The sequence below is a fragment of the Heterodontus francisci genome, chromosome 25 (genome assembly GCF_036365525.1).
Source record: "Heterodontus francisci isolate sHetFra1 chromosome 25, sHetFra1.hap1, whole genome shotgun sequence".
Lineage (NCBI taxonomy): Eukaryota > Metazoa > Chordata > Chondrichthyes > Heterodontiformes > Heterodontidae > Heterodontus > Heterodontus francisci.
In genome coordinates, this window is record NC_090395.1 from 58990886 (window position 1) to 59114484 (window position 123599).

The following is a 123599-nucleotide window of genomic DNA, read 5'->3' on the forward strand; positions in this document are numbered from 1 at the left end:
CTTATGCTGAAACACGCATTGTTCTGATATACCTGTTAGGGCACATACTATTCTCTTTTCTAATTTAGATCACAATGACCTCCTTATTCGTGCAGCTACCTCACTCTGAGCTGTCTAACAATGTTCATAACAACATTGAGAGAACAAGGAATCTTGATTGTGTTACAAAAGTGCCAGTTGAATAATGAATGGATTATAGAAGTACATGGGATCCTTTGTCAGTTTGGGGGCATGGCTTTGCCAGAATACGCAACAATTCCTGGCGTCAAACCTTGATGTCAGCCATTGCTCAGTGACAGCATTCTCTCCTCTGCATCAGAAGGTTGTGCACAGAAGTTCCATTTCAGAAACCTGAGCACTGGGCTTATAGCTCAGTGCAGCATTGAGGGAGTGTTGCAGCGTAGGAGGTGCAGTCTTACAGATGATGTGCTAAACTGAGGCACTGTCTGCCTCCTAGGTGGATATAAAAGATTTCATGGCATTATCTGAAGAAAAATAGAGGAGTTGTCCCTGGCCACTATTTAACCCTCAACCAGCATCACTAAAGTAGATTATCAGGTCATTATGCTGTTTGTTGGACCTTGCTGTACACAATATTGGCTACTTTGTTTTTTACATTGCAATAGCGACAACACTTCAAAAGTACTTCATTGGCTGTAAAATGTTTTGGGACATACTGAAGTTTTTGAAAGGCACAATGTAAATTGAAGTTCTTTCTTTCTTCCATGCATAGACATACACCCAAATTAACTTCAGGTCTACAATTCCCTCCAAACTTTGTATACTTGTTTTTGAACATACGTTGAATGTGGAGGCTGGGGTGGGTAGAAGGTGAGGATCTGTGAGGGAGGGAAATGGGTGAGAAGTGCGGGAATTGGGACAGACATAGTGAAGGACCCCATCAACCATGGTGGAGGTAAATCCTTTGTTGAGGAAAAAGGAAGACCTATTGGAACTATTGTTGTGGCAGGTGTCATCGTCAGAACAGATGCAAAGGAGAAAGAGAAATTTGGAGAATGGAATAGAAGTCCTTACAGCATGTGGGGTTGGAGCAAGTGTAACCAATGTTGCTGTGGGTGTTGGTTGGCTTATGGTTGTTACTAGCTGACAGCCTATCCCAGTAATGGAGTAAGAGAACCGAGGAAGCAAAGGGAAGTGTCAGAAATGGACCACTGGAAGGCAAAGGAGGGGTGGATCTTCCCACTCCGTTTCCTGTAAGGACTCTGTGCTATTCTCCCACCAAACACATCTTCCCCTCCCCTTCCCTTTCAGCATTCTGAAGGGACAGTTCCCTCTGTGCCACCCTAGTACACCCTTCCATCACCCCAACAACCTCCCCCTTTTATTTTTTATTTAGAGATACAGCACAGAAACAGGCCCTTCAGCCCACCGAGTCTGTGCCGACCAACAATCACCCATTTATACTAATCCTACATTAACCCCATATTCCCTACCACATCCCACCATTCTCCTACCACCTACCTACACTATGGGGCAATTTACAATGGCCAATTTACCTATCAACCTGCAGGTCTTTGGCTGTGGGAGGAAACCGGAGCACCCGGCGGAAACCCACACGGTCACAGGGAGAATTTCCAAACTCTACACAGGTAGTAACCAGAACAGAACCCGGGTCGCTGGAGCTGTGAGGCTGCGGTGCTAACCACTGCGCCACCGTGCCGCCCATCCAGGGCATCTTTCCATGCAAGCGCAGCAGATGCAACACCTCCTTACACCTTTTCCTCCTTACACCTTTTGCTCTTACACCTCCTCCCTTCCTACTGTTCAGGGTCCCAAATACTCCTTCCAGCTGAAACAGCAATTTACTTGTAATTCTTTCCATTTGATATACTGTATTTGCTGCTTACGACATAGCCTCTGCTATACCGGGGAGGCAAAATGCAGATTGGGTGATTACTTTGCTAAACACCTCCATTCATTCTGCAAGCATGACCCTGAGCTTCCAGTTGTTTGCCATTTTAATTCTCTGTTGTACTCCCACTCTGACCTCTCTGTCCTCAACTCCTATACTGTTCTAATGAAGTTCAACTTCAGCACCTGATCTTTCCTTGAGGAACTTTACAACTTTCTGAACTCAACATTGATTTCAATAACTTCAGGTCATAACCACTGTTCACAGGTGCTGATAATGGTTCACTTATAGTTCCTTGAGATCTATCTTATATTTCTTGACTAGTCCCACTACCCACCCCCACTGCCCTACCCCCACCATCACCACCTTTCCCTGCCTCTGCTCTTGGTTAAAAACTGTTACATCTCTAACTGCTTCCAGATCTGTCATATGGTCATCGACCTGAAATGTTAGCTCTGTTTCTCTCCACAGATTCTGCCTGACCTGCTGAGTATTTCCAGTATTTTCTATTTTTATTTAAGATTGCCAACATTTGAAGTATTTTTTTTTTTGTTTCAGCATTGAGCACTATACAGAGGCTCTTAATGATAGAGAAAATAAGTTAAATTAATTATTAAAATTCATAAAATTGTTGCTTTATATTTGCTATATATGCTATATGCGCTTTATATAAAATAATAACTACCAGAGCTGAAGATTGCTGTCTAATCCTATGATTCATCACTTGGTCTAATTGACAGAGTAGCATTCATATGCTAATATTTGTACAATGTTAATTTCAAGGCTGCATGTTTGAACATTTTTTCTTCTTTCTCATTCAGTTCTACACCAAAAAAGCCAAGTCAGAGAGGGGCCCCACAAAAACTGCTTGAATGGGAGGCAGTTTGAAGGTACAAGGACTAATCAGGTGGGCTGGTGGCTGTCGAGTTTTTTTTTTCAGTATGTTGCATTCTCTTGCATAAGAAGATAAGAAATAGGAGCAGGAGTCAACCATACAGCCCATCGAGGCTGCTCCATCATTCAATATGATCATGGCTGATCTTGGGCTTCAACTCCACTTTCCTGTATGCTCCTCATATCCCTTGATTCCCTGAGAGACCAAAAATCTCTTTCTCTCAGCCTTAAATATATTCAACAATGGAGCATCCACTACCCTCTGGGGTAGAGAATTCCAAAAATTCATAACCCTTTGAGTGAAGCAATTTCTCCTCATCTCAGTCTTGAATGATTGACCCCTTATTCTGAGACTGTGTTTTAGATTCCTCAGCCAGCAGAAACAACTTGTCATTATCTATCCTGTCAAGCCCCTTTAGAGTTTAGTAAGTTTCAATGAGATCACCTTTCATTCTTCTAAACTCCAAAGAATATAGGCCCAGTTTACTCAGCCTCTCATCATTGGACAAACCTATCATCCCAGGTATCTATATAGTGAATATCGCTGTATTGCCTCCAATGCAAGTATATCCTTCCTTAGATATGGAGACCACAACAGCACACAGTACTCCAGGTGTGGTCTCACCAAAGCCCTGTACGATTGTAGCAAGACTTCTTTATTCTTATACTCCATAGAAAGGCTAACATGCCATTTGCCTTCCTAATTGCTTTCTGTACCTGCATGCTAACTTTCTGCATTCCTTGTATGAGCACAGTCAAGTCTCTCTGAACATCAACAATTACAAATTTCATGCCTTTTAAAAAATATTCTGCTCTTTATTCTTACGACCAAAGTGAATAACTTCACACTTTCCTACATTATATTCCATCTGCCACCTTGTTGCCCACTCCCTTAACCTGTCTATATTTCTTTGCAGCCTCTCTATGTCCTCCTCACAGCTTACATTCTCACCTACCTTTGTATCATCAGCAAACTTACTCTCTGTCTCTTCATCTGCCGGCACAGACACGATGGGCTGAATGGCCTCCTTCAGTGGTCCTTCCTTCTGTGCCGTAACTTTTCATTAATATCGATTGTAAATAGCTGAGGCCCGAGCACTGATCCTTGTGACACCCCACTAGTCACTGCCTGCCAACTTGAAAATGCCCATTTATGCCTACTCTTTGCTTCCTGTCCATTAACCAATCCTGTATACAAAGAACAAAGAACAAAGAACAGTACGGCACAGGAACAGGCCATTCAGCCCTCCAAGCCTGCACCGATCTTGATGCCTGCCTAAACTAAAACCTTCTGCACTTCCGGGGACTGTATCCCTCTATTCCCATCCTATTCATGTATTTGTCAAGATGCCTCTTAAACATCGCTATCGTACCTTCTTCCACCACCTCCCCCGGCAGCAAGTTCCAGGCACTCACCACCCTCTGTGTAAAGAACTTGCCTCGCACATCCCCTCTAAAATTTGCCCCTCGCACCTTAAACCTATGTCCCCTAGTAACTGACGTTTCCACCCTGGGAAAAAGCTTCTGACTATCTACTCTGTCCATACCGCTTATAACTTTGTAAACCACTATCATGTCGCCCCTCCACCTCCGTCGTTCCAGTGAAAACAATCCGAGTTTCGCCAACCTCTCCTCATAGCTAATGCCCTCCAGACCAGGCAACGCAGGTGGTAAACCTCTTCTGTACCCTCTCCAAAGCCTCCACGTCCGTCTGGTAGTGTGGTGACCAGAATTGCACACAATATTCTAAGTGTGGCCTAACTAAAGTTCTGTACAGCTGCAACATGACTTGCCAATTTTTATACTCTATGCCCCGACCGATGAAGGCAAGCATGCCGAATGCCTTCTTGATTACCTTATCCACCTGCGTTGCCTGTGGACCTGTATGCCCAGATCTCTCTGCCTGTCAATACTCCTAAGGGTTCTGCCATTTACTGTATACTTCCCACCTGCATTAGACCTTCCAAAATGCATTACCTCACATTTGTCCGGGTTAAACTCCATCTGCCATTTCTCCGCCCAAGTCTCCAACCGATCTATATCCTGCTGTACCCTCTGACAATCCTCATCACTATCCGCAACTCCACCAACCTTTGTGTCGTCCGCAAACTTACTAATCAGACCAGCTACATTTTCCTCCAAATCATTCATATATTCTACAAACAGCAAAGGTCCCAGCACTGATCCCTGCGGAACACCACTAGTCACATCCCTCCATTCAGAAAAGCACCCTTCCACTGCTACCCTCTGTCTTCTATGACAGAGCCAGTTCTGTATCCATCTTGCCAGCTCACCTCTGATCCCATGTGACTTCACCTTTTGTACCAGTCTGCCATGAGGGACCTTGTCAAAGGCTTTACTGAAGTCCATATAGATAACATCCACTGCCCTTCCTTCATCAATTATCTTTGTCACTTCCTCAAAAAACTCAATCAAATTAGTGAGACACGACCTCCCCTTCACAAAACCATGCTGCCTCTCGCTAATAAGTTCGTTTGTTTCCAAATGGGAGTAATTCCTGTCCCGAAGAATCCTCTCTAATAATTTCCCTACCACTGATGGAAGGTTCACCGGCCTATAATTTCCTGGATTATCCTTGCCACCCTTCTTAAACAAAGGAACAACATTGGCTATTCTCCAGTCCTCTGGGACCTCACCTGTAGCCAATGAGGATGCAAAGATTTCTGTCAAGGCCCCAGCAATTTCTTCCCTTGCCTCCCTCAGTATTCTGGGGTAGATCCCATCAGGCCCTGGGGACTTATGTACCTTAATGCTTTGCAAGACACCCAACACCTCCTCCTTTTTGATAATGAGATGACTGAGACTATCTACACTCCCTTCCCTACTAGGCTCATCATCCACCAAGTCCTTCTCTTTGGTGAATACTGATGCAAAGTACTCATTTAGTACCTCGCCCATTTCCTCTGGCTCCACACATAGATTCCCTTCTCTGTCCTTGAGCGGGCCAACCCTTTCCCTAGTTACCCTCTTGCTCTTTATATATGTATAAAAAGCCTTAGGATTATCCTTAATCCTGTTTGCCAATGACTTCTCATGACCCCTTTTAGCCCTCCTGACTCCTTGCTTAAGTTCCTTTCTACTGTCTTTATATTCCTCAAGGGATTCGTCTGTTCCTAGCCTTCCAGCCCTTACAAATGCTTCCTTTTTCATTTTGACTAGGCTCACAATATCCCGCATTATCCAAGGTTCCCGAAACTTGCCAAACTTATCCTTCTTCCTCACAGGAACATGCTGGTCCTGGATTCTAATCAACTGACATTTGAAAGACTCCCACATGTCAGATGTTGATTTAACCTCAAACTGCCGCCCCCAATCTAAATTCTTCAGTTCCTGCCTAATATTGTTATAATTAGCCTTCCCCCAATTTAGCAACTTCACCCGAGGACTACTCTTATCCTTATCCACAAGTACCTTAAAACTTATGGAATTATGGTCACTGTTCCCGAAATGCTCCCCTACTGAAACTTCAACCACCTGGCCAGGCTCATTCCCCAATATCAGGTCCAGTACAGCCCCATCCCTAGTTGGACTATCTGCATATTGTTTCAAGAAGCCCTCCTGGATGCTCCTTACAAATTCTGCCCCATCTAAGGCCCTAGCACTAAGTGAGTCCCAGTCAATATAGGGGAAGTTAAAATCACCCACCACTACAACCCTGTTACCTTTACATCTTCCCAAAATCTGTCTATATATCTGCTCCTCTACCTCCCGCTGGCTGTTGGGAGGCCTGTAGAAAACCCCCAGTATCCCGGCTAATATATTACCCCCAACTCCATCTTGCCTATTAACCTTTTGTGTGACACCTTATCAAATGCCTTTTGGAAATTCAGGTATACTACATCTACTGGTTTTCCCTTTATCTACCCTATTATTTACATCCTCAAAAAAAGTCTAATAAATTTGTCAAAAATGATTTTGCTTTCATAAAACTATGTTGACTTTGCCTGATCGTACTATAATTTTCTAAGCTAAGACTTCCTTAATTATAGATTCCAGCACTTTCCAACGACTGATGTCAGGCTATCTGGTCTGTTTGCTCCCTCCCTCTTGAATAGCGGTGTTACAATTGTTAACTTCCAGTCTGCTGGGATCATTCCAGAATCCAGGGAACTTTGGAAAATCATAGTCAGCATATCAATTATTTCTGCAGCTACCTCTTTTAGAACCCTAGGATGTAAGCCATCAGGTCCTCGGGATTTTGGACCCTTGATTTTCTCCAATACTTTTTCTCTACTGATACGAATTACCTTAATTTCCTCATTCTTTTTAGCCCCTAGGTTACCCTCTATTTCTAGTATGCAACTTGTGTCTTCTATTGTGAAGAGACAGAAAATATTTGTTAAACGTCTCTGCCATTTCCTCGTTCCCCATAATATTTTCTCCTGTCTCTACTTCTAAGAGACCAATGTTTACTTTACTCTCTTCCTTTTTATATACTTGCAAAAGCTCTTAAATCTATTTTAATATTCCTAGCTGATTTACTCTCGTATTCTATTTTTTCCCTTTTTATCAACTTTTTGGTGGCCCTTTGCTGGTTTCTAAAACACTCCCAATCTTCAGACTTGCTACTAGCTAGTTAGCTATACTTGCTAGTATAATGCTAGCCTTAACTTCCTGAGTAAGCTGCAGATGGATCTTTCTTGCTGAGTTTTTATTTTTCAGTGGAATGTATTTTTGTTGAACATTTTGAATTGTTTCTTTAAATGTCTCCCACTGTTTATTTACTGCCATACCTTTTAGTCTACTTACCCCAATCAACCTCAACCAGCTCTCTCCTCATACCTATGTAATTGGCTTTATTTAAGTTTAAGATTCTTGTTTGTGATTGGAGTATGTTGCTGAGCTAATGCACAGAAAGAAACAAATGAATATGATTTGACAGCTATCACAGAGACGTGGTTACAGGATGACCAGGACTGGAAACTCAATGTTCAAGGATATACGACGTTCCGGAAGAATAGGCAGAAAGGAAAAGGAGGTTGGGTAGCTTTGTTATTAAAGGAAGGGATCAGTTCAGTTGTGAGTAATGATATAGGTGTAATAGATCGTGATGTAGAATCAGTTTGGGTGGAAATAAGGAATAGCAAGGGAAAGAAATCACGGGTGGGAGTGGTCTACAGACCCCCGAGGAGTTGCCTCTCTGTAGGACAAAATATTGATCAGGAAATAATGGAGGCGTGTAAGAAGGTCACTGCAATTATCATGGGTGATTTTAATCTGCATATAGACTGGACAAATCAAATTGGCAAGGGTAGCATGGAAGATGAATTTATAGAGTGCATCAGGGATTGTTTCTTGGAACAATACGTTGCAGAACCTACCCGGGAACAGGCTATTTTAGATTTGGTAATGTGTAATGAGGTAGGATTAATAAGAGATCTCGTAGTTAAGGATCCTCTGGGGGGAAGTGATCATAACATGATAGAATTTCAAATTCAGTTTAAGGGTGAGCGACTCAGGTTACAAAGCATTGTCTTCAACTTAAACGAGGGCAATTACAGAGGTATGAAACAAGAGTTGTCTAAAGCAGGCTGGGAAAATAGACGACAGGGAAAGTTAATACAGGAGCAGTGGCAGACTTTTAAGCAGATATTTCACAACACTCAGCAAACATTTATTCCGGTCAGAAGGAAGGACTCGATGAGAACGATGAACCACCCGTGGATAACAAAGGACGTTAAGGAGAGTGTCAAATCAAAAACAAAGGTGTACAAGTTTGCAAAAGCTAGTGGTAGGCCAGAGAATTGGGGATTTTTTAGAAACCAGCAGCGGATGACTAAAAAACTAATAAAGAGGGAGAAAATCGATTATAAGAGTAAATTGACAAGAAATATAAAAACAAACAGTAAGAGCTTCTACGGGTATATAAAAAGGAAAGAGCATAGCTAAAGTAAGTGTGGGACCTTTAGAGGATGAGACTGGGCAATTAATAACAGGGAACAGGGAAATGGCAGGTAATTTAAACCAATATTTTGCATCGGTCTTCACGGTGGAGGACACTATAAACATCCCGACAATAATAGATCAGCAAGGTGTAAATGGGAGGGAGGACCTTGTAACAATCTCTATCATGAGGGAAAAGGTGCTGGACAAACTGATGGGACTAAAGGCAGACAAGTCGCCAGGACCTGATGGCCTGCATCCAAGGGTTTTAAAAGAAGTGGCTATAGAGATAGTGGAGGCATTGGTCATAATAATCCAAAACTCACTGGATTCCGGTAGGGTACCAGTGGATTGGAAAACCGCTAATGTGACGCCCCTATTCAAGAAAGGAGGGAGACAGAAAACAGGAAACTATAGACCAGTTAGCTTAACATCGGTCATTGGGAAAATGCTTGAGTCCATTATTAAGGAAGAAATAGCAGGACATTTAGAAAAACATAATGCAATCAAACAGAGTCAACATGGTTTTATGGAAGGGAAATCATGTTTGACAAATTTGTTAGAGTTCTTTGAGGATATAACAAGCAGAGTGGATAAAGGGGAACCGGAAGATATAATGTATTTGGATTTTCAGAAGGCGTTTGATGAGGTGCCACATAAAAGGTTATTGCACAAAATAAGAGCTCAGGATATTGGAGGTAATGTGTTGGCATGGATTGAAGATTGGCTAACACACACAAGGCAGAGAGTCAGGATCAATGAGTCTTTTTCAGGTTGGAAAGCTGTAACTAGGGGGTGCCACAAGGATCAGTCCTAGGGCCTCAACTATTTACTATCTATATCAATGACTTGGAGGAAGGGACAGAGTATAGTGTATCCAAATTTGCTGACGATACAAAAATGGGTGGGAAGGCATGTTGTGATGAGGACAACAAAGAATCTGCAATGGGATATAGATAGGCTAAGTGAGTGGGCAAAAACTTGGCAGATGGAGTTCAATGTGGGAAAGTGTGAGGTCATCCACTTTGGTGGGAGGAATAAAAAGGCAGATTATTATTTAGTTGGAGAAAGACTACAAAATACTGCAGTACAGAGGGATCTGGGTGTTCTTGTGCATGAAACACAAAACGTTAGCAAGCAGGTGCAGCAAGTAATTAGGAAGGCAAATGGAATTTTGGCCTTTATTGCTGGGGTTGGAGTTTAAAAATAGGGAAGTCTTGTTACAACTGTACAGGGTGTTGTTGAGGCCACACCTGGAGTACTGCGTACAATTTTGGTCCCCGTATTTAAGGGAGGATATACTGGCATTGGAGGCAGTTCAGAAAATGTTCACTAGGCTGATTCCTGGGAGGAGGGTGTTGTCTTATCAAGAACAACTAAACAGGTTAGGACTTTATTCACTGGAGTTTAGAAGAATGAGAGGTGATGTGATTGAAACATATAAGATTTTAAGGGGGCTTGACAGGATAGATGTTGAGAATATGTTTCCACTGGTGGGGGAATCTCGAACTAGGAGACATAGTTACAGAATAAGGGGCACACATTTAAAACTGAGATGCGAAGGAATTTCTTCTCTCAGAGGGTGGTGAATCTCTGGAATTCTCTACCTCAGAGATTTGTGGAGGCTAGATCACTAAATGTATTTAAAGAGGAGGGTAGATAGGTTTTTGAAATCTCGGGGAGTCGAGGGGTATGCGAAGCAGGCCCGAAAGAGGAGTTGAGGACTGGGACAGATCAGCCATGATCTTATTGAATGGCGGGGCAGGCTTGAAGGGCTGAATGGCCTACCCCTGCCCCTATTTCTTATGTTCTTATGTCCTTTCAAACTTAACATGGAATTCAATTGTGTTATGATCTCTGTTTCCCAGCGGATCTTTTACTATGAGATTACTAATTAATCCTGTCTCATTACACAATACTAGATCTAAAATAGTTTTATCTCTAGTTATTTCCACAACCTATTGTTCCAGGAAATTGTCACAAAAACATTCCACAAACTCATCTTCTAGATCACTGTTGCCAATTTGATTGCTCCAGTCTATATGAAGATTAAAGTTTTCTAAAATTATTACATTGCCTTTATTACAAGCTACAGTAATTTCTTATTTAATGCTCTGTCCAATGGTAAGTCTACTGTTAGAGGGTCTATAAACTACTCCCACCAGCTTTTTATGACTTTTGCTATTCATAATCTCCATCCATACTGATTCTGCTTCATGATCTTCTAAGCCAAGGTTCTTTCTCGCTAATGCCCTTATGTAATCCTTTACTATCAGGGCTACACCTCCTCCTTTGCCATTCTGTCTGTCTTTTCAAAATATTGTTTACCCTGGCATATTTATTTCCAAACCTTTGTCACCTTGTAACCATGTCACTGTAGTGGTGATTTGATCGAAACTATTTATTTCTATTTGTGCCACTAGGTCATGTGCCTTATTGCGGATGCTTTGAGCATTCAGATAAAGAACCCTTAATTTCACTTTTTACTGATGCACAATTACTGTTGAACTTTCTGTCCCTTCCTGTCTCACTCTGCTTGTCTTTATCCACATCAATAGACTGTTCTATTGCGTCCACTTTTCTCTTTGGATTTTTAAATCTCCCTTCACCGGAACCCTCTCCCCCAACTCTTAGTTTAAAGGCCTATCCACAGCCCTAATTATATAATTCACCAGGGCACTGGTTCCAGACCAGTTTAAGTGGAGCCCATCCCAATGGAATAGCTCTCTCTTTCCTGAGTGCTGATGCCGGTGCTCCATGCATCGAAACCCCTTCTTCCCACACCACTCTTTGAGCCATGTGTTTCATTCTCTAATCTGTTTGACCCAATGCCAATTGGCCTGAGGCTCAGGTGACAATCCAGAGATGATTACCTTTGATATTTTGTGTTTTAATTTGGACTCTAACTCCTCAAACTCTCAGCAGAGCATCATTCCTAGTTCTACCTGTGTCATTGATTCCTACGTGGACCATGACAACTGGATCCACCCCTCTCACTCCATGTCTGCCTCCAGCCGCAAAGAGATGTCCTTAACCCTGGCATCGGGCAGACAGCACAACCTTCGGAGTGCCCGGTTACAGTTGCAGAGAACAGTATCTGTCCCCTGACTATACTGTCCCCTACCAGTACCACATTCCTTTTTGCTCCCCCCACTTGAATGGAATCCTGCACTACAGTGCCATGATCAGTTTGTTCATCCACCCTGCAGTCCTTGTTCTCATCTGCACAGGTAGCAAGCACCTCGTACCTGTTGGTCAAAGTCAAGGGCTGAGGCTCCTCCATCACTACATGCTGGATCCCCATATCTGCCTCACTCGCAGTCACGCCCTTCTGTCCTTGACCACTGACCAACTGTAAAGTTCTACTTAACCAAAGGTGTCTGACTGCCTTCTGCAATAAAGTGTTCAGCTAACTCTCCCCCTCCCTGATGCTCCACAATGTCTGCAACTGAGACTACAACTCAGCAACACCGAACTGAAGTTGCTGCAGCTGCAGACACTTATCGCAGATATGGCTGTCAGGGAATGTAATGCATTCCCACATGTTGTGGTCACGGTAAATCACCATCCCTGCCATATCTGTCTAACCTTATTTATTTAATTAGTCAATTAGTTATGAATTTATTCAGATAAAGTAATAGCAAGTTAGAGTCCCTAGCTTGCAGACAAAAGAATGCTCACTGGCTACTGGAGGTTGAACAAAAAGGTATAACGAGGAGCACCTGTTTCCCCTCTGCACCGAATTCCCACCTGCTTTGAATTACCGATGTAGCATTCAGTTCTCAAAGCACTCTGTCATTGGCTCCCAGGCTCCCAGTGCTCCTTGTGACCACAGGAACATTTGTTCTCCAGGAAATCTTGTCTAATTATGGTTTTGCACAACCGCCATGTTGGTAAAACCATCCAACAGCAGAAACAAGGGCCAAGAAATTCTAAGGCACCTGAAAATGATTGCGCAGGGATGGGACATCTGATAAACATGATTGTTCACTAGCCGCAGCAACCACATTAAATTGGTGCTGACACCTCATAATAATGGATCACGTGTGCAAACGTTACCTGCGCTATCAGTGGCTGCTGCCTTTTTCAGGTGGTGCAAAATTAAGCTTCACTGGTGCCACTTAAAGGCAGCCAGCAGCTTTTAAAGTGGAGGTGTACTCTGACAGCAGGAAACACTTCTGAAGATAAAAATCGCTACAAGACTTGTAGATCAGTCCCCCAGTTCTCTGATTCCACTTTAGAAGCCCGGGTCCAAGCAATGGACAAGAATAGAGAGATCTTGGGCCCCACAGGGGGGCAGAAAGACCACACACTACATGACAAACTGCACCTGCTTTCAGCAGCCATTCATCACTCTCTGCTCCCTTATCTGAGCAAGCAGCAGCACAGACACTGGCACTATGTACTCTTTAGAAAGTAGGAGGGAATGTCACGTGGTAAATCACCAGCTACAAGTGTACAGGAGCTAGGACAGAGGAATAGGATGCCACAGGTGTCAGCTTGGAGAAGGGTGAGATCAGATACTTGCTCTGCTTCAGTGCACTCAGAATCAGACTTTGAGAGCCTTTGCTACCTAAAACAGCTTGATGAGCATAAGCCAGGAAATTCTAGCTGCACTGGACAGCCTGCCAGCAGGCTTGCATGCAGGAATCCAGCACCAACTATTTCGAGGCTTTGCATACAGCATGAAGGCATTCTATCTAACATGGAGCAAGTGCTCAGCTTCATGAAAACCACAGTGGCGCCCAGCATGATGGAGCCTCTTTTGACAGTGTAGGACTCACGCTGCTGCTAAGGTAGCTTAGGTGGCTACCATTTTTGCTCTGGCAGATATTTACAGGGGTTTCCAGTGTGTCACATCACTCCTGCACACTCTTCTCGCACAGAGCCAAAGGATTGCTGAGGCGCTGACTCATGAGGGGTCTTGGCTCCTTGGGAGAGACACCTGCTGTAATCTCTTAGGATGTCACCAAGTAAGCTCCCCCACCACACTCCACCAGTGTCCTTGTTGGTGCCACACTAGACTGGATTATACTGCTGCAGCTCATTCTGTAATCATCAATCAAAGCCTAGTGCAATTTGAGGTCGCCCATCATGTCAATCTGAAGTTTCCTCAAAGGAAGCTCAGCAGCGTTGGGGATACACTTTGCAGGAGCATTAAGATGGGTTAACAAGCGTAGAAGATGGGCACTACAGGGTTGCACAAGGGTGATTCTTAATTATTTCTGTTAAATATGATACACAGAATGAAATGAATTCTTGGATCAATTTTGGATTTGAATTTGGTGTTACTATTTGTAATGATGTGACGGCAAGACCCTTAAGAAGGAAGGCAATCGGATTGCAGGACAGTTAGTGGATTGAGGTTAGAAGGGATGGTCCATTTGAAGCTCTCATGGATGAACTGCTCTCTAAGAGTTTTGGCAGCTAGGGTCTGGTGGTTGATGCTGTTCTTGATCTTCCACCTCTTCATGCTACTGGTCCTCCTCTGCCTCCTCCTGCAATTCTTGCTGTCCAGGTGAAGGTAAGGACTGGGCTATCAATATCGCAGAGTTAGGAAGCATGCAGGACATGGAAACACAGTCAGGATTGTATAGCAAGCTCCTCCCGCATAGTCCAGGCAGTGGAAGTGTTGCTTGAGGACACTGACTGTCTGCTTGATGATATTTCTGGTGAGCTCATGACTCTCATTTTATGCTAACTCTGTAGCTATGCGCAGATTCCTGATAGCTGTTATGAGTTATGTCTGAAGAGGTTATCCCTTGTTATGCAGTGGCCAGCCTGACAGCCTGGTTAGAATAAAGGTGGCACGGATAACTGGTATAGGGTGAATCAATCATAATTGCTGCCAAGAAACTAGGCATATTGGATCCTTAGACAGCCATTATATGCTTGTAAAATAGACATTATGCAATTGAATTTCTATGCCAAGGTGCTTCACCACGAGGAAGGAGAAAGTTGTAATATTCAGAGCTGCTTTTCAGTGCAGTATGAACACAGCATGAAAGTCATCAAGCAGATAGCTGAGGGAGATTTATTGTTCTTCTCCATCCCTCCTACAACATGGGTTGTAAGAACGACATATCTAACTCTTAGTTATATGACAAAAAAAATTTATTTCAAAAATTAATTGCAATGTATTTATTTATTGTATTTATTGCATTTATACAGAAGGCATACAAATAACAAATGCCTATAATGATTCAAAGTCCAGCAAACTGTACAATTTTAACAGCACGACTATGATAAGTCCCAAAAATTAAAAAAATTCTGTAATTTGTAATAAGGAGTGTTCACTTTACATTACTTATGAGAACAGTTATAGAGACATGCTCAGTCTTGTACTGAAGTAGTTGTTTCCACTCTGAAACGTGGTCAAAGGCCAACTATCCAGTGGAATGTTATGATTAGTCGACGATTAGGTAGAAACTAGCAGTTGTCAAGTTTGGACTACGCAATAACATGGTTCCCATGGAAATAAAATGCTGAGAACACAAGTCAGAGTATTTAAGCAGAGCACAACAGACAGATATAAGTTATCAATAGTATTACAAGGCAGTTTAGGAATTAAACATTAAATTTTCTATTCTACATCCAGTAGATATGTAGGGACAAATATTTCCATTGCACAATTTCCCATGCAGGTTTGCATTTTTTCTTTTTTTTCATAAGTATAATTGTGCAATTACACTTCTTTCTCCACCCTTCTTTTACATCTTGGTGAACTTTTGTATTTATTAAGGTATGGACTGTCCTCAGGGAGGAATTGAAAGCACTTTTGGCATCAAGCTCCCCCAGATTAGGCATTTTTTACAAGTTAGGAGAAGAGTAAGAATAGTTTCTAAGTTCAAAGCATCACAATTCCAACCAAATATACTCCCACCATTGATTAATTTTGAATTTAATTCAATCCCCACATCAACCATCTTTGTAGTTTCAAATTCCAGTCCTGCTTGCCTTATGACAGAATATTGGCATCAAATGTTAATGTTTTGTTGATGTAGCTCCAATAGTTACAGCATTACTACATTTGGATTGAAATACTTCTAGTTCCTATTTTTGTATCCATTTTTCTGAACGATGCTGAAATTTCATAATATCTTGCAGCATGTGCATGTATATGGAACAGTCTTGAGATTTGGCAGAAATTGAAACGGATGCATGTCCAGTATTATGAGCTGCACACAGATTATATTTACCTAACAGAACCTTGGGAGAGTTAACCTGAGGAATCTGAGTATTTGCCATTGCTATATATGATGCCAATATCATCACCCTCTATAAAAACAAAGGTGACCGCGGTGACTGCAACAACTACCGTGGAATCTCCCTGCTCAGCATAGTGGGGAAAGTCTTTGCTCGAGTCACTCTAAACAGGCTCCAGAAGCTGGCCGAGCGCATCTACCCTGAGGCACAGTGTGGCTTTTGTGCAGAGAGAACGACTGTTGACATGCTGTTCTCCCTTCGTCAGATACAGGAGAAATGCCGCGAACAACAGATGCCCCTCTACATTGCTTTCATTGATCTCACCAAAGCCTTTGACCTCGTCAGCAGACGTGGTCTCTTCAGACTACTAGAAAATATTGGATGTCCTTCTTTCTTTTTTCTTTTGGGCCTCCTTATCTCGAGAGACAATGGATACGCGCCTGGAGGTGGTCAGTGGTTTGTGAAGCAGCGCCTGGAGTGGCTATAAAGGCCAATTCTGGAGTGACAGGCTCTTCCACAGGTGCTGCAGAGAAATTTGTTTGTTGGGGCTGTTGCACAGTTGGCTCTCCCCTTGCGCCTCTGTCTTTTTTCCTGCCAACTACTAAGTCTCTTCGACTCGCCACAATTTAGCCCTGTCTTTATGGCTGCCCGCCAGCTCTGGCGAATGCTGGCAACTGACTCCCACGACTTGTGATCAATGTCACACGATTTCATGTCACGTTTGCAGACGTCTTTATAACGGAGACATGGACGGCCGGTGGGTCTGATACCAGTGGCGAGCTCGCTGTACAATGTGTCTTTGGGGATCCTGCCATCTTCCATGCGGCTCACATGGCCAAGCCATCTCAAGCGCCGCTGACTCAGTAGTGTGTATAAGCTGGGGGTGTTGGCCGCTTCAAGGACTTCTGTGTTGGAGATATAGTCCTGCCACCTGATGCCAAGTATTCTCCGAAGGCAGCGAAGATGGAATGAATTGAGACGTCGCTCTTGGCTGGCATACGTTGTCCAGGCCTCGCTGCCGTAGAGCAAGGTACTGAGGACACAGGCCTGATACACTCGGACTTTTGTGTTCCGTGTCAGTGCGCCATTTTCCCACACTCTCTTGGCCAGTCTGGACATAGCAGTGGAAGCCTTACCCATGCGCTTGTTGATTTCTGCATCTAGAGACAGGTTACTGGTGATAGTTGAGCCTAGGTAGGTGAACTCTTGAACCACTTCCAGAGCGTGGTCGCCAATATTGATGGATGGAGCATTTCTGACATCCTGCCCCATGATGTTCGTTTTCTTGAGGCTGATGGTTAGGCCAAATTCATTGCAGGCAGACGCAAACCTGTCGATGAGACTCTGCAGGCATTCTTCAGTGTGAGATGTTAAAGCAGCATCGTCAGCAAAGAGGAGTTCTCTGATGAGGACTTTCCGTACTTTGGACTTCGCTCTTAGACGGGCAAGGTTGAACAACCTGCCCCCTGATCTTGTGTGGAGGAAAATTCCTTCTTCAGAGGATTTGAACGCATGTGAAAGCAGCAGGGAGAAGAAAATCCCAAAAAGTGTGGGTGCGAGAACACAGCCCTGTTTCACACCACTCAGGATAGGAAAGGGCTCTGATGAGGAGCCACCATGTTGAATTGTGCCTTTCATATTGTCATGGAATGAGGTGATGATACTTAGTAGCTTTGGTGGACATCCGATCTTTTCTAGTAGTCTGAAGAGACCACGTCTGCTGACGAGGTCAAAGGCTTTGGTGAGATCAATGAAAGCAATGTAGAGGGGCATCTGTTGTTCACGGCATTTCTCCTGTATCTGACGAAGGGAGAACAGCATGTCAATAGTCGATCTCTCTGCACGAAAGCCACACTGTGCCTCAGGGTAGACGCGCTCGGCCAGCTTCTGGAGCCTGTTCAGAGCGACTCGAGCAAAGACTTTCCCCACTATGCTGAGCAGGGAGATTCCACGGTAGTTGTTGCAGTCACCGCGGTCACCTTTGTTTTTATAGAGGGTGATGATGTTGGCATCGCGCATGTCCTGGGGTACTGCTCCCTCGTCCCAGCACAGGCATAGCAGTTCATGTAGTGCTGAGAGTATAGCAGGCTTGGCACTCTTGATTATTTCAGGGGTAATGCTGTCCTTCCCAGGGGCTTTTCCGCTGGCTAGGGAATCAATGGCATCACTGAGTTCCGATTTGGTTGGCTGTATGTCCAGCTCATCCATGACTGGTAGAGGCTGGGCTGCATTGAGGGCAGTCTCAGTGACAGCATTCTCCCTGGAGTACAGTTCTAGGTAGTGCTCAACCCAGCGGTCCATCTGTTTGCGTTGGCACCAATGACATGACATCCATTGGATGTCCACCAAAGCTACTAAGTATCATCACCTCATTCCATGACAATATGAAAGGCACAATTCAACATGGTGGCTCCTCATCAGACCCCTTTCCTATCCTGAGTGGTGTGAAACAGGGCTGTGTTCTTGCACCCACACTTTTTGGGATTTTCTTCTCCCTGCTGCTTTCACATATGTTCAAGTCCTCTGAAGAAGGAATTTTCCTCCACACAAGATCAGGGGGCAGGTTGTTCAACCTTGCCCGTCTAAGAGCGAAGTCCAAAGTACGGAAAGTCCTCATCAGGGAACTCCTCTTTGCTGACGATGCTGCTTTAACATCTCACACTGAAGAATGCCTGCAGAGTCTCATCGACAGGTTTGCGGCTGCCTGCAATGAATTTGGCCTAACCATCAGCCTCAAGAAAACAAACATCATGGGGCAGGACGTCAGAAATGCTCCATCCATCAATATTGGCGACCACGCTCTGGATGTGGTTCAAGGGTTCACCTACCTAGGCTCAACTATCACCAGTAACCTGTCTCTAGATGCAGAAATCAACAAGCGCATGGGAAAGGCTTCCACTGCTATGTCCAGACTGGCCAAGAGAGTGTGGGAAAATGGCGCACTGACACGGAACACAAAAGTCCGAGTGTATCAGGCCTGTGTCCTCAGTACCTTGCTCTATGGCAGCGAGGCCTGGACAACGTATGTCAGCCAAGAGCGACGTCTCAATTCATTCCATCTTCGCTGCCTCCGGAGAATACTTGGCCTCAGGTGGCAGGACCGTATCTCCAACACAGAAGTCCTCGAGGTGGCCAACATCCCCAGCTTGTACACACTACTGAGTCAGCGGCGCTTGAGATGGCTTGGCCATGTGAGCCGCATGGAAGATGGCAGGATCCCCAAAGACACATTGTACAGCGAGCTCGCCACTGGTATCAGACCCACCGGCCGTCCATGTCTCCGCTTTAAAGACATCTGCAAACGCGACATGAAGTCTTGTGACATTGATCACAAGTCGTGGGAGTCAGTTGCCAGCGTTCGCCAGAGCTGGCGGACAGCCATAAAGGCGGGGCTAAAGTGTGGCGAGTCGAAGAGAATTAGCAGTTGGCAGGAAAAATGACAGAGGCGCAAGGGGAGAGCCAACTGTGTAACAGCCCCGACAAACAAATTTTTCTGCAGCACCTGTGGAAGAGCCTGTCACTCTAGAATTGGCCTTTATAGCCACTCCAGGTGCTGCTCCACACACCACTGACCACCTCCAGGTACCCATTGTCTCTCGAGATAAGGAGGCCAAAGAAGAAGATATACCAGCATCGATGCGCATCAGGCCAAGGACTGATAGACACATTGTCAGCTTCTTTAATTTGACTGGAGCTCGCATAATATTAAGCCACCACAAGATATCATATTATGGAGATTTCCCAAATTGCCGGGATGATGAAAAGTGGAATACATTTATAACCAAAGTGATGCATATGCTGTACCACAATGCAGTGAGACAAGGGGCTGGATGTTATAAGTTCGCTGCCAATCTCGGTGGCGAGCTTCAAAAATGGCGGTCTGTCCATGCGGAGCTGCTGCGATATTCAGCATGATGGCTCATTTAAATGTCCAGGGTGGGCCCCCCACCCCCCATCAATGACATGGAGTGGGCAGATTGTCCATCCCTGGCAATGACATCAGGCGCCGACGTCATTTTTAAAGAGCTTCGAGCCCTACATTGCAATTTAAATTTTTTAAGATACAGCGCTTTTAAGAAATGAAATAAATTTATCCTGACCCTCTCCCATACGCCCCCCCCCAATAACCTTGGAAATAATAACCTGCCCTCTCCCCCACCCCCCGAAACATTTACCTTGTGCTCCCGACCATCCCACTCCCAGAGTTCATCAGCTGTAAACTTTACCTTGTCCCACCACCCCCAGATCAATGAAATTAGTTTTACCCCGCTCCCCCCCTCCTGCACTGAGAAACTTACCTGCTGCCCCCTCCCCACCAGTGTTCCGCCGTAGATCACCAGATGGAGATCCGAAGGCACGGGAGTGCCAACAACTGGTACCAATATGACACCAGAATGGACAGCGGGACCGGGTTAGTAATTAATTAATTTATTTTAATCAAATTAACATATTTAAATTTTGGTCCAATTGCTGTGCGGTAGGGGGGGGCCACCATGAGGCCTTGCCGCCACCAGAAATATCGTGCTGGACCTTCCCAGCGTCGAGGCCCGTGGCAGACCTCTGCCAGAGGCATTTTCCAGCCCCCGCCATGAATCCCAATGTCGGGGGTGGGGGGGGGCTGTAAAATCCAGCCTATGTACAAAAACAGAAAGTGCTCAGCAAGTCAGACAGCCTCTGCAAAGAAAGGGAAATGTTATTTCTCTCATCATACCTACTTTTGTTTTGTGCTATAATTTTGGTCAGTTGAACCATTCCTGTTCTCCATCTAATCATTTTACAACTCATTCTTTTTCATTTCCTGTGCATTTTTGTTCTTTCCCACACTCTGTCCTTATAAGCTGTTCATCTGATATCTTTTATTTGTGATGATTATTTATGCCTGAAACGCTAACTTTTTTGTTTCTTCACCGATTGGGGCTGGATTTTATGCAGGAGGCGGGGCTCCCAGTGCCGGCCCGAAAAGACGGGGCGACCCCTGCCTCTGCATTTTTTCTGATGCCTGGAGCGATCCTCCCACCTTTTGGGGTCGAAGTTTAAGGAAGCAGGATCCCCGTCCGTTTAAACACTTAATAGGGAGGGGGATCCTTCCCCCAAGAGATGCCAGTCAATCACAGTGCTGGCATCTCAGCAGTATTGGCAGTGCCAGTGGGAGCGATGGAACGCCGGACCCGAGGTAGGTGAGGTGGGGTCTCCGGGCCAGTCCAGAAGGCCCTGGCGAGGTGGGGTGGGGGTGTAGGTGTTTAGTCCAGAGGGAGAGGTGTCCCTGGATGGCGGGGGTACAGTGGCTCCGGGGCGGGGTCCTCAAAGGGCCATGAATTGCCCACAAAGGAAGGACATTCCCCCAAGCCCACAAGGAAAGTGCCTCATATTCCAAGATGTCCTCCCCGCACAGCGTAGCACTCCCCCTCCCCCCCCACCTGCTGCTGGTAAAATCACAGCAGCGGCGGGAAGAGGCCCTTAATTGGCCATCGCCATCAAAAGGCCATTTAAGGGCCTCATTTGGCCTCTGGATGGGAAGTCCAAAGTCGGCCTATCCCGCCCCCAGGATGATCAGGCTTGGCCGCTCCGATTCTCCGGCCACCCCCCTCCCCGCCACAGAACCCGACATCGGGCTGGAAACAAAATCCTGGTGTGTGTTTCCAGCACTTTCTGATTTTTATTTCATGTTTTCAGCAGCTGCAGGATTTTCTTTTTGTTTTCAGTGTAACAGAAATTAGATTGCCAAGTTATCACCAATTTGTGCGAAACTGTGCCTTTTTCTCCTCTAACCTTTTGGACTAATGTTCACTCTCTCCATTCAGATAATACACTGCTTTTCTATTCTTCCTGCCAAAGTGAACAAGTTCACATTTTCTGACATTATACTCCATCTGCAAATTTTTGCCCACTCACTTAACCTATCTAAATCCCTTTGTAGACTCTTTCTGTCCTCTTGACAGCTTACTTTCCTACCTATCTTTGTGTCGTCAGTAAATTTGGCTACCATACATTCAGTCCCTTCATCCAAGTCATTGATATAGATTGTAAACAGTTGAGGCCCTAGCACTGATCCCTGCGGCTCTCCACTGGTAAAGGCTTGTCAACCCAAAAATGACCCATTTATCCTTACTCTCAGCTTCCTGTTAGCTAACCAAACCTCTATCCATGCTAATATGTTACCCCCTACACCATGAACTGTTATTTTATGTAGTAACCTTCATGTGGCACCTTATCGAATGCCTTTTGGAAATCCAAGTACATGGTGGCGGAGTGGTAATATCACTGATCTATTAATCCAGAGGCCCAGGCTGATATCCTGGGGACATGGGTTCAAATGCCCCCAGGGCAGCTGGTGGAATTTAAATTCAATTAATTAATACCAAAAAAAATTGGAATTGAAAGCTAGTCTCAGTAATGGAGCTGTGAAACTACCACTGATGTAAAAACTCATCTGGTTCACTAATGTCCTTTAGTGAAGGAAATCTGCTGCCCTTACTTGGTCTGGCCTACATGTGACTCCAGACCCACAGCAATGTGGTTGACTCTTAACTGCCCTCTGAAATGGCCTAGCAAGCCACTCAGTTCAAGCGCAATTAAGTTCAAGCAACCAATTATTAGTCTAATGGTTATGGTGCTGGACTAGCAACTCAGAAGTAGTGACTTAAAATCCCAATATGCAAACTGTGAATTGAATTTAAGCATTAACTGGCAACGTGTGGGCCCAGTCTGTCTTACAAGTGCCTCCAATGCCACATGTTGAGGTTGACTGTTAATATCACACTTGCAAACAATTGGTACAAATGCAATGATGTCATTTATTCAAAGAAGAATGGAATATAAAAGTGGGGATGTTTTGTTACAGTTGTACAGGGCATTGGTGAGACCACACCTAGAGTACTGTGTAGAGCTTTGGTCTCCTTACTTGAGGAGGGATATAACTGCATTGGAAGCAATTCAGAGAAGGTTCACTTGACTGATTCCTGGGATGAGAGGGTTATCTTACGAGGAAAGGTTGAGTCTGTATTCATTGGAATTTAGAAGGATGAAAGGTGATCTTATTGAAACATATAAGATCCTGAGGGGACTTGACAGGATGGATGTGGAAAGGATGTTTCCCCTTGTGAGAGAGACTAAAACAAGGCGGCACAGTTTAAAAATAAGGGGTATCCCATTTAAGACAGAAATGAGAAGAATTTTTTTCTCTCAGAATGTCTTGAGTCTGTGGGACTCTCTTCCCCAGAGACTGGTGGAGGCAGGGTCATTGAATGTTTTTAAGGCAGAGGTAGACAGTTTCTTGACAAACAGGGGAGTCAAAGGGTATCGGGGGCAGGCAGGAAAGTGAAGTTGAGTCCACAAACCGATCAGTCACAATCTTGTGGAATGGTGGATCAGGCTAGAGGGGCCAAATGGCCTACTCCTGCTCCTAGTTCATACGTTCATATGTAAAGTGGACAGACCAGGTAAGTGAGTAAAGTTCTTAGAACATTACCATTCTCAACCGGAGGCTGAAATATTTGCAAGTGTTTTGAGCTAAAGGTCATGATCTCATTCTACCCCCTCCCAAGGTCCCCACCATGATACATATCAACATCGAGCCAATTTGGCTTATTTCATATAACATTAGGTGTACTAGATATAGCAAAGGCTTTAGTTAAGACTTTAACGACACCCTGGCTACAGTACTCAAGGCCTTTGCACCAGAGCTCACTGCTCCCACAGCCAAGCTGTTCCAGTACAGCTATGACATCCACCTGACAATGTAGAAGATTACTCAGCTATGTCCTACACACAAGAAACAAGATAAATCTTGCTTCCGCTCAAACGTCAGTAAAGTGATCAAAGGAGTCATCATGATTAAAATCAAGTGACACCTACTCACTAATGTTCAATTGGGATTTTGCCATAACCATTCTGCTCTAGGCATCATGTCATGTTCCAGATATGAACACAAGGGTCGAATGCCAGAAGAGGTAAATGTAGCTACCCTCGACATCCATGGATCATTTGAACCAAGTATGGTAGTAAAGGTAAAAGCCAAATACTGTGGATGCTGGAAATCTGAGATAAAAACAGACAGTGTTGGAAATACTCATCAGGTCTGGCAGCATCTGTGGAGAGAAAAACAGAGTTAACATTTCAGGTCTGTGACCTTTCATCAGAAAAGTACAAAAGATCCCTGGCAAAAACTGAGGTTCATATGGGGGTGCCACGGACAGGTGGGAAATGATAGGGATGGTTTCCCTTTTTCACCTCTTAGTTGACCGAAGACAGTGTTTTTATTAGAAATGTGTTTTAATGCCTGAACATTTTAATGGTCAACAAACAAATGACAGGCTTTCTCATGGGTTTAAAGAAAGATAAATGTTTATTGTACAATACCCAAAAATATTCGCAACTTCACCCACACACATGCATACAGGGACGCACACACACAAACAAGAAAAGATAAGAGAGTAGAAGATAACATGCATTTAGGTCCGATGGTTTTTAAAAGAGTTCACCATAAACCTTGCGTTCTTCCCCTGGGGTGAAGATTTAAAAAATGGTGTAGGCTAGTTTTCCTTTTTCCTGGTTCACTGAAGACAAAACTTGGAAAGTTTCAGGAGGGCAAATGCATTGTTGCTGACTTTGTTTTGTTGTATCTCAGTCACAGTTCAATGTCGAAAACCGGGGTACAATTTCTCACGTATGGAGTTCAAGTCACTGCTTAATTATAGTTTAAAGATGGGTGCACTTAGGCAGGGTCCTTCTTCTTCCACTGGAGCAGATGAAATCTTTTTCACTCTAGCCCTCTTTTTGTCTGTCCAGTATATACTGCTATTAAGCTCCTAATCAGACCCCTGGTTTCTGTCATGTGACCATTACTCTTTACCATTGTCCTCATAAATGGTGTCTGACGGTGGGATAATTGTTAGACAATGGGGTCTGGGTGTCACCCACCTTCATTCCATTTTGATAAAGTGAGGTTTTTCACACCCATTCATTTGAGTTTGAATTTGGAGACACTGGGCTGGATTTTAAGAGCCCGAAAAATGGCAGGCCACACATCAAAAAGGCGACACAACTCAAGCGCAGCTGCTCATTTAAATAGCCGGGGCGGCCCGCCAACCCCCCCAATCTCGAGGAGGGGGTGGGCTGTCCACCCCCAGCAATGGCATCAGCTGCCTGTGCGTAGGCACCGGAGCCATTTTTAAAGAGCAGCCAGCCCTGCCGCCCAATTTAAATTTTTAATATCCTACCCCAAAAAATAAATAACTAGCCCCCCAATAACAATTACAGTAACTATTTGCCCTTCCACCCCCCCAAAAACACTTACCTTTTTACATCTAACCTTCCCCCCAAACTGCACAAAGGTTAAGGTTCAACCTTTCCCACCAACCCATTACATATACTTGACCCCGTCCTGCCTCCCCGCGAACTGACAAATCTACCTCCTCGCCCCTCCCCACCAGTGTGGCGCTGTGTTTCCCCGGATGGTGATCTGAAGTTGCAGGAGTGCCGGCTGCCATGCCGAAGATCGCGGTGGGCTCTCCAGATCACATGTAAACCTATTTAAATTGAATAAATTAATTCATTTGAATATTTAAATTGTGGTCCCATTGCCCAGTGGGGTGGGGAGGGCCGCCACGGAGCCTTGCTGCCACCGGGAGGATCGGGCCGGGCCCTCACGGTGTTGAGGTCCATGGCGGGCCTCATCCGGAACCATCTTCCAGCCTCCCCCCACCACGGAACCCGACGCCTTGGGGAGAACAGAATCCAGCCCACTATGTCTGCCATGCCATTGGTAACCCAATTTGTTGAAGGGAGCTCGCCGTTAACACAGAATGGGCCATTTACATTTTAATACCTTCTCCAAGACTGATCCAGACATGAAGACTAACTCAGGGTTCTTGTAGCTTCCATGTGTATTGGCAGTACGGAATAAGGTCACCTGACCTCTTGACTCCATCTTGGTTTTCAGGAAAAGTGTCTGTTTTTGGGTTTGTTTCATACGTTCATTATATAGTTCATAATGTCTCCATGCGTGAGCATGACAGGGGTCAAAAGGAAAATTCTCCAGTGGATGGAGTTGTACCTGACACAAAGAAAAATGGTTGTGGTTGTTGGAGGTCAGACAACACAGCCTCACGATGTCACTCAGGCAAGCGCCCCTGGCCCAACTGTTATTGGTTGCTTCATCAAGGACCTTCTCCCTTCCTGATGTCAGGTGTGGGAGTATTTTCTGATGATTTCAGTGTTCAGCCCCATTTACGACTTCTCCATGCCAACCTACAACAGGGTCTGGGCTTGGGCTGAGAAGTGGCAGGTTACATTTGTGCCACATAACTGCCAGGTAATGATGACCTGAACAAGAATAAAACCCAGCCATTTCCCCGGACCTTTGATTGTGCAGTCCCCTACCATAAACAAACATCCTGTGGATCACTATTGACCACCAACTTAATTGGATCAGCCATATCACCGCTGGCTACAAAGGTAAGGCAGAGGCTGGATATTCAGTAATGAATGGCTCACCTCCTGACCTCTCAAAGTCTATTCAACATCTACAAGTCTCAAGTCAAAAGTGTGATGGAATACTCACCACTCGCATGGTTGATGCTGACATAACAAAGCCAAGATGCTCAACAGCAGGACAGAGTTTGCTTGATCGGCACCATTATTACCAGACTCAATATCTATTCCCTCCATCTTTGGCTGCAGTATATATAATTTACAGGATGAACTGTAGCAACCCACCGAGGTTACTGTAATAGCACCTCCCTCCCCTTCAACCTCTACCATCTACAATAATAGAAATGTCATGGGAACACCTACAAGCCATATTCCATCAGGACTTGGACCGGCATCTTCAATGCTGGGTCAATATCCTGGAATTTCCTACCTAACACCATGTGGGAGCACCATCTCTACAAGCACTGCTGTGGTTTAACAAGAGCCATCACCACCACCATCTTAGGGCAACAATGGATGAACAATAATTGCTACCTTGCCTGCAGCACCCACATCTGAAGAACAAATATTTAAGAAGCAGAAATTGCATGATATATTGATGTGTTCAATGGAAATGGAGTCAATATTTTCTTGTGATATTTCTATATCTTTTTCTAACCACTCATGCTCCAGAACAATTACATAAAAGTAGCTCCTAGTGGCTTTGGTTAGTCACTTAATAGGAAGACAATTTCACCTCTGAAGTTGTAATTATATAATTGAGGTATTAACACACTATAGTGTATTTCCCTGGATAGCTAAAGTTCATAGAACCATAGAAAAATTACGGCACAGCAGGAGGCCATTCAGCCCATCGTGTCTGTGCTGGCTGAAAAAACTAGCCGTCTAATCTAATTCAATCTTCTAGCACCTGGTCCATAGCCTTGCAGGTTACAGCACTTCAGGTGCATGTCCAGGTACCTTTTAAAAGAATTGAGGGTTTCTGCCTCCACCACCATTCCAGGCAGTGAATTCCAGACACCCACCACCCTCTGGGTGAAAAAGTTTTTCCTCATGTCCCCTCTAATCCTTCTGCCAACCACCTTAAATCTGTGCCCTCGCTAATTGACCTCTCCCCAAGGGGAAACAGGTCCTTCCTGTCTACTCTATCTAGGCCCCTCATAATTTTGTACACCTCAATTAAGTCACCCCTCAGCCCCCTCTATTCTAAGGAAAACAACCCTAGACAATCCAATCTTTCCTCATAGCTGCAACTTCAAGTCCTGGCAGCATTCTTGTAAATCTCCTCTGTACTCTCTCCATAGCAATTATGTCCTTCCTGTAATGTGGTGACCAGTGGCGCAGTGGTTAGCACCGCAGCCTCACAGCTCCAGCGACCCGGGTTCAATTCTGGGTACTGCCTGTGTGGAGTTTGCAAGTTCTCCCTGTGTCTGCGTGGGTTTTCTCCGGGTGCTCCGGTTTCCTCCCACAAGCCAAAAGACTTGCCGGTTGATAGGTAAATTGGCCATTATAAATTGTCACTACTATAGGTAGGTGGTAGGGAAATATGGGGACAGGTGGGGATGTTTGGTAGGAATATGGGATTAGTGTAGGATTAGTATAAATGGGTGGTTGATGTTCGGCACAGACTCGGTGGGCCGAAGGGCCTGTTTCAGTGCTGTATCTCTAATCTAATCATAAAGAACTGTAAGCAATACTCCAGCTGTGGCCTAACCAATGTTTTATAGAGTTCCAGCATTACATCCCTGCTTTTGTATTCTATACCTTGGCCAATAAAGGAAAGCATTCCATATGCCTTCTTCACCACTCCATCTACCTGTTCTGCCACCTTTAGGGACCTCTCAATATCCTCCAGTTTATTGTGTATTCACTCACTTTGGGCGGCACAGTGGCGCAGTGTTTAGCACTGCAGCCTCACAGCTCCAGCGACCCGGGTTCAATTCTGGGTACTGCCTGTGTGGAGTTTGCAAGTTCTTCCTGTGTCTGCGTGGGTTTCCTCCCACATGCCAAAGACTTGCAGGTTGATAGGTTAATTGGCCATTATAAATTGCCCCTAGTATAGGTAGGTGGTAGGGAAATATAGGGACAGGTGGGGATGTGGTAGGAATATGGAATTAGTGTAGGGTTAGTATAAAGTGGGTGGTTGATGGTCAGCACAGACTCGGTGGGCCGAAGGGCCTGTTTCAGTGCTGTATCTCTAAACTAAACTAAACTTTATTTGCCCTCCCCAAGTGCATTACCTCACATTTCTCTGGATTGAATTCCATTTGCCACTTTTCCACCCAATCAACCAAACTTTTGATATCATTCTGGAGTCTACAGCTATCCTCTTCACTATCAACTACACAGCCAATTTTTGTGTCATCAGCAAATTTCCCAATCATGACTCCCACATTTAAGTCCAAATCATTAATATATATCACATACAGCAAGAGACCCAACACTGAGCCCTGTGGAACACCACTGGAAACAGCTTTCCATTTGCAAAAACATCCGTCGACTACTACCCTTTGCTTCTTGTCACTGAGCCAATTTTGGATCCAACCTGCCACATTCCCCTATATCCCAGGGCTTTCATTTTACTGACCAGTCTGCCATGCGGGACCTTGTCAAATGCCACATCCACTGCACTACCCTCATCAATCCTCCACGTTACTTCCTCAAAGAATTCAATTAAGTTAGTAAGACCTTCCCTGAACAAATCCATGCTGACTATCCCTGATCAATCTGTGCCTTCCTAAATGGCAGTTTATCCTGTCCTTCAGAATTGATTTTTATAACTTACCCACCACCGAGATCAGACTGACCAGTCTATAATTATTTGGCCTATCCCTCACACCCTTTTAAACAATGGTATCACATTCGCAGACCTCCAATCCTCTGGCACTTTACCCGTATCCAGTGAGGATTTGAAGATGATCCTCAGCGCATCGCTATTTCCTCCTTGGCTTCCTTTAGCAACCTGAGATGCAATCCATCCAGCCCTGGTGATTTATCCACTTTCACGGATGTCAGACCCTCTACTACTTCCTCTCTCATTATGCTATTCAGGGTGATTTACATTACTCATGTTATGTATCTGTAAGTTCTGTGCAGTTTTGGTGAAGTTTATTTTCTCTCTGGATTTCGGTACACAACAAAATCTGTTCTGTCAAAAATATTTAGTATTTGATATATTCAGGCAAAATCTTGGATGCCAAAATTTAAGACATGTTCTCAATGTGATGTTAATCTTCATATAGATTAGGCAAATCAGATTGGCAAAGGTAACCTGGAAGATGAGTTCATAGAATGTATTTGGGATAATTTCTTACAGCAGAACTTTCTAGTGCCAACCAGGGCTATTTTAGACCTGCTAATGTGCAATGCAACAGGATTAATTTCTTTCTTTCTTTCTTTTGGGCCTCCTTATCTCGAGAGACAATGGATACGCACCTGGAGGTGGTCAGTGGTTTGTGAAGCAGCGCCTGGAGTGGCTATAAAGGCCAATTCTAGAGTGACAGGCTTTTCCACAGGTGCTGCAGAGAAATTTGTTTGTCGGGGCTGTTGCACAGTTGGCTCTCCCCTTGCGCCTCTGTCTTTTTTCCTGCCAACTACTAGGTCTCTTCGACTTGCCACATTTTAGCCCCGTCTTTATGGCTGCCCGCCAGCTCTGGCGAACGCTGGCAACTGACTCCCACGACTTGTGATCAATGTCACAGGATTTCATGTCGCGTTTGCAGACGTCTTTATAGCGGAGACATGGACGGCCGGTGGGTCTGATACCAGTGGCGAGCTCGCTGTACAATGTGTCTTTGGGGATCCTGCCATCTTCCATGCGGCTCACATGGCCAAGCCATCTCAAGCGCCGCTGACTCAGTAGTGTGTACAAGCTGGGGATGTTGGCCGCCTCGAGGACTTCTGTGTTGGAGATACGGTCCTGCCACCTGATGCCAAGTATTCTCCGGAGGCAGCGAAGATGGAATGAATTGAGACGTCGCTCTTGGCTGACATACGTTGTCCAGGCCTCGCTACCATAGAGCAAGGTACTGAGGACACAGGCCTGATACACTCGGACTTTTGTGTTCCGTGTCAGTGCGCCATTTTCCCACACTCTCTTGGCCAGTCTGGACATAGCAGTGGAAGCCTTTCCCATGCGCTTGTTGATTTCTGCATCTAGAGACAGGTTACTGGTGATAGTTGAGCCTAGGTAGGTGAACTCTTGAACCACCTCCAGAGCGTGGTCGCCAATATTGATGGATGGAGCATTTCTGACATCCTGCCCCATGATGTTTGTTTTCTTGAGGCTGATGGTTAGGCCAAATTCATTAAGGACCTCATAATAAAGGAGCCTCTAGGCAACAGTGATCATAACATGATAGAATTTCACATTCAGTTTGATGGTGAGAAATGTGGGTCTCAGACTAGTGTCTTAAACTTAAATAAAGGCAATTACACGGGTATGAGGACAGAGTTGGCTAAAGTGAACTGGGAAAATAGATTAAAAGGTAGGACAGTAGAGAAGCAGTGGCAGACATTTAAGGAGATATTTCATAACTCTCAGCAAAAATATGTTCCAGTGAGAAAGAAAGACTCTATGAGAAGGATGCACCATCTGTGGCTAACTAAGCAAGTTAGGATAATATAAAATTTGAAGAAAAAGTGTACAATACTGTGAAGATTAGTGGGAAGTCAGAAGATTGGACAGATTTTCGAAACCAGCAAAGAGTGACAGTGGTTAGCACTGCAGCCTCACAGCTCCAGCGACCCGGGTTCAATTCTGGGTACTGCCTGTGTGGAGTTTGCAAGTTCTCCCTGTGTCTGCGTGGGTTTCCTTCGGGTGCTCCGGTTTCCTCCCACAGGCCAAAAACTTGCAGGTTGATAGGTTAATTGGCCATTATAAATTGCCCCTAGTATAGGTCAGTGGTAGGGAAATATAGGGACAGGTGGGGATGTGGTAGGGATATGGGATTAGTGTAGGATTAGTATAAGTGGGTGGTTGATGGTCGGCACAGACTCGGTGGGCCGAAGGGCCTGTTTCAGTGCTGTATCTCTAAAACTAAACTAAAACTATAAGGAGGAAGAAATTAGAGTATGTGAGAAAGCTAGCTAGAAATATAAAAAACAGATAGTAAGAGTTTCTACAAGTATTTAAAAAGGAAAAGAGTAACTAAAGTGAGCATTGTCCCTTAGAGGGTGAGACTGGGGAATTAATAATGGGAAATAAGGAAATGGCAGAAGTATTGAACAGGTATTCTGTGTCTGTTTTCATTGTAGACGACACAAAAAACATCCCAAGAATACTTGAAAATCAAGAGGTAAAAGGGAGGGAGGAACTTAAAACAATCACAATCACTAGGGAAAAGGTAATGGGAAATCTATTAGAACTAAAGGCTGACAAGCTCCTGGACCTGCTGGTTTGCATCCTAAAGTCTTTAAAGAAGTGGTTGCAGAGATAATAGATGCATTGGTTGTGATCTTCCAAAATTCCCTAGATTCTGGAACGGTCCCAGTGGATTGGAAAATCACAAATGTAACCCCTCTATTCAAGAAATGAGGGAGACAGAAAGCAGGAACTATAGGCCAGTTAGCCTAACATCTGTCACAGGGAAAACGCATTGTTAAGGAGGTAATTGCAGGACATTTAGAAAATCATAATACAATCAGGCAGAGCCAACATGGTTTTGTGAAAGGGAAATCATCTTTGACTAATTTATTAGAGTTCTTTGAGGAAGTAACACACCAGGTGGATAAAGGGGAACCTGTAGATTTTTTTTAATTCTTTCATGGGATATGGACATCACTGGCAGGCCAGCATTTGTTGCTTATAAATTTGCAAGAATGTGAGCACCAGTTAATTTATCCACTCAGCACAATGTTCTACTTCCTGGAAATACTGAGCTACATTGAAATCCTGAAGTTTGCGTTATTTGCAAATAACCCTGAGGTAATAATGCAAAAAAAAATTGTGGACATTCCAAACCAGTGAGGTTGGACAGGTGGGTACATTGCTGCGCAATTCCTCCAGGAGGAAGCAGTCACTTCGCTTCAATTGAGGTTTCACCTGTTGAACTTGCTGGTGCGGGTCCCTGCCGTGGAATGCGCTGTTGCCCTGGTTACTGCGGATTCCGAGGGCTGGGCTGGGCTGGGCTTTGCTGGCGAGCGCAGGGAAGGGAGAGGCAGATCAGAGGCAGCAATAGCGAGCTCGGGCGAGGCTCCGGATTGCCGGCTGCACCGAGCCCATTCAGCACCCCCGGCACTCGGTATTGACGCAATGAGGAGCTCAGCCCATCCCTTTTTAAAATGAGGAAGTCGAGGCCCGGAGAGACCCTCAGTAAACTTCTGAGGAGGAAAAGTTCTTCCTCGCTTTTTGCGGCGACCCCTCCGCCAGGCCGAGCGATCGCTGCCGCCGGTGAATGGGAGGAAGTGGGTGAGTGTTGACTGTGTGGGGGGACTGTCAAAGCAGCCAGACACCTTGGCAAGGAAGCAGCAGCAATGCGATTGTAGAAAGTCTCACATAAACTCTTATTGTGGCCATGGTGCTTGGATAACGATGGAATTGGGAAAACTTGACTTGATCAGATGTGTAAAAAAGGCATTAGGAAATGACTTACATTTGCTAAATACTAACATTGTTGCACTGAGTTTTTTTTTAAAGCTAATTGGATCTGTATGATGCCTTTTAAAATGCAATGTTGGAGACTGGAGAAAGAATGAGTTACAGAAGCATGCTTTTATCATCCAGTTTACCCAGTGGATTAAAATCTCATTCCCAATAGGTCATATAGGCTCAAGTGAAATGCGTTTGGCCAGTCTCTCATTCCCAGTGGCTGTGATCCCACAGTGCAGAATTGCCCATGATTTGGAACTGATTGGCAGTGTGGAACATACCACTTTCAATGTACAAAATAGATGACATCTTACTCTCAATTTGACATTAGATCCAGTTTCATTTTTGTGCTTGATCATGACATGTTTGTACTGTGACATAATGGGGCAACAGTAGGAAGGTAGGGAGAATCAGAGATCCTGCAATGTTCTTGATTTAAATGAGTAGTTAAAAAAAATGTTTCAACTTTATTAAGTTTTTCCCCAATACAGAAATAGTGGAGGAAGTACTTTGTCAGTGGCTATTCTACTGTCATGAATCTGTTGGGCCAAATGGCCTGTTTCTGTACTGTAAATGCTATGTACATGGTATTGTGAGAATAGGTGTGGGCAAAAGCAGTCAGTGACTATTTTAACTGTGTGGAATTTAGAAATACCCTCACCATTTACTCCCTGTGCTCATGAATTGACTTGAGCGTTCAGGTTGAGAACGTGGGTGAGTTTGATCTAGTTCGGAGTTTTGAGAATTTGGTGGGTTTAGTGTGAAAATAGGATTTGAATTAAATGAACTTGCTTGTGAATGCAGAATCCTAAACAGAGTAAGAAAGCCACAAAGATGGTTAATGTGGAAGATAGAAAATTCATATGGATGCTGTAGAAGTGTTAAGATCAGTTTTGGTTCTGTGTAATGAGAACGTTATTCTGTTTCTGATCTATATTAACCAAGATCAACAATCAACAAAAACATTTTTAAAAACGCCATCATAACTGGGCTCTGATAACTTATGATTGGACTTGCTGAAAGGATGTTCTGGATGATGTCACCAGCTCCAGTTTGTGGACTCCATGCAGACTTCCTGGAATTCAGCAAGGGAATTCTGTAATCAAAATCAAGAGACAGTTTAATAAGAAAAAAAACTCACTAGAGGCCAGGGAAATTACTTAATGATTGTGAATAATCAGCAATCCCTCCAATTTAATTTTGTGCACAGCAAGGATTTAGGTTCCTGTAAGCAACATTTATGGAAGTTTAATTAGAAATGTAGCATGACTGTTCTAAAGAATGTATAGTGAAGCATTTAACGTAATTGCAAAAAGTAATGAATGTTAAGCTGCTGCCAGAATGTTTGTAGATCATAAACAAAGAAAATGCTGAAACTTCACAGATGTGTCAGGCTCTGTAAAATGAAACAACAAGTTAATGTTTTGGGTGTAACCACTCTTCGGAATGCTCCATATCAGAGCTCAAAAGTTGATAGACAATACCTCATTCTCATTTCAGCAAGGGCTAATCATCTACTAAGACAGCAATGTACTTAAAACAATGTGCAATTTATATATAATACCTCAGAATCCAAACTGTAAATGTATAAATATTCAGGTGGTCATATATCTCACTAGGTCATATTGAGCCCATTAAAATATTTTAGATACCTGAAAATACTTCTTTTTGATAGCTTTTAATGCATTCTTTCCAGAAAGTATCCAGTTCCTCTTTGAACTCATTTAGAACATTCGTTTACACAACTTTCCCTCTTGGCTTATTCCATAAATTTATTAACCCTACAAAAATTACCTTCTGCCTTTGAAGGGAGAGATAGAGTTAACCTGATGAAAGGTCACAGACCTGAAAAGTTAACTCTATTTCTCTCCCCCACAGATGCTGCCGGACCTGCTGAGTATTTCCAGCACTTTTTACTTCAGACTTGCAGCGTCCTCAGTATTTTTCTTTTAACTTCTGCCTGCCCTCCATTCAAACTCCTAAGTTTGTTATTTTTAAATGCTATCCCTTGCATATGAAACTTTCACCTTAGTGAAAAATTCACCTGGTTCAAGTTTGTCAATTCCCTTCTTAATCTTTTCCAAAAGAAAACATACCTAACTTCCACAACTCATTTCCTCAAATTCCTGATACCCAGAATAATCCTTGTTTGCTCATCTCAGGAGAAAGTTCTTGATCTAGAATGGGAAGAATGTGGAATGTGCTACTGCAAGGAATATTTGAGGCAAATTGCATAGATGCGTTTAAGAGGAAGCTAGAGGAGTGAATGAGGGAGAAAGGAATAAAAGGATATTCAGAGAGGGTTAAATGAAGAGGAGTGGGAGGAGGCTCATGTGGAGCATAAATGCCGGCATAGGCCAGTAGAGCCGAAGGGCCTGTTTCTGTACTGTAGACTCAATGTAACTCTTGGTCAGCTTTCAACCCTCTCAAGGAGTGTAATACCTTTCCTAAAATTGGCTGACTAGAACTGCATCAACAGCTCCAGATGCAGTATGAGCAATGCCTTATGCAACAACATAACAACTTCTTCATCTGTTCTTTATGCCTTCTGCTAACGCAAACTAATTTATTTTCCTCTTTTTAATACAGTCAAGTGGGTATATTACAGCTGTCTTTGCTATTCAGGTTGCCTAGGAAACTTACATTACAATGAACAAGCTGTGCTATAAGCCTCATGAGATTTTACAATAATATCAACTCTAATGTTCTAATTATTTACATTCTGCTTCTTCCTCATCTATGTATGTCCTGAAGTAGTATTTCCAGTGCACATTTATGTAAAGCAACCAAATCAGTTATTTGGAATGTACAGGGAAAACTCCCACAGCAACTGGAAATAGCTTAATAATGTAAGAAGCAGAATGTCTGTAATTTTTGGTGGTGGGAAGAGAAAGCCAGGCATTTATCCTGGATTGTCAGTTTCACAGACTGAAAAGTAATTAGATTCTCGTTGACCTAATCCGATATTTACTTAAAATCGATAAGACGCTGCAGCCTAATTCTTGACTGATTCACTTTAGCAGCAGAATAATACATTGTGCATTACAAGATATCTAGGACTTGCAGTTTAATTGCTCAGCCATGTTGTATACATCTGTCATTGCAGTGTTACTGTTCCAAATTGTAATGGCAGCTGGGTCACGTTGTGTGATTGTTTGGGTTCTGATCATTTGGGAGAGGGCGTACGTGAGGTTTGGGCTGTTTGTGAAGCTGAGTGACATGGGGTGGGGGGGGGGTGTAATTATTAGCATTCGGAAAATGGTATAGTTAGGTTTTTGGGTACGCTTTTTAATTTGAATTTTTAATATTACCTATTCCCTTGTCATGACCAAGCTTGACCTTTTTGATGTTTTCCTGGCAGGCTATCATGCTTCACTCTTCAAAAATTCCAACTCAACTGGACCTCTGCTGATGGCCTTTATTTCTGTTCTAAGTCCCAGTCACCTATTGCCCTGACCTCCACTGGCTTCCATCCACCTCTGCAACTTTCTACAGCCCAATGCCCCAAGCTGCAGTCTGTGGCCTCATGCATTTTCTCACCAGGCATCCCACTGCACCAGCAAAGCCAAAATCTCGGCATTCTGGAATTCTGTTCCCAAAGCTTTTCACTCTGTCACTTCTCTCGTTTTCAAAGGCTCATCAAAATCTACCCATTCAACTGTGCCTTGGGAATTTCCTCTTTGTGCCTCGGGATAGTTTGCTGTATTAAAGGTGGAAGTTATTTTATAAATGTTACTTTTAAGAGTATGTAGTGGAATAAGTGGAGAACTGCCATGGCAGCTGTTACTTGGGAGAATTTATTTTTCTGCTGGAATGTGATTGGGCAGATTTTTTATAATGGGATGGAGTTGAGAAGGAAGATTTTGTGTAATATGGTGAATGACAAAAAAGAATGGAAAGGAGCAAAACAGAATTAACCAATTGACATAGATGACAGAATAAACAATAATGTATATTCTTTAATTCAGAATGTTATTTGCAATATAACAGCAACAAATCCCACCTAAAGCGCGCTACCACATTAAGCGTGTGTGTAAAGTACAACACTATAATCACTAAGAAAAATATCTCCTCCGATGTTGCAGCACATTTTATTTCTTTTATGTTGCTTCTTATTTGATGTGAGGCGACAAGTTGTGAATTTGCAGAGCAAAGTTGAACATTCATAAACTAAAATATTCAGTATGGTTTTAACACTTACGATGTATGTACAAATATATATAACATTTTGTGCCTGAATTGCATTTTTATGCTGATCTGTCATTAAAGGCCAAGGATTGAGTGCTTCTGCTTGGTGCCTGGCTTTGGAGTGAAGCAGTATACATCTCTCACAAGTATTCTGTTTCTGCAATCTAACCCGACAAACCTGGGGAAAATGTTGCCTTGATATTTATTACAAAAGTGAATGAACATATTCTCTACTGGGGATTTTTAATAAATATTTTAAAGTTCAAGCTCTTCAGTGGAGCAATCCATGTTATTAATATACTGTAATCTTTTCTGCATCAAGAGACAGTAGCCTGTCTCTAGATGCAGAAATCAACAAGCGCATGGGTAAGGCTTCCACTGCTATGTCCAGACTGGCCAAGAGAGTGTGGGAAAATGGCGCACTGACACGGAACACAAAAGTCCGAGTGTATCAGGCCTGTGTCCTCAGTACCTTGCTCTACGGCAGCGAGGCCTGGACAACGTATGCCAGCCAAGAGCGACGTCTCAATTCATTCCATCTTCGCTGCCTTCGGAGAATACTTGGCATCAGGTGGCAGGACTATATCTCCAACACAGAAGTCCTTGAAGCGGCCAACACCCCCAGCTTATACACACTACTGAGTCAGCGGCGCTTGAGATGGCTTGGCCATGTGAGCCGCATGGAAGATGGCAGGATCCCCAAAGACACATTGTACAGCGAGCTCGCCACTGGTATCAGACCCACCGGCCATCCATGTCTCCGCTATAAAGACGTCTGCAAACTCGACATGAAATTGTGTGACATTGATCACAAGTCGTGGGAGTCAGTTGCCAGCATTCGCCAGAGCTGGCGGGCAGCCATAAAGACAGGGCTAAATTGTGGCGAGTCGAAGAGACTTAGTAGTTGGCAGGAAAAAAGACAGAGGCGCAAGGGGAGAGCCAACTGTGCAACAGCCCCGACAAACAAATTTCTCTGCAGCACCTGTGGAAGAGCCTGTCACTCCAGAATTGGCCTTTATAGCCACTCCAGGTGCTGCTTCACAAACCACTGACCACCTCCAGGCGCGTATCCATTGTCTCTCGAGATAAGGAGGCCCAAAAGAAAAGAAGAATTTTTTCCTACTGAACTTGGTAAATATCTATTCTTTTGTTGTTCTATTCGAGCATAAACAAATTTGTTAAAAAGGGAGATGGTTGGGGGGAGGTCAAAAGCCTGTTTATAAATCAAATTATGTGTCACAATGTCTGGCTGCATTCACTGGCAAATTTGAAAGAGGAGCCAACCTATCTAAGACAAATGAAAAAGAGAAATCAAGGCAGGAAAGACAGAAGATATGTAAATGGGATAGAAATAGAAAATGGCATGGCGAGACATTCAGTACTCCGTAAAAGGGAATTAGAATCCCTGCAGTTCAATCAAAAAGTAAATAAATAGCCAAAGAAAATTCACGAGAAATATACATTAACTATGGCTTCACACTTCATGAATCCAACTCTTTAATGAATGATTGATCATGTATGATCTAGTAGTGTCTACCTTTTGCCTCTAATATCATCATATATCTTTAACGCTTACAAAATATTCAAGGTGCTTTGAAAACACTGAGCTAAATGTTGAATGGTGCTCTTCCATGCTATAATATGTATATGGGGTGGCATAGAGAGGGTAGGTATTGAGGTCCTACGGTCAGACTTTCAGGAGCTGGGGAGGAAGTTTAAAAAGTAGGACCTCAAAGATAGTAACCTCTGGATTACTCCCAATGCTAAGTGCTAGCAAGTGTAGCAATAGGGAAGATCAATGCGTGGTTTGAGGCATGTTGCAAAAGGGAGGGCTTCAAATTCTTGGGGCATTGGGACCAGATTTTTGGCAGGAAGCACCTATTCAAAAGACCAGTGTACCCATGGGGGGGTTCACTAGTGTAGTTGAGTATTTGATAGTACTAGAGAAGGAAATAGGAGCAGACTAAGAAGGACTACGAGGAATATGACAGGTTAAAAATACATGTATATAAATGAACCAAGTGTGACTAACGTTGGTGAGCTCACGCACAAATAGCCGTTTGGCAATATGATGTAGTGGCAGTAATGGAAATGTGGCTTAAAAATGGTGAGGACTGGATGCTTAATATTCAGATATGAAGTGTTCAGAAAAGATACGGAAGGAAAGTAAGGGAGGTGGAGTAGCAGTACTGATCATGGAAGACATTCTAGTGTTGGAAAGAGAGAATGTTGAGGGGGCAAGGATAGAATCTATTTGGTTAGAGCTGAGAAGCAAAAAAGTATGATCACAATACTGGGAGCGAGAGAGAGATAGAGGAGCAAATCTGCAGGGAAACCACTGTCAACCCACTCCAGTAAGAAGCCGAAATCCACATTAAATGTTGCTATTGGCCATTCTGTCAGTGTTTGCACTGGCAATTGGATACCTGGTAACTATGACTGATTCTATGAACCCTCCAGTTTCTAGTATGGATTGTTGTAAATAAAATCATTTTACAAGATCATAGTTTTTCTTGACATCTGCTAAGTTACAAATATCATTGCAAATCCCAAGATTAATGTAGTCATCAGAAGTAACATATATTCATAAACTGATGGTTATGCTTTGAAATAGGATAAAAAGAAAGATGTGCATTGAAAGCACTTTTCATGACCACCGAATGTCTTAAAGTGCTTTACAGCCATTGAAGTACTTCTGAAATGTAGTCAGTATTGTAATGAAGGATAAAAGCAAAATACTGCGGATGCTGGAAATCTGAAATAAAAACAAGAAATGCTGGAATCACTCAGCAGGTCTGGCAGCATCTGTGGAACGAGAAGCAGATTTAACGTTTCGGGTCAGTGCGATGAAGGGTCACTGACCCGAAACATTAAATCTGCTTCGCTTTCCACAGATGCTGCCAGACCTGCTGAGTGATTCCAGCATTTCTTGTTTTTATTTGTAATGAAGGAAACCTGGGAGCCCATTTTGCACATAGCAAACTCCCTCAAACAGCAATGTGATGATGACCAGATGATGTGTCTTTGTTATGGTAATTGAAGGATAAATATTAACCAGGACATGGGGATAGCTACCCTACTTTTCAAAATAATGCCATAAGATCTTTTACATCCACCAGAGTAGGCAGATGGGGCCTCCGTTTATTGTCTCATCAGAAAGATGGTAGACAGTGGAATCTGAGCTCGACTCTTCCCAACCCATTGAAGCTAGTTTTTATTTTCAAATGTAGAGACAAATAATGACCAGAATTACATAGGATCGAGGCTTATATCTCTACTAGTGGCCTGATGAAGCAGTTGTCATTTAGTGTTCTTTGGGAGCAGGGGCAAATACATGATGGATCCAGCTATCTTTGCTTCCATTCACTATGATCTCTATCTCTTACATGCTTAATTTAAAGAAATATATATTTTCTTGCTGTCTGACCAGGTTCTACTTCATTCTTGGCTGCACTTCAGCTGAGATAAATAATCCCTTCAGACCAGACTAAAAGCTCGTTCTGAAATGTTTTGATGATGGATCTGATATCTGTAGCCAAGCAACTTTTAATAGTATTTTGTTTATAAAAAATTAAGTGGGCCAAATAATTTAAGATGGCTCCTATTTTGCATAATGGGCCACATTTCTATAATAAACACAGAACATGCTGGAAATACTCATCAGGTCAGGCAGCATCTGTGAAATGTTAACTTTTTTTTCTCTCTCCACAGATGCTGCCAGACCTGAATATTTCCAGTATTTTCTGTTTTTGTTTCAGATTTCCAGCAGCCGCAGTATTTTGCTTTTGCACATTTCTATAATGTCTGTGGTATAATCTCCCTTCAGTGTTTTGCCTGAGTAGTACTGCCTTGTTAGACATGCAGTCTTTCAGATGAGATGTTAAATCGTGGCTCATTTTGCGAATTGGTTGGATGTAAAAGATCCCAGAGCGCACTCCAGAGAAGAGCTGGGTGTTCTGATACCTGACCAACATTCATCCTTTAACTAACAACAAAGCAGATTAACTGGTAAATTATCTAATTTGCTGATTATGGGACCTTGCTGAGTGCCGAGTGGGTGCTGGTTTGCCTGCAAAACTAGCGTGTTTTGTAAAACAGGTGAACTTGCTGCGGGTTGGAAGATAACATTACTGGTCAGTTGTGTGTCATCTGAATTTTATTTCTGTTGAGAAATATATTCGGGAAATTTCCTGCTTCTTTGGCTGCCTGATGTGAATGAAATGAATCTTAGCCCTGGCTAACAGCATGTTTTCAGATGTCTGAAAGGTGCTCGAGTGCTCTTGGGTTAAATAAGCATTGGCCATAAAACTGCAGTCTGTATCATGTATTTTTCATAAAATATTCTGATAAATTTAAAAATGCTGTTGATTTGATAAGGAACTGAGGCTTAATGCTTTAAAACAAACCGAGGCTTAAGTAATGCAGCTTTAACACTCAACACTCAAATTAAAAATGTTTAATTGTCCATTTAGCTGCCACAGGTGATGTTTTGTGAGCATTGTACACTGCATTTGAACAACTAGTTTGCCACTGCCTTAGGATCATATCTAGAGCCTTGCCAATCTATAATAGTTTGGTTGCACATCAGGCAGAGCACTTACCAACTGAACCATCAAAAGGCCCTAGTGCTTAGAAGTACCATTGCTGATCTATTGGCTTTCATGGATCATGATTTTCCCAAAATGCCATTAAAAATTCTGCATTGTTGAATGACTGTCAATCCCCAGAAAACAGTGGCCTTGGTAAGGAGTTATTCTGCAAAACTGGTTTTCTTCATGCTATGCATTTTTAGGAGTACGATAATGTTGTAAAATTAGATTGTTTTCCACAACCTCAAGACATCCTAAAGTGCTTCACAGCCAGTGAAGTACTTTTGAGGTATAGTCACTGTTGTAGGGAAATATGGCAACCAGTTTGCACACAACAAGATCTCTCAAACAGCAATGAGATAATTACCAGATAATGTGTTTTAGTGATGTTCATCGAGGGATAAGTATTGGCCACAACACTGGGAAAAACCCCTTGGTAGTCTTTGAATAGCGCCTGGGAATCATTTAGCATCCACCTGAGAGGCCACATGGAGCCTCGATTTAACTTCTTATCTAAAAGACAACACTTCAACAATGCAGCACTCCCTCAGCATTGCACTGAAGTGTCAGCTTGGATGATTGGCTTCAGTCGCTGGAGTGAGACTTGAACCCACAACCTTTAGACTTGGAGGCAAGCATGCTGCTAGCTGCTGCCAGCTAACACCCAAGGGTAGTCATTGTGCATATTGAAGTTGCATTAGCGATATCAAAGCATAGGATGAAGAACATTTATTAGGGAGCTGTGGAAAAGAAATTTTGATGCACCAAAGTGAAATGTTTATGATGAAACATAATCTACTGACATTTAATACACTCATCTCTTTTCTCTAAAGTATGCAAATAAGGTCTTTATTTGCATTATGCCAAGATAAATAGAATTCATCAATTGATCCAGAAACAAAACACATTTTTAAAAATTCTCTTCCTGTAGATATCTGTATTGAGCTGAGAAACGCAAAAAAATGTTTAACTCTAAATTTGGTTAAGTGTATAAATATGTGTGTGTTCAGTTGTCTTGAGACTGTAAACATTCTTTGGAGAACTAATGATTTTTAATGTTGAGTGCAAAGGCTCAATGGGAAAGACCACTGTGTAAGGTCCTCCCACCAAAGTGAACTGAGGGGCTGGACCCATGGGAAACCCCTTGGGCTGTATGCACCAAATATGGGTTTGCTGTAAAATGTACATGGCATGTAAAATAGAATGGATGGGTTGTGAGGCAACTCACTCCTATATCGAAGTAAACTGATTTCCTTTGCACCTTTTGGAATGTCAACTTGGTGCTGTTTTGAAGTGTTTTGTAATGCATTTTTTCAGATTTTTATGAATAAAGTATATTTTTGGAAAAAAGTTGAGTGCAGGAAGTGGTTAGTTTTATAAAATGGAAGTGAAATTGCTGCCGGTTGGAGTATTGCTGGTGAGGTGTGGATCATCAGAATTTTATTTCTGTTGAGAATTGTGTTATAAAGGTATCTCTTGGCAACCAAGCATCATCAACTTACTGCAAAGTCTGTGCCTGGCGTAATTGAAATAAATCTTAGCCCTGGCTAACAACATGTCAGGTTGGAACTAGGAAGGAGGGAAAGAAAGTCAGAGAGGAAAGGCAGCCCCAGATAATGAGTTAGTGCTGGATAACCTCACCACAATTGGTGAGGGAATGGGAGAAAGAGGAGGAACAGAGGTGGCAAGCACTCTGCACTAATGCTTTGTCTTTCAACACACCATTAACATCCTGTTTGTTTTTGTTCCATGACCTTCTGGTCAGTTATTCTCTGTGACCCTGTCCTAGCAACACCTTCACTTTTGTTATCTCTTGCCCCACCCCCGCTTTATTTGCTTAAAACCTTTGCCAGTTCTGATGAAGGGTCACTGACCTGAAACGTTAACTCTGTTTGCCTCTCCACAGATGCTGCCAGACCTGCTGAGTATTTCCAGCATTTCTTGTTTTTATTTCAGACTTCCAGCATCTGCAGTATTTTGCTTTTATTGAATTGATGGGCGAGCCCAACCATGTTGTGCATTCTGGCTGCACTATTCTCTTGGTTAATTTCTTCAAAGCAAAACAAAATATTTGAATTTTATTATTGCTTAAGAAGCTCTTTATTTCTGCTCAAGATCTGAATGCTAAAAAATCTAGGCTTTCATCTTTTAAGCAGAACAGTCAAGGGAGTGGTTGCTTTCCAAGTAAAAATGTTTACCAGGGCTTTGATATCAGGCTGGTTTATAGAGTAATCAAACATCGCTGAGGTTAGTTTCTAGTCTCGCTTCATTACAAGACAACACCCATTTTTTAAACACAGAAGGTGAAAGGTTACTCATGCCTAATTCTTGTGCCAAACCGTTGGAAACTGCAGAAAATTCTGGAGTTTGATTCCATTTCAATTATCTTCAAACCCTATCTATAAGTTTCAAAATCAAAACTTGAAACAATGAAAGGGGGAAAGGGGGGTGGTTTCCCCAGTCACAAGGTGTTGATACTGCTGAAAGGTTATCAACTTGCAATATTTATTAACTCTTTCTCCACGGATGCTGCCTAACCTGCTGAGCATTTCCAGCACATTCTTTATTTCAGATTTCCAGTGTCCACGGTATTTTGGTGATGTGTTAATAACTTGCCTCCTTTTGGGGGTGAAGAAAAGGTTCGCGCTGTTTTTGTGTCCTGTTAGCAAAACTGAGAACAGTTTTTTAAAAAAAACCTCAGTGCTCATTTATATAAAACCTCCAGCTGGTAGCTTATGGGGTTTTGTGATGTTAGTGATTAGAATTTTGTTTATTAAGACTTTCCATTAATTATATTTTTGAGTGCCCTCAATTCATTATTGAAGACATGACTTGTTTTGATTTTATGGTTTTTAATTGTAACGTTTTTTGACTAGTTTAGCATACGCAGTTGTTGCAGGAGTTTTCTCCTCCTCGCTCTGCAGTAAACAGACAAGACGGAAGTTTTCTTTCACCAGTTTATTCAAGCATATGCAGGGGAGCCGTAACTCAGTGATCGAGGACGGACTCTCCGGACGTCCACGGACATTGGCAATTATACATTTCGACTGGCCCCTTCCCCAATTAGCATACAAAGCATTACTTCATTAATATCCAATCGTTATCTTCGCATTACATTGATTACGGTACATCTTTTAAGCTTATCCAATCACAGTTAAAGCACGTATATAACGGTTACATAATTCATCCGACTGCTTGGAAGCAGGTAGTTACACAATTCTCGAAGTCTCCCTTTCTGCAACTTCAAGTCGTGGTATAATGGTTCACCTCCCACTTTAGTGTCTGGTCATTACTCATTACAGTTGTGGTTTTGCCAGACTTCCCGTTAGGCCCGTATGAATTAGAATTAGAACATTACAGCGCAGTACAGGCCCTTATGCTTCTCTCTTGTGTCAACACCTGTTGTTTATGCCACTCTGCTATGCATTTTTGCTAAGCTTTGCTCTTTCATACTACTAATTTAATCTTAGCCCTTTACTTGCCCTCATCAGCAGTCTATTCTACAGCCTTCATATATGTATAATGCTCAGTGCATACTGTGCAGTACAGCAAGCGTGATTTTTAACTCCCACCACCTAGCAGATGCCGTGCTGAGTCTGGCCTCCAGCTTCACCATCGTCAGTGCTCCTTGACTGTATAACCCGATTGTCAGCCAGCTCCATCTTGCTGAGGGCCTGGCTGCTGTCTCTTCCCCAGTTTTGGTTCTCTGCTTTGTTTTGTAAGCCATTTGGTCCTGTGGAAAGAGAGGGAGATAATTAGTAAGTGGCTTTTGAAAAGGGATGTGGAGATGTATGAGGCTTCTTTGTATAGTGTGCATGCTGAGAAGGAGAAGCAGCAAGTTGCAAGCAAGGGGTCAATTGAAAATAACTCGTTGGAATTTTAAATCAGCAAAGGAGTGTGATGTTTAACAGTTGTTACCATGGAAAAACTGAATACTGTTTGAATGTGTAATTTAAATGAGAAGCAGAGTGGGTGCAGTTTTCTTTTCTGAGTGATGGTAAAGCATGTGCTCAGATTGTTGGTGAGGCCAGTGTGTGGAGGAAGTGTTGTAAAATGGAAATAGAACTTTCTCTGGTCAGGTCCTTGAAGCACTTCTAGCACTGGACGCAATTCCTGACTTGTTGGCTCTGAGTCACCCGGTGTTTCCTATGCAAGCAGTTGCTTTCTGCGTATTTCATGGTGGGAAGTGGACCAGCAGCATGTTAATGAAGCCCAGAGGTTAAAATAGCCCGGACTTTATTTCTGTAGCAAAACGATTTTCCAGCTCATCTTGCCGTTCGCCTGTTTAAAACCCTTCCAGAGTTCAAATCGGTGTCAGTGGGCCTAATCTTAACCCATTCAAAACCCAAAACACTTGCAGAGAGTTAAAATTGGACCCAGTGTGTTTGAATTCCAACATCGACTTGGTGAAATTTGTATCTTTGAATGTTTTGTCTCTGATTTGTCTCGTTGTAGTAGCTAAGGATTGCAAGTCACCTGCTTGTGCCTGGACACCAATATGTACAGGATTATGATTTTAAAAAAATTTCTTTCATGGGATGTGGGCGTCACTGGCAAGGCCAGCATTTATTGCCCATTCCTAACTGCCCTTGAGAAGGTGGTGGTGAGCTGCCTTCTTGAACTGCTGCAGTCCATCTGGTATAAGTACACCTAAGGTACTACCAGCTATGCTATTTATGTTCCATATCAGGCCATTAAAATCATTTGATTCTGGTCCATCAAACAGAAGCTCTCTTTGCATATAGAGGTGTCAGCCTTGGCTTGGTGGGCAGCACTGTTGTTTCTCAGTCAGAGAATTGAGCACCTAATCTAAGCTGAGGGAGTGCTGCACTGTCTGAAGTGCCAACTTTCAAATGGGATGCTAAACTGAGTCCCCATCTGCCTTCTCAAGCCATCTCAAAAGATCCCAGTGCAGTTTTCGAAGAAGAGCAGAGGTGTCCTGGCCAATATTTATCCCTCAACCAAAATCACTAAAACAGATTATCTAGTCTTTTATTTCATAGCTGTTCATGGGGCCTTGCTGTGTGCAAAATGACTGCCATGTTTCTCCACATTACAACTGTGAGCACACTTCAAAAAAAGTACTTCATTGGCTGTTAAGTGCTTGGGATGTCCTGAGGTTATAAAAGACGCTATATATTCACGCTAATTTTTCCTCTGCATGCTGTTTATTTTCCAATTCTTCATTTACAGAAAATAACGTTCTTGGTGATGCACTCCCTCTCATGTGGCACATCAATGCAATAAAATGAGCTGTGGTAATAAATGGCTTATCTTTACACATTATGTCTGGCATAGCAATCGGTAGGAGAGAGAGATAGGGATAATGAGCAGGTTCTCTAATTGGCAGGATGTTACTGGTGGTATCCCTCAAGGCTTTGTGTTGGGGGCCTCAACTATTCACCGTTTATATTGATGACTTTGATAGGATAGAAAATCACATATCCAGATTTTCCGATGAGATAAAGATAGGCAGCGTTATAAGCAATGTAGATGGAAGCATAAAGTTACAAAGAGATATTGATAGATGAAGTGAATGGGCAAAATTGTGGCAAATGGATTTCAATGTAGGCAAATTTGAGATCATTCACTTTGGAACTGAATAGGATAGAACCAGGTACTTTCTAAATGGGGAGGAGCAGTGGAGGTCTGAAGAAACTTGGGGGTCCAGGAACATAGTAGCAGGTCATTCAGCCCATCGAGCCTGCCCCGCCATTCAATATGATCATGGCTGATCATCCACTTCAATGCCTTTTTCCCACACTATTTTCATATTCCCTTATGTCATTTGTATTTAGAAATCTGTCAATTTCCGCTTTAAATATACTCAATGACTGAGCTTCCACAGCCCTCTGGCATAGAGAATTCCAAAGACTTATAACACTCTGTGTAAAGAAACTTCTCTTCATCTCTGTCCTAAATGGCTTCTCCCTTATTTTGAAATTGTGTCCCCTGCTTCTAGACTCCCCAACCAGGGGAAACATCTTGCTTGCATCTACCCTGTCTATCCCTTTAAGTATTTTGTAAGTTTCAATGAGATCACCTCTCATTCTTCAAAACTCTAGAGAATACAAGCCCAGTTTCCCCAATCTCTCTTCATGGGACAGTCCCACCATCCCGGGAACAAGTCTGATGAAACTTCATTGCACTCCCTCTATGACAATAATATCCTTCCTAAGGTAAGGGGACCAAAACTGCACACATTACTCCAGGTGCGGTCTAACTAAATTTCTATACAATTGAAGCAAGACTTCACTACTCCTGTACTCAAATCTTCTTGCAATAAAGGCTAATGTACCATTAGCCTTCCTAATTGCTTGCTGCACCTGCATGTTAGCTTTCAGTGATTTCACTTTTAAAATATTTAACATCCAAATTATTTAATTAAATAGAATAGAGATGGCTGGGCCGGTGATGTGTTGCAGCTGTAGTATGTGGGAGCTGGTGGATGCCGGTGCGATCCACGGTGACCACATCTGCAGCAAGTGTTGGCTGCTCGAGGAGCTTCAGCTCAGAGTTGGTGAGCTGGAGTCTGAGCTGTGGACACTGCGACACATCAAGGAGGGGGAGAATTACCTGGACACTGTGTTTCAGGAGACAGTCACACCGCTTAGATTAATTACATCAAATCTGGACCGTGGGGGTGTGACTGCAAGTGAGGCAGGTATGGGGATCCAGAATCTAGCTTTGGAGGAGCCTCAGCCAATACCCTTATCCAATAGGTACGAGGTTCATGCTACCGGTGTGGACAAGGATGTAGGGAGGATGAGCGAACTGACCACAGCACCGTGGTTCAGAGCACCATTCAAGTGGAGGGAGAAAAGAAAAATGTTGTAACAGGAGATAGCATAGTTAGGGGAATAGATGCTGTTCTCTGCAGCAAAGGCGGAGTCCTGAAGGCTGTGTTGCCTACCTGGTGCCAAGGTTAAGGACATCTCTTCTGGGCTGGAGAAGAACATGAAGTGGGAGGGAAAGGATCCAGTTGTTGTGGTCCATGTAGGTACCAACGACATAGGTAGGACTAGGAAAGAGGTTCTGCTGAGGGACTATGAGCATCTCGGAGCTAAATTAAAAAGCGGAACTTCAAAGTTAATAATCTCTGGATTACTACCTGAGCCACGTGCAAATTGGTGTAGGGTCAATAAGATTAGAGAGGTAAAGGTGTGGCTCAAAGATTGGTCTGGGAGAAATGGGTTCCGATTCATGGGACACTGGCACCAGTACTGGGGAAGGAGAGAGCTATTTTGTTGGGACGGGCTTCATTTGAACCATGCTGGGACCAGTGTCCTGGCGAATCATATAACTAGGGTTGTAAATAGGACTTTAAACTAATTAATGTGGGGGGGGGGGGGGGGGTGGGAAGAGTTCAATTGAAGGGAAGTTTTTAAAAAATCAAAAAGAAATGAGAGAGCAGAGGTGCAGGGTAGTGAAGAGGCGAACGGTAATCCAGGTGTGACAGGAAGGGGCAGAAAATATAAGCAGAAGAGTGCAGCAGAAATTAGAACCAGAATGAGTAATGGCAAAAAGTCAAAGCTAAAGGCTCTTTGCAAATGCTGCATGCATTCAGATAACAAGATAGATGAGTTGATGGCACAAATAGAAATAAATGAATATGACTTGATAGATGTGGTTGTAGGGTGACCAAGACTGGGAACTCATTATTCAAGGGTATTCGACGTTCCGGAAAAATAGACATAAAAGAAAAGGAGGTGGGGTAGCTTTGTTAATAAAGGAAGGTATCAGTGCGGTGGTGAGTGGTGATATAGGTGCAATAGATCGTGATGTGGAATCAGTTTGGGTGGAAATAAGGAATAGCAAATGGAAGAAGTCACGGGTGGGAGTCGTCTATAGGCCCCCGAAGAGTTGCCTCACTGCAGGACAAAGTATAAATCAGGAAATAATGGAGGCGTGTAAGAAGGGCACTACAATTGTCATGGGTGATTTTAATCTGCATATTGACTGGACAAATCAAACTGGCAGAGGTAACATGGAAGACAAATTTGTAGAGTGCATCAGGGATTGTTTCTTAGAACAATACATTGCAGAACCTACCCGGGAACAGGCTATTTTAGATCTAGTAATGTGTAATGAGGTTGGATTAATATGAGATATTGTAATTGAGGATCCTTTAGGGAGTAGTGATCACAACATGGTAGAATTCCAAATTCAGTTTGAGGGCGAGCAACTCGGGTCTCAAACCAGTGTCCTCAACTTAAAAGAGGGCAATTACAGAGGTATGAAGAAAGAGTTGTCGAGAGCGGGCTGGGAAAATAGACTAAGGGGAAGGTCGATGGATGAGCAGTGACAGACATTTAAGCAAATATTTCATAACGCTCAGCAAAAATTTATCCCAGTCAAAAAGAAGGACTGTGAGAAGGATGAACCACCCCCGTGGTTAACAAAGGTGGTCAAGGAGAGTATCCAATCAAAAACTAAGGCATACAAAGCGGCAAAAACTAGTGGTAGGCCAAAGGATTGGGAATTTTTTAGGAACCAGCAGCGGATGGCTAAAAGGCTAATAAAGAAGGGGAAAATTAATTATGAAAGTAAACTGGCAAGAGATATAAAAACAAACAGCATGAGCTTCTACGGGTATATAAAAAGAAAGAGAGTAGCTAAAGTGAGCGTGGGACCCTTGGAGGATGCAACTGGAGAATTGATAATGGGGAACAGGGAAATGGCAGATAATTTAAACCAATATTTTGCATCGGTCTTCACAGTGGAGGACATTATAAACATCCCACAGATATCAGATAAGCAGGGAGCTAATGGGAGGAAAGATCTTATAACAGTCTCTATCCCAAGGCACAAAGTATTTGACAAACTGATGGGACTTAAGGCAGAAAAGTCGCCAGGAGCTGATGGCCTACGTCCAATGGTTTTAAAGGAAGTGGCTGCATGGATAGTGGAGGCATTGGTCAAAATATTCCAGAACTCACTGGATTCCGGGAGGGTCCCAGCAGATTGGAAAACTGCTAATATGACGCCCCTTTTCAAGAAAGGAGGGAGACAAAAAGCAGGAAACTATAGGCCAGTCAGCCTAACAATGGTTGTTGGGAAAATGCTAGAGTCCATTATGAAGGAAGAAATAGCAGGACATTTAGAAAAGCTTAATGCAATCAAACAGAATCAACATGGCTTTGTGAAAGGGAAATCATGTTTGACAAATTTTCCAGAGTTCTTTGAGGATATAACGAGCCGAATTAATAAAGGGGAACCAGTAGATGTAGTGTATTTGGATTTCCAGAAGGCATTCGATAAAGTGCCACATAAAAGGTTATTGCACAAGATAGGAGCACACGTTATTGGGGGTAACGTATTAGCATGGATTGAGGATTGGTTAACACACAGACAGAGTGTCGGGATTAATGGGTCTTTTTCAGGTTGGAAAGACGTAACTAGTGGAGTGCCACAAGGATTGGTCCTCGGGCCTCAATTATTTACTATCTATATAAATGACTTGGAGGAGGGGGCAGAGTGTAATATATCCAAATTTGCTGATGATACAAAAATAGGTGGGATATAGATAGGTTGAGTGAGTGGTAAAAAACTTGGCAGATGGAGTTTAATGTAGGAAAGTGTGAGATGATGCACTTTGGTAGGAAAAATAAAAAGGCAGACTATTATTTCAATGGAGAGAGACTCCAAAAAAGTGTAGCACGGAGGGATCTGGGTGCTCTTGTGCGTGAAACACAAAAAGTTAGCATGCAGGTGCAGCAAGTAATCAAGACGACAAATGGATTTTTGGCTTTTATTGCTAGGGGGTTGGAGTTTAAAAATAGGAAAATTTTGTTACAACTGTACAGGGTGTTGGTGAGGCCGCACCTGGAGTACTTTGTAGAGTTTTGGTCCCCGTATTTAAGAAAGGATATACTGGCATTGGAGGTAGTTCAAAAGAGATTCACTTGGCTGATTCTTGGGATGAAGGGGTTGACTTATCAAGAACAGCTAAACAGGTTAGGACTTTATTCATTAGAGTTTAGGAGAATGAGGGATGATCTTATTGAAACATACAAGATTCTGAGGGGGCTTGACAGGGTAGATGTTGAGAAGATGTTTCCACTAGTGGGAAAATTTCAAACTCGGGGACTTAGTTACAGAATAAGGGGACACTCATTTAAAACTGAGATGCGAAGGAATTTCGTCTCTCAGAGGGTAGTGAATGTCTCGAATTCTTGCCCCAGAGAGTTGTGGAGGCTAGATCACTGGAAGTATTTAAAGAGGAGTTAGATAGATTTTTGAAATATCAGGGAGTTGAGGACTATTGAGGAGCTGGCATGAAAGAAGAGTTGAGGTCTGGGGCAGATCAGTCATGATCTTATTGAATGGCAGGGAAGGCTTGAGGGGCCGAATGGCCTACTCCTCCTATTATGTTCTTATTGACAAGGACACCCTGGTCCCTTTTGTACATCTATACTTTCTAATCTCATACCATTTAAGAAATACTCTGCACATCTATTCCTCCTACCAAAGTGGATAACCTCACATTTTCCCACATTCTATTCCATCTGCCACGTTCTCGCCCACTCACTAAGTCTGTCCAAATCCCCTTGAAGCTGATTTGCATCTTCCTCACAACATACATTCCCACCTAGTTTTGTGTCATCCACGCTCTTGGAAATACTGCATTTTGTCCCCACATCCAAATCCTTGATATATATTGTGAACACCTGGGGCCCTGTAGTACCCCACTAGTCGCAGCCTGCCAATGCGAGAATGACCTGTTTATTTGAATGGGTACAGAACATAATCAAAAAGGCTAATGGAATGCTGGCCTTTATATCTAAAGGACTAGAATACCAGGGGGTAGAAGACGTTACAAGTATACAAAGCCCTGGTTAGACCACCCTGTGGTACTGTGAGCAGTTCTGGGCACCACACTTTAGGAAGGATATATTGGCCATGGAGGGTGCAGCAAGGGTTTATCAGAATTATACCTGGACTCCAAGGGTTAAATTACTAGGCAAGATTACACAAACCTAGAGTTGTATTCTTGGAATTTAGAAGGTTGAGGGGTGATTTGATTGAAGTTTTCAAGATATTAAGGGGAACAGATAAGTAGACGGAGAAACTATTTCCACTGGTTGGGGAGTTTAGGACAAAGGGGTACCAGCTAAAGCCAGACCTTTCGGAGTGAAATTAGGAAGCACTTGCATGTTCAAAGCATGGTGTAGTTTGGAACTCCCTCCCACAAATGACAATTGATGTTAGATTAGTTGTTAATTTTAAATCTAAGATTGATAGTTTTTTGTTATTGAAAGGTATTAGGTCGCAGATCAGCCATGATCTCGTTGAATGTTGGAATCGACACAAGGGGCTAACTGGCCTACTTTTGTTCCTATGTTCCTTTATATACAATCACTCACCATTAATAACATTATCCAAAGCACACAAACTCAGCTACAAGTACAAGAAACACAAGGATTTCCTGGTAGTGGAACTCTGCCAGCAAGCTCCGTTCATGTCCAGCTTTTATAGTTTATATGCCAATCAATTTGTTAAACTTTCGTTACCTTGAATCCATGGTGAATTCTGCCTCTCAGCAATGTTATCTGAAAATGATAATCAATCTTCCACTATAAGAAGCAACAAATAAAAAATTACTAAATGCAGAATTTTGAGCAAACGTAGCAAATCAATTAGACCTAAGTCAATTTCCAGCAAAGTACTGACTCAGACTTAGCACTGTAAAGACTCATTTAGTTGTTGACACAGTCCCACAATAGTTGACCCTGATGCACAGATGTCTGGTTTTAGGAATTTAAAAAAATTATTTTTCTCTGAGTAACTACTACTGTTTTATTACATTTAAAATATGTCGTCACTAGGATAACGCATTTTGGATCACTGTCCTTCACATATAAGAAATAGGAGCAGGAGCAGAGCAGGCCATTCAGCCCCTCAGGTGTGCCCCACCATTCACTAAGATCATGGCTGATCTGGTCCAGACATCAACTTTTCTTTCGGGACAGCTCCGCATACCCCTCGACTCCTCAAGATTTCAAAAATCTATCTACCTCCTCCTTAAATACATTTAGTGATCTAGCCTCTACAACTCTGAGGTAGAGAATTCCAGAGATTCACCACCCTCAGAGAAGAAATTCCTTCGCATCTCAGTTTTAAATGTGTGCCCCCTTATTCTGTAACTATGTCCCCTAGTTCGAGATTCCCCCACTAGTGGAAACGTATTCTCAACATCTACCCTGTCAAGCCCCCTTAAAATCTTGTACGTTTCAATAAGATCACCTCTCATTCTTCTAAACTCCAATGAATAAAGGCCTAACCTGTTTAGCCGTTCTTGATGAGACAATCCCTTCATCCCAGGAATCAGCCTAATGAACCTTTTCTGAACTGCCTCCAATGTTAATATACCCTTTCTTAAATACGGGGACCAAAATTGTACGCAGTACTCCAGGTGTGGCCTCACCAGCACCCTGTACAGTTGTAACAAGACTTCCCTATTTTTAAACTCTAACCCCCTAGCAATAAAGGCCAAAATTTCATTTGCCTTCCTAATTACTTGCTGCACCTGCATGCTAACCTTTTGTGTTTCATGTACAAGAACACCCAGATCCCTCTGTACTGCAGTATTTTATAGTCTTTCTCCATCTAAATAATTTACCTTTTTATTCTTCCTACCAAAGCGGATGACCTCACTTTCCCACATTGAACTCCATCTGCCAAGTTTTTGCCCACTCACTTAGCCTATCTGTATCCCTTTGCAGATTCATTGTGTTCTCATCACAACATGCCTTCCCACCTATTTTTGTATCGTCAGCAAATTTGGATACACTACACTCTATCCCTTCCTCCAAGTCATTAATATAGATAGTAAATAGTTGAGGCCCTAGGACCGATCCTTGTAGCATCCCACTAGTTACGTCTTTCCAACCTGAAAAAGACTCTCTGCCTTCTGTGTGTTAGCCAATCTTCAATCCATGCCAACACATTACCCCCAATATCCCTGAGCTCTTATTTTGTGCAATAACCTTTTATGTGGCACCTTATCGAACGCCTTCTGAAAATCCAAATACACTACATCTACAGGTTTCCCTTTATCCACTCTGCTTGTTATATCCTCAAAGAACCCTAACAAATTTGTCAAACATGATTTCCCATTCATAAAACCATGTTGACTCTGTTTGATTGCATTATGTTTTTCTAAATGTCCTGCTATTTCTTCCTTAATAATGGACTCTAGCATTTTCCCAATGACCGATATTAAGCTAACTGGTCTATAGTTTCCTGCTTTCTGCCTCCCTCCTTTCTTGAATAGGGGCATCACGTTATCAGTTTTCCAGTCTGCTGGTACCCACCAGAATCCAGTGAGTTTTGGTTTATTATGACCAATGCCTCCACTATCTCTGTAGCCACTTCTTTTAAAACCCTTGGATGCAGGCCATCAGGTCCTGGCGACTTGTCTGCCTTTAGTCACATCAGTTTGTCCACCTTTTCCTTCATGATGGAGATTGTTACAAGTTCCTCCCTCCCATTTACACCTTGCTGATCTATTATTGTCGGGATGTTTATAGTGTCCTCCACCGTGAAGACCAATGCAAAATATTGGTTTAAATTACCTGCCATTTCCCTGTTCTCTGTTATTAATTGCCCAGTCTCATCCTCTAAGGGTCCCACACTTACTTTAGCTACTTTTTTCCTTTTATATATGCGTAGAAGCTCTTACTGTTTGTTTTTATATTTCTTGCCAATTTACTTTCATAATAGATTTTCTCCCTCTTTTAGTTTTATAGTCATCCGCTGCTGGTTTCTAAAAAATTCCCAATCCTCTGGCCTACCACTAGCTTTTGCCACTTTGTACGCCTTTGTTTTTGATTTGATACTCTCCTTAACTTCCTTCCTTATCCACAGGTGGTTCATCGTTCTCATAGAGTCCTTCCTTCTGACCGGAATAAATGTTTGCTGAGTGTTGTGAAATATCTGCTTAAAAGTCTGCCACTGCTCCTGTACTGACTTTCCCTGTAGTCTATTTTCCCAGCCCGCTTTAGACAACTCTTTCTTCATACCTCTGTAATTGCCCTTGTTTAAGTTGAAGACACTGGTTTGAGACCCGAGTTGCTCGCCCTCAAACTGAATTTAAATTCTACCATGTTATGATCGCTTCCACCTAGAGGATCCTTCACTATTAATCCTACCTCATTGCACATTACCAAATCTAAAATAGCCTGTTCCCAGGTAGGTTCTGCAACGTAAATGTTCGAAGAAACAATCCCTCATGCACTCTACAAATTCGTCTTCCATGCTACCCTTGCCAATTTGATTTGTCTAGTCAATATGCAGATTAAAATCACCCTTGATAATTGCAGAGCCCTTCTTACACGCCTCCATTATTTCCTGATTAATATTTTGTCCTACAGAGAGGCAACTCCTTGGGGGCCTATAGACCACTCCCACCATGATTTCTTTCCCTTGCTATTCCTTATTTCCACCCAAACTGATTCTACATCACGATCTATTACACCTATATTGTTACTCACAACTGCACTGATCCCTTCCTTTAATAACAAAGCTACCCCACCTCCTTTTCTTTTCTGCATATTCTTCTGGAATGTCAAATATCCTTGAACATTGAGTTTCCAGTCCTGGTCATCCTGCAACCACGTCTCTGTGATAGCTTTCAAATCATATTCGTTTGTTTCTATCTGTACCATCAGCTCATCTATCTTGTTACAAATGCTACATGCATTCAGAAAAAGAGCCTTAAGCTTTGACTTTTTACCATTTTTACCTATTCTAGTTCTAATTTCTGCTGTACTCTTATGCTCGTATTCTCTGTCCCTTCCTGTCACACTGATTAATGTCTGCCCCTTCACTACCCTGCACCTCTGCTCTTTCATTACTTTTCAACTTTTTAAACTTCCCCCCACTATTTAGTTTAAAGCCTCATCTACGACCCTAGTTATACGATTTGCCAGGACACTGGTCCCAGCATGGTTCAAGTGAAGCCCATCCCAACAGAACAGCTCTTACTTTCCCCAGTACTGGTGCCAGTGCCCCATGAATCGGAACCCATTTCTCCCACACCAATCTTTGAGCTACGCATTTACCTCTCTCTAATCTTATTTACCCTATGCCAATTTGCACATGGCTCAGGTAGTAATCCAGAGATTATTACCTTTGTGGTTCTGCTTTTTAAGTTAGCCCCAAGCTGCTCATCGTCCCTCAGCTGAACCTCTTTTTCCTAGTCCTGCCTATGTCGTTGGTACCTACGTGGACCATGACAACTGGATCCTTTCCCTCCCACTCCAAGTTCCTCTCTAACCCAGAAGAGATGTCCTTAAAGTTGGCACCAGGTAGGCAACAGAGCCTATATATTTTTCATATTAAACACTACTAAGTAGAATTGAACAAATCCATAGATTAATTTTTTTCAATAGCAGTATTATCTCAAAATACAATACATGCTCTCCTTTTCACAAACAATTTAACTTGTATTGAATTGTTTTAATATAATTGAAGCACTTTGAACTTCCATCTTCAAATCTAATTTACATTATTTTATGTCCTAAGCAACTATTTGCAATTAAATTACAGGAATTCAAACTAAAGAGCTCTAAATCTTTTGTCACAGACTTAGATTAGATTAGATATACAGCACTGAAACAGGCCCTTCGGCCCACCGAGTCTGTGCCGAACATCAACCACCCATTTATACTAATCCTACACTAATCCCATATTCCTACCAAACATCCCCACCTGTCCCTATATTTCCCTATCACCTACCTATACTAGTGACAATTTATAATGGCCAATTTACCTATCAACCTGCAAGTCTTTTGGGAGGAAACCGGAGCACCCGGAGAAAACCCACGCAGACACAGGGAGAACTTGCAAACTCCACACAGGCAGTACCCGGAATCGAACCCGGGTCGCTGGAGCTGTGAGGCTGCGGTGCTAACCACTGTGCCGCCCACTTGTCAGTGAGAAAGTTGACTCTGCTTCACTTTATAAATTGTAATGTACTAGACCTGTAGTTTACAAAGAATGAATTGTTCTCCACAACTGGACAAAATGCAATTATTTTCATACTTACAAAATGAGTCCTTATTTTCCAATATGAAGTTTTGAGTTCTTTGAGGTGAGCACAGAACACAGCATAGCTAAAGCAGTGGTCACCCGACTGTTCTTGCCTGCAGTAGCAACACTGAATGCTAAACACTGTGTACAATATAACAGTGACACACTTCATGGTTTCTGTCTGGTTTGCACAACCCGAAGTTTATGTGCACTAAAGTGTATAGCGTTCTTGCCTTGATTCTTCCTTTATATATTTCCTTCGTGACCGCTGTTGGTTTCTGACTTCCTATTAAATTTCCTGAGGTTACAGTCAAATTTCTAAATGTCACTCAACCTTCCCGGCAGTTTGAAGTTTCCATTGACCTCTATGTATATTAATCATTGTGAAATTTAATGGCAGAATTTTGTTATATTTTGGACTGTATTCTTCTGTCAATCTGACATTCTACAGATTTTGGAGTTAACATTCTTTTAGCACAATTAAATTTTTGCTCCCTAAATATTTTTCTTACAAACCTAAATTCCCGTTTTATGTCTGCTAACATTTCTCTTCAGTTTGGTACCATTTAGCACGTTTGCAGATGATGCAGACTAGAAGCTGTCTTGTGCCATAATTATTGAGTATTTTTATAGCACCTGTGTTAGCTTGAGAAAAGCACTTGGAGGCTGTTTTGGAATATTTTACATGAACAGAATTCCACCCCTTCTGCCTTTTCCTATATTTAAATGAATTGCATTAGTAATTGTTTTACACTGCATATTAGATCTTTATCAGAGTTTGGTTTACAGTAATCCTGCTTCACACTAACAGTTAAGAGTTTCATGCACATATGTTGTTTGAAATGAAAGTTGTGTAAAACTATTTTGTGCCACACAAGTGCCAGGCAATTACCATTGGGAAGGTTGAGTGACATTTAGAAATTTGACAGTAACCTCAAATAATACATAACCAACAGAAAATTTAACAGGAAGTCAGAAACCAAAAGCAGTCATGAAGGAAATATATAAAGGAAGAATGAAGGCAAGAGCGCTATACACTTTAGTGCACATAAACTTCGGGTTGTGCAAACCAGACAGAAACCATGAAGTGTGTCACTGTTATATTGTACACAGCGTTTAGCATTCAGTGTTGCTACTGCAGGCAAGAATAGTTGGGTGACCACTGCCCCCTTTTACTAGACCATCCTTGAGACCCCCATGACCCCCATGACTCCCCTACCACCAACATCCTGAGAGTCGCTATTGACCAGAAACTAAACTTGGCCAGTCACATAAATGCCATGGCTACTAGAGCAAGTCTGAGTCCAGGTATCCTGACTCCCCAAAACCATTCTACTACATCCAAGATTGAAGAGTGTAACGGAATAATCTCAGGTTACATGGATGGATGCAGCTGAAACAAAACTTGTTATCCACGAGCCTAAACATGCACCCTCTCTACTGGTGGTGTACCATGACTGTAGTGTGTACTGTCTACAGGCTGCACTGCAGCAATTCTCTAAGGCTTCTTTGGCAACACCTTTAAAGTGCCTGTTATTCTGCATCGCTAATTGCCTTTGAGAAAATGGCAGTGGGCTATTAGATTGAGATGTTCTCTGCAATTAAAAAAGGAACTCGATTGAAGCTACTATACCACAAATCCACTAATAGCCAATTTTAGAAATCATGGAATAAAAAAACCTCAAGATAACATTTTCTTTCTTGGGCTGTGAGCGTCTCTGGTAAGGCCACCATTTGTTGCCCATCTCTAATTGCCCTTGAAAAGGTGGTGGTGAGCTGTTGTCTTGAACTGCTGCAGTCCATCTGGTGTACGCACACCCACAGCCTGGTGAAGCTACAGCACAGGACTCTTGCATGCCAAAGAGCGGAAACAACATGCTTAGCCAGAGCTAAGCAATCCCACAACCAAAGGATCAAATTAAAGCTCTGCAGTCCTGCCACATCCAGTCGTGAATGGTGGAAAATAATTAAGCAACTAATGGGAGGAGGAGGCTCCACAAATATGCCATCTTCAATGATGGAGGAGCCCAGCACATCTGTGCAACAGAAAAGGCTGAAGCATTTGTAACCATCTTATGCCAGAAGTGCTGAGTGGATGATCCATCTTGGCCTCCTCCTGTGGTCCCCAGCATCACAGGTGCCAGTCTTCAGCTAATTTCATTCACTCCACGTGATATCAAGAAATGGCTGAAGGCACTGGTTTTATGGACAGGTGAGCGTTCGTACAGAAGACTCCCCCTTTTCCACCTCTCAACTGACCGAAAACAGTGTTTTTTAAAAAAAAGTGTTTTAACCCGGGTGCTGTAATTGTCAAGAACAGAAAAATGACAGGTTTCCTTGTAAAATTTAAAAAAGATGATTAACATTTATTGCAGCATACCCACTCTCACACTCAGATACACACACACATACTCAAAAAAAGATAGAGACTATAAAGTACTACGCGTTTCGGTCTTATGACGTTAAGAGTTCTCTGATAGACATGCTTTTCCCTGGAGGGAAGACTTGAAACAGTGCAGGCCTTTAATCTCTCTTTCTTGTTCACTGAAAAAAAACTTGGGAGGTTTAGGAGGATGGGTGTGATATTGTAGATTTCTCTTGTATTCCAGTCAAAGTGCTGTGGCAAAACCCTGGTACAATTTCTCAGGTGGGGAGTTCAAGGACAACTCTAGTCTCTGCCTACATGTAGCTTAGAAGCTGGTGGTGTTAGGCGGGTCCTCCTTCTTCGATGGCACAGATGGTTTTTTCTCTCTCTCTTTTGTCTGCCCAGTATATAACTTTATTAAAACTGCTTATCAGAAACCTAGTTTCTATCATGTGACCAGGGTTTCTTTTCCATTGAATTCATAAATAGTTTGATGGTTAGGTCATTGTCAGATAATGGAGTTCAGGTGTCACTCAATCACACACCATCTTGATAAAGTAGAGTTTTTCACACCCATTCTCTGGAGTTCAAGCTGGGAATCAAAATGTTTGCCACAGTATTGTTAGCCCAATTGGTTGGAGAGACGTAGCCATTACCATAGAAAGGGCCGTTTGCATCTTAATAACTTCTCAAAGGTATGTCCATAACGATTGTATTTTAATGACTTTGCCAAGACTTGTTCAGACATGAAAATTAGCCCAGGCTTCTTGCAGTTTAATATGTATTGGCAGGAAAGAAAAGATCACCTGACCTCTTACAAGAAAAGTGCCCATTTTGGATTTATTTCATAAGCTCATTATATAGTTCGTAAGTTCATATTGCATGAGCGTGACACTGGATGCAGCAAAGGCTACGGATGCTGACAATGGCCTAGATGTAGTACTGAAGATTTGTGCTGCAGAACTAGCTGCACCCCTAGCCAAGCTGTTCCAGTACAGCTAGAACATTGGCATCTATCCAACAATGTGGAAAATTGCCCGGGTGTGTCCTGTCCACAAAAAGCAAGAGAAATCCAATTGGGCCAATTGCCACCCCATCAGTCTACTCTCGATCATCAGCAAAGTGATGGAAGGTGCCATCAAGCACCACTTAAACAGCAACAACCTGCTCACTGATGCTCAATTTGGGTTTTGCCAGGGCCACTCGGCTTCTGACCTCATTACAGCCTTTGTCCCAAAATGGACAAAAGAGCTGAACTCAAGAGGGAGGTGAAAGTGATTGTCCTTGATATCAAGGCAGCATTTGACTGAGTGGCATCAAGCAGCCCTAGAAAAATTGAGGTCAGTGGGAAATCAGGGGAAAACTCTCCACTGGTTGAGTCATACCTCGCAAAAAGGAAGATGGTTGTGGTTATTGGTCAATCATCTCAGTCCCAGGACATTGTTGCAGGAGTTCCTCAGGGTAGTGTCCTAAACCCAAACATATTCAGCTGCTTCATCAATGACCTACCCTCTATTATAATGTCAGAAGTGGGGATGTTCACTGATAATTGTACAATGTTCAGTACCATTTGCAACTCCTCAGATACCGAAGCAATCCGTATCCATATGCAGCAAAACCTGGACAATATTCAGGCTTGGGCTGATTAGTGACAAGTAACATTCGTGCCACCCAAGTGCCAGGCAATGACTATCAATGAAGCTTTGGAAAGGTTGCAGAGGACATTTACGAGGATGTTGCCTGGTATGGAGGGAAGGTCTTACGAGGAAAGGCTGAGGGACTTGAGGTTGTTTTCGTTGGAGAGAAGGAGGAGGAGAGGTGACTTAATAGAGACATATAAGATAATCAGAGGGTTAGATAGGGTGGATAGTGAGTCTTTTTCCTCGGATGGTGATGGCAAACACGAGGGGACATAGCTTTAAGTTGAGGGGTGATAGATATAGGACAGATGTTAGAGGTAGTTTCTTTACTCAGAGAGTAGTAGGGGTGTGGAACAACCTGCCTGCAACAGTAGTAGACTCGCCAACTTTAAGGGCATTTAAGTGGTCATTGGATAGACATATGGATGAAAATGGAATAGTGTAGGTCAGATGGTTTCACAGGTCGGCGCAACATCGAGGGCCGAAGGGCCTGTACTGCGCTGTAATGTTCTAATCTCCAACAAGAGAGAATTAACCATCTCCCCTTGACATTCAATGGTATTACCATCGCTGAATTCCCCACTATCAACATCCTGGGGGTTACCATTGACTAGAAACTGAACTGGACCTGCCCAATAAGTACTGTGGCTACAAGAGCAGGTGAGAGACTGGAAATTCTGTGATGATTAACCTACCTCCTGACTCCCCAAAGCTTGTCCATCATCTACAAGGCACAAGTCAGGAGTGTGATGCAATACTCTCCACTTGCCTGGATGGGTGCAACTCCAACAACACTCAGGATGCTCAACGCCATCCAGGGAAAAGCAGTGGCAGCACTGTGTACTATCTACAAAATACAGTGCAGCAACTCACCAGGCCTCCTTCAACAGAACCTTCCAAATCATGACCTCTTCCGCCTAGAAGGACAAGAGCAGCAGATGCGTGCGAACACCACCACCTGCAAGTTCCCTTCCAAGCCACACGCCATCCTGATTTGGAACTATATCGCTGTTCCTTCAATGTTGCTGGAACAAAATCCTGGAACACCCTCCCTAATAGCAATGTGGGTGTATCTACACCAGATGAACTGCATTGGGTCAAGAAGTCAACTCATCACCACTTCAAGACTATTAAGGATCGACAACAAATGCTGGCCTTGCCAATGACATCTGCATTCCATGAAACATATGCAAAAAAAAAAAAGTCCTGTTACCTCTTATTTCGTTCCTTTTAAGATTTTGATTTATAAGATTAATCTTTTAGTCATAGAGAGATGCAGCACCAAAACAGGCCCTTCGGCCCAACGAGTCCGCGCCGACCATCAACCACCCATTTATATTAATCCTACATTCATCCCATTTTTCCCTCTCACATCCCCACCTTCCCTCAATTCTCCTACCACCTACCTACACCAGGGACAATTTTTTACAATGGCCGATTTACCTATCAACCCACAAGTCTTTAGCATGTGGGAGGAAACTGGAGCACCCGGAGGAAACCCATGCGGTCACAGGGAGAATGTGCAAACTCCGCGCAGGCAGTACCCAGAACCAAACCCGGGTCGCTGGAGCTGTGAGGCTGCGGTGCTAGCCACTGTGCCGCCTTGAATATTGTTACGACCAGGTACGAAAGGTGTCTCGGGGTCTGTTACTATCTTCACCTGGTCTTATTGTAACAGGGTTTAATTTTAAACACACTGTTTTGAACTCCCCTTTTTGTAAATCCTTGTTTACAGTTTTCCAATTATAAGACAAAGAAACCAGTTCACACATGCTTTCTCAGGTTTAAAGAAGGAAGGTGAATTTTTTTAAACCTTTAAACTTAAACTCTGATACGGTTCACGCCTACGGATATATGACGCACCCACGCTGGCATGCACATGCGATACACACATGCAAATAGGGACAGAAAAGAGAAGAAAAGGTAAGGTGGAACAGTTTGAGGCAATATCTTGTTATGATGCTTCGAGCTCACTGTAGTCCTTTTGTAAGTAGTCTTGCCTTTCGTTGGGGCCCAGTAGTCATGTTAATAACCTTGGTCACGTAGGAAACCTTTCTCTCGAGTTTCACTTGTTTTCACAAGATTCAGTACTGTGGGAAGGAGATGGAAGGAGGCAGGAGAGAGGTCTTCTTGCTTCAGTTCCAGGAGAGATCTTTACTCCATGAGCACATGGCTTTGTCTCTTCAAAATCTGTTTTTCCAGTTTAAAACTCCCCTAGGTGGCCAGCAGCTGGTTACTGACCGACTGGGTTTGACCAGGTGTCTTCTGTGTATTGGGGCAGGGACTGGTTCTCTTTGTTTCAACATTATCTGGTACTATGCTAATGTCTTTCCAGTCATGCGCTTACAGTTTTTTAAGTTTTAATGTTCATGTGGCAAAATCATGTGTGCCTCAATCTTGGCAGGTAGGGGGGGGGGGTGGTGGTTTGCCTGACAATATATGCATTTTAAGAAAGTTTGGACATGCCCCATCTGTGTGGAGTTTGTGTCATTAGATCTTTCCATCACTCTTGTAAACACCAACATGTGTGGGAGGTTGATTGCAAACTATAAATAAATTTTAATGTAAAAAAAAGTCATATTTATGAGTCATTAATCTTAATTCTGATATATCCTGTTTCAACATTCAGTAGTTCTGAGCAGAATCAATTTGCAGAACAGTCCACACTTATACAATAACCTGTCACTGAGCACTCTTGCATGTACTCCTGAACCACAGCAATATCTAAATGCAAACATTTTCTTTTATGACTAAAGTGAGAATTGTGGTTTTAAAAAACCTGAAGCTAGTTTGTTAAAATCTCTTGCTTACCTCAATCTAAAATGGATTTAATCTTTTAGACTATTCTTGTCAACCATGTTAACTTTCACCACATGTAATACTTTTCTAAATTGGGGCTACATTGCTCAGTTTAGGAATAACACTCAGAAGATATATTTTTCATGGTTCTATTTTAGTTCTATATATGGGCACAACCAAACATGCTTCTTGGTTTATCTAGTAAAATACTGGCTTTCCATTAACTAAATGCTGGATAAAATCATATGCTGAACATCAAAAACAAAAACTTTTCTAGCTGTTCCCAAACTAAACCATGGAACTAAGTATCTCCAAATAGTTTTGAGGCTGCCTTATCTCACCATGGGCGCATTAGAATCCCTTACATGATTGATTTTTCTGCTAACTGAATTTTGCTTTGTGATGAGTGACTTACCTTCTGCTCCCTCAATGTCTGTCAACCATCCACTAAGGCTTAAATCAGGAGAATGATGGAATACTCACCCGGCTGGCTACAGCCTCAACAACACGAAGGAGCTCAACACTATTGAGAGAGTGTTCTGCTTGTTTAGTGCCTGGACACTGGACTCCACTATCCTTTCCACCACCACCACTGGCGCTACAATACAAGTTGCTCTACAATAATTCACTAAATGCCTTTAGACAGCATCTCTCAGGCCCTATGTCCTTTATCATCAAGAAGTACAAGAATAGCAATGTTTTGGGAATATGATGAGCTCCAAGTTTCCCTCCAAGTCATAAACCATGCTGAACAAATGTTGCTGTTCCTTCAACATTGCTGGGTCAAGGTCATAGAGTTCCCTACCTAACAGCATTGTGGGAGCACCATCACCACAAGGAAAGCAGCAGATTAAAAAATGTCCAAACTTCATCTCAGCGCAACTAAAGATGGCCAATAAAGTGCCAGTACCACTCTCATTCAACAACAACAACTTGCATTTATGAAGCACTTTTAATGTAGTTGTAATGAGTCAATTTATGTTGTCTGATACAACATAAATGAGATGCATGGAGTCCAGTTTGCTCAAGATCTCAGTTTTATTATAGCTAAACTATTATACATTACAGAGCTAACTATTTACAGACCCTGTCTCGGTGTTACAGTTGCAGAGTGCCTCTGGCTGCATCCTGGTACTTAGCTCATTAGTGTACTGTCATGCAGGCCCCCACCTGCCAAGAATGAGGCATATTAATTTAGTCACATGGACATTAAATTTCAAATTTGTGCTGGGAAGAAGAGAAGGCCTGTTACAAGGGGTTGCCAGGCCTCTGGCTGGAAAGACATTTTTGCATATTAACAGTGTTTGTAGGCAAAGGACCATTCCCTGACATGCACAATACACAGAGCCAAGACATGGCCAAACCATTTGGTGACATGATAATAAAAGCAAAATACTGCGGATGCTGGAAATCTGAAATAAAAACAAGAAATGCTGGAATCACTCAGCAGGTCTGGCAGCATCTGTGAAAAGAGAAGCAGAGTTAACGTTTCGGGTCAGAAGGGTCACTGACCCGAAACGTTAACTCTGCTTCTCTTTTTACAGATGCTGCCAGACCTGCTGAGTGATTCCAGCATTTCTCGTTTTTATTATGGTGACATGACTAACCTGTTTTGCAACCTGGAGTTTTCTGAATTGTACCATTCTGAACTGAGAGACCAGAAAGCAGAATGCTCCTGGACTGAAGAAGTTCTCCTGTCTGTCTGCCTGCTCTCATCTGTTTCGCACCAGCTCCTGAATCCATTGAAGACGCATGAGCCCCAAGAGAGAAAGGTTTAAGAAGAATACTGGGCCCCAACAAAAAGCAAGATCTACCTACAATCAAGGACTCTACAGTGAGCTCGAAGACCCGTAACAAAAACTCTTCAGATATTGCCTCAAACTTATCTTTTCTGTCCCTATCTGCATGTGTTTGTATCGCATATGCATGTTAGCGTGGGCATGTCGTGTATCCTTAAACTTAAACTCTAATTCGGTTAGAGTCTAATAAAATTTCACTTTTCTTCTTTAAACCTAAGAGCCTGTTTGTGCTGGTTTATTTGCCTTATAATTGGAAAGCGGTGAACAAGGATTCACCAAGGGGGAGCTAAAAACAGTGTGTTTAAAATAAAACCCTGTTACAGTAAGACCAGGTGAAGGCTGAAAGGGAACCCTAGACCTCTTTCTCATCTGGTCGTAACAATACTACGATCTTAAAGGGACATCGCTCTTAAAGACAATCATACAACATCCCCCTTCTTTCCAAAGCTAAATGTCATAGTCTAAAAGTAAAAATACTTAAAATTAACATCAAAGTTATTTACACATGGATAGAGATTGTGAAATTTACAAATCTAGAGGCTCAAATGTCCGTCTATCATCTCGGTGGTTTGACAGCTCTTGCTCGGGGACTTTGCGTCTCACCTGTTGCTGCTCTTTCTGAAGATTCTCCCTTTCTGCATTCAGTTTCTGTTGCTCTGCCTTCAGCCTGCTAACATACTGAAGCTGAAGGCATGGTCGGCGATAATGGAGCGATTAAAATCGGGAATGCACAAGAGGCCAGAATTGGAAGAGTGCTGAGATCTCACAGATTTTGAGAACAAATGAAACAAAATTAAACTTGTGTTATGATTAGTATATTTAATTCAAAAGTAAATGGCTTAAGCAGTCGTGTGATTATGGGATAAAAATGGCATTCTATAGTTATCCATTAAGATCTTCCATATCACATGATTGCTCTTCTACAAATGCAAAACTGGTTTGGTTAATGTAAATTATAATGCATTGTTATGTATTTATAAAGGTTGTTTCCTACTATCACTACAGAAATATGCCAAATATTTCAGAGTTGCAAATGAAGCTGGTGTTTGAGATTTGCATATGAGTTTGTATTGTGCAGTTTCAGTTGAAGATTGGAAGTAACACAAAGATATTATCTGTAAGTTACCTTCTGAACTTTTTGGCGTCCACCTTTTTAGATTGCAACTGGAGCTTCCTTAATTCTTCAGATACTTGCTTGCCTCTCTTCTTGTTGCTCTATTATGAAATCCCTCCTGGCTAAGCTCTCCACACTCTGAATTCCCCTACACACCCTTCTAGGTTATGCAGCCGTCAAGTTCCATGGTGCAACTTGCACCCCAATCAGACTCAATTCGCCACAAGACCATCTTGCTGATTTAACTTTAGTCTTTATTAAGTGTGTAGGATTCTGTTATCATTGAGTCTCTTCTGCAACAATGGCTTTCTTGACCATTTGTATGTGTTTTGGTTCTCTCCTTGCAAAAACGCACTTCTGAATTTTTCACTCCAGTTCTTAGAAGTCCCATTCTTTTCCTAACTTCTCTTGGAGCCATTGCTAGTGATTGTGCTTTTCCTGTGTGGCGTAATCTACCTTGTCACTCCAGTGCCATACAGATGGATGATGCATTGTCAGTGATGCTGTCTTTCAGATGGGCTGTTGAATCAAGGCCTTGTCCGCTCAGACCTAAAAGATCCACATAATAATAAAAGCAAAATACTGCAGATGCTGGAAATCTGAAATAAAAACAAGAAATGCTGGAACCACTCAGCAGGTCTGGCAGCATCTGTGGAAAGAGAAGCAGAGTTAACGTTTCGGGTCAGTGACCCTTATTATAAAAGATCCACAAACCTTTTTGAAGAAGAGCAGTGTATTCTTCCATTGTCCTAACCAACATTCCATTCCTTAACTCCAGTCTAACAAAACACCTGACCAGTTCACAGGCTTCCTGTACTTTGCCCACCTTCATATCTGGTATCACATCTGAATTTGGATTCTCATGGTTTTTAGCTTCATTAGTTTTTCACATTGGACCTTATCAAATGTCTTTTATAAATCTAATTCGACCTTATCATGGTGAATTTCACACTGCACTCTATTGATAATGTCCTAATGTCCTCAAAGTAGTTAAGAAAGCTTTTTGTTGTTGGACTTCTTTCTGTGTAGGTACTTCTGCAGCCTACCCTTTAGAATATGTCCAGTATGTTCCCTGGTGTAGCTGTCAGCTGGTAGTTGCCTAGATTCAGTTTGCCTTCCTTTTGAATATATGTATCACATTTATCATTTCCAGTCCTTGTACCTCACTAGCACCGAGTGACTCAAGGATGTTCAGTGCTGCATAAATCTCTCTTCTCATTGTGCCCAGCACCATAATATATACCAACAGATCCTATGGTTTTATTTGTCTGTAACTCGACCTGTAATTCTATCTTACGGCTGCAAATATTATCTGGATACTTGAAGAAGAGGCTCCAATGTGATTTGGACAAGTTGGGTGAGTGGGCAAATACATGGCAGATGCAGAATAATGTGGATAAATGTGAGGTTATCCGCTTTGGTTGTAAAAACAGTAAGGCAGATTGTTATCTGAATGGTGATAAATTGGGAAAGGGGAAGGTGCAATGAGACCTGGTGTCCTTGTACACCAATCGCTGAAAGCAAGCATTCAGGTGCAGCAAGCAGTTAGGAAGGCGAATGGTATGTTGGCCTTCATTGCAAGAGGATTTCAGTACAGGAGCAAGTATGTCTTACTGCAGTTATACAGGGCCTTGGTGAGACCACATCTGGAGTATTGTGTGCAGTTTTGGGTCTCCTTATCTGAGGAAGGATGTTCTTGCCTTGGAGGGGGTGCAAAGAAGATTTACTAGGCTGATTCCTGGGATGACAGGATTGACATATGAGGAGAGATTGGGTCGACTGGGCCTATATTCACTAGAGTTTAGAAGAATGAGAGGGGATCACGTAGAAACCTATAAAATTCTAACAGGACTAGAAGGGCTAGATGCAGGGAGGATGTTTCCGATGGCTGGGGAGTCCAGAACCAGGGGTCACAGTCTCAGGATACGGGGTATGCCATTTAGAACCTAGATGAGGAGAAATTTCTTCACTCAGAGGGTAGTGAACCTGTGGAATTCTCCACCGCAGAAGACAGTGGAGGCCAAGTTATAAATATATTCAAGAAGGAGATAGATATATTTCTTAATGCCAAAGGGATATGGGGAGAAAGTGGGAACAGGGTACTGAATTAGACGATCAGCCATGATTTTTTTAGAATGGCGGAGCTGGCCCGAAGGGCCGAATGGCCTACTCCTCCTACTTTCTATGTTTCTATGACAATTGGATGTTGTATTTGTGTTATCCTGTTTTGTGAACCCCTTTTCATGTAAATATTCATGTAGTATTTTGAAATTTTTCTCCTCATGCTTTCTTCTTCTACTTCTCTTTCAGTATTTTAATGTCTGCTCTAACTACTCTTTGCTGTTATGATGTAAATACTTTATTATTGGCTATTTAGGTAGTCCCAGTTTCAGGGCCCATTTTGCATTTCTATAGGGGGTAAATAACTTTTCAACTATTTGTTCATACCCCTCCCCACACAAAAATGGGATTAGAATAGATAGGTGCTTGATGGCCGGCACAGACACAGTAGGCCGAAGGTCCTGTTTTAAAGCTGTGCAAAGGAAACCTGATCCGAGCCCGAATGCCGGACCCGGAGGTCCGACCCGACCTGACTGGAACCCAACACATGTCGTCGGGACCCGTTGGGATCGGGTCAGGTGGCAGACCTTTACATCAGTATATGGGTAAAGGCCTGCTACCTGACCTGACCCTGATGGAATCCGACGACGTGTCGGGTGCAGGTTGGGTCGGGCTTCCGGGTCCGGCATTCGGACTCTGATCGGTATTCCTTTGCACACGTTTAGCCTGTTTCTGTGCTGTATAATTCTATGACTGTATAACACCCAAACTCACTCACTCACCTCTTTTAAGACTTAGGAAATGCTGTGGTTCTAAATTACTTACCATGCTTAGGTGGAGTCATGATGGGACCTAGGCAGGCTGTTGGATGGAGCTCACTAACTGCAGAATGAAGCTACTCAGGGAGAGAGCACAGACAGACACACCTCTTCTAAATGTAAGCGCTCCTCATATTAATGGGGAGGCAATGCATAGTGGCATTGGCACTGGACTAGTAATCCAGAGATCCAGGCTAATGCTCTGGGGTCATGGGTTCGAATCCCATACAGCAGATGGTGAAATTTTAATCCAATGAATAAAAATCTGGAATTAAAGAGCTAGTCTAATGGTGACCATGAAACTATCGTGGATTGTTGTAAAAACCCATCTGGTTCATTAATGTCCTTTAGGGAAGGAAATCTGCCATCCTTGCCTAGTCTGGCTTACATGTGACTCCAGACCCACAAGAAGGTTGACTTTTAAATACCCTCTGAAATGGCCTAGCAAGCCACTCAGTTAGGGCAATTAGGGATGGGCAATAAATGGTAGCCTAGCCAGTGACGCTCACATCCCATGAATGAAGAAAAAAAATTAGATAATCAGAGAACAATAGCAGACGAGCACTATGACCCTTAGTCCGTGTGATGTTGTCATGTTCTAAACTGAGCATGTCATCAGCTGGTGGAAGGCAAGCCCTGTTCATGCTTTTCTGATACTTGACGCAGCACTGTCCTGTCGTGCAACATTATACTATGCAGAGGGGAGAGTGACCTAGGGACAATCGTGGCTCAGCGGGTAGTACTCTTTCTTCTGAGTCAGAAGGTTATGGGTTCAAGTTATTGATCTAGATTGTAAATAATTGAGGCCCCAGCACTGATCTCTGTGGCAGCCCACTAATTACAGCTTGCCAACCTGAAAACAACACTCTCTGTGCCTACTCTCTGTTTCCTGTTAGCTAACCAATCCTCTATCAATGCCAATATGTTGCCCCCTACACCATGGGCTCTTATTTTGTTTAGTAACCTTTGATGTGGCACCTTGTCAAATGCCTTCTGGAAATCCAAATTGACCATATCCACAGGTTCCCCTTTATCCACGTTGTTTGTTACTTTCTCAAAGAACACTAATAATGTCAAACACTATCTCCCTTTCACAAAACCATGTTGACTCTGCCTGATTGCACTGAGATTTTCTAAATGACCTGCGGTATTCTCCTTAGTAATATATTCCACCATTTTCCCTATGACAGATGTTAAGCTAACTGGCCTGTAGTTTACTGCTTTCTGTCTTCCTCCTTTCTTGAATAGCAGCGTTACATTTGCTATTTTCCAATCTGATGGGACTTTTTCAGAATCTAGGGAATTTTGGAAAATTAAAACCAATGCATCCATTATCTCCGCAGCCACTTCTTTTAAGACCCTAGGATGATGTCCATCAGGACTTGGATGAAGGGACAGAATGTATGGTTGCTAAATTTGCTGATGACACAAAGATAGGAGAGTAAGTTGTGAATAGGACATGAGTCTGCAAAGGGATATAGATAGGTTAAGTGAGTGGGCCGATTTGGCAGATGGAATATAATGTGGGAAAGTGTGAACTTGTCCACTTTGGCTGGAAAAGCAGAAAAGTAATATTATTTAATGGAGAGAGATTGCAGAACTCTCAGATCTGGGTGTCCTAGTATACGAAACAGAAAAAAAAGTATGCAGGTACGGCAAGTGATTAAGAAGGCAAATGTAGTGTTGTTGGTTATTGCAAGCGAAATGTAATATAAAAGTAGGGATGTTTTGCTATAGTTTTGCAGGGCATTGGTGAGACCACGTCTAGAGTATTGTGTACAGTTTTGGTCTCCTTACTTAAGAAAGGATGTAATTGCATTGGAAGCAGTTCAAGGAAGGTTCACTTGACTGATCCTTAGTGTTACGACCAGATGAGAAAGAGGTCTAGGGGTTCCTTTTCAGCCTTCACCTGGTCTTACCGTAACAGGGTTTAATTTTAAACATACCATGTTTTTAGCTCCCCCTTGGCGAATCCTTGTTCACCACTTTCCAATTATAAAAAAAAACAGCACAAACAGGCTTTCTTAGTTTAAAGAAGAAAAGTTGAAATTTATTAAACTTAAACTCTAAATCGGTTAACGCCTACGGATACACGACGCGCCCTACGCTAGCATGCATACGCGATTCACATATGCAGATAGAAACAGAAAAGAGCAGAAGAAAAATAAAGTGGAAAAGATTGAGGCAATATCTGAAGGGTTGTTGTTACAGTTCTTTGAGCTCACTGTAGAGTCCTTAATTGTAGGTAGTTTTGCTTTTCGTTGGGGCCCAGTATTCTTCTTAAACCTTGTTCACTGTAGGAAACTTTTCTCGCTTGGTGTTCATGTGTCTTCAGTGGATTCAGAGGCTTGTGAGAGAGAGAGATCTTCTCAGTCCGGGAGCAAACAGACACACTGCCCAAACTGTTTGCACAAATTCACAAAACGCTAGTTGCCCAGCAGGTTAGTCATGTGACTAGCTGGTTTGACCATGCCCGTTTGTGTATTCGGCCATCTTAGCAGTCAACCTGGAATGCAAGCTCCCCCACATTCAACGTCTGGTGATCAAAAGTCCATTGTGGGTTGAATGTGTCAGGGAATGGCTGCTTTTTCCTTCCAAACACTGTCAGGTAATATGCACATGTCTTTTCCAGCCATGGCTGATCTGTTTAACAAGTCTTCTTCACTCCAGTAACAGTTTAAAATCAATGTGCCTCATTCTTGGCAGGTGGGGGCCTAGCATGACGCTGGGATGAGAGGGTTATCTTATGAGGAAAGGTTGAACAGGTTGGGTCTGTATTCATTGGATTTTAGAAGGATGAGAGGTGATCTTATTGGAAAATAAAAGATGCTGAGGGGACTTGACAGGGTGGATGTTGAAAAGATGTTTCCCCTTGTGGAGGAGTCTAGAACAAGGGGGCACAGTTTAAAAATAAAGGGTCTCCCACTTAAGACAGATGAGGCAAATTTTTTTCTCCGAGGGTTGTGAGTCTGTGGAACTCTCTTCCCCTGAGAGCAGTGGAGGCAGGGTCATTGAATGTTTTTAAGGCAGAGGTAGACAGATTCTTGACAAACAAGGGAGTCAAAGGATATCGGGCGTAGTTAGGAAAGTGTGGTTGAGTCCACAAACAGATCATCCATGATCTTATAGAACGGTGGAGAAGGCTTGAGGGGCCGAATGGCCTACTCCTAGTTTGTATGTATGTATGTCCAACTCCAGGAGACTTGAGCAAAAATCTAGGCTGATACTCCAGTGCAGTAACTGTGCTGGGATGTCAAACTGAAGCTCCATTTGTCCTGATCAGGTAGATGTAAAAGGTCCCATGGCACTATTTTGAAGAAGAGTAGAGGATTAACCTCTGGTGTCCTGGTCAATATTTATCCCCAAATCAACATCAGTAAAACAGATCATCTAGTCTTATCATATTGCTGTTTGTGGGAGCTTGTTGTACGCAAATTGTCTGCTGCATTTCCTATAGTACAACAGTGACTACACTACAAAAGTAGTTAATTGGCTGTAAAGCACTTTGGGATGTCCTGAGGTCATGAAAGGTGCTATATAAATGCAAGTCTTTCTTTTAATCATCCATGATTAATAGTTAAATTTATATGTGTGGGAGACAGAAGTGTAATATCATTATCCTTGGGATGGGTAGACATTCTGATAACCAGCTACCTGTAGAAGTTGCAGACAGTATTTGAATTTTTCATAATATTTACGTAGGGAGCTAGAAGACGATAGCGGCAAACATCAGAAGGAAATTGGTGATGTAGGGAGATGGCTAAATAGAAGATAATGCACTGGAAATTGTTACAGTAAGGTCTAATTCAAATCCACTTCTGTTTGAAGGTGTGTTTATATTTTATATGTGTGTATATATATATATATATATATTATACATAAAAATTTATGTTTCACTCAAATTTATGAATGAGTGTCAATCACAACTCTGGAAACGTGTTAGTATTCCTTAATTACTCTTTTGTTTATTTGCAGACTTACTGCTAGATTATTTGGTATGATTCAGGATGTCGAATTGTCTGAGAGATCTTAATCTTACCTTCACTATCCCCATCTGCCCTGGTGCAATGGATTGTTGCAGCAGACAGTAGTGGGCCATATTCCTCATACCTGTGATTACCTACAAATAGAGCTACTGTTGTTTGCCAGCCTGTCTATAGGTACTTCTCCAGTGACATTGCATTAATTGAGTTTTGACATCTGTGTTTGCTTACAGACAAACTAAATGAGATTCTAGCAGCTACTACATCCAACAAAGGAGCAATGAATACAGTTATGGATTCTGGAACTGCCAAAGTGAAACAGCGGCCAACAGTCAAGCTTGCCATTGTAATGTTGGATTTCAGTTCCTTTTTTTACAATGCTTCAGTGTTAAATCAAAATATATCTTTTATTGTCAAAAAAAACATCTGTGTCAGCTCACTACCACGTGGCTCCGTGGGCCTGAACCGATTAATGTTTTACTTCAATAAAACTAGGTGACTGGTATCAAATTCCTGTTGCTAATAGTCTTTTAGATTTTGCACAAATGAAAATATGGGTACAGTTTTTATTACAAATGTTTGGCACTAAAGATGTATTGCCAGACTCTACCAATTAATAGTTCCTCAGACTTTGCTGAAAAAGAAGTAAAATCAGTTGCACTGTACTGTAACCTCATTTTGGGACCCTGCAACACTTGTTTCTGCTGCTTTAGGTTGTTCATATGCACCAAAATGCCTCCTGAACTGTGCAAAAAAAATTCCAAACTTATTTTCAATGGTTTCCAGTAGTTGAACTGGAATAGTATTCAAGACATCAGTCAATGTGCAGGTCAAATTTAAAAATTTTTAATACGGGTTCCACCGCTTTAATATGCAATGTGCCAGATTTTGCAGTAGAAATAACGGTGATGGCTAATGGCACTCACTGTTATATATGTGGAACTCAGACAGCAACTACCAGTGATCGCATGCATGCAGTTAAATGAGGAAATCAGAAAGTTGCTGTCAGACATGCCCTGCTCCTCCAAAAGCTGCATGGTAATGGTATGTTACTGTCTGACTCACCATTCAAACACATTTGGACAGCATTAAGTTGCTGTAGTTAACTGATGGTTGGTTGGCATCCTTCCATTTACAAAAGATGAAGGGCATGCAGCAAATAATCCATTTAGGTGAGGTGTCCTTTCTTCGTGCACCTTGGCTGATGGCTGTGAAGGCTGATCCTTGAGAGGTAGGTTCTGCCACAAGTTTGTGAAGCTGCCAAGTGACGCTGTGAGTTGTTGCTTTCGGGGCTTGGTGCCTGTTGCCAAGCTGCTGTAGCAACTGGTCATTGTGCACACCATGTTAAATTCCAGAAAGCTTGTTGTGGAAGGATAATGCTGGAGCCTATCTTTAATCAGTTTCACATTCCTTGTATAGAGTAAAAGGATTACAAACATGTAGTTCCTCACTCAAAACTTTCCCCAGTCTCAGTAAGTGTCTCCTTTATAAGTGCTCATGTAAGACCCCAATTAACACCCTCCACCTGCATATAATCAAACAATTTTTACACAATTAACAGATTCCTTTCTTTTATAATCAAACTTAGATTAACATACTCCAACAACATTTCAAAATAAATTCCATATCCGGTATATAGTATTACATTGCGAGATGCCTTTCCTCTAGCATTCCATAAAGGGAAACTTTCTAGCATCTTCATGATACCAATAAAACATGGCAGGATCTGCTTTTAGTTGAACGCAGCCAATTTAGAGCAAAACAGATCTCACCGAGGAATACCACGCATCATTAAAGTCATTGACGCATTTGTTCAGTATCCATAGTTTTCCTTCTGCATCTGCTACCTCTTTAGTTGCTTTCAGAAACAATTCTGTCTGAAAAGTATTACCCTGCAGAAATGTGGCTTTTATGTCAATGGATCTACATTCCCATAAATATGTGGCCAAAAGAGCTAAAAAGATTTTCAAGATTGCGTTTCCACTCTAAAATCGGTATCACCCAGTCGCTCTTCAAAACCCCTCACAGCTAGCCTCGCTTTAGCCTTATAAGTCCCATCGGGAAGGACTTTTTCAGTACAAATCCATTTATGTGACGAGGCCAGCTGTTCCCTATCTGGTACCTCAGAATAAACACCAAACTCTCTCCAACTCTCTAATTCCTTATGTTTTGCTTATAATTAGTTTCTCCTCGTTTATTGGCAGCCACTAAAACTTCACGGTCATGTGGACTTCTGCTTCTAGTCCTATTCAGAGACTGCTCTCTAGCCTTCGTTTCATTATGGAATCTGTTCAAACTATGGCCTCTTAGCAGTTTGATGTCTTTCGAGTCTGCTGCTATAAGATCTCCATGCATTATCGAAGACTCTTTCTCCAGTATGTGATCGCTTCCTGACCCGCTATCAAAACTTGCACTCTGCTTTCTTACCCTCCAATCTTTCTCCCCATTCTGCCGGTCCATAGCTGTGGCTTCTTGGCCATCATCTTGAACATTCAACCAATATTTAAACTTGCCAGTAGATTTTCTGGTACGTCCCACAATTGTTGCATCCCTCCATTTATTAGACCCCTTTGGAATATATGTTACTCGAGAACCTACTCGGGGCAATTGTCCTTTGGCTGTAATATCTCTTTCTTGAGTATCATGGTCGCTCACATTATTATTCAACCCTTGATCTGCCTCATTCTGTTCCTCAGGACCTTCATCACAAAACACATGGGGCTGAATTTTACAAGTGCGCCCCAGTTTGCAGCGGCGCGCTCAAACGGTGGCATGCATCCCGCGCAGATGCGCCGTCCCTGAGCCCCCATGATATTATGCGGGGTGGAGCGGCCGCCCCCAGTGAGGTAGAGGGGGGACCGGCAACACCGTCCGGCGCCACCGCACAGGTGCTGGTGCCATTTTTAAAGGGCTTTAAGCCCTTACAATTAATTTTAATTTTTAAAGGTGTATCATTATAAATTTTTATTAAATGAACATTTTGTAATGGCCCTTCCCCAATGCCCCCCCACCCCCACCCCACAATGGTCATTTAATTGCCTGGGATAACAAAAACATGCCTTTTTCCCTACTCGACCTTTACCCCCCAACCTTCAAACTTTTGCCCTTCAACCCCTTCCTACCATCCCCACATCCAATCAAGATAATTTTTCCCTGCTCCCCCACCCCTCCCACCCTGAAACTTTTATTCCTCCCCCTCCCCACCAGGTTCTCGCCTCAGAACTCTGTATGGAGTTCCAAAGGTGACAAAGCACAAACGGCTGCCATAACATCGGCGTGGGACGGTCGCCGCCTGCAGCTAAGTTTATTTACATATTAATTATTAATATTCATTTGCATATGCTGATGAAGGGCCCAGCGCCAGACGGCGTGGGGGCTGCACAGAGGTCCCTCCGCTGCCGGTAATATGCGGCGGGTCCTTCTCGACATCATGGGTCGAGGTGGGCCTCTCCCCGCAGAAGTTTACCAGCCCCTGCGCCACAACCTGTGGCATTGAGAAGGGCCAGTAAAATTCAGCCCATGATCATTTGAGGTGCAAGGTGCCTCGTTTCCCTCTATCAGATGTGCAGATTCTGAGATTTTGTAATCAACTCCAATTAATCATGAGGAATGAACCCCAATAGTTTGATTTCCATGGTTGATAACTACCGTCTTACCATCACAACCTATTACCTTACCAGGGCCCTTAAATTCCCCATGACCCTCTCTTTTGTAATGCACCAAATCTCCTGAATTAAATTCCACCTCAGATGGCCTTATACAATGCCTCAGAGTTCTCCAAGTTTTTCTCAGAGACCTCAGCCTTTGAATAAAGCCTGTTTCCCTGCATCTAAAGCATTCAAATGTGCAGAAGAAAATGGAACTAATTGTAGTACTTTCTAGAGCAGGACTGTCACACAGTACAGCAGGCAATTTGAGATTCTGCCCATAGACCAATTGATGTGGACTATTTCCCCTAACGATCTGAAGCCAATTCTTTACATGAACCACCCATGCCAGGGCATTAGTCAACTTGCAGTTTGCTTGATCAGCTAAGATTTTATGCAGCATTACATCAGTCACCACGTGTTTCCTTTCACAAAGCTCATTGCTGAAATGACTTTCAGCTGCAGTAATTCATAACGATAATGTTCATGTTTTCACTTATGTCTCTGAACTAGTCATTTGCAAATTTCCCTCCATTATCAGGTAGAAACTTAGCTGGTGCCCCAAGTCCCAGTCCCTATACATTTCTCCATGATTTTATCTATAATCACCCTTTTTTGTCCCTGCTATTTATTGTTGTAGAAAGACTAAATGTAGTTGCTAGAGCTATAAAATGTAAAATGAAAATATTCTTGTCTTTGTCCCATATCTTTAAATCCATGGCAACTACCTCGTGCCAATGGAAGGCTGACAATAGGACGTGATGGTGTCTTCCGATACTTTATACAGATTTCACACTTCACTAATCTCTTCTATTATCCTCCTATGCTGTTCTTCAATCATACCTGCATCATTTAGCAGGATTTTTAAACTTTGACGAGAAGGGTGAGCACATTGCCTGTGTAACTTTAAGACAATTTGCTTTTTATCTCTCTGATTCTTATCACTTGCTGCCATTAATACTACTTTAACACTCTGAGTAGAAACATCAAGTTTTGTCTCTGACTGGGTAAACTGAAAATTCGCTGACTTTCCAAAAACAATTGCCTTATCGTGTGCCATATCAAGTTTCATTTGTGCCTTTTTCATTGACGGTTTACTCAACAAGTAACGTTATCTCACTAGAGACTACATCAGTACTGATAAAGTGGCTTACTCCAGCTATTTTTACAAGGAATTAATACTGTCTTCAGTGACTTCAATGTGTTGATATCACTAAACCTCAAGCTGGTAGTGCTTTTACACTCCTTAACCTTGTGTCGATCCTCAATGCTGTATGAACGCAGATTGTAACCAGTCAGTTCCACATCCTGTCAATGCGCAAGCATGATCTAATACAGCACAGTTGAATAAATCTGCAACTAAAACATTCATCACAGGACTAAATCTCCCTGTGACTAGTACAATTCATTCAGATTCATCAGTATTTTACTCTTCTTCCTCAGAATTCTCTTTATCATGTGTTATTTCAAGGACTCTGCCCCTCCACTTAGGGCAGTTCATTGCATAATGATATTTTGAATCATACCTGAAGCACTGATTTAACTGTTCTTAAGTATTCCTGAGATTCTTTCGCCTATTATTGCTGTTCCGATTAGGTCTTCTGCTGTAATAGTCATACCTGCTAAAGGTGCTTTCATCCTCATTCCTCCTGTCTTTAACTCTTCATTTGTACTTTATGCCTGTGTCCATTATCTGGACCATTTCGAAATCCAGCAAACATTGAGTCTTCCATTCTTTGTGTCACTGCTGAATGCCTTGTTTGTTCTATCAGGGCTGCAAGAAATGACTGTGGCTCTAGCAATTTCTTTAAGGCAGCAGACATCTGATCTAACAGGGAGTCTTTTTCCAAGAACTGAACCCCAACTAGAACCAGGGGCTTGTCCATATGTGACACCCTAGCGCAATCTAGCAATTTAAATGCTAGCACTGAACCAGGGATCTCCAAATTGAATTTCCTCAATCTGCTGTACAGTCTGTTTAAAGTCCATGATATATTTCTCCATTTAATAATCATCTGTTTTCAAAATCTATCAAAGTCTGACCATGCCTCATACACATTCAATAGGTCATCTATCTTGTAAACTTCATCCATGAATTCAAACAAACTCCAACCCTCCTTCAGTATTCAACTGACAAGCATCCAGTTCACAAAACACTTTACTTTTGATAGGAAGTGACAATGCCAAGGCCATACCTTGTTTCCCCTTTGGCAGGGATGTAATCCGTGTCCACATATCCACTTCATTTTTCCACTGGTCATATGGTTCAGACTCTGAGAGCATCAGAGGGTAATCATACCCTGACAATTTACACTTGCTTTCTGCCATATTTTCCAAAATGGCCAGTGAAAATTTAGTTTAATATGCAAAATAAAATTCCTAGTTTCCAACCTTCAGCTTTAGGCAAACATCCTCTGCTATCATGTAAATTTCCAGAAAGCTGGAGCCTATCTTTACTCAGTTTCACTTTTATTATGCAGAGTAAAAGGATTACAAACGTGTAGCTCCTCGCTCAAAAACTTCCCCAATTTCAGTAAGTGTCTCCTTTTAAGTGCTCAAGTAAGACCCCAATTAACACCCTCCACCTGCATATAATTAAACAGTTAGAACCATAGAAAAGTTACAGCAGAGAAGGAGGCCTGTCAGCCCATCGTGTCAGCACCGGCTGAAAATACTAGCCGCCCAATCTAATCCTACCTTCCAGCACCTGGACCATAGACTTGCAGGTTACAGCACTTCAGGTGCATGTCCAGGTACCTTTTAAATGAGTTGAGGGTTTCTGCCCCCACCACCGATCCAGGCAGTGAATTCCAAACACCCTCCACCCTCTGGGTGAAAAAGTTTTTCCTCATATCCCTCATAGGCCCCTCATAATTTTGTCCACCTCAATTAAGTTGCTCCTCAGCCTTCTCTTTTCTGAGGAAAACAACTCTAGCCTATCCAATCTTTCCTCATAGCTGCAACTTTCAAACCCTGGCAACATTCTTGTAAATCTCCTCAGTACTCTCTCCAGAGCAATTATGTCCTTCCTGTAGTGTGGTGACCAGAACTGTACACAATACTCCAGCTGTGGTCTAACCAGCATTTTATACAGTTCCAGCATTACATCCCTGCTTTTGTATTCTATACCTCGGCCAGTAAAGGAAAGCATTCCATATGCCTTCTTCACCACTCTACCTGTCCTGTCACCTTCGGGACCTGTGGCTATGCACTCCAAGGTCTCTCAATATCGTCCCATTTATTGTGTATTCCCTTGCTTTGTTTGCCCTCCCGAAATGCATTACTTCACACTTCTCTGGATTGAATTCCATTTGCCATTTTTCCACCCAATCAGCCAAACCATTGATATCATTCTAAAGTCTACAGCTATCCTCTTCACTATCAACTACACAGACAATTTTTGTGTCATCAGCAAATTTCCCAATCAGGCCTCCCACATTTAAGTCCAAATCATTAATATACACCACAAATAGCAAAGGACCCAACACTGAGCCCTGTGGAATGCCACTGAAAACCACTTTCCATTCGCAAAAATATCAGTTGACCATTACCCTTTGTTTCCTGTCGCTGAGCCAGTTCTGGATCCAACTTGCCACATTCCCTTGTATCCGATGGGCTTTCATTTTTCTGGCCAGTCTGCCATGTGGGCCCTTGTCAAATGCCTTACTAAAATCCATCCCTTAGCAAATCCATGCTGACTATCCCTGATTAATCAGTGCTTTTCTAAGTGGCAGTTTATTCTGCCTGTCAGAATTGATTCTAATAATTTACCCACCACTGACGTCAGACTGACTGGCCTATAATTCTTTGGCCTATCCCTCGCACCCTTTGTAAACAATGGTACAATGTTCGCAGACCTCCAATCCTCTGGTACCTAGCCTGTATCTAGTAAGGATTTGAAAATAATCCTCAGAACATCTGCTATTTCCTCCCTGGCATCCTTTAACAACCTGGGATACAATCCATTCGGCCCTGGCAATTTATCCACTTTCAAGGTTGTCACACCCACTAGTACTACTTCTCTCATTATGCTTATTGTATCTAATATTTCACACTTCTCTTTTACTACAATGTCTGCCTTCACAAAGGAGTGGGATGATGCAGGGACAAAGTACTCATGAAGAACCCTGCCCACATCTTCTGCATCCATGCATAAGTTACCTTGTACATCTCTGATAGGCCCAACCCTTTCCTTAGTTATCCCCTTGCTCTTAATGTACTGATAAAACATCTTTGGGTTTTTCTTGATTTTACCTGCCAATAATTTTTCATGTCCTCTCTTTGCTTTCCTAATTTCCTTTTCTACTTCACCCTTGCACTTTCTATTCTCCTCTAGGCTTTCTAAAGCATTAAGTTTTTTGTGATCATCATAAGCTTTCTTTTTCAGCTTTATCTTGCCCTGTATGCCTCTAGATAATCAGGAGGCTCTAGATTTGGCCGTACCACCCTTTTTCTTTCTGGGGACATGCTTACACTATGCCTGTAGTATCTCGCTTTGAATGCCTCCCACTGGTTTGCCACTGATTTTCCTTCAAGTAGCTGTATCCAATCCACTTTTGCCAGATCACCTCTCAGCTTTGTAAAATTTGCCTTCCCCAATTTAGAACTTTTACTCCTGTTTTATCTTTGTCCTTTTCCATGATTATACCAAAACTAACTATATGGTCATGATCTCCAAAATGGTCACCCACTGCTACTTCATCCAGCTTCATTATCAAAAACAATCTAGAATTGTGCTCCCTCTCATTGGGCTTGTTACGTGCTGGCTAAAAAATTTCTCTTGAATGCAATTCAAGAATTTTGTGTCCTCTGTGCCCTTCCCACTGTTTGTATCCCAGTTGATATTAGGGTAGTTGAAATCCCCAACTATTATTGCCCTATAGTTTTTGCACTTAGAAATTTGCCCACATATTTGTTCTTCTATCTCCCTCTCACTATTTGGGGGTCTGTAGTACACTCCTAGTAGTGTGGCTGCCCCCTTTTTATTTCTGAGCTCAACCCATATGGTCTCATTTGATGATTCATTTAGCATATTATCCCTCCTCACTGTTGTAATTGATTCCTTAACCAATAATGTTACACCCCCTCCTTTTTATCCCCCTCTCTATTCCACCTGAAAACTCTATATCCAGGGATCTTGAGCTGCATTCTTGCCTCTCTTTAAGCCAAGGTTCCATTATAGCAACGATATAGAATGCCCTCGGCTCATTGGTTTTATTTGCTATACTCCTTGTATTTTAATAAATACCTTTCAACGCTGCCAAACTCCTGTGCTGCACACCTTTTAACCTTTGCTGCATCTGTCTTTGAGTCACTCACTAATTTTATTGATACACAGTTAACGCACCAGTCCACAGGATGCGTCGTCATTTCCCTCTTTTGCCAGCTAGTGACTCCCAAGTGTGATAGTCGGCATTTAGGGCCTTCATGTCACACAAGCATCCTTGAAGGGGAGTTTTGGGCACCTGGCCCTGGCTACCTTACAACACAGAATGTCCTTGGGCATGTGACTGTCTTACATCCTGTGGACGTATCTGAACCACCGAAATTGCCTCTGTTTGATTAGTGCCAATGCACTTGGGAGCTTTGCCTTTGAGAGGACTGCTGCATTTGTTGTTTTGGCCTGCTAGGATGTATCCATAATGTGCAGCAGACAGAGAAGATGGAAATTATTGAGCTGCTTTCCCTGGTCGCTGTAAGTCACCCATGATTCAAAGCCATACAGCAAGGTGCTGAGAACACAGGCCTTATAAACCATCAGCTTGTTCCTAAGGGTCAGCTTAAGCCCTCTGCATGTATCTCACTCTGCATCAAGGGACTGATTGTCACCAGATAGATATGAACTAAATTCGCCAAACAACCTGCTGGCACAGAAAATTAACTTTTACAAATGTGGAGGCTGATTCCTTCAGATTTGAATCATTGTTGCAGAGGTAAAAAAGATATAAGAAAACAAATACTTTTTTAAACTGCACTTTCTGTTTCTTTTATCTCTCTCAATCCCACCTTTTCTCCCTCCTTCACTTTCTGTACTGATTTGACATTGAATTCAATATTCTAACTGACGTTTCCTGGTTCACACTGCATTGATCATTAATGGTTCTTTAATATGATGGGTTAAGGAGATACAGTCACTTTCCCTATTTGCTTGGCTCCCAGATGTTCTGTAGAGGGCATTGTGCTTTTTAGCTCTCTAATTCACAACAAGTTGCAGTGGAAAATTCTCATGGAAAGCCTATGTGCAAGTGTACTGAACATCTGGCCTTTCAGTTGTAGCTTGTGGTGGTAAATGAGGTTTCACAGAAAATTAGTAGGCATTTGGTTATATGGAAAACAAATTGCATTATTGAGAGCTTCTTTTATATCATAAATTGTTTCTTTATGTAGCCCAAATGTATTAGAGAAGTGAGTAGTGAAAAGTTACTGAATAAATAGAGGTATTCAGAATTATGAAGGGCTTTGATAAGGTGTCATGCAGGACCCCACCCACCAAGAATGAGGCACATTAATTTTGCCACATGGACATTAAATTTTAAAATTGTTGCTGGGAAAAAAGAAGGCCTATTACAAGGGGTTGCCAAGCCCCTGACTGGAAAGACATTTTATGCATACGAGCAGACAGTGTTGGAACAAAGGAACCAGTCCCTGCTCTCCAATACACAAAAGAGACCTGGTCTAACCATGTCAGTCACGTGAGCACCTGCTGGCCAACTAGGGGAGTTTTAAATTGGATAAACAGTGTTTGAAGGCAGAAAGCTCTTTGCTCTTGGACTGAGAACATCTCTCTCCTGTCTGCACTCATCTCGTTCTCAGCAGCTTTGGATACAACCAAAGACATGAACCCCAAGAGAGAAAAGTCTCCAAGAGGTGAACAAGGTTTAAGAAGAATACTAGGCCCCAATGAAAAGCAAGATCTACCTACAAGCAAGAACTACAGTGAGCTCAAAGCACTGTGTCAAAAACCCCTCTTCAGAGATTGCCCCAAACCTCTGCGCTATTTTTCTTCTGCTCTTTTCTGTCTCTATTTGCATGTGCTTATCGTGTATGCGTGTTAGCGTGCCGTGTGTTCCTGTAGGTGTTAACCGATTTAGAGTTTAAGTTTTAATAAATTTCACTTTTCTTCTTTAAACCTAAGAAAGCCTGTTTGTGCTCATTTCTTTGCCTTATAATTGGAAAGCAGTGAACAAGGATTCAGCAAGGAAGAGCTCAAAACACAGTATGTTTAAAGAAAACAATAAGACCAGGTGAAGGCTAAAAGGGACACCTAGACACCTTTCTCACCTGATCATGACAGAAATTTAGGTGCTAGCGTCAGGGATTTTACCCACAGACAAACAAGAGAAATTGGAAGTGGGAAGCCAAATTGTTCCCAATAAAAAAAAAAGCAAGATTAATATATGTTTTCTTGTGGTTGTGTGTGTTTGAATACTAACATGTTTGCAACTGAAGCAAGTAGCTCTCCAAGCCAGGGTGGAGTAACTTGGGATGTTAAAAGCACTGTCAATGGAGGGGTTGAGAAAAATGTCTGAGCAGTGTGGTATCACTGTACGTGGCAAGGCTAGGAAGCCTGAACTCCTAAGGCTACTGGCCAACCATTTTTCCCTTGAATCTGAAGAAGCAGTGTTAGAAGTAGACCCAGACAGGGTACTGCTAGCAAAGATACAATTGGAACAAAGGAAACTTATATTACAAGACAGGGAAAGAGAGAGAGTGACAGGAGAGGGAGAAAGAAAGAGCCTTCCAGAAGGAATATGAAGAAAATGGAAGGAAGGAGAGACGCAGGAGAGAGAAAGAAGCTTCCAGAAAGAATGCAAAGAAAGGGAGTTGAAGCTGCTTGAATTAACTAGGCGGCAACAGAGTAACCCCAGTGACAGCATAGCCAATTTGGAGGAGGAGAATTCCGGGCTGGGTACAAAATTGCTAAAACTCGCTCAATTAATTCCAAAATTCAGTGAAGAAGATGTGAAAGTGTTTTTTTGTGTCTTTTGAGAAACTGGCAGCAAAAATGGCCAGCTGAGACCTGGTCTCTTTTAATACAAAGCAAGCTAACTGGAAAAACCCATGAAATTTATTCCTTTTTTATTTTTTTTATTTAGAGATACAGCACTGAAACAGGCCCTTCGGCCCACCGAGTCTGTGCCGACCAACAACCACCCATTTATACTAATCCTACATTAATCCCATATTCTCTACCACATCCCCACCATTCTCCTACCACCTACCTACACTAGGGGCAATTTACCATGGCCAATTTACCTATCAACCTGCAAGTCTTTTGGAGGTGGGAGGAAACCCACGCAGACACAGGGAGAACTTGCAAACTCTGCACAGGCAGTACCCAGAACTGAACCCGGGTCGCTGGAGCTGTGAGGCTGCGGTGCTAACCACTGCGCCACCCTTTTACCAGATGAGAGTTCATCAAATTATGAACTGACCAAAAATGCTATCCTCGGGGCAGATGAATTAGTACCTGAAGCCCATCACCAAATGTTTAGAACCCTCAAAAAGCAAGCTAATCAAACATATCTGGAGTTTGAAAGAAGTAAGCAGCTGGTTTTTGACCAGTGGCCGAGGGCTCTTAAAATACAGCTCAGCTATGAGACTCTCAGAGAAGTAATTCCCTGAGAGGAATTTAAAAACTCTCTCCCACTCTCAATAAAGACCCATGTCGAGGAACAGTAGCTTCAGGGAGCCTGACAAGTGGCTGTTCTAGCCGATGAGTTTGCTTTAACCTGTAAGTCGGTTTCCCAGGGGCCTAATCACCCCCACAAATCAGAAAAGGACAAAGGGTGGGAAGGTGATCTCCGACCAGGCAGTCCTGGGAGAGAAAGGAAATCAGGAGACAAAGGGGGCCCTCCAGCCAAAAAGGAAGGTGCTGTGAGCAAGAGTGAGGCCTGGAGATCTGTGTGCTTCCATTGTAATAAAGCAGGGCATTTAAAAGCTGACTGCTGGAAATTAAAGGGAAAACCGATAAGGTTAATCAGGGCACACCTGCTCAGTGAAGACGGGACCCTGATGGAAAGCACAGGAGAAGCTGTGGCTTTAACTGCAGTAAGACTGAGACCCAGGAAGCTTACTATTGCCTGTGCAGGAAAAGTTAATAGGATTTCTGAAGGTTATCAGGGTTTTGTGTCTGAAGGGAAAGTAACCCCCATAGCCCACAAGTGGGCCAAGCAAGCCCATAGTGATTCTCAGGGACACGGCCCACTAGATCCCTATTACTGGGAAAAGGCCTGACCTTTCACCCAGAGTGCAGTGAATACCAAAATGGTGGTGAATGGTATTGGAGGGCAGTGTATGCCTGTACCTGTACACCGGGTGCACTTGGAGAGCGACCTAGTTTCGGGACCGGTGATCGTAGGGATTGTCCCGAGTTTTCCTGTGGACAGTGTTGACCTGCTCCTAGGTGATCTGGCGGGGGTGAAGGTGGTAGCCCCCCAATAGTGAAAGAAAGACCGCAGGAGGTCAGAGACAGGGCAGTGGCAGGAGACGGACCCCTGCAGAGTCCCTGACTGTGTAGTGGATCAGACCATGATCAAACCAGCTCCCCCGGAGGAGACTGCATTGGCACTGCAGGCAGATGACCATGAGGTCTGCTTGTCCGAGACTTTCTTTGAAAGTTAGGAGACCCCTGGAATGAATTAAATGGATTTTCCTTAGGTGAGGCTCAGCGAGCCAACCCAGTATTATGAGAATTGGCACAGGCTGCCTGGTCTGAAAGTGAAGCAGAGGGAGTCCCTGATTGCTGTTATTTAAAGAATGAGGTACTGATGAGAAAATGGAGTTCTCCTCACAGACCTGAGAGCAAGGAATGGACAGCAGTTCACCAGTTAGTGATGCCACAGATGTAGCAGGGAGAAATATTAAGAAGGGCCCACGAGACCACAGTGGCTGTACATGCTGGTATAGGAAAGACCAAAGCCTGCATAAATCAACAATTTGACTATCTATAACTCCACAAAGATGTGGTGGAGTACTGCACGAGTTGCCACATGTGTCAGGTTGAGGGGAAACCCCAACCTACAGTGAAACCTGCACCCCTAAGTCCTGTACCAGTGTTAGGAGGACCCTCCAGCAGAGGGCTGGTGAACTGTAAGGGACTCCTGCTGAGAACAAAAGGGAACAGGCAGGTACACGGCTGGGAAAAGTTTAGAAAGAGAAGGGGAAAAAGTGGCCAAGAGGGCAGGTTAAAGGAAGTCCAGGAAGAATCCTGGATGAAAACCCTGACTGTCTAGTCAGCCAACCCTGAAAAATTTGAAGAGTTGGACCCCACATCCTCCTATGTAAATGCAGACACTAGAAGCACCCCACCAGAATTGCTAACAGCATTTACAAGAACCTGCAGAGACAAAGAAAACCTCTAGGGAGCAGAGAAACTGTGAGGGTGATGCCTCACTTGGTCGATGTGCCACAGGAGAGTGCAGTCAAGTCTGTACACATACCTGCAGGTAGGAGTGTCCCAGAGAACAAAGGGGAGATTAACAAAAAATCCTCCCCCACAGTCAGAGGAAAAGGGAACCACCTGAAGTCAAATGTCTTTGCATGACTCAGCAAAGCACTGAAGGAGAGTTGAGGATAGACCCGCCCACTACTAACTCTCCTGGGAAAAAAAAATTACCTCAACAGGTACAAAACCCTAGGCGGTCATGGCAATGGGTAAACTAAAGAAATGCTTCCCCAAAGAACCACATGGTTACTGGGATGCCAAAAAGGGGAAATTAAAACAGACCTGGCACCCAGAAAAGACAATTTCAATCAGCTTTAAGAGTTATGAATGAAAGAAATGCATATTTTTTCTTTCTGTATTTTATATTTCTCTCAAACCTTTTAATGAAATTCACCTTTTTTCAAATTGCCTTTCATTCCCCTGGGTGTGGAGGTGTCATGCAGGCCCCCAATCCACCAAGAATGAGGCACATTAATTTTGCCACATGGACATTAAATTTTAAAATTGTTGCTGGGAAGCAAAAAAGGCCTATTACAAGGGGTTGCCAAGCCCCTGACTGGAAAGACATTTTTTGCATACTAGCAGACAGTGTTGGAACAAAGGAACCAGTCCCTGCTCTCCAGTGCACAAAAGAGACCTGGTTAAACCAGTTAGTCATGTGACTTCCTGCTGGCCAACTAGGGGAGCTTTAAATTGGATAAACAGTGTTTGAAGGCAGAAAGCTCTTTTCTCTTGGACTGAGAACATCTCTCTCCTGTCTGCCCTCATCTCGCTCTCACCAGCTTTGGAAACCACTGAAGACATATGAACCCCAAGAGAGAAAAGTCTCCTACAGTGAACAAGGTTTAAGAAGAATACTGGGCCCCAATGAAAAGCAAGATCTACCTACAAGCAAGGACTACAGTGAGCTCAAAGCACTGTAACAAAAACCCCTCTTCAGAGATTGCCCCAAACCTCTGCGCTATTTTTCTTCTGCTCTTCTCTGTCTCTATTTGCATGTGCGTATCGTGTATGTGTGCTAGCGTGCAGTGTGTTCCTGTAGGTGTTAACCGATTTAGAGTTTAAGTTTTAATAAATTTCACTTTTCTTCTTTAAACCTAAGAAAGCCTGTTTGTGCTCATTTCTTTGCCTTATAATTGAAAAGCAGTGAAGAAGGATTCACCAAGGGGGAGCTCAAAACGCAGTCTGTTTAAACAAAACCCTGCTACAATAAGACCAGGTGAAGGCTAAAAGGGACCCCTAGACACCTTTCTCACCTGGTCGTAACAAAGTAAATAGGGACTAAGAAGATGACCCTTTCAGAGAACTGGCACAATGGACCAAATGGCTGCCCTCTGTTTGAAGGCACCTCATTGGATTGTGGAAAGGACTAAGAAACTGATTTGATTAATATGCATACATTTGCTACAAGTATAAATTCAAACAGATGGAGTATTATTGAAATGGATAGAAAAAAAATTCCATTGCATCATTTGCAATTTGCTTGATTTACCAACATGATCTCAGTCATATGTTTGTTCAAAGAAAAGCAATCCACTGAGGTGTCTTCAGTGTTCAAGCATGAAGCATAAATGGCAGAGGCAGCTTAAACAATCATTCACATTGCCTGTTGGTTATTTAATCACTTACACTCTTGGGATAAATTTTGTATTCAATACAAAATGTGGTCCAGTAGAATTTCTGCAGGTGTTTTCCCAGTTTCCTGCTGTAACTTTGGGAAACCCCAGAGAAATGGTGCAAATGGATGTTTATACCATTTCTCTGGAGTTGCTGCCGATCACGCATCAAAATTTTAACAGGAGTTCGGGAGAAGAGCTCAAAATCTTCTCCGTTGTAACATCTAACAGGCTTTCAGTTCACTTCACTTCAAACCCCATTTTTATGGGGCAATTTTAACCTAAACCTCCCAGCAGGATGGGATCAGATTGGCTGCCTGATTTTAATTTACATTGACTTTGTGAGCATGAATTTCGAAACTAAAAAGGGAAATACATTAAACAAAAATTAATTCCTCCTGTATTTCCATTCACCTTTAAGCTATACTGTGATTGTTGAAGGATGATGGCATTTAAGAACTTGAGCAGTTTAAAGTGAATCATGCCTGTAAGAACAATCGCTTAATGTATAAATGGAAAACAAATGAGTTACTTTTTCTTTACAGCCTTTTCAGGAACGTCCAAAGCTTGCTGTGCCAACTCCAACTCTGCCAGACCGAGCATTGTTTTCTAAGATTCCGAGAACAACAATAGTTGCAGGTATGCGTTGGGTTGAAATGTTTGGCTTTGCTGAAAGTGACTTGAATCAATCCATCATTGAGGAAAACGAGCGATGAAAAGACATTGGGCTTTTTTGAAACAATACTTTTAAAGCCAATGTAAAAAATACTGTATTATTTCCAACTCTTACATTTTCAGCAGTTACATATTGAGCTATTATTTTGGTATTATTGCAGGTGGTTTAGTACATAATGGTGTTCCCCCAACTGGTTCATATAGTTCGTCATTTCTGCTACTGGCCAGGTATCAAATTAATAAAGCATAACTTGTTGAATTGGAATATTTTAATAATTCATGCATAGGTGACTTGGAGTGGGGACATGTGGCCTGTATAAATAATTGAGAGGTACCCCATCTATTCTCCAAACATCCTTCTGATATTGTAGACTCTAAGGCGATAGAAGAGAAAACAGACCTGTGGTGTAGATTAGGGAAAAATGAAATTGAAAGTAAGCACAAATTTATCAATAATGCTATCCCAGGACCACATTTCAGGAGCCTGAAAAAAAATTACTGTGATTTTGGACAATAATAACAGTCTGGATAAGATAAGAATTTATGTGATAACTTTGTTTTTTTTTACTTCTCCTCCTCCTTTTATTCTAACAGGAAGTTTCTCTTCAGCCTTTTTATATTTTTTGATATTGTTTTCCATCTTGTTCTAGTTTGTCCCTTTACAACTTCGTGTTTTTACTATAACTTCCCAAAAGCATCTCTTGACCTCAACGTTAGGGAGGGGAATGGTAGGCTTGGAGCCTTTCCGTACTGATCACTGTGCAGGTGAAGTGTATCTCTCAGTATTGAATGATGAGGAAATGATTGGCCTCAGTTTTGATGACTCTGCAGTCAAGGCTTGAAGATTAATAATGTAGTCACTTGAGTGAGGTAGTGGAGGGTAACCAGCAAAGGAGACGTGGAAGTGAGTTAATTGGTGACAGAAATAGCCTTTTTTTGTGTACATGGTGTTTTATTCTTTTGGACAGGGTTCTGTAAAGTGCATGTGAACCCAAAGTTCTCATACTTGAAAACTAGCAATGCCCTTTTTGGCTTAAAGTAGGGAACCTTCAAATGACATTTGTGACTCCAGTGAACACTGGGGACAAGAGTCTATTGTCATTCCCTGTTGAACTAAGTTAAACATCACTAAGTACACAAAATGGGAGCTAGGCAAGACAGTTTATCAAAACATTTATTTTCACACAGCGTTTTGTGAAAGTGGAACTAATCCAACTAAATTGATTTTTGTGCTGCAAAGAAATATAATTTAAAGTACACATGATAACAAATAACTTCTTGCTCCATGATTACAGATTTGTCCAATTGCGTACAAAATGAAACAAATGCATAATGGAACTTTGTATTTTTATTTAAAAGCATTGTAAAAAAATAAAATCAAATAATCTGATTCTTGTGTGCTTTCATAATTACTGTTTGGTTTTCAAAACGATGCTAAGAAAGTTGGTTAGTCTAAACAGTTTGACACAATCAAAGTTTTATTAATGAGAAGACATAATTAAAACATTTAGAAATTGGAAGCAAATGGGATGATTTTCCTGACCCTTGACTGACCCCCCGGCACAAAGATGTTGAAAAATGGACAGAAAACCAGTTTTCTGGGTCTTCATCTTTTTCACATTATCCTGGGATTTTCATGGCTGTGTTGCATGGGGGTCAGGGGAGCAGGTGCAGAGCTTGCCTGCACGTACAGTAACTTCTGGCCCCGTGGAGCCATTTATATGAGGCAGGATGTGTATTTCCTGCTTCCCATTTCATTTTCTGGATCAATTGTTATCTGGGCACCTCAGTGCAGAGACACCCAGAAAAATCGCACTGTGGACCTGTCCCAAAACCCTTGTTGAATTGGTGGGGTCTGCTTGGGTTCCATAGACTAGACTGAAGACTGCTGGGTTGTGTTGGGAACATTAACCACCTTCTCCCTGGTACTTTTCAGTGGAATCAGAACTTTTGGCTGCCAATCCCTATCAGCAGCCAGAGGTGCCTATTTCTTAGGTCTGACAAGTAGCAATAGGTCTGCACCTATTCTGACTTTCTTGTGTCTTATATTTGACAGAAGGAACAACCAGGGATTGGCCTGGGCTGGGATTGTCCCTGGGCAATGTAAGTGGCCCTGGACAAGAAATCTCAGTGCTCCTATCCCTGGGCAGGAGCAGCAAATTTCAGGTGCTAGTGCCTGACGGGAGTAGAAGGAACAGAAATATGTCATAAAGAGAAAGAGGGGATAGACAAATTTACTGAAGACAGGAAGCCTGGCTTTAGGTCAGTCAAGAAAGCAGCTGGCTTGTCCTGCAGAATGACATTCAAGAATATTTGCGTCCTTATGTCAAGAAATTAGCCCTAGATACCGTATTATTGCGGATGTTGGAAATGCTCAGCAGATGAGGCAGCATCTGTGGTGTGCAGAGAGAAACAGAGTTGACTTTTCAAGTTGATGACCTTTCATCGGAACTGAAAGATTTCAGGGATGAACAGCCAGATGAAATGGGGCAGGAGATTAGCAAAAGTGATAGGAGGAGAGCAGAAGTGATTAAATGACAAAAGTGATAATGGGACAAGAAAAGAAACAAAAGTTAGGCCCAGAAGGATCTAAATGGTTACGGCAGAATAGCCAATAGCATTAGGGTTAGATGAAGGAAAATGGGAGGAATCTAGTGTGTGGTGTAGACCAGTTGGGCTGATTGGCCTGTTTCTGTTCTATTAATTATATGCAACAGCAAAGAAGGAGGGAAGCATGGAAAATGTGGGAAAGAGAAGAAGACTCCTATGGCCCGGGAATGTGACAGAAGAAAGCATTTAGAAGCAAAGTTGATGAAATTTTCCCATTGAGGGCAGAAACGGAGAGCAGCACTAACACAGTCATCAATGTGCTGGAAAAAAGAGGTCGGGGAGGGGACCTGAGCAGGACTGGAACCAGGATTTTTCCACATATCTCACATTACTTAAGTAGTTGGGGAAAATAAATCTATTCTTTTTTCTGTTATCACCAAAGGTAAATTTGAACTAATTAATATGTTTCCATTGTGTAGGCAATGATGTAAAAGACAACAACAATAAACCCAATGTTGGAAACTATGGACAGAGTATTACCATGCTAGAGGATGATTGGATTCCGCCACCTCCATCAATGGCTCCTCCACCACCGCCACCAATGGCTCCTCCACCACCGCCATCAATGGCTCCTCCACCACCTCCATCAATGGCTCCTCCACCACCTCCATCAATGGCTCCTCCACCACCTCCAACACAAAATACTTATCAGAATCCACACATAACCCATTTGCCTTATGAAGTGGTTCTTCCACCACCACCTTTAAATATGACATCACAACAAAAACCTACTCCAAACCACCTACTTCCTGAAACAACCTTTTTATCCCCTCCAATGGTGACTCCTCCACCACCTCCAATAATGGCACCTCAAAAATCTCTTCAAAAGGCTGGTCAGTTCCCCAAAATGTCTCCCCCATTTCTTCCACCTAATGATTATTCTCTCAAATCTCCTCTGCAAGATGGTGTTACAAAATATAATCAAGTTAAACATCCTAAAAAATCACCACCATCTCCTCCACAAAGGGATATAGTGCAACATGATAATGTTCCTCTAAAACCTAGAAGAGACTCACCATATTCTCTCAAATTCCTTCCCACTGTTTCACAAATATCCAATTCAAATAATGGATCTTTGTCTATGGCAGAAACTCCTGAAGTGATTTCAAAACCTTTGGTTGCATCAACTTTCAATCCTAAAGCAACAGCAAAACTATATGGATTTTCAGAACCAGTTAACAAATCGGAAACCTCGTTAGATTCTGACCGACAAAATAAAAGCAAATCCGTGATAGTCATGAAAGATGCTGACCAGTATCCAGTGGACCACACTGGTGGAATTAACCACAATGCTTCTGTGCACAAGACTGCAGTGACGGATGGAGGCACTGAACATCCAAGTAAAGTGCAAGAAGATTCTGTTCCACCTAAACCACAGAAGCCAGCTCGCAAGAACAACCTACTGATGCAGCAATCTAAATCAGTACAAAACAAAGGAAATCATTCTGGTTCCTCCATTGATCATCCTTTCCTAGAGGGAAAAGAAAAGAACTTGATCAATAACATGGATATTCGGCAGACCAGTTCAAACCAAACTCATGATTCAACCAACAATCAAAATTTCACCAGTTCCCCTGTTTCAACCATTGCTTCTGGAATAGAATATGGGAACTACAGAGCAGGGGAAAAAACAAATTCCACCATGATGAGGAATTTTGAAAATCAGAGTTCCTCAGAAGATGCTACAGTAAATTTTCAGTATTCCAAACCGGTTGAGGAACCAACCATGATAACTGCAGAGGTTCCAGATTATTCTCCAGAACAAACTCTCCCTATCACAGAGCAGAATATTGATCCACATTCACCGTTGGCCCTTCTCATGGCTGCAAAACAGCGAGATGCTAGCAAAAACAAAAGATTTCCCAAAGCACGTTCAGAGGCAACAAGCTTATCCTTGGGAGGTACTAGGTACATTAAATCATCAAATTCAAATACATTCCAAATCACTCCTACTAATTACAAGGAACGTTCTTTGATATCACAGACAGAAGAACATATTAGAGCACAAAACAAAGATGTAGATGACCAAATCGGTCCTGTGAACAGCACTGAAAAGAGTCTTGCATGGTCAAAACCTTCACAGCACTCAACATCACATAGAATTGCAGAACCAGAAGACTCTCAAAGTGATGTTGACATGTCTTTACTTGTGATCCCACCTCCACCATTTTTCAGTGATGAAGAGAATGAAGAACTCTCAGTCGGACTTCTGCCACCTCCATTCGAATTTTCTAACCATGATAACAGAGATTATTCTGCCCAACCAGAAAGAAAAGCAAATGGTGAATCTGGGATTGACAATCTACATGCTGCCAATTCAGACAAGAGAGGGTTTTCTCCACAGGCATCCATCAATGAAAGTGCTGGCCGTTTAACATCTGATCACCATAACAGTTTAACCAATAAAAATTCTTATTTCATTAACAAATTGCCATTAAACACTTTGCCATTTCCAGTCCCAACAAGCTCCAACCGGCAAAAGCCATCAATAGCAGAAAAGCCTACATTTTTGAATAGTGCTGTTGTGGATGGAGGTTCTGCAAAATTTCAGAATTCAAAGCAAATTTCAGATTCATACATTCCTTCTAATTTACTGTCTAAAGCATACGGAAAAAATGTACCCAAGATGGAGCAGCAGCAGATGGAAACCGTACCATCGACAAACAAATTGGTAGTGAAGAATAACGTTATTGATGATTTGCAGTCTAAGGTGCAAGCTTTAAACACCAGTCATTCTGATGTGGGGTCTAAAAGGTGAGTTCAAATCTGTCCTAGAGTTGATGTAAGAATAACCCTTTTTAAGAGCAAAGTTCAAGGCGGTACGGACAGTTTATCCAAACCACTCGATTTTATTACTATCTCTTTAGCTTCTTACTAACTGTTCAAGTCCTATCCCAGGACATGAGCACAAAAATCAAAGCTGCTGCTCCAGTGCAGTACTGAGGGAGTGCTGCACTGTTGGAGGTTCTATTTTCAGATGAGACCTTAAACCGAGGCCCTCTCTGCCTTCTCAGGACATAAAAGATCCCATGGCATTGTTTTGAAGAAGAGCAGGGGAGATATCCCCTGTGTCCTGCCCAATATTTATCCCTCAAACAACATCACAAAAAGGGATTATTGGGTTATTACCACACTGCTGTCTTTGGGAGTTTGCTGTGTGCATATTGGCTGCCGCATTTCCTACATTACCACAGTGACTACACTTAAAAAGTACTTCATTGGCTGTAAAGTGCTTTGGGATGGTCATGAAACGTGCTATATAAATGCAAGCCTTTTTTTAAATAACCAACTAGTTCATGTCCGATTAAGTTGTTTACAGACCAAAAGAACAGTGGTTGCGTTGCCAACAAATGCGTCCAAAGAATAAAGGAAGAGGAATGGGCTATTTAACCCCTCGAGCCTGTTCCGCATTCAGCGAGAACGGGGCTGATCTCTAACTCCTCTTCCCCATATCCCTTAATACCTTTGGATAATAATCTTGCATTTAAATTTAACAATTGATCTAGCCTCAATTGTCATTTGTGGCAATGTTCCAAACTGCTACCACCCATTGTGTGTAGAAGTGTTTCCAGTTTCACTCCTGAAACGTCTGGCTCTAATCTTTCAACAATGCCCTCCAGTCCTAGACTTGCCAACAGGTATAAGTAGTTTCCCACTATCTACCCTATCTATTCCCCTTAATATCTTGAAATCTTTATCAAATTGCCCGTTAACCTTTTAAATTCCAGTGAATGCAACCCCAGTTTGTGTAATCTGTCCTCAATTTAACCTTTTTTGTCTGGATATTATCCTGATAAACCTTCCCTGCACTTCCTCCAAGGCCAGTGTATCCTTCCTAAGGTATGGTGCCCAGAACTGGTCACGATTCTCCAGCTGTGGTTTAACCAGGGTTTTATATACATGGGGAACACAGGGACATAGGAGCAGGAATAGGCCATTCAGCCCATCGAGCCTGCCTCGCCATTTAATATGTTCATGGCTGATCATCCACTTCAGTGCCTTTGCCCACACTATCCTCATATCTCTTTGTCATTTGTATTTAGAAATATGTCAATCTCTGCTTTAAACATACTCAATGACTGAGCTTCCACAGCCCTCTGGGGTGGAGAATTCCAAAGATTGACAATCCTCTGAGTAAAGAAATTTCTCCTCATCTCTGTCCTAAGTGGCTTCTCCTTTATTTTGAAGTTGTGTCTCCTGGTTCTAGACTCCCCAATCAGGGGAAACATCTTAGCTGCATCTACCCTGTCTATCCCTTTAAGTATTTTGTAGGTTTTAATGAGATCACCTCTCATTCTCCAAAACTCTAGGGAATACAGGCCCAGTTTTCCCAATCTCTCTTCATAGATTCCCGCCATCCCGGGAACAAGTCTGGCGAACATTTGTTGCACTCCCTCTATGGCAATAATATCCTTCCTAAGATAAGTGGACCAAAACTGCACACAGTACTCCAAGTGCGGTCTAACCAAGGTTCTATGCAATTGAAGTGAGACTTCACTACTCCTGTAGTCAAATCCAATTAAGGCTGACATACTAGGAGCCTTCCTAATTGCTTGCTGCACCTGAATTGAAGGCATTGATTAGCACATGGGATTATGATATTATTGCAATCACAGAGGCATGGTTCAGGGACAGACAGGACTGGCAGCTCAATATTCCAGGGTATAGAATCTTCAGGCGTGACAGGGGAGGGGTTAAAAGAGGAGGTGGCATTGCACTGTTGATCAAGGAGTCAATTACTGCTGTAAGGAGGGATGATATCTTAGAAGGTGCCTCAAATGAGGTCATATGGGTAGAACTTAAAAACAAAAAGGGGGCAGTCACTTGGCTGGGGGTGTACTACAGATCTGCAAACAGTCAAGGAGAGATAGAGGAGCAGATATGTAGGCAAATCTCAGAGGTTTAAAAATAATAGGGTAATAATAGGGGATTTCAACTTCCCTAATATGAACTGGGATAGTCAGTGCAAAAGGCTTAAAGGGGGCAGAATTCTTAAAATGCATGCAGGAGAGCTTTTTGAGCCAGTATGTAGAAAGTCCTACAAGAGAAGGGGCAGTACTGAACCTAATCCTAGGGAATGAAGCTGGACAAGTGGTAGAAGTGTCAATGGGAGAGTATTTCGGGGATAGTGACCATAACTCTGTAAGATTTAAAGTAGTTATGGAAAAGGACAAATATGGACTGGAAATAAAGGTACTGAATTGGGGGAAGGCCGATTTCAGTATGATTAAACAGGATCTGGCCAAAGTGGACTGGGAGCAGCTACTTGTAGGAAAGTCTACACCAGACCAGTGGGAGTCATTCAAAGAAGAAATAGTGGGTGGCACAGTGGTGCAGTGGTTAGCACCGCAGCCTCACAGCTCTAGGGACCCGGGCTCGATTCTGGGTACTGCCTGTGCGGAGTTTGCAAGTTCTCCCTGTGACCGTGTGGGTTTTCGCTGGGTGCTCCGGTTTCCTCCCACAGCCAAAGACTTGCAGGTGATAGGTAAATTGGCCATTGTAAGTTGTCCCGAGTGTAAGTAGGTGGTAGGGAATATGGGATTACTGCAGGGTTAGTATAAATGGGTGGTTGTTGGTCGGCACAGACTCGGTGTTTCCCTGCTGTATCTCTAAAATAAAATAAACAAAATAAAGTGAGAGTTCAGACCCAACATGTACCCGTTAAGGTGAAGGATAGGACCAGCAAGTCCAGGGAACCCTGGATTTCAAGGGATATAGAGGATTGGATCAGGGAAAAAAAGGAGGCTTATGGCAGATTCAGAGCACTTAAAACAGCGGAGGGCCTAGAGGAGTATAGAAACTGTAGGGGATTACTTAAAGTAATTAGGAGAGCGAAGGGGGGACATGAAAAAACATTGGCGGGCAAGATAAAGGAAAATCCTAAGACATTTTATAATTATATTAAGGGCAAGAGGATAAGCAGGGAAAGAGTAGGGCCCATTAGGGACCAAAATGGCAATCTGTGTGTGAACCCAGGGGATATAGGTAAGGTTTTGAATGATTACTTTTCATCTGTTTTCACTATGGAGAAGGGCGATGTAGGTGTAAAGATCAGGGAGGGGGATTGTGATATACTTGAACATATTAGTATTGAAAGGAAGGAAGTATTAGCTGTTTTAGCGGGCTTAAAAGTGGATAAATCCCCAGGCCCAGATGAGATGTATCCCAGGCTGTTATGTGAGGCAAGGGAGGAAATAGCAGGGGCTCTGACACAAATTTTCAAATCTTCTCTGGCCATAGGAGAGGTACCAGAGGACTGGAGGACAGTAAATGTGGTACCATTATTCAAGAAGGGTAGCAAGGATAAACCAGGTAATTACAGGCCGGTGAGTCTAACATCAGCGGTTGGGAAACTATTGGAAAAAATTCTGAGGGACAGGATTAATCTTCACTTGGAGAGGCAGGGATTAATCAGGGATAGTCAGCATGGCTTTGTCAGAGGGCAATCATGTCTCACTAACTTGATTGAATTTTATGAGGAGGTGACTCCTCATAGATTAGGGTAAAGCAGTTGATGTAGTCTACATGGACTTTAGTAAGGCTTTCGATAAGGTCTTGCATGGGACATTGGTTAAGAAGTTAAGAGCCCATGGGATCCAGGGCAATTTAGCAAATTGGATCCAAAATTGGCTTAGTGGCAGGAGGCAGAGGGCGATGGTCGAAGGTTGTTTCTGCGAGTGGAAGCCTGTGACCAGTGGTGTACCGCAGGGATCGGTGCTGGGACCCTTGCTGTTTGTAACTTACATTAATGATTTAGATGTGAATATAGGAGGTATGATCAGTAAGTTCACGGGTGACACGAAAATTGGTGGTGTTGTAAATTGTAAGGAGGAAAGATTTCGATTACAGGACGATATAGATGGGCTGGTAAGATGGACGGAGCAGTGGCAAATGGAATTTAATCCCGAGAAGTGTGAGGTGATGCATTTTGGGAAGACTAACAAGGCAAGGGAATATACAATGGATGGTAGGATCCTAGGAAGTACAGAAGGTCAGAGGGATCTTGGTGTACTTGTCCATAGATCACTGAAGGCAGCAGCACAGGTAGATAAGGTGGTTAGGAAGGCATATGGGATACTTGCCTTTATTAGCCGAGGCATAGAATATAAGAGCAGGGAGGTTATGATGGAGCTGTATAAAACGCCAGTTAGGCCATAGCTGGAATATTGTGTACAGTTCTGGGCACCACACTATAGGAAGGGTGTGACTGCACTTGAGAGGGTGCAGAGGAGATTCTCCAGGATGTTGCCTGGGCTGGAGCCTTTCAGCTACGAAGAGAGGCTTAAAAAGCTAGGGTTGTTTTCCTTGGGGCAGAGAAGGCTGAGAGGGGACATGATTGAGTTATACAAAATTATGACGGGCTTTGATAGATTAGATAGGAAGAAACTTTTTCCCTTAGCGGAGGAGTCAAAAACCAGGGGACATAGATTTAGGGTCAGGGGCAGGAGGTTTAGAGGGGATTTGAGGAAAAAATGTTTCACCCAGAGGGTGGTTGGAATCTGGAACGCACTGCCTGAAGAGGTGGCAGAGGCAGGAACCATCACAACATTTAAGAAGTATTTTGATGAGCACTTGAAATGCCATAGCATACAAGGTTACGGGCCAAGTACTGGAAAATGGGATTAGAATAGGTAGGTGCTTGATGGCAGCACAGACACGATGGGCTGAAGGGCCTGTTTCTGTGCTGTATGAGTCTATGACTCTATGATCTGCATGTTAACCTTCAGTGACTTATTGACAAGGACACCCAGGTCCCTTTGTACATCTACACTTTCTAATCTCTTAACATTTAAGAAATACTCTGCATTTCTGTTCCTACTACCAAAGTGGATAACCTCACATTTTTCCACAATATGTTCCATCTGCCTTGTTCTTGCCCACTCACTAAGTCTGTTAAAATCCCGTTGAAGCCGCTTTGCATCTTCCTCACAACACACATTCCCACCTAGTTTTGTGTTACCCGTGAACTTAGAAATACTACATTTGGTCCCCACGTCCAAATCCTTGATATATATTGTGAACAGCTGTGGCCCAAGCACTGATCCATGCCGTACCTGCTAGTCACAGCCTGCCGATGCAAGAATGACCCATTTATTCCTACTCTCTGCTTTCGACCTGTTAACTAATCCTTAATCCATGCCAGTGTATTACCTCCTATCCCATCTGCTTTAATTTTGCTAACCAACCTCCTGTGGTGGACTTTATCAAAAGTCTTCTGAAAATCCACGTATACCACGTCTACCGACTCCCCTTTATCAATTCTGTTGGTAACATCTGCAAAAAACTCCAAGTTCATCAAGCATGATTTCCCATTCATATTGATTATGCCCGATCAGATCATGATTTTCCAAGTGTCCATTTATCACATCTTTTAGAATAGATTCTGGCATTTTCCCAACGACTGATGTAAGGCTATGAAGTTCGTAATTCCCTGTTTTCTCTCTCCCTCCCTTCTTAAATATTGGGGTGACATTTGCGACCTTCCAATCTGCAGGAACCGCTCCAGAATCTATCGAATTTTGGAAGATGATCACCAATGCATCCACTGTCTCCATAGCTCTCTCTTTCAACACTCAGGGATGTAGAAGATCAGGACCTATCAACCTTCAGCCCCATTAATTTCTCCAATACAACCTTCTTACTAATACTAATTCCCTTCAATTCCTCATTTCCCCCTAATCCCTTGGATCTCTAATTTTGGGAGGTTTCTTGCATCTTCTTCAGTGAAGACAGACACAAAGTAATCATTTGGCTTCTTTGCCGTTTCTGTATTCCCCATTATAAATTCTCCTGACTCTGTCTGTAATGGACCTACATTTGTTTTAGCCAAACATTTCTTTTTTATGTACCTGTAGAAGCTTTTACAGTCTGTTTTTATATTTTTTGATAGCTTACATTCATCTATTTTCCCTTTCTTTATCAGTTTCTTTGTCCTCCTTTGCTGTATTCTAAAATCCTCCCAATCCTCAGGTTTACTATTTCTGACAACTTTATAGGCCTTTTCTTTTAATCTTATATAATCCTTAACTTCCTTTGTTATAGCTAAAGCATGACTTCTACCCCCTTGTATTCTAGTGCTTTAGATATAAAGGCCGGCATTCCATTAGCCTTTTGATTATTTTCTGTAAACAACTATACTTTTAAACTATAAACTATATAAATTTAAAATATTACTGATAAATTACAAATTCTACCTTACACTTGCAATGATGTTTGTTGAGGAAATGTTAGCTAAAATGATCAGAAGTTTAATAAGTTAAATAAATTAATAGGCAATGTAAATTAAATGAAATGTTTACTTCATGTTCTTTGTGTCTGCATTGAGGAGCAGTTACTAACAGATCAGTATTCAATAAGAGCCGTTGAACTACTGGCAGACTTTTAAATGCAGGGAAGTAAAAGTATCACCAGCAACCAGTGAGTTTGCTGGAAAGTGACCTGATTGGAAATCATAACTACAACTATAATTAAGGTTGCTCAGAAGTAACACTTGGCAATTGTTGTTATAATCGATTATTGTGTGGAATTTTTATCCATTGATGTTTGAGATCTTTAGTGACTTTGTGATAGTAAAGGGAAGAATGAAGTTACTGAGTGCAAATTATGCAGTAGTGAAACGTTATCAGTAAGTGATACACCTGACCTCCTTGTGATGATAATGAATTTGCAATTATCTTGTGGTTTTAAATTGGTACATTTGCAAAGCAAAAAGGTTTTATGAATCTTCCCATTGCTTTCCAGCTCACAGAATGCACAACTTTCACAATCTTATGGTAGGACCTTTACTGTCCGGCCTGGTACAAAGCAGCCAATAACTATGGTGTACCCTCCAGCAACTAAATGAAGATCTGCTCTTTTTAACCCAAAATGATTTTCTACTGACTCCGAACTAAGGGTGGGTGTCGCCTAATTAATGTCAGAGGATCTTCGCACTGTATTAACATTCCCTGAGGACAACTTTCCTGGCACCCAAATTTTACTAAATTTATTTGAGTATATCAGCATTGGTGTTTGTAACACACATTCTGAAGAGGCCTTTTGTCAGTAATCGATGTCATGTTACAGCTTGTTTATGCTGTATGTATCCTTAAGTAAAAGGTATGCCTTTTTGAACTATCAGAACAAACTTTTTTTATTTTACTGCGTGTTGTATAATACACAAGCCCTTTAATTTATGTATTACTGTAGCATGGTTTTAGCACGTTATCGTTTAACATGCAGATTTAACCTTGATCTCGTCTTGTAGCAATTGCAATCATGGGAGTATTAGGAAAATTCATTTTTTAGCATTTTAATTGAGTCTTTTACACTTTTTACATGACTCTGTACACTGTTTAATAAGCTTGTCTTAATCAAAAAACTTAATCAAATAAAAGTAATGGCCTGTAAAAATATTAAGTATTTAATTATCTTTTTAATTTTGACTTATTTTCCCAACAGATGAGTGTTAACTCATATGATGTACATGGCATCTGATAGAGTAAAAATTCAGAGTATTTTATACTTTTTAATGAAGTACTGACTTTTATGGCATAAAATAATGGTTTATGTTATAAATTGGACTTGTTATATGATCCGTGTGTAACTAAATCTGCCAGAATACTTGTAATCTTTACACTGTATATGTTTAAAAATCACAATGAAAATTTCCTTTCTAAATGGGGGATCGGGAAGGAGAAGGAGGATTGCCCTCTATCTAATCTGTACTTGGATTTGTATAGTGAGTTTGACGTCAAATGAAACATTTTTATTTAAGTGGTCTATTTTGATAAAGATCAAAATGTAATCTAGTGTGAATTGAGCTATGATTAATATATTGTAAAAGTATCCATGCACAATATTCTTAATCTCAGTGCTGCTTTTTTCCCTTCTGTAATATTTATACCACAATCTGTGACAAAGATGATTTAAGTTTGGTGGTTTCTCAACAGGAAAGTTGATGCTGTACTTCGAGAAATCAATAAACACTGATCTTGTACAATTAGTGTCATAAGTCACGTTGATTAAGCACCGACTCAACTGTACATTTCTATTAATATTTACAAATGCAATTTTGCCACGTTTTCAGTTGGAGAATACATACATCAATTAATTTTTGCTATATATTTTTAAAAACATACTTTAATAATTAAAATCACATGCACTGCTTTCTAATTAAGTGAGGATGGAGATGATCTGGTATTTATAACCTGAGGGCAAAGCTCTCAACTGGATGACCACAGACACTATTACATTCTTGTTTTTCCTTAGCGGATAGATTGCCAGTCTTAACCCAGATTACTAGGAGGTAGGAAGTTGTGATTATATGGTTACCACATTAGTGATGCAGGCTGCAAATGTGATCCTCTAAAAATAAAGCTTTAATTGTTTTCTTTTACAAGTTTCATCAGAAAAACATTCTTTTTACACCAGACTCACAAGATCATATATTTTCTCATGGAAAACTTTTGCAGATCGCTATCCCACTAATGTGCAAGAAAACAAACTAACATATGATTAGGGCGGCACAGTGGCGCAGTGTTTAACACCGCAGCCTCACAGCATCAACGACCCGGGTTTGGTTCTGGGTACTACCTGTGCGGAGTTTGCAAGTTCTCCCTGTGACCGCATGGGTTTCCGCCGGGTGCTCCGGTTTCCTCCCACCTCCAAAAGACTTGCAGGTTGATAGGTAAATTGGCCATTGTAAATTGCCCCTAGTGTAGGTAGGTGGTAGGAGAATGGTGGGGCTGTGGTAGGGAATATGGGATGAATGTAGGATTAGTATAAATGGGTGGTTGTTGGGCGGCACAAACTCGGTGGGCCGAAGGGCCTGTTTCAGTGCTGTATCTCTCTATGACTGTATGATACAACAGCAAAATACTGCAGGTGGTGGAAATCTGAAATAAAACCAGAAAATGCTGGTCTGGCAACATTTGTGGTATGAGAAACAGTTAACGTTTCAGGTCAATGACCTTTCATTGTTCAGTGTTTTTTCTTTCATGATTTCTGATGACTGATAGAGGTGGCTGCTGCTAAGGCTGCAGGGAGATGAAGATGGTGCCTCCGTGTTGAGGCACCCTAGAAGGGCAGTTAGATTTTTTGCTACTGCACCAGGGCAAGGCAGGCAGGCCCCGGTTAGCGGAAGGGTGAACCCTCCAGCAATGGCATTGGAGCGCGGGAGCCCTTCCGTAGGCCATGGAGTGACCATAACGGAAGGCCCCCTTCATGCCCCCCGCCCCCCACCCTAGTGGGAGATGCTGAGAGGCTGCCATGGTTTACCTGATGGTCTTCCTGTATGGTGGGGGTAGGAAGTGGCGGTTAATTCACCAATTAATTGGTTTAAGTAGCTGCACCGCTGCCATTCCCACTCCTGGGAATATGCTGTGGCAACAGGAAGACTTCCCTCCCGATACCTTCTGTCACCATTTTACCAGCACCCGCAACCTCCCACCCTCAACTCCCCAAACCCCATCTAAGAGGGCTGGTAAAATCCAGTAAAACCATGGAGGAATTGGTGTGAAGGACATGGGATGGTTGACTATATCAAAGGTCACTGAGCAGGAGAGGTAATATGTTGTGATTGAAACTACATAGGATATTGTTGGCCTTTACTAGGCAGGACAAGGACTGTCTCAGTATTGTGGGGGGGATGGAAATCAAATTGAAAGTATTTGAACAAAGGTAGTGATGACGCATTCAAAGACATTAAGAGGTAAGAAATTAATAATCAGTGATTGGAGATTGGGTTTGAGGTGTTTTTAAAGACATACCGGCAACCAAAGATCAACATCAAACTCAAAGGACTGTAACTACAATCCAGCTATTGCCTCAAACCTTTCTTCTTTATTCCTTCTACTTTTTCTGTCTCTATCTGCGTGCATCGCATAATCGTAGTCGTTAACCAAATTAGAGTTTAACTTTAATAAACTTCCACCTTTCTTGTTTAAATCTAAGAAAATCTGTCTAATTGATTTCTTTGCCTTAAATTGGAAAGCGGTGAACAAGGATTCACTGAGGGGGAGTTAACAACACGGTGTTTTTAAAAAATTAAACCCTGTTATGATTAGACCAGGCAAAGGCTGAGAGGGGCCCCCTAGACTCCTATCTCACCTGGTTGTAACAGAAATTTGGGGGCTAGCATCTGGGGTTGACCCACCGACAAACGAGAAATTGGAAGTGGGAAGCCAAATTGATCCCAATCAAAAAGAGAAAAGATTTCAATCCAGGTTTTCTTGTGGTTGTGTGTGCTAGAATACTAACATGTCTGCGATTGAAGCCAGTAACTGCCCAAGCCTGAGTGAATTAACTTGGGATGATAGCACTGTCTAAAGAAGAGTTGAGAAAAAGTGGCTGAGCAGTGTGAGATCACTTTCCATGCCAAGGCTAGAAATTCTGAACTCCTAGATCTACCGGCTAACCATTTTCCCCTTGAATTTGAAGAAGCAGAAACAGGGTTAAAAATAGACTCCGACAGGGTATTACTAGCAAAGATACAATTGAAACAGAGGAAACTTGAATTTGAGGAAATAGAGAGAGAGAGAGACAGGAGAGAGAGAGAGTAGGAGCCTTCCAGAAGGAACGTGAAGAGAGAGAGCTGAGGCGGCTTGAGTTAACTGGGGGGTGACACAGTAACCCCAGTGAAAGCATAGCCAATGTGGATAAGCATAATTCAGGGCTGGGTACAGAATTGTTAAAACTTTCCAAACTTATCCCAAAATTCAATGAGGGAGATGTGGAGGCATTTTTTGTGTCTTTTGAAAAACTGGCAAGGCAGTTAAAGTGGCCAGCTGAGGCTTGGACTCTGCTGATACAGAACAAGTTACGAGAATAAACCTCATGGGCTTTTTCTATGTTGCCAGATGAGAGTTCATCAAATTATGAACTGACAGAAAATGCTATCCTCAGGGCATATGAGTTAGTACCGGAAGCCTATCACCAAAAGTTTAGAACCCTCAAGAAGCAAGCTGATCAAACTTACCTGGAGTTTGAGAGAAAGAAGCAGCTAGCTTTCGACCAGTGGCTGAAGGCTCTTAAAGTGCAGCTTAGCTATGAAAATCTCAGAAGTAATTTTGCTAGAGGAATTTAAAACTCTCTCCCACTCTCCATAAAGACACATGTAGAGGAACAGAGGGCTCACAAAGCCTGGCAGGCAGCAGTTCTGGCCAATGGGTTTGCTGTCATTTATAAGTTGGTTACCCAGGGGAAATCCTTTCCTAATCACCCCCACAAATCCGAAAAGGACAAAGGATGGGAAGGTGATACAAGCCCAAGCATTCCTGGGAGGGAAAAAAAAGCAGGAGACACAGGGGGCCCTCCTCCAGCCAAAAAGGAAGGTGCTGTAGGTAGGAGTGAGACCCAGAGACCTGTGTGCTTCCATTGTAATAAGGCAGGGCATTTAAGAGCTGACAGCTGCAAACTAAAGGGAAAACCTGTGGGGTTAATCAGGGCACACCCGCTCAGTGAAGAGAAATAAGCAGCTGGCTTTTGACCAGTGGCTGAAGGCTCTTAAAGTGCAGCTCAGCTATGAAAATCTCAGAGAAGTAATTTTGCTAGAGGAATTTAAAAACTCTCTTCTACTCTCCATAAAGACACATGTAGAGGAACAGAAAGCTCACAAAGCCTGACAGGCAGCATTTCTGGCCGATGAGTTTGCTGTCATTTATAAGTTGGTTACCCGACCCTGATGGAAAGCACAGGAGAACAAGCTGTGGCTTTAACTGCAGTAAGGGTGAGGCCTAGGAAGCTTATGGCTGCAAGTGCAGGAAAATTTAATAGAATTCCTGAAGGTTGTCAGGGTTTTGTGTCTGAAGGGAGAATAACCCCACACCCCTCCAGTGGGGCAAGCAAGCCCATAGTAATCCTCAGAAATACAGGGGCCCCTTTTACTGGGAAAAGGCCTGACCTTTCCCCCAGAGAGTGCAGTGAACACCAGAATGGTAGTGAATGGTATTGGAGGGCAGTGTATGCCTGTATCTTTACACTGGGTGCACTTGGAATGTGACCTAGTTTCGTGACTGGTGACCATAGGGATTGTCGCCAGTTTGCCTGTGGACAGGGTTGACCTGCTCCTAGGTAATGATCTGATGGGGTGAAGCTGGTAGCTTCCCCAGTAGAGGGAGACTGCAGGAGGTCAGAGAAACAGGGCAGTGGTGGGAGACTCCCCTGGTGTACACACCCAGTGTAAAGATACAGGCATACACTGCCCTCCAATACCAGTTTCCTTGAATATATAGTGAAGCAGGCCATGATCAAATCAGCTCCCCCAGAGGAGACTGCATTAGCACTGCATGCAGATGACCATGAGGTCTGTCTGTCTGACACTTTCTTTGGAAAGTTGGAAGACCCAGGAAATGAGTTAAATGGATCTTCCCTAGCTGAGGCTCAGCAAGCCGACCCAGTATTGAAAGAGTTAGCACAGGTTGCCCAGTCTGAAATTGAAACAGAGGGAGTCCCTGATTGCTACTATTTAAAGAATGAGGAAATGGAGTTCTCCTCACAAACCTGAGAGCAAGGAGTGGACAGTTGTTCGCCAGTTAGTGGTGCAGCAGAGGTATCGGAGAGAAATAGTAAGAATGGCGTATGAGATTACAGTGGCTGTACATGTCGGTATATGAAAAATTAAAGCCCGCATAAGACAGCAGTTTGACTGGCCATAACTCCACAAAGATGTGGTGGAGTACTGTAGGAGTTGTCACATGTGCCAGGTTGAGGGGAAACCCCAACCTACAATGAAAACTGCATCCCCAAGTCCTGTACTGGTGTTTGGAAGACCCTCCAGCAGAGGGCTGGTGAACTGTAAGGGACCCCTGCTGAGAACAAAAGGGGACAGGCAGGCACAAGGCTGGCAAAAGGTTAGAAAAGAAAGGGGGAAAAGGGACCAAGAGGGCAGGTTAAAGGAAGTCCAGGAGGAATCCCGGATGAAAACCCTTACTGTCTGGTCAGCCAACCCTGGAATGTTTGAAAGGTTAGACCGCATATCCTCCTATGTAAATGCAGACACTAGAAGCACTGCACCAGAGTTACTAACAGCATTTACAGAGACAAAGTCCTCAAGAGGGCAGAGAAACCATGAGGGTGATGCCTCACCTAATCAAAGTACTGCAGGGGCATGCAGCAGAATCTGGACAAATACCTGCAAGCGAGAGTGTCCCAGAGGACAAAGGGAAGATTAGCAAGGAATTCTCCCCCACAGTCAGGAGTAAAGGGAACCAACCATCCCCTAAGATGAAAAGCCCTTGCATGACTCATCAAAGCACTGAGTGTTCAGAGTAGAACCGCCCACTGCCGACACCCATGAGCAGAACTCCCACTTAGGGCTAATTAAATCTAACCCTCCCCCTGCAGACCTCAACAAGAACAAAGACACCCGCTAGACAATTATGGAAATGTGCAAACTGAAAAACTCACCCCAAAAACTACATGTTATTAGGATGCCAAAAAGGGCAGTTTAAAGCAGCACTACTACCAAGAAAAGACAGGTAGTAACAATTTTTAGGATTCCTGAATGAATGAGAGAGATGTATGTGTGTTTTCCTCTACCTATCTTCTCTCTAGTCCCTTTTAATAAAATGCTCTTTTAAAGAAAAATGGCATTTCATTCTGTTGGGTGTGGCGGTGTCATGCAGACCCCCACCTGCCAAGAATGAGGCATATTAATTTTGTCATATGAACATTAATATTAAACTGTGCTGGAGTAAAGAAATGACTATTTAAAGAGACCACCAGACATTTGCATACTAGGAGACAGTGCTTGTGGAGACAAAGAAACTACTCCCTGGTCCAATTAACTAAAATGGATTTTGATCACCAGACATTGAAGGTGTAAGGAAGCTCGCATTCCAGGGTCTGCTCAAATGATAGGATCCAAAAACGCAGGAGTGGGTAAGCCAGCTGGTCACTAACTGGCTGGTCCAGCCTTTTTGAACTAGACACAAGGACAGTTTGAAGACAGACTGTAGATCGCAACTGAACCTGGAACAAAAGAGCCTCTCTTCTGGCTGGCTCTCTCTCACTTTCTCACAAACCTCCAGACCCACTGAAGACACGTAAACCATAAGAGAGAAAAGACTCCTACATTGAAACAATTTAAAGCGTGCACTGGGCCCCAACGGACAGCAAGACTTACCGGCAACCAAAGACTCAACATTAAACTCAAAGGACTGTAACTACAATCCAGCTATTGCTCAAACATTTCCCCTTTATTCATTCTACCTTTTCTGTCTCTATCTGCATGTCGGTTTATCGCGTATGCATGCTAGTGTGCTCGCGTCGCATATTCGTAGTCGTTAACTGAATTAGAGTTTAAGATGAATAAACTTCCACCTTTCTTGTTTAAATCTAAGAAAATCTGTCGAATTGATTTATTTGCCTTACAATTGGAAAGCGGTGAACAAGGATTCAATGACGGGGAGCTAAAAACAGTGTTTTTTAAAAATTAAACCCTGTTACGGTTAGCAAATGCTGAGAAGGAAACCCTAGACCCCTATCTCACTGGTCGTAATGTTATGTACTTTGAAGATTGAGACAGTGAAATGTCATCAGTGTAGAATAATGCTGCTATTATGTGTAAAAGGTATCAAAATAATTATTTTACATGTCAAGTAAAATTACAGAGTTGAGACTGTTTTACAACATGGTGCAGGCGCAGACCTGTTCAACAAGTCACTGGAGGAGAGCTAAAATAGATGCTGGTTTCAGTAAATTTGAACCAGTAAAGTTTTTTTAAAAGTTTATGATAAATTTGTGTAAAACCTTGACAAAAATTATTACTGTCATAAAGCAGCATCAGATAAACATCCTGAATAGGAATAGTAATTTTGATATAAGATTATGGCAAATGAACCACAGTGGGTGCTAAACTCATTTTCCATTGAAAGGTATTTTAAATAGATTGACTTGTTCTGTCCTTTTGAAATATAGCAGTTAATCTTTGTAGAAACCTGGCTCATACATGCACTAGCTGTAGCATGAGTGCCTTGCATAAATTCCTTTGAGTATAGGAATGTTCTGTTTGTTTAAAGAAGATGTTATTACGATACAGCAAAGTTCCGACATTAAAAATTAAATTTAACTCCAAAGAGTACTATAAATTCAATGCATTTTTCCTTCATGGGAAAATTCTTGTATTTTATTTGCAAATAGACCTTTAAATCCCTCTGCATCTGTGGAGGAAAGGCAGGTTATGACATCTTGGATGTATACACTTCAACAGCTATTCTGAAGGGTATTGCATGTGAAATATCACAATCTACCGTGAGTTCACAACACTTCAATTTAAAAATCTCACCCTGTGCTTTAACCCTCCTGTGGCCTCACCCTCACCATATCTCTGTTACCTCCTCCAGTGCGAAAACTTGCCCTCTCGCAATATGGTATATACTTCACTACAAGAAGTCTAGAGAATAAGGCAGATGACCTGAGAGCACAGTTTGATATGTGGGAGTATGATATTATAGCTATTACTGAGATATGGCTGAAAGAAGGGCAGGCATGGCAGCTTAACATTCCTGGTTACAGGGTCTTCAGATGAGTTAGAGAGTGGGATAAAAAATGAGCCAGTTCACAATATCAATTAAATAAACAATTATAGCTATGAGGAGGGATGAGATGGTAAAAGAATCATCAAATCAGGCCATATGGGTTGAACTGAAAAACAAAAAGTGGGGTATCACACTACTGGTAATGTACTCAAGACTCCCAAACAGAGTGAGATAGAAGAGCAAATATGTAAGAAAATCCTTGAGTAGTGCAAAAACAATAGGGCAGTAATAGTGCAGGATTTCAACTACCCTAATATTAACTGGGATAGAATTAGTGTGAAAGGCACAAAGGAAGTAGAATTCTTAAAATGTATTCAGGAGAAGTTTTTTAGTCAGTATGTAACAAGCCCAACAAGAGAGGGGAAGGTTCTGGATTTAATTTTAGGGAATGAAGCTGGGTAGGTGGAAGGGACATCTGTTGGGGTGCACTTTGGTGAAAGTGATCATAATTCAGTTAGATTTAGGGTAGTTATGGAAAAGAACAAAGATAGATAAAAGTTCTGAATTGGGGAAAAGCTGATTTTACTAAGCTGAGACATGATTTCGCTAAATTGGACTGGAAGAAGCAACTTGAAGGTATATCAGTGCCAGCTCAGTGGAAGGCATTCAAGGAAGAGATAGCTAGGGTTCAGAGCAAGTAGGTTCCCTTAAAGAAAAATGGACTAACAAATTCAGAGCCCCCTGGCTGTCAAGTAGCTTAAAGGAGAGGATAAAAAAAGGGAAGCTTATGACAGATACCGAAGGCTCAATACTGCAGAAAACCTAAAGGAGTATAAAAAGTACAGGGTGAAATTAAAAAGGAAATTAGGAAAGTAACAAAAGAGTGTAGTGGGACAAAAGGGATTAGTCTTGGATAAGGCTAAATAGGGCTAGTAGTAGAGTGCACTTCTTTTTCCTCTTTGGCCTCCTTGTCTCGAGAGACAATGGGTAAGCGCCTGGAGGTGGTCAGTGGTTTGTGAAGCAGCGCCTGGAGTGGCTATAAAGGCCAATTCTAGAGTGATAGACTCTTCCACAGGTGCTGCAGATAAAATTGGTTGACAGGGCTGTTATGCAGTTGGCTCTCTCCTTGCGCTTCTGTCTTTTTTCCTGCCAACTGCTAAGTCTAAGTAGAGTGTACTAATAGTCTTAAAACAAGTACTGTGGTGGGGATAGGCAAGATGGGATACTTGACCAATGTCAGTCCTGAGGCTGTAAATTTAACAATGTGATAATAAAAGCCGAGCAGTCTGTGTAAACATGTTATTCTGTGAGAACGAGATAAAGTCCTGCCACATCCAGTCATGAATGTCGGTGGACAATTCAACAACTAACGGGAGGAGGTGGCTCCACGAACATCCCCATTCTCAATGATGGGGCAGTACAGCATATCAGTGCAAAAGATAAGGCTGAAGCATTTGCAACAATCTTCAGCCAGAAGTACCGAGTGAATGATCCATCTCAGTCTCCTCCTGAAGTCCCCAGCATCACAGATGCCAGTCTTCAGCCAATTCAATTCACTTCACGTGATATCAAGAAATGACTGAAAGCACTGGATACTGCAAAGGCTATGGGCCCTGACAATATTCCGGCAATAGTACTGAAGACCTGTGCTCCAGAACTTGCTGCACCCCCCTAGCCAAGCTGTTCCAGTACAGCTACAACACTGGCATCTACCCAGCAATGTGGAAAATTGTCCAGGTATGTCTTGTGCAAAAAAAGCAGGACATATCCAATCCGGCCAATTAACGCCCCATAAGTCTATTCTTGATCATCAGTAAAGTGATGGAAGTTGTCATCAATAGTGCTATCAAGTGGCACTTGCTTAGCAATAACCTGCTCACTGATGCTCAGTTGGGTTCTGCCAGGGCCACCCAGCTCCTGACATCATTACAGCCTTGGTTCAAACATGGACAAAAGAGCTGAACTCAAGAGGTGAGGTGAGAAAGTCTTTCCTTGACATCAAGGCAGCATTTGACCAAGTATGGCATCAAGGAGCTCTTGCAAAATTGGAGTCAATGGGAATTGGGGAAAGCTCTCCACTGGTTGGAATTATACCTAGCACAAAGGACTATGGTTATAGTTGTTGAAGGTCAATCATCTCAGCTCCAGGACATCGCTGCAGGAGTTCCTCAGGGTAGTGCCCTAGGCCCAACCATCTTCAGCTGCTTCATCAATGACCTTCCTTCAATCATAAGGTCAGAAGTGGGGATGTTCACTGATGATTGCACAATGTTCAGCACCATTCACGACTCCTCAGATACCGAAGCAGTCCACGTAGAAATTCAGCAAGACCTGGACAATATTCAGGCTTGGGCTGATAAGTGATAAGTAACATTCGCACCACACAAGTGCCAGGCAATGTCTCCCCTTGACATTCAATGGCATTACCATCACTGAATTCCACACTGTCAACATTCTGGGGGTTACCATTGACCAGAAACTGAACTGGAGTAGCCATATAAAAACTGACTACACGAGCAGGTCAGAGGCTAGGAATCCTGTGGCGAGTAACTCACCTCCTGACTCCCCAATGCTTGTCTACCATCTACAAGGCACAAGTCAGGAATGTGATGGAATACTCTCTACTTGCCTGGATGCCTGCAGCTCCAACAACACTCAAGAAGCTTGACACCATTCAGGACAAAGCAGCCCACATGATTGGCACTCCTATTCACAAACATTCACTCCCTCCACCACCGACACACAGTGGCAGCAATGTGTACCATCTACAAGATGGACTGCTGCCGAGCGCCAAGGCTCCTTAGACAGCACCTTCCAAACCGGCAACCTCTACCACCGAGGTCAAGGGCAGTAGTAGCATGGGAACACTACCACCTGTACGTTCCCCTCCAAGCCACACGCCATCCTTACTTGGAACTATATCGCCGTTCCTTCACTTTGCTGGGTCAAAATCCTGGAACTCTCTGCCTAACAGCACAGAGGGTGTACCTACCCCAAATGGACTGCAGTGGTTCATAAAAGCAGGTCACCACTACCTTCTCAAGGGCAATTAGGGATGGGCAATAAATGCTGGCCTAGCCAGCGACGCCCACATCCCATGAATGAATAAGAAAAAGGGAAGTGAAGGCAGACAGTCACCAAGTAACTAGCAGACTCAAGACCGGGAACTGAGACAGCAGGGAACATCTGCTACGCTGTATTGTCCATTGATTAGGTTACTAACCACATAATGCATGTAATGAATTAAAGTGATTAATGATTGATGGCTGTCATCGAATTGTATAGTAAAACTAGGAAGTTAAGAACTATAAATATGTGGTACAAACTCTGTATTGCTGAGAAGTTCTTTGGGATACCAGAAACTTCTCCCTTGCATATGCTTGAATAAACGTCTGCTTGCTTAAATCCCATGGACTCGAGAGTGGTCAGTTTAATTCCACAAAAAGAGCATGAAAAAATATTGGCAGGAAAAAATCAAGGAAAACACCAACATTTTTTCTAAATACATAAATGCAAGAGGATAACTAAAGAAAAAGTAGGGCCTATTAGGAACCATAAAGGTAACCTGCATGTAGAGGCAGAGGATATTGGTATAGTTCTTAATCGTTATTTTGCGTCTGTTTTCACAAAAGAAAGGGACAATACAGACATTGCAATCAGGGAGGAGGAGGGTGAAATATTAGATGAAATTAACAGTGGCAGAGGAAGTAGTAAGGGGTTTGATATCTTTGAAAGTGGATAAATCCCCAGGCCCGGATGAAATATATCCTAGGCTGTTAAAGGAACCAAGAGAAGAAACAGTGGAGGCTCTGACCACCATTTTCCAATCCTCTTTGGCTACAGGCATGATGCCAGATGACTGGAGGGCAGCCTAACATTGTAGCATTGTTTAAAAAGGGAGGAAGGGATAGACCAATAATTACAGGACAGTCAGGCTAACCTTGGTGATGGGCAAATTATTGGAAAAAATTGTGAGGGACAGGATAAATCTTCATTTAGACTAGGGTTGTCCAACATATGGCCCACTGGCTAGGATCCAGCCTGCCAAAGATTTCCATCCAGCCCACGGGTGTAAACTGTACCTCGGGCCATTCCTCATCCTCACCAGGGGTTCGTGACTCTAGATGGGAAATTTCCCTTTGTCTTCATCTTGCAGACCGGTCTTTTTAAAAACATTGCGCTGCCAGTTTCACAGCTGACAGCTGCTGAAGCAGGAATGCGCTTCCCAACTTCGGACAGATTCGGGTTATCTGACTTTTTGTAAAAGCCCGCTGGAAAACCCCAAATCTGTCCAAAGTTGGGAAGTGCGCTCCTGCTTCAACAGCTGTCAGCTGTGAAACTGACAGCGTGATGTTTTTAAACAAACTGACCAACCACAAAGCTGCTTTGCTGAGTGCTCCCACTCCCTGCAACCGTCAGAGAGAGAGAGGGTAAAGGGGGGATGGGGGGAACAAAGAGAGAGAGAGAGAGAGGGGAAACAAAAGGAGAGAGAGGGGGAAAAATGAAGAGAGAGAGGGGAACAGAGAGGGTGGGACAGAGAGAGGGGGGGGGGAAACAGAAAGAGTGGGGAGAGAGAGAGAGAGAGGGAAAACTGAGAGAGGGTGAAAACAGAGAGGGGGGAAACAGAGGGAGAGAGAGGGGAAAACAGAGAGGGAGGACAGAGAGAGAGAGGGGGTGCACAGAGAAAGGGGGGACGGGGGAATACAGAGACTGAGGACAACACAGAGAGGGGGAGAAACAACATGGGGGGGGGGGGGAACACAGGGAGAGAGAGCGAGAAAGACAGAGAGACAGAGAGAAAGCTCAAGATCATTCCTGACAGATGGATATATACCCGGAATACTCCGCATCATTACATGTGTGTGGGCAGACATTGACCATTTGTGCAAGAAAAAAAATGCCAGGTATCACACTAAATCAGTGTCCAACATAGTGATGAGAAAATAAGTCAATAAATTAATCTTCTCATTTAATGCTTCATCACAAAAATTTGTTGTTGTTTTGATTAATAGTAAGATAAATTTTTAATGCCTTTATCTTTCCAAAATTGTCTCACCAACCTCCATGTAAAACAAAAATTGTAATGTGGCCCTGCCACGTGAAAAGGTTGGACAACCCTGATTTAGACAGTCATGGATTAATCAAAGACAGCACATATTTGTTAAAGGAAGGTTGTGCCGGACAAACATGATTGACCTTTTTGAGGAGTTAAAAAGGAGGGTCGATGAGGGTAGTGTATTTGATGTAGTCTATATGGATTTTAGCAAGGCTCTTGATAAGGTCGCACATGACAGACTGGTCATGAAATTAAAAGCCCATTGGATCCAAGTCAAAGTGGCAAGTTGGATCCAAAATTGGCTCAGAGGCAGGAAGCAAAGGGTAATGGCTGATGGGCTTTTTGGAAGGTCGTTTCCAGTGGGTTTCCGCAGGGCTCAGTACTAGGTCCCTTGCTTTTTGTGGTATATGTCAATGATTTGGACTTGAATGTAGGGGATATAATTAAGAAGTTCGCAGACGACATAGAAATTGGCTTTATGGTTGATAATGAAGAAGAAAGCTGTAGACTGCAGGAAGATATCAATGGACTGGTCGGGTGGACAGAAAGTGGCAAATGGAGATCAATGCAGAGAAATGTGAGGTAATGCATCTGGGGAAGGCTAACAAAGCAAGGGAATGCACAATAAATGGTAAGATACTGAAAAGTGTAGAGGAACAAAGTGACCTTGGAGTGCATGTCCACAGATCCCTGAAGGTGGCTGGACAGGTAGATAAAGGATGCTTGCCTTTATTAGCAAGGCATGGAATATAAGAGCTGGGAGGTTATCCCACCACTAGTGAGGCCACAGCTGGAGTACTGGGTGCAGTTCTGGTCACCACACTATAGAAAAGATGTGATTGCACTAGAGAAAGTACAGAGAAGTTTTATGAGGAGATTGTTTGGACTGGAGAATTTTAGTTCTGAGCAAAGATTGGATAGGCTAGGGTTGTTTTCTTTGAAACGGAGGCTGAGGGGAGACCTAATTGAAGTGCATAAAATTATGAGAGAGCTAGATAGAGTGCATAGGAAGGCCCTATTCCACTTGGTTAAGGGGTTCATAACAAGGGAACCTAGATTTAGGGTTAAGAGGTAGGAGGTTTAGAGGGGATATGAGGGGAAATCTTTTCATCCAGAGGGTGGTGGGAATCTGTAACTCTCTGCCTGAAAGGGTGATAGAAAGTACTTGGCTATGCAATTGAAGTGCCGTAACCTACAAGGCTATGGACCAAGAGCTAGAAAGTGGGATTAGGCTGCATGGCTACTTATCAGCCAGCATGGACATGAGGGGCTGAATGGCCCCCTTCCAGGCTGTAAACTTCGGAATCTGCCCATCGTGACTGCTGCCTCTTGTGTATTTCCTGACCTCCTTTGGCTCAGGATCTTTAATTTTCTCTCTAAATCCCTCTGCCTCTCCTTCCTCCTTTAAAGCTGTCCTTAAAACTGGTCTCTTTGGCCAAGCTTTTGGTCACTTTTTTGATGGCTTCATCTGATTTAGCCTAAGTATGTAGCAAGGGTGAGGCAGTGTCTGGTACAAAACAAACAATATTTATTTGGGTGCTATCAATCTGCAAGATTGATGTCAAATAGGCATGACGGTAGTAGTTGTATGGACAAATTAAACTGTCATTACGCACATTTATGGAAGGTATCATGTATACAAGGTTGGAACCTTGGGCACACCAGAAATAAGCATAGGAGGACAAATCCAGTGCAGGTGATGTTCAGGCATAATTGGGATAAGTAGGAATGGAAACATGAAAATGTAGAGTTACAGAGTTGGGGTCCAATGCACGCTTTAACTTGTTTCGATGTCGGAGTCTTTTCTCTCGAGGTTTACGTGTCTTCACTGGATCCGGAGGCTTGTGAGAAAGCGAGAGAGAGCCAGCCAGAAGAGAGGCTCTCTTGTTCCAGGTTCAGTTGCAATCAAGTCTGTCTTCAAACTGTCCTTTGTCTACTTCTAAAAGCTTGAACCAGCCCATTAGTCATGTGACCAACTGGCTTAACCATTTGTGGATTCTATCATCTGAGCAGACCCTGGAATGCGAGCTTCCTTGCACCTTCAATGTCTGGTGATCAAAATCCATTTGGGTTAATTGGGCCAGGGAGTAGCTCCTTTGTCTCCACAAGCACCATCGCTTAGTATGCAAATGTCCTCCAGCCAAATGTCTGGTGATCTCTTTAAGCAAGTCATTTCTTCACTCCAGCAACAGTTTAAAATTAATAATAAAAACAGAAAAGTGCTGGACAAACACAGCAGGTCTGGCAGCATCTGTGGAGAGAGAAGCAGAGTTAACATTCCAGGTCAGTGACCCTTCTTCAGAACTGGCAGATATAAGAAATGTAAAAGATTTTAAGCAAGTAAAGCGGGAGTGGGGCAAGAGATAACAAAAGAGAAAGTACACAAGATCACAGAATAGCTGACCAGAAGGTCATGGAGCAAAGGCAAACAATATGTTAATGGTGTGCTACCATGTTTGTGCTTGTGGCTGTTCAGTTTTCAGTCGATTGACACCCTGTCTGTACTAATGCTTTGTCTTTCAGCACACTATTCTGTGACCTTGTCCTATCAATACCTTCTCTTTTGTTATCTCTTGCCCCACCCCCACTTTACTTGCTTAAAACCTTTTACATTTCTTATATCTGCCAGTTCTGAAGAAGGGTCGCAAACCTGGAATGTTAACTCTGCTTCTCTCTCCACGGATGCTGCCAGACCTGCTGAGTTTGTCCAGCACTTTTCTGCTTTTATTTCAGATTTCCAACATCTGCAGTATGTTGCTTTTAGTTTTAAATTAATGTTCATGTGATTAAATTAATATGCCTCATTCTTGGCAGGTGGGGGTTTTCATGACAATAATACAAGAATTAATAGCAATATAGGCCATATGGCTCCTGTCCTGCTCCGTCATTAAGATTGTGACTGAGTATCAAATTCAACTCCACTTTTGTGCCCTATCCCCATATCCCTCAGTGTTCAAATATCTATTGATCCCAGTCTTGAATAGTCATCGACTGAGCATCCACAGCTCTCTGCAGTAGAGAATTCCAAAGAGTCACAACCCTCCAAATCCCTTTGCAGCCTCTTTGTGTCCTCCTCACAGCTTATTTTCCCACCTAGCTCTGTATTGTCAGCAAATTTGGACATATTACACTGTCCTATCATTGATAGATTGTAAATAACTGAGGCTCGAGCACTGATCCTTGCGGCACTCCAGTAGTTACTCCCAGTTATCCTGAAAATACCCGTTTATTCCGACTGTTTTTTTATCCCTTAACCAATCCTCAATCCCATAATCCCTAATCTTCTACAACAACTTCTTGTGTGAAACATTATCGAATACCTTTGGAAAATCCAAATATACTACATCCACTGGTTCCCCCTTATCTACCCTGCTACTTACACCCTCAAAAACTAAGATTTGTGAAACACCATTTCTGTTTCATAAAACTGTACAGACTTTGCCCACGTATATTACGATTTTCTAAGTGCCCTGTAATTGTGCCCCTAATAATAGATGCTAGCATTTTCCCTACTACTGATGCCAGGCTAACTCATTTTTGTTCTGTTTTCTCTTGAACAGGAGGGTTACATTTGCTACATTCCAATCCAGGGAGACTGTTCTAGAATCTAGGGAATTCTGGAAGATCAAAAACAATGCATTCACTAAGGTAAATTTAGCACTATTAATTGTAATTAAGTTCCATTTATTGAGCCTATAATATTTATCCCGAACAAAAATCTTGGGAGTTCAGAATATATCCCTACACCATTCAATCTTTACTTTGTTTATCATCCTTACTCCCGTCACATCATGGACCCCAAGGACACGAATATATATAGCCTAAATGATCTTATATGCCAGAATTTGGTCTTCATTTACTTCCATTTTGATAATACTTTGTCTAAACTCCCTATGCTTAAGAAGTCAGTTTTAGTAAACAGATTGAAGTCAAAAGAAGGTACTCTCAAAGCAGAGGTAGCGAGCAAGGATTGTTCCAGTTAAAAGTTGCAGGCATCTATCACCTTGCTGAATTACTGCAAGGTCAGCAATTGCAAGTTAGAGAGAGGATTCAGTGAAGGAACCTGCACATATTATTAGGTTGTGACCTTTACAATGTCTATCCAGGTTTGTCACGAGCTGACCAAGTTTTCTTTCATGGAACTGGTGTGCTGCAGAAGCAATTTGTTTTGTGCTGCTGATTCTCCATAATGCTTATGATCATTCTGTTGCCATGGTTATAACTAGCAGAGTGAGCGCATAACTGTAGGGTTTATTTTTAAACTTAAGGTCACTTGCAGTTGGATTACTGTCATGTGCATAAAATAAATTCCACATACACTATGTAGACATCTGATAATATGCTTTGGACCACATATATATTGTGTACAGTAGAATTATTTTCCCTTTAAGTCATCTTCTCTAATGACACAGCAGATTTATTTATGGCATCATGAGGAAGCTAATTGAATTTACTTATTCATGACTTAAACAGTTAAGAGACTCAAATAATTTTATCATTAAGCTTGTCTAAATGTGGTCTTCTACGAGAAAAAAAATGATATTAACCTGTTTTCCACTTTAGCAATCAACATTATAGTTAGTCCCATTTTCAATTACATCACCTTATCACATTGTATAATTAATAATTCAGAAAAATTAATATGCCTTTTAAAATTTTAAATGAGCTTCTCAACTTTCAGTAGTATGATTTACATAAATATTTCTAGGCTTCAAACTGTGGTCTGACATACCAACAGTCTGAAGTTCTCAAAACTGTCGGTTTTCCCGTGACAATACCATTCCTACTTGGCCAGAGCTAGTAAATAACTAAAATAATGGCCAGCTCTTCAGTAATTAAATTTGGCATTAAATTCCTTGATACAATAGAAATATTACAGGCCACAACAAAGTTTATTTACGGCCTGAGTCATCCAAATGACTGATTCAGATCTGTTGAATTTTATTACAACACTTTGTCCAATATTGTTTCACTTCAATCATGATAGTTATCAGCAGCATGCTTATTTCTTGTATATTCTAATTATCTCAATTACTTTTATTCCTCTGCTAACCCACCTGTTGTACATACAAGTCAATAAGACAGTATGGACGTCATGATTAAATACAGACCGTGCATGTGGGAGTTGTTTATTGCACCAGATTCTGGAACCAGAGGATTGATCATGTACTGAAAATTTTCTCCCCAGTAAAGCCTGGCTACCTGGCCTGAACCTAATAGGTTTGTTATTTTCGGGTTGGGTCAGGTCGGGCATTAAAAAAAATTAAAGGACTTGTGCCCAGGTTGGCTGTTGTCGGGTCAGGCCTGGGTCGGGTTTTAATTTTATACCCAAGCCAGGCTTTATTCCCTATTATGAGGCTGGGTAAAAAACGACTCAATAGCACCATCTCCAGGTCCTCTTCGGTGTTACCCAACAGCAATATTTTAAAAAGCACATCAGCTCCTTGTACATGCAGTATGTTTTGCATAATTCACATCAAATAAGGCAGAAAAAAATTGAATCAGCACAGGAGGCTCTTGCACAACTCCAGGATTTAAACCTCAATCGTCAGAGATGTGGTAACAGCAATGTCACCTCTTAAGTCAGGTTTTGAGTTCATACACTGTTCAGTCTTAAGCAAATCATTTAGGCTGACACTTCAGTGTAAAGGTCTGCTTGGGTTGGCAAAAAAAAAAACTGACTCGAGCCCAACAGAACCACGTCTGACCCGAGCCCGACCCGGCCCAAGACCTTCCATTTTTCTGCGCCCAACCCGACCATCAGTTAACTTACCTCCCGTTTTTCACTTTGTTGCTGATCTGCACAAGCTTAAAATAACTATAACAAAACCACCTTTCTCGTGCAAAAATTAAATTAACACTGGAGCCACTTACCTGTGATAGAGTGTGTCTCACCCGGCCCGAATGCCAGACACGGAAGTGCAACCCGACCCTGAAACATGCTGTTGGGTCCTGTTGGGTAGCAGGCCTTTACTTCAGTGCAGTACTGAGGCAGTGCCTCAATGTTAGAAAAACTGCCTTTTGGTTGAGATCTTAAACTAATATCCATTTTGCCGGCTGTAGCAGACATAAAAGAACGCACGGCACTATTCAAAGAGCAGAAGTTCTCCTGCTGTCCTTGGCAATATTCTTTCCCTCCAACACCACAAAAGCAGGTCAACTGTTCATCCATCTCATTGCTCTTTGTGGAACACTGCTGTGTGCAAAATTGACTGTGATTATACTACAAAAGCATTTAATTGGCTGTGAAGCACTTTACAATGTCCCAAGGCTGTGAAATCTAGAATATAAATGCAAGTTATCTTCCCTCTCACCCAGAGAACAGTGCTTTGCTGGAATAACCCATTACAAATATAACTGTAAAAGGCAAGGCTAGACAAAGTATTTGATTTTTAAATCCAATGTTTCCATTTTATTGTATTGGAGGTTTTCTATAGATCTGATTTTCAGCATTACAGTAGCACTGGGTCATTATTGCTCATACAGGCAATTCTTTCCTAGCTCATCAATGTTAGGAATGGATCACTTTTCTATTTTAGCCAATATCAGAAACAACTATGTTCAGTAAAGTTAGATGAAGAATAAAGTTCCCTCTGTTCTGTTTTAACGTTTTTGCTCCATACTGTATCTATAAACCTCCCTCCGTTATCAACACCAGCCATCCCAATAGTGTGTCTCAGTAGGACTGACACTTTGTGGTGAATTATGGACAGATTTATGCTTAGGACCCTTACAGATGGCAGAGAGATTACTTCATCAACTTAGGCTGATCATAGCGATGGAGGAACAGCATGTTAATTCA

The 123599-nt window shown here is 42.4% G+C and overlaps 1 protein-coding gene across 1 annotated transcript; it reads left to right on the top strand.

Annotated features, from left to right (window-relative positions):
- Window positions 1-32367: 32367 nt before the first annotated feature.
- On the top strand, window positions 32368-104268 carry LOC137383898 (uncharacterized). The gene is made up of 5 exons (XM_068057274.1): window positions 32368-32717; window positions 74522-74634; window positions 90544-90637; window positions 93703-96037; window positions 103025-104268. The coding sequence occupies exons 1-5, from the start codon at window positions 32591-32593 to the stop codon at window positions 103125-103127; spliced, it is 2772 nt and encodes a 923-aa protein (XP_067913375.1). The 5' UTR covers window positions 32368-32590; the 3' UTR covers window positions 103128-104268.
- The last annotated feature ends 19331 nt before the right edge of the window (window positions 104269-123599 follow it).

Coding starts and splice junctions, on each gene's coding strand:
- LOC137383898 (XM_068057274.1), top strand. CDS start 32,591: ATGAGGAAGTCGAGGCCCGGAGAGACCCTCAGTAAACTTCTGAGGAGG. Junction 32,718..74,521: donor CGGTGAATGGGAGGAAGTGG/GTGAGTGTTGAC, acceptor GTTTGCTTACAG/ACAAACTAAATGAGATTCTA. Junction 90,638..93,702: donor GAGAACAACAATAGTTGCAG/GTATGCGTTGGG, acceptor TCCATTGTGTAG/GCAATGATGTAAAAGACAAC.